The following is a 144,179-nucleotide window of genomic DNA, read 5'->3' on the forward strand; positions in this document are numbered from 1 at the left end:
CTACTCTTTTTCACTTTTTTGTGATAACTTTTCCTTATTTGTTATATTTAGCCTATTTAATCCCAGCAGCATAACATTACATTTTTGGCTGACGCAATTATCCTAGGTGATATACGACATTTATGATACAACTGGTTCCAGTTCTTTTATTTTACGATTGGAGCATAGGCAGGTCAAGTGACTTGTTTATGATCACACAGTGTTAGTAGCAGGATCTGAACCCACAATCTCGGTGTTTGAAGTCCAAATCCTTAACCACTATACCACACTTTATTAAATCCTGAAAACTGAAGGAATATTTTATCATTCTTTCCTACATACCTGAAATTTATGGTAACCCTTTTGGACACTTTTGTGGTATTTTTGAACTTTAAAAATCTGGCTCAATTTTGTGCCCATGCAGGCCAAAGCAGGGTCTGGCTGCATGGGATGAGACCTGATGTCAGTTTCCAGTTCAGGGGAGTATTGATCTTGTTTAGGGCATTTTAAGGCCTGGGGGGTATTTTCGGTACGTCGCTTAAATCATCTGAGATCAGATAACAATAACAACAACAACATTTATTTATATAGCACATTTTCATACAAAAAAAATGTAGCTCAAAGTGCTTTACAAAATGAAGAATAGAAAAATAGAAGACACAAAAACAAATAAAAATAAGTCAACATTAATTAACATAGAATAAGTAAGGTCCGATGGCCAGGGTGGACAGAAAAAACAAAAAAAAAACTCCAGAGGCTGGAGAAAAAAAATTAAATCTGTAGGGATTCCAGACCAAAAGACCGCCCAGTCCCCTCTGGGCATGAGATGCCTCATCTTGGATGAGTTAATGCCGGTGAAACTTATCCGGGATAAGTCGGCTTTTCAAACGCAGCTGTGGAGTAGATTAGTCTAGCTGGATCTAATCATCTGAGATGAATGTGCACGCCCACGCTGATTGAAAAGCCCATATAAACTGAGTCTAGAAAACGTGATCAGCAAGTCTTTGATAGGCTGCAACAAAATGACAAAAGAACAGGCGCATTTTTTCACACAAGCGGAGCAGGTTCTTTACTTGAAGGATATGAAGAATTTCAAGATGTAATATGCACAAGGGGTAACAATGCAAAAGCAGCCCCAACCAGAAAAGACAAATTTGAACGCTAAGTAGTGTGTATTGTACTTACTGAATGCAGCGTTTCATTTTCTATGTGTCAGATTAATTATTATTTAATATGTCATAATTCCAGATCAAACGTAAGCATAAGGAAACAGGTTAAAGTGAAGTACAAGAATATACTTCAAACTGGTAAATATTGGTATATAACTAGTGAAAGAATTGTTGATATAAAGAATCAAATATAATATAAAAAACATTGATTTTAAAGCTAATAAGAATGCAGGCAAGCAAAAAACAGGTGGAGGTCCACGCGGTCCAGACCTAAGCCCTGCAGAACAGTTGGCTCTCCAGCAAAATGCCCATCGCCCTGTTTCTGAGAGCATTCCAGGGGGAAGCCCCTACTCAGAACCAGTGCAATTACCTACCTGCAATGGCATGAAACGCCTCTTTTGTCTGCACACACAGGTGTCAAGGAAACACTATGAAAACCTGAAGGAAATATTTCAGAGCCAAACAGACTTTACGAATTGCCTAGCAAACTGCACTTTTAGATAGATTTTCCGCATCACCTACAGTATATAAAAAAAGTGCCGCTTGCAAAACACCTCAAAGCAATGCATACTGTCTGTGTAGTTGTGAGAGCCCAACTTCACCTAGTTTGACTTCGAATATAAGGTGCTAATAAATCTTTGAGGTACAATATTCCCCCTCGGGTAAAGCGGTATCTGTCGAAAAGAATTTCTTCCGGGAGCAATAAAGGATCTTGCCAATCGCGCAAAACCCTCTCTATATGAAATTCTCTTCTTATAATTTGCACACCGATATCAATTGGTTACTCATTCATGAACGGTGAAGCCATGACTGAATGAATTCCATGCACAGAAACTGATTCAGTGTGTGAGCTAATCCTTATATACATAAATCAAACCTGCTCCAAGCAGGTTTGAGGATTTGGATGTGCTGCTATGACAACACATCCAGCAAGAGTTTCGAAAAACCGACAGATCCAGGATCATGCTAAATCGTCAACTATTATATCCGGGTAAACGAGTAATCCATGTATGAAAAATAGCCCCCAGCTCTCTTTATGTTGTGTTTTGTGTGGCTGTTTCAAAATAGTAAACAAATACAAACTTGCCTTGCAAATGGACAGAAAGTAGAAACTCTTGACATAATGATTAAGCCTTTCTATTTGCAGTTACATGCAGTTATATCTAAGCTAAGCTTATTCTATATAGCACATAAAATCACCCATTACATCACACTATGAACTGCTTAAATTGAAACAGCAACACCTGAAATTTAGAATCAAAAGGATTTGAGGTGAAAACAAATAAACCGCAATAAACAGAAAGAACACACATATTACACACTGTAGTGTACTTCTGAAACATAAGACTCATGAGCTGTCAGGTAGCAACACTAAACATTGTATGAAGGCTAGCAAACAATTGAAAAAAAAAAATCTATGCATCTTTTCTTTTTGCACAATAGGACTGTGTACTTCTTTGAAACAATGACATCATAGTGTTGTTTCCTTAACCACAAAGTGGAAGGAGCACATGTAAAGACCCCTTGGTGGCTTTTTCAAATGTATTATCTTCATATGGTGTTCCTTAGCAGTAGGTGAAGATGTAGATGCTAATCAACAGTTTAATTATAAATTAAATTACTGAGGGAAGCGTATTACTTATTTTGCACAACATCTGGTAGGCCTCTGCCTCACTGGCCCTTAATTAAGAAACTCCACCAATGTATACATCTCAGAAATTAAAAATCTTTATGGGAATTAGTAAAGATCATTGGGGTCTTTTGTGGATCTAGGTGGCTATAGGGTTACAAAGCTATGATTCTCTCAAACAACACTTCTTGTCCATGATCTTTTGAGCACTAAGCACTGTTAATTTCCCCTTGGGATTAATAAAGTATCTATCTATCTATCTATCTATCTATCTATCTATCTATCTATCTATCTATCTATCTATCTATCTATCTATCTATCTATCTATCTGTATTTAATTTTCTAAAGCCTAGATCTTTCAAACACCCTTAGGATAACTTGTTTTTTCTCTTTGACAGTAAAGGTCTCATGACTAGTGTCTTACAGTGTAACATATCCTTCATTGGCAGCAGAAAGGTGCATTATTTTAAGGAGTACATATAGGAGGAGATGTAGTTTGAGGAGATGGTTAATTTTTGATAAGAGACAAATGGAGTAGGTGCTGGTAGGTGTTTTTTTTTTCATTCTGCCTTGTACCTTTCTCTCACTCATTAATGATATACAGGCCAGTTGAAAGAAGTTGGAAGATAGATCCAAATATGGTTAATTCTTCATTATTAAATTCAGTCCAAAATAGCAGATGTATTAATTTTGCCATTTTGCTAAGGTATGTAATGTTACACAGCATGCTAACAATCATTTAATTTAGTTTTCTTTACTCCCAAACTTAGGGGTGATGCAAACTCAATCAGTTTAAATTAACAGCCATGATTCCTTTCATACACAATATGTAGTAAGGCCTCCATTAAAATACACAAAGCAGGGCACTGTAAAGTAAACCAAAATGTGAATACTCAATGTCAAATGTAAATGAGCAGGCTATAAGACTACTTTAAAAAGCTAAAAACAAAAAGCTGTAATAACAGTTGAGCTCTTATAAATAAAGCCAAAAGTGAACATGTTCCTCAAATATCAGATAGCACAAGAGAAAAAGACTGTAATATAATTGCTTAGATATCTTATGCTAATTATATTACCATTGCCTTCTTTTCTGATATCGAATATCCAAGGAGCACATTTTGTTTTTACTGCTGTGGCTTGCAGTTTTGGTTTTCAACGTCAGTGTGATCTAGAGTCACAATAATGCTCCTTTTTAGATTTTTGGATCTGGTAGAAATTTGGCATTCATGTTGAATTATATCTTAACTCCACTTGGAGGTGACATAGTGTTAGTGGTACTGTCTCATAGCTTCAAGGTAGTTAGTTCAAATCATGACTAATTCACAGTCTGTGTGGGTTTTTCTCTAGGTGTGTCTACCAGTAGTGCTCGCTCCATGAAAAGACCAGATTCAATGATGGGAATCACTGTGGGAGGGTCATTCCATTTACAGTGCCGTCTTGTTTCCACAACAGTGGTAAAATAACTACTACAACAAAAAACAATTAAAACACAATAACAACATTATGAATTTATGAAAAAAATCTTTTTATATTTTTATTAATGAAACTTTCAATATAATCACAATCAGACTCAATTGGTAAACCCACAATAAAAGTCAACAAAGATGAATGCTGTAGTTAGCTGAGGTGAGTTTAGGGCTCCAGCCCTTATCTTCTCCAGCTGCTGTCAAAACATGCACAAGTTTAGAGTTGGGAAGATTACTGAATGCTAAAAAATGTAAAGTTCCAGGGTTGAACAGGTCAGTAGCTGTGGTAATCTTGTGTATATTAGGTCTCAAATGTCAAAAAGTGGTAACACTTTTTGTAACTTTAAGATAATATTGTTTTGGTATAATAAATTAATAAGTGTCTAAACAGGAGTATCACCAGTCAATCTGACTCTCCAGAAACACAATATTTTTTGTTGTTTCTCTGGGTTGCGACAAAGAATGTTTTCTCACAGACATATAGCATAACAATGAAAACAAAAAGCAATAATGGAATACCTAAAGCTCAATGTGTGAGCATGTGTGTTTGTGCTTTATATAACTCCACACCCTTGGCATAATTTCAACAGAATTTTAAACATATATCTCACTTTATCAGGAAGTGACAAAAGACTACTTTGGAGCGCAAAACTTTGATTCCAGAGGTATCTGGTGAGGATATTACTTTTATTACGATGAGTTTTCAAGCCAGTATCATTTGCAGGATTTTGAGCCTTGAAATAAGTTAAATTAATTTTAAAGTATACACTTTAAGAAACAGCATTTATAGAAGTTAGATAGCTCTGTCTTAATATTATAGTTTCAGCCAGGGTTCCTCCCCTGGCTGGGGTTCAAACATAAACTTGATGTCTATTTTGTTTATTGTTTATGTTAACATGGTTGATAATTTAAACTCTTTAAGTCTAAGCATATTTTGTATGTGCCACATGTTATGTAGGTAGTCCCTTAGGAGGCAGGGAAACCTGCTTGTCACTGTCAAAGGGACTGCCCTTGGCCCTTTAAAGGCAGAGGAAAACCCAAAGTCTTTTGCGGTTTATTACAAATGTGCTTGTGGTGCTGTTTTTTTGTGAATTACTGGATTTTTGATCACTTTACCCTGTTTTTGACCATTCTTGGATTTCATATTGAAACATGTTGCCCTTTGTGCTCCTCTATGCTTATTTTTGTTATCAGGGCTGATCCTGGAGGGCTGCTCTGGCTGCAGGTTTCATTCTAACCCTTTTCCTAATCAGTGACCAGTTTTCACTGCTAATTAACTTCTTTTCCCTTATTGTAATAGCCTTGTTTTTAAGGATTCAGTCCTCTGAATTGATTGTTTTCATCATTAAATGGCAGCAAAACAGAAATGAAAAGTGAAGCCAGCCAACAGATGACCAGCTAAATTGGGAATTCAAACTCCAACCAAACAGTTACTTAATTAGAAGCCGATTCTTGCTGTTAATTGAACCCGTTATTTAATTCCATGGCTTGTTGGTGCTCTTATTCTGCCACAGCAGACATTTCCAAAACTTTTCTGTTTTTTATTAGAGCACTATCAAAATGTTTTGATGACCTGAGAGATCAACCTTACCATGATCTTCAGCTTTCTTTATTTTCTGGTATAATATGATGGGCACAGGTGAGCTGGTCATGTGGCAGCTTGTTCTGTGTCTTATTATTGTTTGGCTGCTAATTTAAGGCAAAAGTAGCCAATTAGCAGCAAAAAGTGGTCGCTAATTAAAAAGATGGTTAGAATGAAAACCTGTAGCCACTGCAGCCCTCCAGGACTGGAGGTGGACACCTCTGTGTTAAGCAGAACATTTTGAAAATTACATCTTTTTATATATAAAGATTCAGCATTACCTTTTGAGTAACTATCTGGGTTTTGATGTTTTTACAGACTCTAGGGAGCATTTTGAGTATTATTTGGGACTTTTGTGCTAAGGACTCATAACATTTACAATTGCTTACTTTGGCAACACTGGGTACTGCTGCTACCATATAATAAAAAGAAAATCAAGGAATGTAATATAGTGATAATTAAAATAAATAGAAAGAAAAAATATATAGTATATAAAAGAATAATAATTTATAAGCAGACTACTTATGTGAGTTTAAAGCTTTTTAAATACACAGACCACAGTGACACACTGAATATCTGCTGATCATAACTGCTGCCAAAGACAAATGCTAGTGTTTTCCTCCCTAATCAAAAATAAGTCTGTGCTAGTTTATTAAGCAAACCCAAGCTAGCCTTGTGTAAGAATGTGGGTATAATTGAATGAGTTTGCCTTGTATTGGACTAGTATCTTGTCAAGGTTTGGTTATTGCTTTGTTCTTGTAAATTCTGAAACAGACTTTCTCCTCCCCAGCATCCTAAAAGTAGAATAAACCTATTCACAACAAATTTGAAAATGTACTTTACATTTTGTAGCTGGTTCAATGCATCAGTTATCACATAGAGAGCAGATTCCAATTCAAGTGATGTAAAAATTTCATGGGGTTATGGCCTATTGTAAGTTGTTGGTTGTGGAATGTCAAAAAGTAACTGTAATTCAAATTTCTTAAACATAACATTTTTGAAAGATGCACAAGAAAAGTTAAAATCTGTAAAATTGTCAGCTACTTTGTACTGTGATTAAGAGCAGACCTATACCTTTACCAAAGTATTGTAGTTTAAGGGAATTATAATGTGCCAATAATGCAGTGTGGTAAAGCGGGTCTGCAGCTCAGACAGACTGGCCATTCAAATTAATAATGAATGTGCTCGTGCTGGGGGTGCGAGCAGTCTGCTGAATATGCCCCATCTCCGGGTTGGTGCGAGGTGGTCAGCCATCCATGCGTTGCCTTGCAGACAGTCTGATTGCCTTATTATCAGCCTAGGACGGCAATCAGGCAATTGCACCTGCAACAGCTCCCTAGCCTGTAAAGTGGAGCATAAGAAGGAGAGAAAAGAAAAAAGAGTGTGGAGGTTAAAGGACAGAGAGAAAAGCAGGTGCAGCAGCAAGTTTGTGCTTAAAGTGGAAGCAGCTAGACGGGAATGGTGCCCCAGGATGTAGCGCGTGGCCAGCGCTCAGGAGGGGGCACGAAGATCACTCCTGCTGAGCAGCCAGGAGCAACAGTGATTGTTATGCTCAGGAGGATCCTCTTGCTGGGTGGAGCCTGTGACTAGAAGTGATGGGAGGACAGCACAATTTCATTGGGTGGAGCCTGGATTGGCAACGGTGGACACGGGAGCAGGGTCCAGTGTCTCTCTGTAGAACGCCGTGGTTTGGGCAGCAGGGACATGAACAAGTTTTGAAGGATGTCTGCGCCTGTTGGTAGACGTCACTCTGTGCTGCAGTGTCTGAGCAGGGTAACCCTGAGAGGCATCAGTTTTAAAAGGTAACCTTATTTTAATGGATTACTTATTTATTGGATTTTAACCTCCACTGTATGCTTACTTTATGGGTTATTTATTGAATTTTTTGAGTACTGCACTTTGGACACTATTTGAATTGTTTTTTATAATAAAAGTACTTACACTTTTTATCATCCCCTTGCTTGGTGTGTTTTGTTCACATCTGCCCCACTCATCTCAGTTATGGTACTGATGGTGGTTTTAGAGGCTCCCAAAAGCAAAGAGGGAGTAAGGAGCAGACCCGCACTGTCACATGCAGTCGTGAAGTTATTACTGTAACATACTTTAAATACTGAGTACATATTTCTTCACTCTGTGCTTACAGAGTGATGTTTACCTGAGAAGTGAGCTGGAATACAAGATAATTGTGCAGACTCTTGCATCTCCAGGCTTTGATTAATTTGTGTTTGCTGTCAGATGAGTAAAAGAGGAAATGATACAAATTACATGTTAAAGTGACACCTCTGAAGACAAATTTGAAACAGTTTACTAATTCATAACATACATCAAACAGAATGTTTCTTTTGTTTTAAGACAGATGAGTTAAAATATATGCTAATAATTTTCAATTGGAGATTTAGAAATTTCAAATCTTAATACAGCATGCTTTATTCAAGACATCTTAATAAAAACAGAAAATCTATAACATTTTATTTAAGAGTAAGTGTGCCAAATGTCAACAAAATTAATCCAGTGGAGGCCAAATTGTTTCATATGAATGTTCATTAAGACATGGTGATGAACAAACAGATAAGACATAAATGCAGTCATAGCAGGTGCTTTTTGCATTGTATGTGAACAATCCAAAAATGAGTCCTGCTAGGGTGAGTATCCTGGCAGTACTGTATTCAAGGAAGGAAGCAGTCCTGTCATGGCTAATCTGTCAGTTAACCTAATCTTCATGCCTTTGGGGATGTGAGTACTTAGTGGGAAACCCACACACACCAACTATGAATGAGATTTAAACCTAGAACACTGTATACATCAGGCAATAGCACTAAGCACTGGTCACTGTGTCATCACCCAGGCATAGTGGATTATTTTTATTTTTGTGCTAAATTACTGTAGTGAGCAGCTCTCTAATAGATCTTTTGCCTAGCAGGCTGATGTGGATTTGTGATGGATTTGTCAGAAGCTGCCCCTCAGGTGGGGTTCTGCTCCTTTCAAATAACTAAGAAGAATTATCCATCTTGTTTCTATGGACTCTTTTATATTCCCCTGGGATCCAAAGATTTCTTTACTGGAGGAGCAATCCTCTCAATTTTCTCTGACATTCTAAGCTTCTCTGCACATCCAACCTGCCTTCTGGGGTGTCTCAGGGGCATCTGCCTGGTAACGAACTTCCATTCCATGCCTAAAAAGAAATCCTCTGGGGCCCATTGAGTTCTTAAAATTTACTAATTCCCTTTTTGCCCCTTTCCCAGAATGCAAGAGTAGCTGGAGCAAACCGATACATCTGAAAATAAGAAAGGATGAGTGAGGAACTGTTTGAGGTGCTTGACTAGCACACTATAAATGGTAAAGCTGACTTTGATGAGCAACATCTAGTGTATGTAGTTTACTAACTTTTTCAGGTATCTTGCTAAATAACTGAGGGAAACTCTTGGACAGATATACAAAGAACAAATTTATATGCTAACTTTATTTTTATTTTATCTGAGTAAAAAAGTTTTTTTACTGTAAGAATGGATTTATTAATAATAAATGCATTGTTAGAATATTTTGAAGGAAATAGATGAAGGGAAATATGAAAATTATCATTTAAATTAATTTAATGATAATTATTGTAAATTGAAAAAGAGTGGTTGGTCAAACACATAATGTGAATTCTTTTGTGCGTCCATAAATTAAAGAAAGCAGTACATGGTTTGATGATGCAGAAATAAATATCTTCCCATATCATATCTAAATATGAGATATTCATATTCCATATGAAAATATGTAAAAATAATTAAATTCCCTCTTGTGAGTGTAAAATATGAATACCTTATTTTTTAGATGTACGCAGAGTTTTTCATATGTAGGTGGGTTTTATAAACTGTCCTTGTTTTCAAAATTACTTCATTTGTTTCTTTGGTTGAATGACTAATGGTTTAAATACACTGAAAGCTGGGTTTTTTTCACTCTCATGATGCCTCTTCCTGCTTATTCCCTATGGACAGCTGTGTTTACTTTAGGATGGCTTGTAAACAGGAAGCTAAGTAATTATCTGCGGAAATAATGTGGAACTTAAGGCAACTTACATAGTGCACACTGATATACCACAAAAAAACTGTCACATCATTCTTAAGTAAAATTTGCAACAATCCTTTAAGTAAACGGTGAATTTGTATAATACATTTCTTTGGTAGAGTATTGCTATTTACAATACCAGGTTACCTTAAATTAGACTTACAGTTAAACTAATTGATACTCTACAATTGACACTTCAAAGCACCAGGGGTTTTGGCACATTCTAAACACCACTGGCCCCCTAGTGTGTTCACTGAGTGCAAGATTTCTCAGTGTTTTTGGAAACAGCTAACTATTATTGTGAGATTCCAAATCCTTAAAGTTATAATAACATGTCAAGATACAGTATATTATACCAGGATTCTGAGCCTTTCTAAAAAACTTGCAACTAGCCCAAGATTTTAATCATGGGCTCCTGTTTTCCAATACGTCTTGACTTCCCAATAGCTACTCCTGTGGCCCTAATAATCTTCTTAATCCCACTCCCTATCTATCTATCTATCTTTGCATAATCCTGTAACTCAACTGACTGCTGCAACTTTAACTTGCTCTGTAATAGACTTTTGAATATTCACTGGTGAACTAGAATGTAGTGCTGATAGTAATTTATGTGAGTCTTGGCATTTAAACCTGTTAAGTGAGTGAATACTTTCTTTCTCTTTAATTTATGATTGAGACGTTTGGCATTCCATCTCATAAAGTTGACTGTTTGGTCATAAAGACATTGCTTTGAACTTGTGTTGACATTTTGCAGTCTTAAGTTAAGGCGTTACATTTTATATATAATAGCTTTAACCTAGATTTCATATTATTGCCAGGTATTATGGCCATGAGGCCTCTTGTTGTGTTGGCATTAACAGTTATTGGGGTAGAAGGGATAAATAGAAATAGCAAAGCTCTCTTTCTTCCCCTCAAATGTTCCCCCTCATTTTTCCTCCATTAGTGAGTTAGACCACATTGAATGAAGTCCCAGTCCTCTGACATGCCAAGAGAGACAGAGCATGTCCAGAACAAAATGACCCTCCTCCCCCCCCAAGGAGTGGTGTACTTTATGCAAGGAGGATTTGTCATTTCCAGGAGGATTATAGGATCTGAGAATGGCCCTTTCATCTCTGCTGTCAACTGCAGGGGCCCTCCCGGAGTCAGCCACATAAACCCCAACTGGACTCACAACTTTACTTATGGATCACAAAGAAGACCAAAATGCACCTTCCAAGCTGAAGGGAGCTGATTGGCATATTTGGGGGTGTGGATGGGGGGACAAAAATGATATAAAGATTGATATAAACAAGTAAATAAAAAAAGAAATAAAGGACCTAAACAAGAAGAGTGAGAGACAGCATCAGGATATAAAAGACCTGGAGAAATGTTTAAGTACTAAGTTTACTACAGCCTTTACAGAAATTAAAACTGATGACAAAATACAGGAAAATACAAGTAAGTTAGAGAGTAAATTTATAGTTCTTGCAGTTCAATTTGAAGAACATTCAACATCCACCACTGATGAAAAGGCAACAGCTGCAAAATCAGAATTCAAACTACTCGCTGACAAACTGGCTGTGCTCAGGGTAAATATAGAAGGAACAACATCAGAATCAAAGGTCTCCCTGAAAAATGTGAAAGCCCAAACCCAGTGAAATTCATAACTAAACTGTTCTCTAAAATAACTGGAGAGTACTTCAAATCGCACACCGAGATCTCAGCAGCCTGACGTATACGTGGAGTGAATGTCTCAAAACTGAGGAGCCTTATTGTCTGTTTCGACAAACTAGAGGCCAAACAAAACTTCAAGTTCCTTCTCAGAGAGATAGAGATTATATCTGAAAATAACCACATTCATATTTTCCCAGATTTCTTCTCTGCAACAGCTGCTAAACGCACCGTATACTATAGTTTTAAACAGTGTCTATGCAATGCTGATATCAGATTCAGCCCCCTGTACCTTGTCAAATTAAAAGTGAATATTGAAAGTCAGTTTTACATTTTTAACACTCTGAATGAAGCAGAAAAAGTATCCATTTTTTTGTGCACCAAAAAACAATGTTCTCCACCTGATTCATATACTCTGTCTCATCCCTTTATCCATACACCCTATAAATGCAGAATCATCTGAGAATTTCTGCAAGTGACATGATCTAATTATATATTTACAGTCTGAAGAGTGAAGAGAAGTCTGAAGTCTGAAAAGAAGACTGAAGTCTGAATAGTAAAGAGAAAAAGAGACAGGAATTTTCTTTGTGATGTTGCTCATAGCCGTATCAGAAAAACGATCCTTGAGCCTCTTAAACTGTGGTCTCCACAAAAGAAAGAATATTAGTACTATAATGTTTTTCATCTCAGGCTTTTAAAAGTTAATTCATAAATGGAAAAATAAAATGACATTGTGACACTTGTAATTTCATATCTATATTTTGTTAGCATTTTACGGAATATTATAATTCCATCAATTGCTAAGATCAACATTTACTTTGTATAAAGTTCTAATAGTACTCTATACAGAAAAAAAATTCTTTCACATGGTTATTTGTGAGTCCATTTTTTCCCATCCAGGGCCGTGTAGGACGGAAAGCATGAAATCACCTCAAGATGGTATGGTAAAACATTTTGTTTTTCACTGTATGGCTTAGTTCTCATCTATACTTACTGTCAATATTTTTTATGTTTTGTTTCTTAATAAAAGAACATATTTTAAGTTGTGCACAAAAATTCACTAAAGAGGGGCATTTTGTGAGAAAAGAAAGGTAGAGCTCTTTACTAAATGCTCTTCAGTGCACTGATTTGTGAATCTAACTACTTTTTTTAAAAACATCTTTGCTTCATTATCTAAAATAATTACCTTGCCTCAAAAATTCTGTCTTCCTTACCTGAAAAATCTCAGAACATTCTTACATGTATACATATGAAGCTTTCATTACAAAATAAATATGAAGAAGATTGTAGAAATTTTATTAAATTATGATGTTATCACTTTATTAGGCACAATAACATATTTCATACATAATTTGCTTCTCAATCATTGTGTAGACAATGCTAATAAAGCATGTATGTAAGTGTCAATGAATTCTTAATCTGTGTGATTCTGTTCAAGAAATATTTAGGTGGCTTTATATGCAGCATAGGATTGATGCCTTTTACAATCAAGAATATCATGGTTGTAACAACTTAAAAAAAAGCCAGTGGCAAGTTCCTTTGTTAAAATGATACAAAGGTCACTGCTGGTGGCTGACATGAGTTGTGTGGCAAAACCGGTAAATTAGCTTCAGCTGGTCAGCTAACTACTGACCTGATATATCAGTGGTGTGAAAACGGGCATTTCAGACTCCATTGTTTTGTACATTTTTAAAAATGTTTACCTGTTAGATTCCTTTTGCATTAACTAGCAGAGGCTTAGAAAATGTTACCCTGTGTCATCATATACTGCTCAAATGGGTAAAACTACCTTCAAGCAACAGTATTTGATAGTTAAATTATCATGGACAGGCCTAATCTTAAAATTTGTCATTGGTGCTTAGCCCAAAATTTTTAAGTGCTATTTTTATAAAGTGCTATACTACAGCTGTCCTAATAAATAAATAAAGCTGTTTGTTAACTGCAAGATTTACATTTGGGTTACTGGTTCCAATAAATATCTGAAGCTCTAACAGACGGAATGGACTAGTTTAAGAAGTGTGAAATACTGTACTGTGTGCAGCTTGCTTGGTCATTTTATAATGACTTGTTACATATACTGCAGATTGGGTGAAACAAAGTTATTTAAGTTTAATTAGCATTTTCTGGTAAACAAATGGTTTCATTTTTGAATTGAATCTTTTCAACCTTAGAGTTATTAAAAGGTTACTCTAGTGATGAAGTGTCAAAATTTCAAGAGATCAATTTAAAATCCTGGTGTACCTAATTTCCTTAGTGGAGTTTGTATGTTCTCTCTGTGATCAGTGGGTTTTTGTCTATGCACTTTGGGTTTCCATCCACATCCCAAAAAGTCTGGGGTACTCTAATTTAGCCCTGTATGAGTAAGCTTTGGTGGTCCATACAATGGATTAGCACCACAACCAGAATTCATTCCTACCTTGCTCTTAGTGCTGCTGATATAGGCTTCAGTCTTATTTAGATTGCTTCTGATTGCAACATTTCCCAAATGATTGTACTCTAAAAATATTAATCTTTTTGTTATTGACAATTTTTGTATTACTGCCAATATCATTAACTTCAAATCAGTGTGGCCAAGAATACAGCATAATGCCATAGAGAGTTGGTACTTTATATTTTGCAGTACTCATTCTTTCGTAATATTTTGGGTTTTGTCTAAACATTTACAGTTTGAACATTGAAGTTAACAATTTCCTAAAGTTTGGTTGGCACAAAAAGTGGTATGGCCGAAGCCATTTAGACTTGTCTGCACTAGCTGTTTAAAGCCCTTGCAGCAGAACAACACTAATTAATAAGAACACCTCTTAAACCTTAATGTCATGATCTGAACATTCAGTATTTAGTTCCCGATGTCTAAGCTAGTTGCAGGGAATGACAGAGTGTCACTTGACCCTCTCCATTGTCAGCTGGCCTTTCAGGCTGACATAGCTCAGCTACTCTGCAGTCAAAATCCATTCCCTTTGTAATCTACAATGATGCCTTTACCAGATTCTTTTACCAATCCTTATCCTCAATGAAAATCCCTCCTATTTTGAGTATTAGACATTACTTCACCCCAATATTCATTTGTACTGAGTGTCTTGCCTACTTCACTGCATCATGGCTTGAAAGATATTTGTCTTAATACTCTTGAGCTGGGCATAATCAAAGATCTATTATAAAAAAGAGGTGCAAAATAAACACAGAATCTAACTTTCAAAATAAACAGAGACTAATTATGTGCTAGATACAAAAAAATACACATACGTGAAAGGTGATTTATAAAAACAAAATCCAGTTGTTCTATGTCAGTTGCATTCTAAACAGGATCATTTCAAGAGCAAGCAACAACAACTTAATTTGGACTGTAGTCTGAATATAGGCCCATAATATTTGATAATGTATCGGCTCCTAAACATCATATTCTTAGAGCCTCTTGGTCCAATTCAGGATTTGGGGATCCAGGGCCTATTTCAGCAACATTCTTCCTGAATAGGTAAAGGCTTGCTACACCCTTGAACTGGATATAGAAAGTCAGAAAATGAATGAATGAACAGATGGTTGGAAAGTGTCCAGATTCCTTGTCAGCTCCACCTTCATTGACGTGAAATACAAAGTGGTAATGTTTTAATTACATCCACAGTAATGATAAAGGTATACATTTATGTAACAGCCATGCCATGTGCACGTCAGACCAGTTAATCCACCTGTAGCTAAGAATGCTTGGGCATAGCCAGTGCTTGGATGGGGGACCAACCAGGAAAGCCTTGGGTTGCTGTTGAAAGAGATGTTGGTGAGGTGAGCAGGGGGCACTTACCCTCTGGTCTGAAACTGGATCCCAATGCTGCAGTGAAGGGGACACTGTTTTGTAAAAGTGGTCCTTACACATTCTACATTATGCATGAAAATAACATTTTAGAGGGAAACCCTGATGAATGTAGTGTTTTCTTTTGAACAGCCAAAAAAATTTCCACAGATATGGGGAGATCATGCAAACTTTACACAGATAGTGACCAGAATAAGAATGACTTCAAGCCAGACCCCTGGACCTGTAAAACAAAAGTGACAAGTAATGTGCCACCATATCACTCTGTATTGGCAATGATTTTTTGGTAAATATTGTGAACAAATCTGAAAACAACATTTGCACTCTGGTGCTGCAAGGTATTGTTTAGCATTTCCAGTTATCTAATTTTTAGAATATTTCCATCCAAATTTTGGAAGTTGCTTCCTTACACTTCAGCACCCTGTGTTTGTCATTTTTGGAACATTATTTTTCATCAAAACCTGCTTTATATATTGATAATCATTTGTTTGTTTCTCAAACCTGTTTGGTCAAGGTTGTGGCAGTCTAGGCATATCCTGGCAACATCAAGCACAAGGCATGAACTGGCCTTGGACGGGACAACTATTTGTTCTAGGGCACACTAAAAATACTTATACAGAGCCATCTTATAGTCACCATACACCCTAGCCAGAAAGTCTTTTGGATGTGAGGAAAAATAGACTTTGGAGAAAATATAAGAGGAGAGCCACGTGGATAAACTGTGACCAAATTAGGAACTGAGTCCTGAAGTCTGGGCTTGTAAGGCTGCGCACTAACCACTGCAGCACTGTGCCTCCATTCATGTATTGTTCAGAATGGAGTACAGTATTACATAACTGTTTGAGGAAAAAATGTGGGCAAAATCAGTCATGGAAGGTGACAGTAGCTTAAGGTGGTGTAGTGATTAGAGCGGCAACTGTCCAGTTCACCTAAATACAGCTAAATAAGAAGGACAATTTTGTGTTTGTTTTATTTGCATTGAACATATTAGCCACTATAACCTTATTTTAAATAATAGAATTAATTTAAATGAGTAACATGTTGTCAGTGTATGATGTATATCTAAGGTTCCCAACGGGGGAGGTACTGCCCACTGGAGGGCGCTGAAGAAATCTAAGGGGGCATTTCTGGTCTAAGACATATTAAGGGGGCGTTAAGGACCAGCTGTCGCCTCCTTGGGCAATACTCACAAGAACGCACTGAAAAGTTTGATTAATACTAAAAATCATTGAACGCATGTTTCAACCAATTATTCTAAATGTCCATTAAGAAAGACCCATCTGTATTAAATAGTAGGTATTGGTACATTATATTTACAAGTTTGCACAAGTCATGCATTCTCAGATCATGCAAGTCCTTACAAGATTAACGTATGTGCAGAGGACCGAATCTATGCACGTTTTGACAGGTTCATTGAACATTACTATAAATACATGAAAAGTTTTTTTATCAATACCAGGTTGTCTCGGAATTAATTCAGAGCAAGTGTAAATCTAAGATTACAGTGCAGTACCTACAGATCACATTCAAAGGAAAACTTATGTGGACCTACTTATTAAAAACTAGGGGGCTTCACCCCATGCTCGCTTCACCCGCCAAGCCCCCAGCCTGTGTTACGCACCAGCCACTTCCTGTCTCTGCAGCTCATGTATGGGGATTTCACTTTCACCAAACAACAAAACGCACAGATACGCCTCTTCATTGGGAAGAAACACAACTTTTCCTTGATGGCAACACGAATTAGATGATCTACAGTACAAGTCTTCCATCATCATATTTAGCCGAAAGAGGATTTAGCATGGTCAACAATCTATTAACAAAGAAAAGAAACAAATTGTCAATAGTGGAATGCGGCAATTTAAGATTGCTGATGACAAAAATGGCACCAAACATCAAAAAATTGGTGTCATCACACCAAGTTTAGCCCTCTCACTAATAATATTATATTATTTTTTTTTAATAATATATTTTTTTAATCATACTTTGAGCAATATACCAATATTGTTAATATCCATCCATCCATCCATTATCCAACCCGCTATATCCTAGCTACAGGGTCATGGGGGTCGGCTGGAGGCAATCCCAGCCAAGGCAGGAAACAAACCATGGGCAGGGCGCACACACACACACACACACACCAAGCACACACTAGGGAGAATTTAGGATCACCAATGCACCTAACCTGCATGTCTTTGGACTGTGGGAGGAAAAGTGAGTACCCAGAGGAAACCCAGGCAGACACAGGGAGAACATGCAAACTCCACGCAGGGAAGACCCAGGAAGTGAACCTAGGTCTCCTAACTGCGAGGCAGCAGCACTACCCACTGCACCACCGTGTCGCCCATTGTTAATATCTTCTAATAAAATAATTTTAAAAATATGTCTTTGTTTTTTAATATATAGTATAGTATAGTTCACCCAAGGGGGGCGCTATCGAATCACTCTTTGAAAAAGTGGGCTCTATACCAAAAAAGGTTGGGAACCTATGATGTATATATATATACGTTTTATTAAATGGTTGTTTAGATTCAGAAAAAGAGTGGACAAAAGAATATGTGGTTCCTGAAAGATGTTATTTTTATGAAGAGTATCTACTTTTATTTAGCATAATTCTATACTAAATAGCATAAACAAAATATAAAAATGTAAAATCCAAAACATCTAACCACAAAAAAAGTAACACAAACAAAAAAGTAATCATATGTTTATAATGATTGCCAGTGTAGTCATTTGATGAGAAAGTATATGAAAGGAGCTACATCATCATTAACAGATACAAAAATAACTACAATTTGCTTCTTGTATGGCCCAAAATCACACAAGGAGTGCCACAATGGGCTTTAACAGGCACTGTTGTGTGACTGTCTCCCAGCTTTGACTCCCTAAGAAGACAAGAAATAACCATCCCTCCAAAAAAAAACTTGTAGGGAAAAAATGGAAGAAATCTTGGGAAAGGCATTTCATAGAGAAAGACCCCCATACCAGGTAAGTTGACCATGCAATGGGTGTTAAAAATGGGGTAAATACAATACAGAAAACACCACAGTAATCCTCTTCACACAGTTAGATGGCCAATCTGTCATTGCTGTCTCAGAAATAAAATACAACTGTACAAACTACTTTGTTTTTGCACAGCGCTCCTCAGCATGTGCAGGCGCAAAGCGCTGCAACAACTCTCAAAGCAAAAATGCAAGAACAGATTATACCACATGCTATATACAGAACTATAGCATATGAGGATACTGATTTGTTCAAATACATCAAAAATAAAGTAGAAACTACTGAATAAAAATACACGTGCGCATGGGAGGCAGCTAAAGGGCTTGAGTAAGGACAGTTCCGAGACATACCGGGATGTGGCAGAGTGCACTGACTCTTTTTCTCCCTTGCCTGCAGACCATTCACGGGAGATTCCACCTGGTCCTCTTGACGTCACTTCCGGGACCGAGCCAATGGAAGGAGACCTTGCCGGCTCCTGCCCCTGTGATGTCACGTCCGGGCTCGCACCAATGACAGATGACTTACATGAGCCCGACCCCTTTGACGTCACTTCCTGTCTTCCCCTTTAAAAGCCTCCACCTTTTCCCTATTCCCTCAGTTCTATATTGGTCTCGGTTTTATGCACAGCAGTGCTATCATTTAAAAGACGATTTGCAGCCAGGATACCAAATTATATGGGTGGCTGCCCCAAACCTTGCTATGTCTCATTGTGAGATTTGTGACAATAGATTGTAGAAAAGGAATCCGACCAGACACAGTCAGAGTCCTGGAGCCCACAGACAACTAAACTCCACCCCACTACTGGCCAGTGTAATGTTGAGTCAGTGCTGGGCCAGCCAATCTGATGAAAGGATGCTTCTACCCAAGCATTCCAGTGCTCCTTTATCTTGAATGACTTTTCAGTAGGTAGGCAAACAACTTGGCAGCAGAGCAGTGGCACCAAGTGCCACAGGAGGATACCAAAAGAAAAACAGAAACACCAATGTTGTATTTAAAACACATGCTTTATAATGCTGTTAGTATCAGTTTCACTTTTGTCTCAGATTAAGGTTGGAGTTCTGTCTCAAAGGGGTATTTTTGGCATGAGCAACATACCTACAATTGTTCAAGAAAAATGTATAAACCTGATATCTAAAGAAAGTAAAACTATGAGTTAACTGTACATTGATGGTTTTGTAAATGAATCCAGAACAAATTGCAAAAAATGAAAAAAACACCAATTTAGTACACATACATTATATCTGAGTGATTATAAAATGAAAATATAGTTAGCAATTTATTTTAATGTAAACAATAAGAAATCCAGAAATATAGCTAGACTATAGCCTACATGAAAACTAGAAATCTAATGAAATCACAGCAGGTTATGTGTTTATAGGTTCAACATACCTGCATTTGTGTCTTCAAAAAGGGCCTGAACACCAGTAGACATAAAGCAGTTAAGATAGACATTGAAGACGTTTTCCATACTTTCAGATCAAAAACATGTACTTGTAGAGAAACATGTACTTGGAGATGAAACAGTCAGTAAATATGTCAAAGTAAAACTTTTTGTAGACATTTATGGGAGACTGGAAGTTGAGTGTCTATCATTGTCCACTAAACAGAGATTTTTCATATCTAGATTTTGTTCTGTAAAAGTACAATCAGTACATATCTAGGCATGGACATGTAAAAACGTTTACGGTCAATTTATTTTGATCTTACGTTGTAACTTGCTTTATTTGCTAATAGGACTGTCATGAGAGGATTTGCACAGTGTTTGCATAATTTCTACCTTAAAAATATATATTAGCAATCCCATTCTGCATTAAGGAAGATGCTTAACAAATGTAGTTTGAATCCTCCAATGTATCTTTCCATTTTAAATTCAGGTACTTGACATTTCACTTTCCTACAACTAGTGGATTAACATAAAGACACTATGGCCTTTAGGGGTTGTCTCACGACCCTCAGACCATTCACACAAATTTACCAACACGGTTTCAGTGCAAACACAATCGTTTTATTTTCAAATACCTTTCATTGGTTTCTTCCATTTAACAGTTCACAACTAAAGCACACTTTTTTTTTCCTCCTCTTCTCCCAGGGGAGCCTTGCTTGACTCCTCTCCCAGCATCGATTCCCCTTGTAAGTGAAGATGGCCTCTTTTATGCCAGGCCCAGAAGTACTTCTGGTGTCAGGGCACCACAACCAGGAAGCACTCCTAGGTCAAGCAAAAGCTCTGAAATTTAGGAACAGCTTCTTCTTTCAGCTCCCCATGATGGCTCCTCAATGAACCCAGAAGGGCAGTATGGCAACTCCCAGTGTGCCCCATGGCAATATGAATAGACACACTGGCCCAGGAATGCTGTCATCCAGCCTGTTGGGGGAGCATGCACATTTGAGAAGTCTCCCCCATATCCATCCACTATCCCGGACTCCCTGTCAGGTAAGGGGATGGGGCTCATCCTGGTCAGCACGCCAGACTGTCCTAGCCATTCCTCACTACACATAACATAATTTTGTTGTATGATACAAAGTATATTAATTTTTCTTCTTTTTAAATTAATTATATTATTATCAGTTGACATTATACTTGGCATGTATTAATTGAGTTTGTAGGGTCATTACTGTCAAGTATACAGAGTACAGTGAACTATTTACTTGCATGTGCTAATCAACATGCAACATGTCAACAATCTCCACTGCCATACTTAGCTCAAATGCCATTTAACATTATGAGCACAAACACTTCAGCAGGACTGCTACCCATATTATATTATATGGCCAAAAGTATGTGGGCACTCCTCAAAATGATTAAGTTCTGGTGTTTCAGCTTACACATGTTTCAGGTGTTTCAATGTCCATTGACAAACACTGGCAGCAGAATGGGTCACGCTGAAGAACTCAATGACTTTAAGCATGGCACTGTCAAAGGTTGCCACCTTTGCCAGAAATCAGCATGTGAAATTTCTGCTCTGCTAGTTCAGCCCCAGTCAGCTGTTAAGTGCTGTTATTATAAAGTGGGGGCATATAGGGGCAACAACATATCAGTCACAAAGTGGAAGACAAGAAAAACACACACAGCATGCATAAAAGTCACTATCCTCTGTTGTTTATCTCACAACAGAGTTCCAAACTGCCTCTGAAAGCAGCATCAGACTCTTCATGAAATGGATTTCCATGGCCGAGCAGCTGCACAAAAGCCTTAAATCATTATGTGCAATGCCAAGAGTTGGCCTGAGTGGTGCAAAACATACCACCAAATTGAAATGTGTTCTCTGGAATGATGGCAGTGGAAGATAGATGAATCTGGGTTTGGCTGAAGCCAGGAGAATGCTATATTCTGAACTGCATACTGCCTACTGTAACATTTGGTAGCAGAGGTGGTTTGGGGCTGTTTTTCAGGGTTTGTGCTAAGCCCCTTCATTTCAGTGAAGGGTACTGTTAATGCTACAACATTCTGAGACATTTTAGACAACTGTGGACTTCCAACTTTGTGGCAACAGACTGTTCCCTAGTTCACAAATCCATGCCCATAAAGACATTTTTTGACAAGTTTAGTGTGGAGGAACTTGATAGGCTTGTGCAGAGCCCTGACCTCAATGCTACTGAGTACCTTCGGGATGAATTGAAATGCTGATTGGGATCAGTACCTGACCTCATAAATGCTCTTTTGGCTGAATGGTGACAAATTCTCACAAACACACTTCAAAATCTTGTGGAAAGCCTTCACAGAAGAGTGGAGGCTGTTATAGCCACAAAGGGGGATTAACTCCATATTATTGCCCATTGTTTTGAAAACAGATGTCTTATAAGGTCAAATAGGTGTTATGATCAGGTTTCTGCAAATGTTTGGATATATACATTTATGCTTGCATGTCTGGCATCAACTACTATCTTCAAGGATATTTAAATCTTTCTTCTTGTTCATTACCCTACTGAACTGTACACACATGACCTTTTGGGCACTGCCTAGCAGACTTAAATAACACTCCAAACTCCATAAACAGTGTTTAACAGTGCAGTGCTCAAAAATGCCCAATAAATAAATGGAGGTTAAAAACAAGTTCAATAAATAATTGCCTCAAAATGAGGTTAAAACATGGAAGGAATCTTCTCTTTAAAATCACAGTCCCTGGTGCACCCCTTTAAACCAGACGTCTCTTCAGCTTACCCCCAAATGGGACCTCGAAGCTGGAGATGCCTAATCGACAGTCCAGCCAGCCTTCTGCACCAAGTTCAGGTACCTGTAGCTCATGGCTGCCAGCAGGACTCCATGCTGAATCACCTTGTTCTTAGACTCAGGCCCCTGCATCTGTTTGTTGCTCCAGGAAGATACAATGCTGAGCCTCCGATTGCTGCTGCCCCGTGGTGCATGGCTGCCTTTCTCACAGCTTTATACAGCGAGTCACTCCATCAAGCACCACATTGCTCCACCTCCCTGACTACTCAGCTGGAGTGATCTACTTCAGCCTCTAAGCGCCGGCCGCACACTTCCCTTAGGGACTTCCTCCTGGCTGCCTGCCTTTTGCATCTCTCTCACACCGATTCCCTCCACATCCTACCTTTGTCTCTCCTTTCTTTATCCTCCACTCGTCTTTTTTCCTGTTCTTTCCTTTTTTTCTTACGAATACCCTTCTGCCATGCCAGCTCTCCATTGCATGTCTCTGTGGGTGCAGTACCTCAATCGCGAGCCGCAGAAACCCAATGGAGTAATTTAAGACAGACCACACTCTCACGTGCTACCTACCTCACCAACCTTCTGCAGCCACATGAGCACACACACCCTTGGAGATTGAGCCAGCTATTTATTTATTTAAAAATGGACCCCGTGCTGCTTAGCCGCAGACCCACTATTCCACACTTCCAACAGGAAAATCAACTAAAATACGAAGCAAAGACAACACAAGGGTGCCTTAGGGAAAACTCTGGGATTTTTCTTGAGTTGCTCAGCCAGAGGTTGGACTGTCCACTGAAGGTCGCTATCCAATCTGACAAAGTCCGAGAAAATCTGCAGAAAAGAATGGCAGAATATCCCAAAATTCAGGTGTGCAAAGCTTGTCGTATCAGACCAAAGAAGACTCTATGCCATAAAATCTGCCAAATGTCCTTCAACTAGGTACTGAATATAGGGTTTGAATACTTGTGTCATTTTTTTTTTTTTTTATAAATTTGCAAAAATTTCAAAAATCTTGTTTTTATTTTGTCATTCTGGAGTATTGAGTGCTGCTGGATGAGGGCAAGAATGAATTTAAATAATATTAGCATAAGGCTGCAACTTAGTAACATGTGTTAAAATTGAAGGGGTCTGAATTCTTTCTGAATCCACTGTATATATCACCCTTTATGCAAACTAGCAAAAGGTTCAAATTGGTTTCCAAAAAATAAAAATAATGAATTTTACTATAATGAGTACAATAAAATGACAAGCATAATGATATTGAAACAAACCAGGTAAAGTAAAATGTACAAAATAAAGTAAAATTATCATTATTTTGGCCTCTAATATTGATTTTATAGAAACAATAAACTGTTCTTGAAGGCCAGGATTTAAACAGTCATTTTAAGCTATAGCAAGTATTTTATTTGTATTTATTTGGGCAGTAATGCATTTTTAAATGATTGCATTGATTTAAAAGAATGAAAGAGGATGAATTGTAGGTCGCAGTGTAGGTCTAAATGGTCCTAGATATGGATCATGACGTTCCGAACACCAGTAACTTTATGAATTTGACGGAGTGTTGAAGGATTCCAAAAATACAAGGGAAACAGCTAGTCGGAGTAGTCAGGGAAGGGTCATCTAGAGATGTTTCCCGTTCTTCTGCTACATTTTGCTTTAGAAGATACATTTTTTATAACATTTATTAAAATATGTGTTTAATTCAACATATAAAATACCAAATTTTTAGATGGTGCACAAGGGATTACGATGCGCTGAAAACGTGCGGGCAGTCTGACATAACGCAGGACGAACCATCACGTTAAACAATGGATAAAAAAAATGACAAAATAATTCATCAAGACTTTCACCCTAGTCAATCGAAAACCCCTTTACATTACCCGTATATATACTTTACTTGCGTGGCTTTATAAACATTGCACTTATAATGTCCCACCACATAAGCTTGTGCTCCTCAGAATCTTATAATCGTCTGAGCATAAATAAATGAGAAAAGTCCTCTTTCACTTTACTTAAGTCCAGCGAGCGCTAGGTTAGACCAGAGCACGAGAAATACCCGACACTAGAGGTTAGGAGAATAATATGAAACCTTCGATTCAGACAGGGTTGAACTGCTGACGGCCAGAGAGGCTGGTGACCACGTGACCTGACAACTGACGCGGAGACCAACTCGCTCTTTTAAAAGCTCTATTAAACTAATAGCTCTTCTTTTGCGCACTCAGGCGACCTGCTGTACTGCGTGCGTGCGTGATGTGTGCGATGCTGTGATCATTATCTTAAGCAGAGCGAAACAAAAGAAAGTACAAGCGCATACACACATCTCCACATGGAAGAGAGGCACTGCCTCGTGGATGATAACGATTAAAGCATGTAACTTTGCTTCGTACCGATTACTTTAATGCCTTATTGAGATTCAAAGTGGACCACGACCTGCGCGAGGAACGGGATGCATTTTTTAGTCTTTCTGCGATCAAGGATCAAACTTCTACTTCGATCATTTTATCTTTGAGTGACGTGCACAGTTAGCAGGAAATCTTTTAATGATTACATTCTTTTCACTTTAAAATTTGAATGAAAATAGTGATCCGAGGGATGTGTTAATTCTTTGCAGCTGGCGGAGAACCTGAAAGTCTGGACTTCTGTTAACTTCTTTGAATGATGGTAAGTGCAACCTACTGAATATATGTGTGCCTTCATCAGTCCCTGAAATGGTATAGAACGGCTTTGAAAACTTGAGAACAGGTGAAGTTATATACTTTTTATGTGCTTATTTATCTTTTGTTTAATTCAATATTTTTATTGTATATAATGCATTTATGTTTGATTGTGTCACAAACACGAAGAAACACGCGGTTTGGGTTTTTCCGCACACCTTTAGTTTTCACGGCGAGGTTGGTCAGAATCATCGTTGCTGATATAAGATGCCTATGTTTGCCTAGTGTTAGACTACCGTCCCACCCAGTTTGGTTCCTGCCTTGTACCTTTTGCTGTATCCCGGCTCCTGAAGAGTCAAAAACCTGTCAAAACAGGTTCAGAAAACGAATCTTATGGTTCGCTGCTACTTATATTAAAATTCGGATTTATTTAAGCCACTTTCGTACAAAAGTCAGTTATTTTTGTGCACTGTTGTATACAAGGGAGTTTCTCTTCTGTAAATTTCGATGGCAAAAAAGAGATGCTATGATTTTTGGAACGTAATTTTGACTGTTGCTTAACTGTGATTTATAATGAATAGCACTATTTATGTTACTTTAAAAGTTTCCAAGTCTGGGAAAATTCTGTTTATCTTTCTTTAGCCACCGTGAAGTGAAAAAACATCCGACAGTGACTCAAGTCAGCAGAGAAGCCGGCAAGGCATGCATTGAATTTGCCTTTATGAGAACACCTTTTAAAACGCGCAGCAGAATAAACCGCAAATAACAAAACCGTTCGGAAAATCTTCTGCGAATGGAAAAGCAACAAAAGCGCCGTGACTACGCAGACACGGGGGTATCCATTGGCAGGGATTAATAAAAGTTGTTTGTGGATATTTTTAATAAAATAAAGGTAGCCTTTAAGCTTACTATTTGACGCAGAGAGCATAGATCCCAAAAGATGTGTAGGTGTAGTTTGGGTGTGTCGTTGTTTTGGTCCTGCAAAGCTGAATAGCACTACTAATCCTGGAAGAAGCGCTTTGGTTCCCTGCTGATCACAGAAGTGCCGAAACATCTGAAAAAGCAGACAGTTAATCTAGTAACAATAAACATTCAGAAGGCACGAACAACCGTGGGGTTTTTTTTGGAGATAGGTCAATGCAGTATATAGTGACGAAGTGATGCTTTAAAAAGGAAACAATAGGCTTTTACAAGAAGCTTCTAATTAAATGCGAGATGGACGGAGAACATCGGAGAATAAAACGGCGTGGTTCCAACAAGCTTTTATTGAACCGCTTTGGCTGTGAGAAAAATATGAGGAAGTGATGGCTCTTCTTTGTGAAGCGCTGTGAGCACAGCTGACAAAGCCCAGTATAATGAATTACTGTTATACTTGCAAAGGTCAAAGGGAATTCACCACCCCGATACATCTGCGAAAGTTTTCATCCTTCAGGAAAAGCAGAGCTTTTGTTGTTTTGTTTTGAAAGTTTTTTTTTTTTTGACTGGTCCAACAGTCCAAAATCAAAGTTACTACTTTTAAAAGTTGATAAAGGAGTGTCTTTCTTAATATGCTGCTACACATGGTGAACTTTAACTTGCGTTCAACATGTCATAATTTGAATTAATAGGTTTAGAATGGGTGGATGGATAGATATGTGTGCATGAGTCACCATTGGCAACTGTAAAAACCACAAAGGTTTTTAAACATCTGGCTCTGGGCTACAACAATTGCTACATCGATAGGGTGTGCAGAAAAAAATAATTAAAATAACACACCTTAAGAGGAGGGCAACAAGTTTAAACCTATTTTCAGTTATTTATCCTAAAAGGTGGTCGATTTAGAGTGGTCCTGCAGATTCTTGACTCTTTTGACCATTATGATTGGAAAAATATGGAATATACTACATATCCACTACATATCAGCTAAATGAGTAATGTGAAACATTTTGGCAGAAAATGGTGACCTCCTAATAAATGTATTACACTGATTTTCATAACAGTTTTTAAAGTGAAGTCTTGTCCAATTGTAGGAGTCTGAATATCTCTATACTACAAGGCATTTTATATCCTTCAGACATCAACATTTAAAGTTTGCTTCCAGGTGAACACGGTTTTCCAACAGTTACCAGCTCTTTTTTCCTACTGTCTAGATCATTTATTTGAATAAGCTGATGGTTTTACACATTGATTTAAAAACTAGAGAGTGGTAGTATAAAATGAAAGTTATACAGAACATACTGTGCCTTGTAGTATTGTTTTTTTATTCACAAAGTGTAAAATTGGCAATCAAGGCGACATGATAGCATAGTGGTTTGAGCTGCTACATTTTGCCTAAAGGAAACTGGTTGCGTCACTACCCTTTTAGAGTTTGCACATTTTCATTTTGGTCACTGTGGTTTTCGCTGCACAGCATAAAGTCATGTAGAGTTTTTAAAACTGATCTGAGTGTGAGCATGAATGTTTCATTTGATAGGCTGGCATCTTGCCCATGCAGGGTTGATTAAGATGTTGCACCCAAATTGGATTAATTAGATTTGACAGTGGATAAATCTCACAATCATGGGTCACTTAGCAGTAAGTGCTGTTCTTTTTTGACCTGGTCATTCCTATGTATTCTATTTTACAATCTAATGGTTTTCACTGGGTGTTTATCCTGCACCCCCAAGTCAAAATTTATATATGTATGTATGTATTTATTTATTAATTATACCCAATGTGATGGCATGTGTGGTTGTGTCTCATATTGGTTTGGTTCTTGCATTGTACTCATTGTTGCCTAAACAAATAGGTCATGCTCTAGAAAGGGGCAAAGCAGGTTACTAAGAACCTTGAGTGTTGTTTTTTTAATAATAAGGGTGCACTAAGTTTCATTGAGGCTTGCAGAACTCCTAGCTGCAACCCTGTCAGGACTGAAGTTATTGAAGTTTTGTTCATTAATAAACATTCATATAGTTGTCCACACAAACCATATGCATGAAAGTCGGATTTTTTTTAAAGGAGTTTAATACAATCCTCACATTGTGTAAAGCACACAGAAACATGAAACCTTTATAATCTTGGTTCCCTTTTTATTGTTCCCATGTTTAGACTGGCAGTGATACCCAAATAAGAAATATTTAAATTAGAGAAATAAATGAACCTATTCTAGGTCACTTTTTTTACAGTATCTTTGGGAAAATTTGGATTTAGCATTTTGTATTTAAGTTTGACCAAATTCGATTGAGATATACATTAGAGTTTTTTTAATGGTTTGTGAATTTCTTTTGTTTTCTATTTTAATGTAAAGTTAATCAGCTAGGCTGCTTTTGTAACTCATAATTCAAAGAAATCAGGATGTTTAGACAAGGCTGTATTTGTGGCATTCGTGCAAGTGCAGGAAGATGAAAGACTTCCTGCCTCACAGACACTTGTCTGACGTTAAGTGTTATGAGAGGTTATCCTCCACTGCTTGTGCTTTTTCAAGTTAGCTTTACTCTGCTTCTTTCTGTATTATTGATCCACTCGTGACATGGTCACTGTATCCACATTTAATTCTATTTTATCATTATAAAAGGATGGTAGTTCTACCGTTCTTTGATCTTAAATTTCAGCTTAGTCTTTCACAATTCTGTTGTTATTTAAAAGCCATGAATATCATAGTAAGACACATTCAGTATCTCAGAGTTTTTCTCAGGAAATAAGCAGCAAACATGATAATCTCATTTCTTTGATGAATATAATTACACACTCATAGTATATACAGGCCAGGCGTTTTGCAGTGATGACACCACATCTTAGCTATTGGCTGTTTATTACAGGATATTTAATACAACGTGAGTAGAAGCAAATTTTATGTGATTATTGGGAAATTAAACACTGAATTCATACTGTTTAACACCAATGACTTGCTGTTCAGGGCAGCATGGTGGTCCTGTCATTAGTGTTAAAGTCTAACAAGAGACTGCACCAAAATCCTGGCTTAATCACTTTCTGTGTGTAGTCTCCATATTATCTCAATGTCTGTGCCTATTTTTCTTTAGATACTCCAGTTTTAATCAATTATTCCACTGGTTTTGATGGGTTTGGTCACTGTAAGTTGGGGCATTGTGGGCTTATGCATAAATATGCCCCATGACTCACTGGTGCCCCATTCATTGGTAGTTCTCACTTTGTGTTGAAAGCTTCCAAGATAGCCTTCGGCCACCATAATATTAAATAGAATTAAGTGAGTGACAAACAGGATGGGTGCTTTATTGTAAGCATGGTTTCAGGTTTATTCTTAAACTTCTTTATTGCCAGGCAACAGAGTTGCTAGAAATTTCTCTTGGTGTTATAATGTAAATACAGTTAAACTACATATCATATAATAGACCCTGTGCTAGAAGTAATGATTTCTAAAAAATGAAAGTGGAGTTAAAATTTTAATGAAGTAGTGTGCCCGAAATTAATTCTACACAAATACAGTATAAATGTAAACTTCATAATAGGTAGAATTAATCATTATTGTGAGAAAACAAAAAAATTCTTTTTTGGAAAAATAATTGGGAGTGGGCGACATCAGAACCCTGCTTTTATAAAGAGACGACTTATAAGTAAATAAATCCTAACTGATTCCTACAAGCCCTTATGTGCGGTATTAGTAGTAGGTTTCATTTAAGACTGAGAAAGTACATTAGAACATTTTTTAAATTAATGTCAGAAAGTAACTGCTTGTTAAAAGTGACTTTTTTTTTATTATTAATTTTATTACAATCCATACAAAGCAATCAAGATTTTACAAAAAGAAAAATTGAGTTAAGAACAGATCGATCCCCACCCCTGAGAGAGAGAGCAAGCCAAATAACGTTAAATTTAAGGCTTGTAAACATACCTACTTTAAAAAAAAAATTCTCTGTGCTTTATGATCTTATTTTAAAATATTACTGATTAGATCCTGCCATGTTCTGAAAAAGGTCTGTACAGATCCTCTAACTGAGTATTTGATTTTTTCCAATTTCAAATAATATAACACATCGGTTTCCCACTGACTTAAAAAAGGAGAGTTTGGATTCTTCCAGTTTATCAGAATGAGTCTGCGTGCCAACAGTGTAGTGAATGCAATCACGATTTGTTTGTCCTTCTCCACTTTAAACCCCTCTGGAAGAACCCCAAACACAGCTGTTAATGGGTTAGGAGGGATTGTGAGTCCAAGGCTGTCTGACAGGTAATTAAAATTTTTGTCCAGAATAATGTTAATTTGGTGCAGGCCCAGAACATGTGACCTGTTGAGGCTGGGGCTTGGTTGCAGCGTTCGCAGGTTGGATCATGTCCTGGAAACATTTTGGAGAGTTTTAGTCGAGACAGATGTGCTCGATATATAATTTTGAGTTGTATAATTGTATGCTTTGCGCATATGGAGCTTGAGTGAATTCTCTGCATTGCTACTTTCCACTCCTTTTCTGATATATTAATTGAGAGATCTTTTCCCAGTGTCCTCTTGGATCTTTGAAAGGAAGGGATTGTAAAATGATTTTATATATTGTAGAGATGGAGTCTAACTCCTTGAAATTGAGCAATAATTTTTCCAGCATGGATGAGGGTGCAAGATGAGGAAAATCTGGAAGGTTCTGTTTAACAAAGTTCCTGATTTGAAGATAGTGAAAAAAAATGTGTAGCTGGAATGTTAAATTTGGAATGTAATTGTTCATAGGATGCAAAGACGTTGTCTATATAAAGATCTCTAAGCAAGTTAATTCCAAATTTTTCCAGATATTAAAACTGCATATGTTTGTGAAGGTTGAAAGAGGTGGTTCTCTTGCAGAGGTGCCACAGATAGAAGCTTCTCCGTCTTAAAATGCTTTCTACATTGGTTCCAGATTCTAAGTGAGTGGAGCACAATTGGGTTATTAGTGTATTGCCGATAGCGTGTGTTTATTGGAGCACAGAGCAAGGAATACAAAGAAGTACTGCAGGATTTTACTTCTATTGCGGTCCATGCCTGTGTATGTTCTTCTATTTGTGTCCAGGTTCTTATCGACTGTATATTTGCTGCCCAGTAATAAAACTGGAAGTTAGGTAGAGCCATGCCACCTTCTGCCTTTTGTCTTTGTAGGGTCGCTCTTTTGATGCGTGGATGTTTTGAATTCCAAATAAATGAGGTTATTGTTGAATCTAATTGCTTAAAGAATGATTTATTAATGTATATTGGGATGTTTTGAAATAAAAAAAGGAGCTTAGGAAGAATATTCATCTTAACAGTGTTAATTCTTCCAGCTAGTGTGAGATGAAGGGTTGACCATCTATGCAAGTCTTGTTTAATTTTTTCCATGCAGACTGCGAAATTTTGTTGATAAAGAGCTTTATGTTTACTTGTGATGTTTACCCCGAGGTATTTAAACTGTTCTGCAATGATAAAAGGTAGGGTGTCTAATCTAATATTATATGCTTGAAATTCACTGGAAAGAGTACACTTTTATTCAGATTAATTCTGAGACCAGAGATCTTTTGAAATTCTGTGAGTGCTGCTAAGACTGCAGGCACAGAATTTTCTGGGTCCGATATATACAGTACCATGTCATCTGCATATAATGAGATTTTCTGTTCCAGTCCTTCTCTGCTAATCCCCTTTATCTGATCAGTATTTCGACAATGTATTGCCAGTGGTTCAATGGCAATGCAAACAGCAGTGGTGACAAGGGCATCCTTGTCTAGTGCCACGTTCTAGTTTAAAGTAGTCTGAGCAAATGTTGTTGATGCAAACTGAAGCTTCTGGGTTAGTATACAGTAATTTAATCCATGCACAAATGTTGGGCCAAACCCAAACTTCTCCAATGTAGTAAAAGGTATTTCCATTCAATCATGTCGAATGCTTTTCTGCATCCAATGATAATAATATTTCTGGGGTGTTTGATTTAGTTGGTGAGTATATTACATTAAACAGGCGTCGAAGATTTGAAGATAAGTGTCGGCCCCTAATAAATCCAGTTTGGTCTTGTGATATTACAGAGGGAGCACTTTCTCCATCCTTCTGGCTATGATTTTAGAGAGTATTTTAACGTCATTATTCAGAAGTGAAATTGGTCTGTATGATGCACATTGTAATAAGTCCTTATTTTGTTTTGGAAAGACAGTGATTAGTGCTTGGCGAAAGGTTTGCGGGAGAGATTGGTTATCTCTGGCTTCTGTAAATGTTGCTAATAGGAGGGGAGCTAGCTGAGCGGAGAATTTCTTGTAAAACTCTGCAGGGTAGCCATCAGGGCCTGCTGCTTTTCCGCCTTGGAGTGACTTTATAGCATCTAGTAATTCTGATAACGCCAGAGGTTTATCAAGTTCCTCCACACTAATAGCGTCTATTTGTGGTATATGTAATGTATCCAGAAATGCATTAGATTATGTATTGTCTTCTTTAAACTCAGTAGTATATAGGGATTTATAGTAGTCTCTGAAAGTGTGCATTATATTTTTGTGTTCGATGATTTTATCTCCATTCCTGTTAGTAATTACCGAGATTGCATTGCGCACTTCTTGCTTGTGAATTTGTTGAGCTAACAGCTTATTAGCTTTCTCTCCATGTTCATAGTAATGATGTCTGGATTTGTAAATTTGTAAAAAGTGACTTATCCTTTAAAGACAAAAATTATACATGTTTAATTTATTAGACAAGAATTTACACAACAGAGATAAGGATACCATGTGAGTATTTAACTTGTCATTATAACTGGTTTGCTGCCCTCGGGCAGTGAGATTACATTTTGTCGGTTTCTAAATCTTGTAAATGTGGTATAGCTACTATCACCAGTGGGTTAATATTATGCAATTTAAATACTTTAGGGCAGGATTGTGTTGCATTGGGTCATGCTGTTGTCTAACAGCCCCAGGGGACCGGATTTAAAGGTCAACCTGTACACTGTGTGTAGTTTGCATGATCATCTTGCATTTGTGTGGGCTTTTCTTCAGATTTGCCATTTATAATGATAGGTGCAGTATGAGTAAATGTGGGTACATGCATGAGTGTAGCCAGTCCACGGTTGGTTCCTACCTTGCACCTAATGTTACCAGGACAATTGATATAATTCCATAAATAATTATCAGACTCTTCCTTTCCTTTCTATTGTAAGTAAATAAGGAAGGTGTAAAGGAGATACTCCTTCATTGCAGCTCACTGATTTAATGACTTGTGGTTGAATCAGCTAATCGGTATATTTTAGATATTAGCAATGGCAGGCTAATATATATGCTAGGATAATGTTCATTCATCATGGCAGGTTAGTGTGCTTAAGCATGGCTGGAGTCTTCTCTTGATACTGTGCTATTAAAGTACTAATTTAAATCGACCAATGTGTGTACCTTGGTCAAAGCAAAGGAAGCAAGAGTATTTGACTTCCTTCCTTCTGGATTTTTAGGTATCATGTAAAACTTTATGTCTGTTTCAGTTCTCTAATATCTTGGTAATTCTATCAGTTTACTTGCTAAGTAAAGGTTTATCTTGTGTGAACATCAACATAGAGGCATCATTTAAACTTTGGTGTCCCCTGTAGCAGCACATGCTTTCAGATTTTTTCTCAAGTCTAACCAAGACTTAACAACAGTATCTCTTTCTTTACTTCATTTTATGCTTCATCTTTCCAAATTCCAGCTCTAGTGAGGTGTGTTTTTGCTAAATACTTTGTGAAATCTGTGTCCTTATACAATTGGTCTTTTTACACAGAAAATGTTTTCTCTCTGGAATGAGCCCAGACTTTCTCCAGAGACTACTAGGTTTAATACTTGCCTGTTTTTTTCCCTGGTATGATAACAAACTTACCAGTTTAGCAGAAATGACAATTTTGAAATGTTGCAGTGTTACCCTCGACAAACTGCAAAATCAATTACTGTATAGCTCTCTGTGAAACCTTGGTTTCAGTTTAAGCTCTGTTTCACAGGATGCGGGTGTGCAAGAAAATTCAATATGTACTGTAAGTCTGTTAAAAAAATAGTTTGAAATATGGATAAATCCTCAAGGTTGATTCAAATCTAGAGGACAAGATGCCCAGCTGGTGCTAAATTCAGTTTTAAATTGCTGATGATTTGTTTATCATTCATGTTGCGTGAACTCATGAGATTCTTGTCCAAAATATTTTGCTTAGTCAGCAAAGATAAAAAAAGATGTGATAAACTGTAGGGAATGTAATGTTATGCTTGGAAAAGAAAATTGTTTTTGAAGAGAATTAATGTGGCACTTTTGTCTGTGGGAAAAGGAAGTGTGACGTTCAGTTTGGATCCCTTTGGGTATAAGTGAGTTTTGGAATGATTATTATCACACGTTTCCTCAATTTGTTTAAAACCATGCATCATAATAAAGTTTGAATATGTCAGTGCTTACATGGACGTTACTTTTGTAGGTGATTTCATTACTTTTTCCCCTAAATAGAGTCATTGCAAGAATGGTGAATTTTACTTATGTATATAATTTATGAATGTAAAACTTCCCTTTTAAAAGAGAGTTTGTAAGACTCTCCAGGCTCTGGAGTGAATGTTTACGTAGTGTCATGGGAACTAGTCTAGGGAGTGGAATGTAATTTATTAATCTTCAGATGGCCTAATTCAACTCCTGCATGTATGTGACCTTGGATTCTTGGTTCTGAAAAGAGCATACAATGACATAATCTTAATTGTTGCAATAAAAGCGGACAGTGTACAAAAACATATATATTGTAAGGATAAAGTTTCCTTTCATTAGCACTGCCATCTCACAAATTCAGCATACTGGGTTCCAAACCCTGCCTGGTCACTGTCTGTGTGGAGTGTGCATTTTCTTTTCTGTCCTAATGGATAATAATCTAGGTACCCTGGTTTTTCTTTCCACATTAGAAAGACATAAGCGTTAGGTTAAGCAGTTACTTTACATGCTCCATGTGACTGTGGCTGTGTGCATGAGCATCCTTTTGTGATGGATTGGTACTTCATCCATGGTTGGTTCCTGCCACCTGTAACCTTATAATTGTATTAAGTTTAGACAATGACTTTCCTTGGTCTCCTATTTTGATATGTAACATATTTCCAGTCTTCCCGATAATATGTTGTAAGTTGTAATTGCTGGAGTATTTTACAGATTACTGTGAATTATTTAATACTGCTTACAACCTCAATGTACATAGTACTTCCCTTACATTTTCACCCAAAAAGATAAGCATTCTTTTACTTTCAGTCCCGTTTATTCCAATAGATGGTCGTAGGGGCAGTCAGACCCAATACCAGCAGTATCAGGTGAAATCAGCTCCAGTTTCTCTGTTAGTCTAATTCATTACAAAGTCACTTGCACATCTATACCTATTTCATTAGGAAGCGGTTACAGTCTTCAATCAACCTAAACCAAAAATCTTTGTTGGATTTAAGGAAAAAAAAATGGAAAAAACCTATTTGGAAATCTATACACTGCCTAAGCCAGGCATGGGAACTCAACACTATAGAGCTGTGAAGCAACCAAAGATAACCACTGTGCTATTAATCATGTGCATCATTACTTAAAAGTTAATAATGAACTTACCCTAATGATTGTGTTTTTCTTTCTAGGGTAGTGTTTTAATGGAATTCTTGTAATTCTTCTCATGGAAGAATTGGCACCAGCACCTGATGCTTCACTTCTATGAGCATATTTCAAATTTTGGATTTGATAAAATATTTTAAAAGTAGCTGCTTTTAAAATTTCAAGATTTTTCATGGTAAGTGTCTAATTCGCTAAATAGAACAACTGAGTGTAAAGCATGGATATTATGGTATAGCCACCAAATTCCTAACACTGTGATGCTGTTAATAGCAATTTGAAAGAACACTTTTGCCACTTTTGTGTTTATGTATTGTGTTTGCATGTGTGTATATATGTGTGATACATATATACTTATATACAGTATTCACAGACTTAATTGATACACAGTTTGTGTATGTATCTATTTATATATAATGTATAAATATAGGTTTGGAGTGAGATAATAAGCAAGAAATTCCCATCCACTTTGAACTGCATGGTTAAAGCTTGACTGCTGTGATCGTCTCCTTATAATAACCAAGTAAATATAGATTAGCTTAACCAAGGCACATGACATATGGTCACAGACACTTTTCTAGATGTACTGTTCAAAAACTGTATGATGGTTTGTGCTACCCACAGCAGAGACCTTTCACATTTCATTCCCCTATTCTGCCATTTTTCCATTAGTGACAGCTGTTCTCATGTACAGAGTTAGGTATCTTATCACTACTATAATGTTTCTGTTTATAACAGAATCTGTTGCTGTCCATTTCTTTAATTTCCTGTCATATATAATTAATTAAAAAGCAGTTGTGTTCATTTTATATCTTAGTGCTTCTGATATGCATATGCATTTCATTTTTCTGGTCAAAATTATGTGAAACAGTTATTTGATTATCCATTTATTATTTATATTAATTATATAATAGCTAGGATACTATGTCTGGCCATACACTTGTGTTTTCCCACCATATTTTAATAGTGAAATTATTCTAATTATTAATTTAAGATTTTTAGTTACTAGGACTCATGTGGTTCTAGTTAATGAATTTTTACATTATGAACAGAATGACCTAGTTTGTGAACCTAATAAACGTAATGTTACTTCTCATGCTAGACAACTTAAATATTGTCATATACAGTACATGGTATGATAAGTCCATAGCAGGCATAGAGTTTATTTGTTTTTCACTCCACATTACAATTTCTACAGAGAACTGCATGCTCTGCTTTGTTGTGTGTGTTTTTAATAACTTTGTGTGCTTTCATGTGCATTCAGCAAGTAATCAGTTAATTAGCCTGTTGTTTAGGCTACTGGCAGGTCCTGTTTGTCCAGAGTGTTATAGTGTACAATATGCAGCACAGCTGCCTCAGGTCATGGTGGGGAATCTATAATGTTTTGTTCTCACCAACTTTGTCTGTTGACCTCATCTTTCTTTAGGCAGTGACACTACTACTTGTTACTCAAGTGGGACAAGTTTATACCGCTACACAATTCACTTCTTGATTCTGCTACGATCACCCCACTTTGCATCTCAGAAGAAGAACTTCCATTTATTAGATACTGAGCTGCTTCCTTTCTAAAATTAAATCTATATTCTCTGCATTTATTAGTGTTTGCATACAACAGAACAATTACTAACTTAGCGTGCCAAATTACTGTACAACCAACTGAAGTGATTATTATAAATTCTTAAATTTGAGGTATAGGACATGCCTGATTTGCGGGCATGAATATATGATTATAAAACTTTTACTAGGTTGTTTTCATTTTCTTAAATACTCAATCAATTAGAACATGGCGCAGTATGTGCATAAGTACATAAAGGCTAAGTCTTAAATGTTTAAAGAAGTACATACCCTTTGTCCTACAAATTGTCAAAAACTTAAAAAGATGCTACTTGCAGATATGTACTCTCATTAAACATTTTGAGAAGGAGGGCAAATGATTTTAATCATATTTCAAGATCAGTAATTGATCCTCTTTCATAGATTAATAATCGCTAAATGTTAAAAAGATACAGTGCTTATTAATAATGAAAATAATGTATTTCCCAGAAAATGTTTTATTTATGCATTATGCATATAAGAATTTGTTTTAACATTAAGTATTTATATATGGCCCATCTGTCATTTTGTAAAGGTTGTAGGTTTATATGATCATTATTGTGAAGTTTACAGAGTATTCACGGTTACATTAGTGAAAAGTGATTTTATGCTTTGTTTTTTTAAGAATACAGTACAATCCCTCTTAACCGGCCACCTCGGGACTGGACCCATGGCCAGCTGCCTTTTTGGCTGGGCAATCCAACGCATATGTATTTTCATGTAGAAAAATATTTCTAAGGTATGTACTGTAGATCTTCGACGTTCCTGAAGAAACCATATCCACAATGCTTCATTCACAATTTTGCACACATGTTTTTTTCTTGTACAACAACTGGGCAGTGTGGTGTAGCAGGTCCACAGCTCAAGTTAAAAAGGCCACTGTTTAAATAAATAATCGACACATTTGCAGCTTAGCGAGTATGTGTGGCCGATGTGTGGCAGTCCTAGCTTAAGTGCACAGCTGAGGAGTTGTCCGCATCCGTAATTGTTCCCGGGAACTGCTAATTGCCACATCTGATCCACATCCTCATGATAAATAGAAGCGCGAGGCAGCTAGGGAGAGAACAGGAAAGAGCGGGAGGTTAAAGGAGAAGGAAGCAGATAGAGGAAAGCCGTTGCAGGAGAGCGAGCGAAAGCAGATTCAATGGAGCAAAGGCAGGCAGCTGGGAGGTGAACCCCTGCAGATGAGTGTTTGACACTTGGTGGGGCTGAAGAAAGCAGTTGCTCCAGCTGAGCGATCACAGAGCTGGAGTGACCGGTATTGAAGACGACTGGCCGTTGAAAGGCAGCGGCAGTCGTGGAGGCTTTGGGCCGGTTTAGCCCCAGCATGAGCGCCCTGGCCGCTGGGGAAAGAATCCAAGTCTCAGTCCGGATGGAGCCCGACGGAGCCAGGGATCGGAGGGCTATCGGACCACCAGTTACAGTGGCGATAATATCTGATACAGTACTGCAAAAATAATTACAGTTTGTAATAGATCAGACCTTATTAGACCCATGGAAGTTTTTAAATCCTAACTTTAGAGTGTATTCCTTCTTCCCACATGTTCATCTGCATTACTCAAGAAGATATTTCTTCATAGAAAATAATTTTTTTGCCCACTATCAAATCTTTCAAGTATGACGCTATTGTAACCTCCCCAACCACACCCCTCTGATCATGGAGCTTAACTTACTATGTTCTACTCATTTATTTTGTTGTCGGCATCTTAAACTGCTGTCATTAGCTGAGGAGCACTGTACTGAATTCATATATAAGGAAATTGATTTTTTTCTGGAGGCAAATGCTTCCCCAGAGGTCCCTGCAGGAATACTCTGGGAAACTCTAAAAGCATTTTTAAGAAGACAGATTAATAATATCTTTCTCACAAAAATAAATTGGAAACCAAGAAGGCATCCGAGTTAATCAGCGAAATTACTAAAATAAATCTGGAATAAGCCAGGTCTCCAAATGAGGCACTTTATATTAAAAGACACATTTTGCACTCAGAAGTTATCCCTTTTAATACTAAAGAAACAGAACAGTTCATCTTTAAATCACATCATTATTATGAACATGCAGAGAAGGCCAATAAGATTTTAGCTCAAGAAATCGACAAAGTTCACAATGCAATCACAGCAGTTACCAACACAGACAGAGATAAAATCATAGACCATAAAAATATAACCCACACATTTAGAGAGTACTATAAGTCTTTGTATTCTACACAGTCTAAAGAAGATAAGAAATAATCTAATGAGTTCTTTGACACATTACAGATACAACAGCTAGATACTCTTAGTGCTGTGGAACTGGATAAACCCCTGACACTCTCAGAATTGCTTGATATTATAAAATCACTTCAAAGTGGGAAAGCAGCAGTTCCTGATGGCTACCCAGTGGAATTTTATAAACAATTTTCAAATAAGTTAGCTGTAATATTATTAGCAAAGTTTACAGAAGCTAAAGACAACAAAATTTTACCTTAAACTTTTTGCCCAGCATAAATTTCCAGCTTTCCTAAGAAAAATAAAGACTTACTACAATGTGCATCACACAGACTAATCTCACCCCTGATTAATGATGTTAAGATACTTTCTGAAGTTCTAGCTAAATGGAATGAGAAAGTGCTTCCTTCTGTTATATCACAAGACCAAACCAGATTTATTAAAGGCAGAATCTTAGTTTCTGATTGTTTTATCTTGGTAGAGTAATATATGTATTGCTCTACTTTCCCCTTTTGTATTATTAATATGTAGCCTTAGAATACCTAATCTCACAGACTTACCACTGTATATAACTATATCCCCACCTTCCCTTCTATATCTATAACCTCAGGCAATTAGATGTAGTAAAAGACAAGCAGGAGTTAAGTTACACATAAAATAATGTATTACTGATAATATTCATAAATAATAACAAAATGCAAAGTACATTTGAATATTGGCAACCATACAACCTGATAAAATGGTGATGTGTAATTCAGGTGGCACACAGACTTGCAGTTACTTAAAATGTCTCTAGTTAAAGCATCATTGGTGCTCAGCTTTCAGCCACATGTCTGTTCAATATGGCTGCTGAGCTGAGCTCTTCATTTTGTGTCTTCATCATCACAGGTTAGCAAGAGAGATGCTTCTTCATCATATGTTAGTAGAGAGAGATGCTTCTTCATCATATGTGGGTCAGAGAGAGAGATTGTGGTTGAGCAAGTACATTTATAGATGTTCTCTCCAATTCCTAGAACCAATAGGATATCATGGAACTTGAAGGCCTCTGAGACAAGCCAATTCCAAACAGCCATACCTCAGACCAGTGGGTGAAATAGAACATCTTATCTCCTAAAGACCATATATTACACTAACCTGACTTTGTGTGGGGGATGGGAGAAAAGACTTTAGCAAAGAAATGCTCATCAAACTGGTTTAAGACACATCCCCCAAATCCTGTCGTAAAATTACAAAAAGAAAGTCGTAAAAATGGGGGGATAAACAAGAATGCCTCTCACCAAGGTACCACTAAATTACATTGGTTTGCCTAAATTATAAATAAAGACATACAAAACATTTATCAAGTTATATGCAAAAATCACATCACAACACTCCACCCCGATGAATGTTTTGTACAATGTCTTTATAAACAATGTCTTTAAATTGTTTCAAGAGTCTGATGCATAACTTATGCATTGATTGGCAGTATTTGCTCTCCCAGTGTTAAAAGTTGTCCGTGACCATTTGTCCATTACATATCTTCTTTATTTCAAAGACAATCTGAAGAACTTGGAAGCGCTCCGATGACTTGTATCTGCTCCAGCTTGCTCAACTCTTTCTTTCTGCAGTCTTCATATGTCATCAGATCTGGTGGTTCAAAATGAGACAAGCCCACACCTTCCACTAAACTAGCCCACTACAATTTAGTCAATTGTGTGAATTTTTAATCTGTTTTGTGTCTAACTGCTAATTAGACCCCTGTCCCAAACTATCTGTTTAAGCATATGCAGCTGTACAATTAACATAAAAATTTGAAAGGTAACATGCCACAGGTGCCAGTACAACCACTTCTGCCCAAGTGACAGCCATGTGCCACTGCATAAACTGTTCACAAACCAACATTTGTGGCCCTCTGCACACATTTGGGGTTGACTTAGTTGCCTCTTGTGCTTTCCTACCCATGGTGCAACTCTTGACTGCCATCAGCCTTTACCAGTATAGGCTGGCATCACCACCATGAGACATCAAAGCTATGCAACTCTCATCATTCCCCCGTAGGCCACCCCTAGAGTTGTTTGCTCACCATATGCATACTCATTGTGCTAAACACCTCAGTTCAGAATTGGCCCACTGGTCCTGTGCCTGCACCATAGCCGACAATCTCAGCAGGGCCTTCCATATTTTCCCAATTAGACTATACCTAAACATCAGCCCATATGTCTTGCAAATGTATCAGCTGCACCTGCTTTCCTGAAAAGTTCACCAATTTTCTTAGTATACATTTTCCTTAATATTATTAATTATATTAATTATCCCACTTAATTAATTAATACCCAGAATGTATACTTTATGAGCACAAAAGTAATCCCCTTATTTTGGCATTCCTAACTGGTTTGTTCAGTTTCCACCCCTTGGAATATAAATTTGCTGCAGTAATGAACAAACCTTTCCTTTTAAACTATAGCTATTGTGACTAGTCCTATTATTGCATGACTTGTGGACTTGTTACTCACTTAAACCCCAGTAAGTGTCTTTTCTTGCTGTCTCTTCAGTTCTTCTTCATGTCTTTGTCTTTGTCTTTGCTTTGCTTTGTTGTTTCTCTTTCTTTTTTCATTCTGCTATGTAGGCAGGTCTGCAAAATGGAAGGTGACAAAGCAGTTTCTGTCCATCTCATTTTCTTGGCTGTCGACCTGGTGCCAAAACTCAAACTTTGCTTCCAGGCATTCATTGGAACAGCTTGGCACTAGTGCCACGCCACTCCAATGTGCCAATGGTAACCGATCTCCTGCATGGATTTAACTCTGCTAATTGCCTTCACTATTTATTACCTGCACCAAACCAAAGTCCATAAAAACCTTACAATAGAAGTAGCACTATTGCAAAAGGCCAGAAAATTGAAACAGAAATAACTATTTTCCCTTTCCTGTCTTCCTGCACTACCCTTCTATTTTTTTCATTGCCTGTGTGTCCTTTTTTTATTGTATGGTAACTGCTACCTGAAAGTGTGGGCTGAAACCTCTCCAAACCCAAGTTCTAAATCCAGCATCTTCTAAAACTGACCTGTGTTTTTACTAAAGACCAGCTCACTTTTCTCCATTTTATTGCATGGAGATTCATAGGCTGTCTTTTTAACAACTGGTCAGTCAGGTTTCAATTACTGAACCTAAGTGTGTGTGTTTTTAATTACTGCTGGCCCTAGCACAGCTGTTAGGACCTTCACACCCCTGTGCATTCCTGGCTTCCTGCCTGAGCTTGTAAAACTTCCTGCTGCACCATCCCCATCCTTTGTTCTTTGGCTTGTCCTGTTTCATTCAAACCAACTCCTAAACTGGTGCACTTTCTTTCCAACTCAGCCATTCTTGCACTAGCACATTCAGACCTTTCACACACAAGCACTTGAATTCCTTTCATTTCCATTGTTCTTTGTTTTAATTCCACACTTTCTTTACTCAGTATCCTTAAGCCAATATCCAGTTCATGCCCTCTAGTCAACAATTGCCATTCACACTCACCAGCTCCTCTGCCTTCTATCTGATCTCTTTGTCCTAAATCAAATTTCAATGCAGCACTGGTTACCTTTCCTAACAGTGGTGAAATATCTATCAGTGTAGCATGCTCTTTAAATACTGGACAGACCTCAGAATTACTTGGAGATTGTGGTGCAGTGGAGAATAAAGGAAGAAAACACCCTTGCTGTTTTCCCTTCCTTTCATCTCTCTCCTTTTCCTCACACTCACATTCCCACTCTTTATCTGAGCACACATCTGTCTCATGTAAGTCACCCACCCATGTTTTAGGGTTCCAGTCTGATCTGGTTACTATTGCCCTAACTTTCACCATGGGGGTTTACATTTCTTTTTCCACTTCTTTCACTGCTTTCTACTTTAGCAGCGAGTGTTCTACATGCTAAAACTTCACAATTATCACACCAACTGTTACATCTTTCAAAACTCTCACTCAACATTCCACAACTTTCACTTTCATTCACTTTGCTATTTTCTTCCTTATCATGATCTTCCTTATTACCAATAATACAAGCTAGTAAACCTCTTATAACAGCAGCTGTCTTCTTTAAACCTGATCTCTGTTTTCTTGCTTTTAATCCTTCCAGCCCCCTTCCATTTTGTGGCACACTCAGCTCAGCTTCTGCTTTCTCTACCTGAACTACAGGTTTCCTAGCTTTAGCCTGCATGCCTATGCCACTCCACTGGAAGATGGCTGACTTTAAAATGAACTTAGGCATTTCTAAGTCTACAATTTTCTCTAATACAATTTGCCAAATTCGTTATGGGTTGGCCTACTTTTGCCCCTGTAAGCAAACATACACATACATACACAAAGATTCTAAACGAATAAGTACCGTATGAATGACGAATGCATGTCCCATCACTCCCTAGCACTTTAACCACTTAAATGCCGTATGAATGACACATGCATCTTTCACCACTCCCTATTTACTTTAATTAGGGACTCACTCAACCAGCACTAACAAACATGCGGGTGTCCTTGTGACACACATGAGGTCTCTACACTTTGTTGGTTATATTCCATTCAGCAACCAAACAATGTTTTACTTCCACCGCATTTGTACACTGGGTGCCCTAAAATTCACATACATAAACAAACACATACATCAAAACAGTATTTGCAAACAGGGTGCAAAACTTGGTTACCCCAAAATCCTGCCGACTACGCCAATTGTTTTATCTTGGTAGAGTAATATATGTATTGCTCTACTTTCCCCTATTGTATTATTAATATGTAGCCTTAGAATACCTAATCTCACAGTCTTACCACTGTATATAAGGTATCTATACTAATAAAAGGCAAAGCCCTCACTCACTCACTCACTCACTCACTCACTCACTCACTGACTCACTCACTGACTCATCACTAATTCTCCAACTTCCCGTGTGGGTGGAAGGCTGAAATTTGGCAGGTTCATTCCTTACAGCTTCCTTACAAAAGTTGGGCAGGTTTTATATCGAAATTCTACGCGTAATGGTCATAACTGGAAGCAGTTTTTCTCCATTTACTGTAATGGAGATGAGCTTCAACGCCGTGGGGGCGGAGTTTCGTGTGACATCATCACGCCTCCCACGTAATCACGCAGTACATAGAAAACCAGGAAGACCTCAAAAAGCGCTGAAGAAAACATGCATTATATAATTGAGAAGGCAGCGAAACAATAAGAAGCGGCGAGTGACATATACAACCATATTCATGAGTTCTGCTACTGAAACAAAGCACGATGTAAACCTACACTTTAAATTAAGTTCATAGACAGGCTGCCGCTGGCGTTTGTAATTTAGTGCCTGCCCATATAAGGCCGTCCGTCAGCGGCAATCCAATAGCAAACTGCCACGGGTAAATATTCACGGGTGAAGGACTGTGCTTATGGAGAGGAAGATGAGATGGTCAGGGTGGTGTTTGACACAAACTCAGCGAAACTGCGAGAGAAAGTTTTAAGTGCCAGGACTAAGGTAACATTAAATACAGCCATGGACATAGCACGAGATGGCACCAGCACAGCTGGGAACCTTCGATGCATGTACACCGAAGCGGCTCACGTGAACTGACGAGAGCACAGATAAAAGCAACAGTTCCAAAGAGCTGAACAAAACCGAATTACACAATTGAAAAGGCAGCAAAAAATATGAAGCGTCTCATACATACAAGCATATTCATAAATCCAACTACTGCGGAAACAAAGCACACGTTGGAAAAAGTCAATGTCCAGCTAAAGGAAGACAGTGTAAAAAAACCCGTGCATGCAGTGTGTCAGGTCTCAGATAAAGAAGAAGACGAGCTGTTTATTGATGCAGTAAGAAACGAATCGATGAATGAAACCTGTCATCTTTACAACGATTGACAAACACGGAATGTAACTTGAACACAACACATCCTACAAATACGAACCTGATTGAAAGAAATAATGATAATCAAATCCTTGATGACAGCAACACTCAGTAACACTCACAAAACAAATACTGTATATTGACAGTCATGTTACGTTATTTTTAAATGTTCCCTTTTCTTTTCTAGCTTTTTAACACACTACTTCTCTGCTGCGATACGCGGGTATATATATATGTATATATATATAACCCGATCTACATACTCGAATAATGGATACTTTATTCGCCATCAGTGATTGTTTTGGTAAAGCCATACTCAGTGTATTCATTAGATGAACGGTAAAAAAGTAAGGGCAAGGGGAGGATGACTTATTGAGGCATGCAGGCTGTAGTGCGTCAACTCTATCTGAATTGCGCGATCACATTTGAAAAATATATCTTTTCAAGTTCTATTTAGTCCATATGTGTCAAACTCAAGGGCCGGGCCACATCCGCCCGGCGTGTAATTATATCCGCCCCGAGATCATTTTATATACTGTATTATTGTTATTAAAGCCGGGTATATGAAGCGCTGGTAACACAATAAACTACAGATCCCATAATGCAGCGCTTCAGCTGCCTTTTTGCGAACAGTTACCGCGTTAATCAAGTCTACCTTAAGATGCTGCAAGTTATTGCGAAGCTAGCTCACACGATGCTGAAGAGAAAAGTTGATTCTGAAAATAGAGCCTTTAAAACCGATGGGAGGCTGAGTATATGTTTACTGAACCCGTGTGTCTCATTTGTGGAGCTAATGTGGCTGTAATTACAGAATTTAATCTAAGACGGCACTATAAAACAAAACATCAGGGTAACCTGAAAGACCTGAATGCAATGCAGAAGATACAGAAAGCAGAAGAATTAAATAAGAATCTGACACTTCAGCGGACGTTTTACCGTGCACAATCACAAAGTGATTTCAATTGAGGCTGCTTTTATGGGAGACACAAACACTTGCCCCACTTTCCCTGTTGCCAAGTAATGTTAAACCAAGTCGTCACTACGGTGTTCCCAAATACGCACTTTGCTGATAAACTGAGCGCACTGAGTTTGCACGGCGCTTTGGTGACTTTGAAGAACAAAAAGTCCGTCTACATGCGGCTCGAACCTTGTGCATGTTTGGTAGCACATATCTGTGTGAGAAGCTCTTCTCAGTGATAAAGACTAACAAAACAGCACACAGGAGTCGCCTCACTGATGAGCACCTGCAATCCATCCTGAGAATCTCCACAACACAGAACCTCACACCAAACAGAAACGAACCTGTTGCCAAAAAGATGCCAGGCGTCCAGCTCTAAAATGACATATGAGCAAAGACAACTGAATGATTTGATTTGTTATTGCTGAAAGGAACACATTTTATTTATATTTCCAGGTTTTGTTATGCAGCATGTTCATATTTGAATTTGTATAATTTTGACAGGATATATTTTTATGGAGAGCAAAATCTTTTGGGATATTTAAAATCTAAGTTTATTTTTATAAAATAAAATTACATAAGAGTAAAGAAATTTGAATGTTTGTTCTTTTAATGTTTACTTTATTTCTAACTTGTATAATTTAGACAGGATATATTTTTATGGAGAGCAAAATATTATAAGTTGTTTAAGGTTTGAGTTGATTTATTCAGGAATAATATTCCTGTCTGTTTTTACCATTCCTACCAAAGATATTTCTGTTGACTAATTAAAATTCCTTCTATTTAAAATTTAAATAGAACTTGAACAAATACGATAGTTCATAATATCCACGCAGACTTGCACGTAAGAGGGTGTCATCCGTTTTAACAAACAGCGTATTGCACTGATACTGAAATAGCTGTGTGTGTATATATGTAGATATGTATGTATATGTATATATATGTTTATATATGTGTGTGTGTATGTATATATATATATGTATTTGTGTGTATATATGTGTGTGTATGTATGTGTGTATGTATATGTATGTGTATATGTATAGATATGTATATATATATGTTTGTGTGTGTGTAAATATATATATATTTATATATATATATGACAACAACACTCATCACTCACAACAGTGACAAAACAATAACATTGACAATCATGTTACGTTATTTTCAAAATGTTTCCTTTTCTTTTCATTGCTTCTTTAACACACTACTTCTCCGCTGCGAAGCGCGGGTATTTTGCTAGTTATTCTATATAACTTCTCCCCACCTTCCCTTCTATATCTATAACCTCAGGCAAATAGATGTAGTAAAAAGACAAGCAGGAGTTAAGTCACACATAAAATAATGTATTACCGATAATATTCATAAATAATAACAAAATGCAAAGTACATTTGAATATTGGCAACCATACAACCTGATAAAATGGTGATGTGTAATTCAGGTGGCACACAGACTTGCAGTTACTTAAAATGTCTCTAGTTAAGGCATCGTTGGTGCTCAGCTTTCAGCCACATGTCTGTTCAATATGGCTGCTAAGCTGAGCTCTTCATTGTGTGGTCTTCATCCTCACAGGTTAGCAAGAGAGATGCTTCTTCATCATATGTTAGTTAGAGAGAGAGATGCTTCTTCATCATATGTGGGTCAGAGAGAGAGAATGTGGTTGAGCAAGTACATTTATAGATGTTCTCTCCAATTCCTAGAACTAATAGGATATCATGGTACTTGAAGGCCTCTGAGACAAGCCAATTCCAAACAGCCATACCTCAGACCAATGGGTGAAATAGAACATCTTATCTCCTGATACCCAAAGACCATATATTACACTAACCTGGCTTTGTGTGGGGGATGGGGGAAAAGACTTTAGCAAAGAAATGCTCATCAAACTGGTTTAAGACACATCCCCCAAATCCTGTCGTAAAATTACAAAGAAAAGTCGAAACATGGGGGATAAACAAGAATGCCTCTCACCAAGGTACCACTAAATTACATTGGTTTGCCTAAATTATAAATAAAGACATACAAAACATTTATCAAGTTATATGTAAAATCTCACATCACAACACTGATCTTTGACAATTGTTTAATATAATATTAAACCTAATTAGGTTAATTGGCAGCATGATTGGGTATCAAAAGAGCATCTTAAAGAGGCATAGTCTCTCAGAAGTAAAGATAGTCAGAGGTTCATCCATCCACAAAAAAATTGCATCTACAATTTCAGAATAATTTCCCTCAATGTACAGTGGGACCTAGGTTCACGAACGTCTCGGTACACGTACAAATCGGTTTACGACCAAAAAGTTCACCAAACATTTGCCTCGTTTCACGACCACACACTCGGTATACGAACAAGCCAGTTTCCCTTTTGGATTGTACATGTTCAGTCTCTCCCTGTGCATTTCCTGTGCAGTGAGCGAGCAAGCAAGAGAGAGAGAGAGCACGACACACAGACACACAGGCGCGAGAGAGACACACACACACACACACACAGGCAGTGCTAGAGAGACACACAAACACAGGCGCGCACTAGACAGAGGCACACACACACAGGCGCACGCTAGACAGAGGCACACACACACAGGCGCTCAAGGCTGGCGAAAGAGAGAGCGAGCGAGAGAGAGGGAGGGCTGGAGGCATAAGGTAGAAAAGGCTTGTTTTTGTTTTCAGTTCTGTTTACAGCGATCGGTTCATAGTGTGCATTGTGGCAATGTTACTTTTCTTGGTGGTTTATTAAATTACAGATTTTTCAAATGTTCAGTTTTTTCCCTGTGCTTAAAACTCATTAAAAAAAAAGTGTTTTTAGCGAGCAGCTCCTAGCACTATAGCACGAACTATTGCAGTGTTAGTTTTTTCTGTTGTTCAAGGTTTTCTCAGTGTTATTCAATGTTTTACATTTAGTTTTCTATTACGCTGTGCAATCATTGGTGTAATTAACTATATTTGTGCTTAAAAATTTTAAAAATATATATTTACATAGAGTTCGTACAGTCTGGAACGGATTAATTGTATTTACATACAATCCTGTGGTGGAAATTGCTTCAGTTCACGACCAAATCGGTTTACGACCAGAGTTTTGGAACGAATGATGGTCGTGAACCGAGGTTCCACTGTATAATTGTGAATACTTTAAATATCTCATCATCTACAGTACATAATATCATCAAACAATTCGAGAATCCGGAGAAATCTCTTTACTCACAGGAAAAGACTAAACATTAATTTTGAATGCCTGTGATCTTCAGGGCCTCAGGCTGCACTGCATTAAAAACAGTTATGATTCTTTCCTGGAAATCACTGCATAGGCCCAGGAACACTCTCAGAAAAATCAGTGTCTTTTGAAAACAATTTACTGTGCCATCCACAAATGCAGGTCTAAGCTCTGTCATGCAAAGAAAAAGTCATATGTGAACATGATTTAGAAACACCACTGTCTTCTCTAGGCCAAAGCTCATTTAAAATGGACTGAGGCAAAGAGGAAAACTGTTCTGTGATCAGATGAATTGAAATTTGACATTCTTTTTGGAAAACATGGATGCTGCGTCCTCCAGAATAAAGAGGAGAGGGACCATTCGGCCTGTTATCAGTGCTCATTTCAAAAATCTGCATCTCTAATGGTATGGGGGCACATTAGTGTCTATGGAATCGGCAGCTTGCAAAAGCGCCATCAGTATTGAAAGGTAAATACAGATTTTAGAGCACTATATGCTCCCATCCAGACAATGTTTGTTTCAGGGAATGCCTTGCATATTTAAGTAAGTTAATGCTAAGCTGTATACTGCATCTATTAGAACAGCATGGCTTTGTAGTACAAGAGTCCAGGTGCTGAACTGGCCTGCCTGCAGTCTAGACCTTTCACCAATTGAAAATATAAAATGAAAAATGCGACAAAGAAGACCCAGGACTTATGAGCAGATATAATCCTATATCAGACAAGAATGGGACAACATTCCTTTCCCAAAAGTCCAGCAACTGGTCTTCTCAGTTCCCAGATGTTTACAGACTGTTGTTAAAAGAAGAGAGAATCCTAAATAGTGGTAAACATGCCTCTTTTCCAACTTTTTTGAAATGTGTTGCTGCCGTCAAATTCAAATGACTGTATTCTTTTCTTAAAATGGTACATTTTCACAGTTTAAGCAATTCTTATGTTTTATATGTTCTATTGTAAATAAAATTTCAGTTAATGAGATTTGCAAATCACTGCATTCTATTTTTGTTTACATTTTACATAGTGTCCCAACTTTTTTGGAATTGGGGTTGTATATTCACCCATTAAATATAGCACCCCAGAGATCTTATTGTCTTTGGATGAAGAAAAAGCATTTGATGTGGTTGAATGGGACTACCTATTCACCATGTTGCACAAATTTGGGTTCAGCCCAGACATATGCGCATGGATCAAATTACTCTATACTAGTCCAGAAGCCTCAGTTTGTATTAGCAACATTATTTTGGACTACTTCAAACTAAAACGCAGTACTAGAAAAGGATGCCCCTATCACCATTGCTCTTTGCATTTGCCATTGAGCCATTGGCGGTTTGCTTTCGAAATGCATCAGAGATAAAGCGAATTTTCAGAGAAGGACTTGAGCAGAAAATATCATTATATGTAGATGATACTTTGTTGTATATAAAATTCCATGTCAGCAGTCCTAAAAGCTCTAGCAGATTTTCAAAATATATATGGGCTCAAAATTAACTTGAATAAAAATGTGCTTTTTCCAGTGAACTCTCTAGCACACAATACTAGACTGGAAACCTTCCCATTTATCTTAGCAGATCAGTTTAAATATCATATGGGTAAATATCACAAATATAAAGCTTTTTTTCAACAAAATGTTGCTGTCTGCTTGGAAAAAAATTTAAACAAGATGTGAATTAATTCCATCTTCTATCTCACATTAACAGGTAGAATCAACACTGTTAAGATGAACGTCCTTTCCAAGCTTCTTTTTCTATTTCAAAGCATCCCAATAGATATTAATAAGTAATTTTATTATTAATAAGTAATTTCATAACCTCATTTGTTTGGAATTCTAAACATCCACATCTCCAAAGGGTGACTCTACAATAACCTAAAGCAGAAGGGGGCATGGCACTACCTAACTTTCAATTTTATTACTGGGTAGCAAATATACAGGCCATGTAAACCTGGACATTGACACACATTGATGAATATACACAACCCTGATCTGCAATAGAATTAAAGTCTTACAGTACTTCTTTATATTCTCTGCTCTGAGCCCCAGTAATTACAAATTATCGTCAGAACACTGTCCTTCATTCACTCAGAATATGAAACCAGTGAAGGAAGCACTTTAAGACAGAGAAGTTCCTATCTGTTGCACCTCTACATGATAACCACTTTTTTCTGTCCTCAAACTGCACAGTACTTAATGCTTGGAAAATATCTGGGATTAAAATATTTAGAGACTTGCACATGAATAATGTTTTTGCACCCTAAGAGCAATTAAGCTTCAAATTTAACTTCTCATCAACACAATTTCTCCACTACTTTTAAGCTACAACTTTGCTAAATTGAGCCTGCCCAATTTTCCTTACCTTCCACCTATTTCTTTTCCAGAAGAAATATTGATCATGAAGTCTTGTCTTGAAGACTCATATAGCATCTCCACAATTTATAAAAACATTTTAAAGTCCCTATCTTTCAAAGGTCCCAGGCTACAATGGGGAAAGTATCTTTCACTTAACATTTCAGAAAAGGAGTGGAAGGCAGCCAAACATAGAATATAGTCTTACCTCCATATGCGTAAAACACTCAATTATTCAACTTAAAATCTTCTCGATTAAAAGTGTCAAAATGTTTTCAGTGCAAGATTCTACCTGTAAACATTGCAATCTAGCTCCAGCCTCACTGGACCAATGTTTTGGGCATGCACCAAATTAACATCGATTTGGACAAGAATCTCTGAATGCCTATTAGATAGTCTTGGTGTCATAATCACTCCTAACTCATTAGCAGCTGTGTTTGATTTACTCCTAGATGGTCTTAAAGTGAAGGACAAACAAATCATATTTGCCTTTACCTCACTACCAGCACGTAGACTTATCTTGCTCAACTGGAAGAATCCCACCTGACCACTTTTAAGTCAGTGGGTAACTGATGTCCTATACCAGGGGTGTCCATCTTCAGTCCTGGAGGGCCGCAGTGGCTGCAGGTTTTCATTCTAACCATCTTCCTAATTAGTGACCACTTTCTACTGCCAATTAACTACTTTTACCTTAATTTTAATTGACTTTACTGAGACCCCTGATTTGATTCTTTTTTTCTTAATTAGCAGCCAAACAATAATGAGACCCAAAACACGATGCTAAACTGCATTCATCACTTAATATTTGTAAATAAAGAAAGGTGAATGTCTCAGTAAGGTTGACTTGCTTAGGTCACCAAAACATTTTGATGAGTTCTTAGAAAAAAACAGAAAATCAACAGCTTTGGAAGTACCTGCTGTGGCAGACTAAGAGCAACAAGCCATGGAATTAAATATAGGCAGTTCCTGGGTTCAGTACGAGAAAGGGACTGTAGGTTTGTACTTAAGTTGAATTTGTATGTAAGTCAGAACAAGTGCTCTGCCAATGATTGATGGAGTTTCACCTCTCTCTGACCTTTTTATTATTTCTGCTTTATTTTCAATGGTGATGGTTTTTCTCTTCTTTACTGTATCACCAGCACTTGCATCAGATTTGTGTTTCAGAGACATTCTTGAAGGGTGAAGACAAAAGATTAAGATGAGCTCTTCTGCACAGCACTGTACACGCTATCACAGCAGGAAGGCACCCCTTGTCAACACGTCTGATGTACTGAACGAGAGACAACTTCCTTCTATGTGCGTAACAGTACAAGCAGGCTTGCTATTGAGAATGAATGGAGGCAGTGAAGGGTGGTTCACCACCAGCCCACCTCACAGTCACCTCTACTACAGTATGCTGCCTGAAAGACGAACACGGTGCGGCGAAAGGCGTGTAGTGAATCGTCCACCACCGCCCCCATTCAACAGGCAGCCATCCAAGGCACACTACAATGCTACCCCCCACCGCCCCATTCAGCCTCAATGGCCTCTGTTCAGCCAGAACCGGGTCACCACTTATAGCATCACCAGCTACCCACCGAGATTGAAGGGGGCAGCCGTGTGTGGTGGGCGAGCAGTGAAATCTCTTGCTGCTGGGAGCTGCCCGAGGGACACTACACTGCACAAGCAGCGAAATCGCCCTCCTCCAGCTTCCATCCAGCCACTGCTTGCAGTGTCCCCAGGCCGAAGATGACAGAGCGGCAGTTACTGAGGTGCATGCGTCACAGCTGCAGCCCCGTTCATATGTTGTAGGTTAGATGTCCGAAACCTGGGGACTACCTGTAATGGGTTTAATTAACAGCAAGAATTGGCTTCTCATTAAGTCAATGTTTGGAGTGAAATAGTTTGGTCATCTAATGGCTCGCTTCACATCTCATTTCTGTTTTGTTGCTATTTAATGAGGAAAAGAATCAATTCAGAGGACTGAATCCTTAAAATTAGGGCTATGTAAATGAATGAAAAATATGCCAGTTAGCAATGAAAACTGGTCACTGATTAGGAAAAGGGTTAGAATGAACACCTGCAGTGACTGTGACCCTCCAGGCCTGGAGTTAGACACCCCTGTCCTATACTATTTGAAACTGGAAAAAAATCAAATTTTCATTCAGAAGACCTGTTCAAAACTTTTTAAAAATATGGCAAGGTATAGTCAATAACTTTTTGGAATAATCTTCTATATCAGGAAAAAGACTACTCTTCCTTCCTTCCTGCTTTAAAGATTTGCTTTGTTGGTGAGCTCTACCCTCTCTTTCATTTGGTTGGCGGATGAATTTAGATTTTTCTAAGTTTGATTTGATTGTATGGATTGTTATTTGCTACTAATTAAAATTAATAAAAAAAAGAATAGGAGCTTGTGGATTTGCCTTGGAGTCAGTTGCATGCACAGCCTATTAAATGTCATAGGACTGATGTTCCTGAAATGCTCGTGTAGCCTCTTGTAATATTTTAAAATACGCGTTAAATTCATCATTGACTGGGAGATACTATTCAAGCGACCACTTTACCTGTGAGTTCACGTGGCTAGCTGGACACCGCATCTTAGTAAGGCTGTCAGGTGTACAGTAGGTTTGGTTGGAATTTTTTACAACCTGATTTCATTTGTCAGTCTTTATCAATGTACTGTCATGTTATTGTGATTGTGCCTCTTGATCATTAACATAGTCCAAAGTGAGTTGTGAGTATGAGCTTGAGCGGCATTCGTATATTAAGGAGCAGCTGTGAAATGTAGACTTCCCACAGAGAAATTTCACATGAACTCTCTTCGCATTAGTAGCTCCTAGTAGGACAGTCAGAGGAAATGAATGTTACCCAAAATAGCTCAGTTGTTGCTTACTAAATAAATAAAAAAAATCCAGGTCAGCCAGAAATGGCATTTTTGGGGTTTTATTGTATTTGGACAAATAAAAAACACAATGTGTTTATTATTATTATTGCTATTATTAATAATGATAATAATAATAATTACCATCCATCCATCCATTTTCCAACCCGCTGAATCCTAACTACAGGGTCATGAGGGTCTGCTGGAGCCAATCCCAGCCAACACAGGGCACAAGGCAGGAACCAATCCTGGGCAGGGTGCCAACCCACCGCAGAATAATAATTATCATCATGAGTGGTAAAGGTGTCAAATTTGGATTTTACTTTATTGTTATATTAGTTTATTTAACTTTTTTATGGTGGCACAGATCCATTATCCTAAGTTTGAATGCCATGCCCAGTTGTTGTCACTCATAGTTTTCCTCTACATTTTGTTTTTTTTTATCCAAAATCTCTAAATGCTTGCACATTATAGAGAAGTTGTCAGTTCCAAACTTACCCCAAGTAACTGTAGGTAATTGCATGAGTGCGATACGTGATGTAGTCTGATAGGATTCAGTGTCCTGTACTACAATTCCAAAATGGATGAATGTTAGACATTCTAATTTGCCAGTGATAGAGAAGGCAAAAGGTACATAGGCATACATGGAGTGACTGAGTGAGGATAGTTTAGGGCACTATTAACTTCCTATTGAGTCACACTGTAAATGAATGTTATGTGTAACGACAATGTATTTAAGTAACAGAACAATTTTATATACCTCTTACTTAATGAAGTTTTGTTTTTTGTAATATTTGAAACTTGTCTCTTAACTATTTTAGATGATACTGAATAAGTATATTATCTATAGCTTATTATTTTCCAGATGAGCCTTATTACAACGCACCACACTAAGCAATTTAAATGAAGATAAGTACCAAGTAGCAGCACTTGTATGTTTGAAATGTAATAGAGCAAAGAGAGAGGTCTTACCACAGTGTGAGTATTTTGACAGATCTTATTTGATTTAAAGCTAATTATGTGTTTGCCAGAGTTATGTAGTGAAGCTTTGGCACATGTCCCTGATATGTCTAACAGGAGAGAAGTGTAGACAGGGTTCTGAGGCATTTTATGTAAGTTCCTTAGGTGAGCGTCCGAGCCTTGAAGTTTCTAAAACAGAAAAGCAGCCAGCATAGTCTCTCCAGCTAAGGGGCAATGTGTTTTTTTAACATCCTGTTCAAGTACCAACATTCTGAATATGCTCCCTGTTAAAACGTTGTGCTGAATCCAAGTAAGATATAATAAAAGCATGGTTTGTCTGGTAGTTAGAGATAGGCATTCATGTTTATGTTCTGCTTTTTATGAAAGTAAAAATGTTTAAAACAGGGCAATATGGTGGTGCAGTGGTTAGCACTGCTGATTCATGGGTTCAGTATCTTGGAATTAAATTCAGTGCATGGACATTGTTAGTGTGAAGTTTAACTATTCTGTCAGTGTCTCTGTGTGCTTTCTTTTGGGTACTCTGGTTTTCCTCCTACAGTATGTCATCAAAGATGTGCAGATTAAGTAAAGTGGCCTCTGTGTGCGTGTGTGTGTGTGTGTGTGTGTGTGTGAGAGAGAGAGAGAGAGTAAGTATGCCTGTGGTGGCCTGGCAACCATTTTCGCTGGTTTAGACTCCGGCCTCCATGATTCTAAACTGGATCTCATGGGTTTGACAATGTTATGTTTAAACTATATTTAACTATTTTAAAAATAGTAACTTTTTTTAAATCTGTTTGCACAATCAGTAACGCTGTCTCCACAGAACTTTCAAAGTTGGCACCTTCTGTTTGGGTTCTCTATGCTGGTGTTGGTGTGTGCTTCTTCTAGAATATCAGCTTTACTCTTACACTTGAGTTACCTGATAAAGTCTGGATAGCTAATGTCTCATTTATCCACACACAATACTATCATGTATATTCAACATGTTGCAACTAGTCAATTATTCTCATTTGAATGAACAGAAAACCTTGTCCGAGAGTTACAAGATGACCTGCATCCCAGTTATTTTTGTTTGGGAGGGAGCTGGAATACCACTGCAATGCATAGGTTGTCAAAGCTACGTGAGAATAATCTAGCACTCCATAACAGAGTGCAACAGTGAGAAAATCATAAGATGACAAATGAATCTGAACAGTTGGAGGAACTGGGAACAGAAAGAACAACATTCTTCTTTGATGACATTATGTAAAAGGTTTTTAAGAAACCAGTTGAACAGTACACTAATGATTCATTCTTCAGCAGATTTTGTGAAATATTCACACTCATGACAGTAGTGAAGGATGCAGGTATAAAAAGAGTAAGCTTCAACAAAAAAGTACAATGACTTACTAACAAAGAATGAGGTGGGGAAACCATTTATTCTTCAACTGGTTGGAAAAACACTGCAAGAATTCTCCTACTTCATCAAAGACAGTGCTAATGTGGTAAATATACAATTGTGGAACAATTGTCTTCTGTTCAGTTCGGAATATACAGCTGTAAATGCCTAATATAATAAAGCACCAGTCAGTCACCAGGTAGACACTCTCACTTGTACCAGGAACAATTTAACAAATTTCTGCAAATTAACTTAACACACTTGTTATTGGGTCATGAAAGAAATATATGAAGAAAAAAAGCCAAGAGAACACACAAACCCCTCACAAGCAGTGATGAGATTGGGATTCAAACCCACCCTCTTTAATCTGCAAGACAGTAATGCTAACCCCTGCGCTATCTTTAAAATTTACATATACAGTTGATAAATTGATGTTGTTGAATTTAATGGAGAAACTTAGCGATTCTGGACAACAAGCTACCCACACAGTGAGCATCACCATAGCGAATTACAAAGTGTCAAAATCTATTACTTAAAAAATTAAATTGAAAAAATAAATAAATAAAATGAGGGAGATAGTCAATGTCTGTGTGGACATTTTTTCTCCAGGTATTTCTGATTTTCCTCCAGCATCTCAAAGATGTGCCTACAGTAAGTTAACTGCTGATTCTAAATTGACACTGTTGGTGGTCATGTAGGACATCATCCCACTGCCCATTTTTCTGACCCTGCTACATTTGATTATCACTTAACCAACAGACCTGAGTTGTGACCTTTCCTTTCTCTTAAACCTAACTTCAATCCCCCACCTCATCCAATTTGAAACTCCTTTGTACACTTAAGGATGAGTGTTTTTTTTGTGGAACTGCTATGGTGGGTCTTTCTTCAGTAAGCAGAATCTGATACTGCCTTATCAGATAGAGAAATACAAGCTCAAATGAATGACGCTTTAGCAAACAAATCCCAGACTGTCAGGAGTCAGTGCCCAGTAAGGGAAGTGACCATAACTCCTCTTTGTCAGCCTTGATGGAATCTGCATGACAGTTATTAACTGACAAGATGGGATTATGTGCCCCAGGAATCCAATGGAAAAATATGAACTTCTTTGTGTCTGCACTATCTCCCTGTATCAAGGAAGAATGGGTTCAACTTCAGTGTAGCAATTTTTGGAGTGGACCAGGGGGTTGCCTGCAGAAAAGGTATTTAGGATCTCTTTCCTCCAAGTATCATCCTAATTTTGGACCTTAGCAGCAGAAGACAGCCTGTAAGAGAACTGGGAGAATACTGTTGTGAGTTCAACCTTGCTAAAGGGCAACAATCTCCACAACCAAGAGAGACCATAAGTTAAAGCAGCAAGGTAAATCTTTCTCAAGATTTTATGTAGTTTTATGTAACCCTTTGCTTATTTATGGACTTTTGTTCATCGATTGATTGAACCCCAACCCCCCATATTAGTTTGTCTAGAGGTAGACCAGCACCTCATGCAGGATTGGCCTTGTGCATTATACTACCACAAAAGGTACCACCCTCTTTGATCACAAACCTCAAAAATCTTTCTTATATAATGATGCTTTCCTACTCACCCGTAGAGGTTATATGTTTATGTCATTGCCCCTTTTTTGGTTAGGTTAACCAGGAAGCAGGTTGTGAGGTTAGTAGGAACTGTGAGGATTGTAGTGTTTCATTCATATTTGATTTGTTATGTTATGATAAAAGCTAGAGACTGCAACAGAAGTATTACATAGCAAACCAAGTCTACTGGCTCACTTGTAAGGAACCACTAGAGCAGTGTTTCTCAAACTTTTTAATGTCACTAACTTTGTTGTGTTTTAACATGCCAGTGTGTTTGTGATCCACCTTTTCCACTCCATACATTTAGTGCAATCCACCCTTACCCTCAGTGAATCAAGTATGATTGTCAAAGTGTGTCCCTTGTGATCACCAGAGCGTTGGAGTGTTAGATGAATCAAACTTGATGATTTTACTTATTGGTAAATCAAGCACAAACATCACAGAGGGGGTTGTGGACATCATCAAGTATTGGCTGCAATCCATCTACAATGCCGCCGCTGTGAAAAAAGTGCAGACATTCCTCTGGGGTTAGCCATGGCCCACTAGCAGTGCCGCCATGGTCAACAGATTAAGAAGTGCTGCATTAGAGCATCTTTTGTACAAATAAGGTCAGTCCTAAAACCAAGAGGCATTGCATCATTAAAGTACTATTTTTGTATATTGGTAACTCTCTGATTTTTAGTAGCAAGTTATTGAAAAAATAATAAATTACTTATGTGACTGGAAATTGTGCAGGGAAGAATGGTGGCTCTCACTGGCAATCGGAAGGTTGCCGGTTCGAATCCTGTAAATGCCTAAAGGGATTCTGCTCTGTTGGGCCCTTGAGTAAGGCCCTTAACCTGCAAATGCTGAGCGTTTTAAGTAGTAAGAAAAGCTCTATATAAATGCAAAGAATTATTATTATTTTCAAGAAGGAAGTGTAGGAAGAATTAAATTAGTTAAAACAGAGTCTGCTGCAGTAATCTCTAAGGGCAGTACATGTGTTTTTGTCTCAGCCAGGACTGGAATTTCTCCATCAATTTCCCAACTTCAGCTGATTTCCAGTACTGGCTGATGTCATTCAGAAACTAGATTGCATAGGAAGCTCTGTAAGACTCCAAACATCTTAACTGTTTTATAACATAATAGGAACACATATTAACAGCTATTCTCTTTTTCTGACAGAGAGGGCTTTCAGTATCTCAGGTACTATAATCAGATGGTTTCCTGCAGGAGCAAAATATCCTTGTTCATTCTATGTGCCCTATAGACCTTTTCTTTCTATTTTCAATATCCCAATAGAACAGTCAGTTTCCACAGACAGAAAATATTTATTTTGCAAAAGGAAGCAAGTCAATTAGTAGAAATCAATTCATCATATCAATAAACTGAAATGCACTGTAAATTCAAATTTATGGAAGTGAAATATAGTTAAACTTGCAAAGTGATTTCTTTTTTGAAACCTGCACCTTTTCAGAATATGCAGATGTACAGTATGTCAGATTTAGCATTTGTGTTCTGGAAAAAAACATTATGATTTTTTTTTCTTGTTGGTATAGTGCGAGTATAAATATAAAAAAACCATTAAAAAGTAACATTCAGGTAATGTCATTGTAACATGTGTGGCGAGTGGCTGGGGGTGGTACCCAGCCGGGACACCCAGGAGGACCACAGGAGGGCTTAAGCCTCCTCCAGACGATGAGGGGGCGGCCACCCTGGTGGCTTTGGGGACCACGGGAACAGAGCTCAAAAGCTCAACCCTATAGGGGCCCGTGGTCATTGCCAGGGGGCGCCCCAATGCCTGAGGAGCCCTGGCCCGGGTGTGGCGGAAGTGCTGAGGGGAAGAAGACCAGGGACACCCGAGGTGCTTCCGGGTGCACAGCCGGTACTTCTGCCACACTTGGGAGTGTCGCCAGAAGCTAATCGGGAGGCACCTGGAGCATGTCCGGGTGTGTATAAAAGGGTCCACCTCCCTCCATTCGATGGCTGGAGTCGGGAGTGTGGAAGACGAAGTCTTGGTGGAGAGGAGTGGGGGCGGATCTGAACAGGCAAATGCATTGTGAGGCCTGGACTTTGGGGGAGTTTTGTGGTTGTGTGTGCACTGTAAATAATAGGGATTGTAAATAAACGTGTGTTGGGTGATTCAAAATGATGTCTGTCTGTCTGTGTCTGAGCCAGTGTCCACAATAAGTATACATGCTAGCTGTGTGTGGCCTTCAGGACAAAAAACAACCTCAGGCCTCCCTAGCAGTTTTACTGTATGTGTGAACTTGGAGACGTGGATCCACCTGTGCTTGCTGCCCCAGTGGCTTTCATAAGAAGACAATGGTGATACCATATCCTAACCGTATTGCTGGCATATGAGTCCTATTAATCTTTATCTCTAGAAAATACCTCCAGATAGGCAATTTTTTCAGTGAAAACTTTAAGCCTTGCCCTTTGTTGCTGAGGTGTTTCATTTGCACACTGTTGAGACACGGCTTTTGCTTAGTTTCAACGTTGTGTCCCTTCATCTGTATTATTAGCACGATGGTGTTTGCTGAACACAGGTCTTTCGTAGTGAGACATGAGGTGCATGCAAGCTCCAAAAAAAAGTGCATGCATGCGCATGTGGTTAAGCATGAGCAGAGTGTTGCGCCATACACACAGGTCTTTTGTTTATATATGTCTAATATATATGTCAATGTGAATATATTTATAGAGCACATTCAAAACAATATCAGTAATGGTGTAGACAAAGTGCTTTACATTAAAACATACAATAACCATAAGTAAAATAAATAGAAATACAAGTACAATCAAAGCAAAAAAAAAACCAGCAGTGAGTTAAAGAAAAAGAAAGAAGATGACTAAAGGCAGGGAAGCCATCAGTATCAGTGACGTTGACTGAAAGCTAGAAAATAGAAATGAGTCTTTAGTCTCGTTTTGAACAGTTCAATTGAAAATGAAGAAATTCCACAGACAAGGTGCAGCAGCTGTCCTCCTTAGTTTTACACTTAGTGCGAGGGACCATAAGAGACAACTGACCAGTAGATCTAAGCTCTCTGGATGGCTGGTATAAAACACACAATTCAGATAAATAGGATAAATACACATATATACACTACTGGTCAAAAGTTTTAGAACACCTCAGTTTTTTTCAGTTTCAGTGTGTTAATGTTTCATGAAATCAAGGCATAAAACAAATAAACAAAGGCAAACAAAAATAAGTCAAGGAATCATTAAGTGTAGAAAATGTTATTTATATTTTTGATTAATCAAAGTAGCCACCTTTTGCTGATATAACAACCAAACTGTGGTAAAACTTTTGATTCAGAATGCCAGTCACGCTGTGCAAGTCACCAACTCTAACTTCCTCCTCCATGTTTGATAGTTGTGCGTCACAACCCTTTCATCAACTTGATGGCGTGTAAATACCCTGCATGATGAATCAAAGATTTCAAATTTTGATTCATCTATCCATAAGACTTTCTTCCAATCTGCAGTAGTCCATAGCTGGTATTTCAAGATCCTATTTTGCCCTTTGAGGAATGGCTTTTTTACTGCTACTCACCCTGTCAAACCAGTAGCGCAAAGTCTCCTTTTCAGAGTAAAAAATGAGACTTGCTTTTATTGACCACAGTTAAGCTGTGCTTGAAGTTGTTGTGCAATGAGGTGCCTATCATGCAAGCTGGTGAGCTTCAGAAAATTGTCTTCTGAGTGGGTTGTGACTTTGGGTCTGCCAGATCTCTTGCAATCAGAGTTACTTCCAGTTTCCAATTGCCTTTGGATTGTATAGGCCACCACATTCACTGAATTCACATTCACTTTAGTTTCTCTAAATGAAGGGCCTACACTTCAAATAGTTATAATGCTCTATCTCATTTCATTTGTTAATTGCTGTTTTCTTGCCATTATCACTAGAATTTCTAACTTTCTACAGTGGGATATTGTCTGAGTGGTATTTCAAGTAACATAGTCTGTTCCAACTCTGCTTTAAGACAGATATAAGGTTTATAAGTAATCAACAGATATTGGGGCACCTATGTAAATTGTTTGCTTTCACTTGCAGGGCTTAATTTGCTTTAATTGCTGCATAACATCTGTAGGTTGTAACCTCTACTTGTTGCCCTGAAGAAGGCCCATTTGTAATATTATGTAATTTTCTTTATTTTCAGGTTTTGCTAACCTAAACTTTAAATTTCAACCTCTAGCAGTTTATTTATCACCTTCTCACCATTTTATGTCATTCATTACCTTTCAACTGAGTAAATTTTATGAAAAACTGGAAAATCTAATGTGTTCTAAAACTTTTGACCAAATATATAGGGAATGAAGGGCTTAACAGAAATTACATTTGGGGATGCCAACATTGCTGTCTGCATTTACTTAAAGGGCAAAACAAAAACAAATGCTGAATGGTGTGACAACAAAACAGTTACCAACATAATAACGTGGCTTGACAAAATCTGGCATTTATTCATCTGTGTGATCGAGAAGCTCCTTTGCTCAGGTCTCCAGCCTGAGAAGTGACACCTCCTTCTGGGCGGTTGTGCTTTTATGGCTCAGGGTCTGGAAGGGGTAAAGTCAGTTGCTCTTACTGGGCAGATCTTCCAAACTATGCAGGAAAAGGAAGACAAGACAATTAGTGGCAGTGCCTCCTCTCAGTCCAAGGTGGGACCACATAAATGGGAGGAACTTGGCAGCTGGCCATGCATGACTATATATGTATATTTATGTACTGTACCTGAGGGGAAATGATTTGACTAATGGTGGATAATTATAACAGAGGTGTCAGTTCACACAGGAAGAAACCACATGGAATAGTATCAGTGGAAACACCTTTGATGTAAGTTTATTTAAATGGAGTAAGAGATTTGCAATCTAATAGAATAGACTGACACAAATGGGTTATCTGTGAACTAATTTACAGAATGGTTCTGTCTGTGAAGTCCTAAAATGTTGCTGTGATTTAAAGACCTGATAGGAAAAAGAAGAGATGCCAGAAAAATACTGTAGGCTAATTACAGAGGTGCTAAACTAACCCCCAAAACTGGTTTGTTTTAGGTACTTCTCACATATTACTAATATTTTTCAGTTTGTGGTAAAGTACTTTGCCTTACATTTGAATTGGACCAGATACTATAAGACTGTAATAATTACTTTATAAAGAGATATAATTTGTTTTTCCATATTCAGGTTACAGCAGCTTTTCAGAACCAGGTCTATAATCTGCTTTTCCTGATACTGCTTATCCTTATCCTGACTGTTTTTAAAACTGTTAAATAAACCAAAGGGTTTTCCTCAATATAAGGTGTCTAATGTGAATATTATTAAAACATCTTTTAAAAAATGCGTTTTTCAAAAATTCTACAACACTATGTCCAATAAAATCCTTTTCATTAATGTCAGTATTTTGTAGCCATGCCGCAACATTATGCCTACAGTAATGTTAATGCATGATAATGCAATGGACAATGTACAATGTACAATGTTTTGTTTTAACAATTCAACTAAATGTTAGTCTTAGATATACAATTGTTCATTTTTAAAATGAAGATTCTAAATTAAATTCTGCCCTTTGAAATTTGTGTATGTGGAGTTTCTTCAGGAATATGCCACCTGGAATTCTTATATCACAGCAAAAATCATTTTAAATCTAAAATGTTTAAGCAATTAGCTGCTTATTACTTATTTCTGAAAACATTAAGCCTAAAAACAAGACTATTTGAATAATTTAACTAGTTTATTTAATTCTAATTTCTTTCTATGTGCTTTCTAGGTGATTTTTAAGATATTTCCCAATGTTTTCTTTGAATTGTCTTACTGAGCTTTTTACAGACCATTTGATTGTGTCTGGTTTGCTTAATCTGTACTTGGCCCCATTGCTGTGCCATGAGAAGCTTTATGACCTCCATCCTAAAGTTGTGAGTTGTGAATGAGTTGAAGATTTAAAAACCTTTTAAGTCCTAATTCCAGTTGTTCTTCTCAAAACTGAAGGATCTGACTGTGTTTAATGTACCCACTCTCTTTACTTTCCTCCTCTCCTCCTGCCTCCGGACACATCTCCCCCCTCTTCTTCTCCTTCTTTGGCCAACAGTAGCCCAATTTCTGCCAGCACCCTGTTGGCTAACAGTACTGGTGGCGGTCGTTGTTAACCCAGGGCTCGACCGATCCAGTATGGAAATTTGTGTTGTTGATTTGGCAAAATTTTACACCGGATGCCCTTCCTGATGTAACCTCCCCATTTATCCAGGCTTGGGACCGGCACAAAGAAACACACTGGTTTGTGCATCCCCTGTGGCTGGGTTCAGTACTGAAACTAAATTAGTCAGACTGCTGGTAATTAATGTTAAGATTATGGATGTCTCACAGAGGTTTGGCAACTCCTTTTTGATGTGTGTTTTTCACAGAAAGAAGAAGAAAAAATGCACTGAACCTCACCCCCCCACCCCATTTTACAAAACAAACCCAAAAAAGGTAAAAAATAAGAAATATCAGCTTTCTCACTATCCCCCAGAGTCTCCTGTTACACAGAGATTGATGGTTCTTATTATTAATACCTTTTTCTGTGAATTAAGAAAAGTAAATATATCAACAGATACTGAAGACATTGCCTAACGGAGGCCAAGAAAAAACATTGGCAAACAAAAATAATGTCTTCTGAAAATGAAAAGAATCGCAAAGAGTCATCAGACAGGCAGCTGTGAAATCAAGAGAGTGGCTGCTGTCCACAGAAAGGATAAAAAAGTCAAGGGCCAGGAAACATGACACCAAGAAGAAACAGATTGAGTGTGTGTGAAGAATAGTACCAAAGGGGATTATGAAAGAAAACAACTGGGGGCTTATTTTGCATTGCTTCCAAGACATATTATATAACATGTAAAGTATCTACAGATTGGTGTGTTTATTTATTTAAAAGGACAAATGATAAGTGCAAAAATGATAGTATAAAATCACATATTCCGATGCCAAGTCTCACTAAGCATAACTTATCTGGAGATGATACACCATTGGTCCAGATTTTCATTTTAGAAAATACATTTACAATTTTTTAATAGAGGCACAAAAAAGTTGACACAAGAAATAATGCAGGACTGGTTAATCTGTGTCTGCTCCATCAAAAAAGGAAACCAGAAGAGTTTGTGAAATTAAAAGACATGGAGCCTTGTCAAGTTACATACACTGTGGTCTCCAGCAATAAACAATAAATGTAGAGTAATCACACGTTCTTTTTTTTCCCTGGGCAGTGCCCTACAGCTCCACTTTAAGTTTTCCAAACTTTTCCCGGAAATTTTTTTCCCTGTATTTCAGAAGTGACTAAGTTAATAATAATAATAATAATAATAATAATAATAATAATAATAATAATAATAATAATAATACATTTTATTTATATAGCGCCTTTCCCATGCTCAAGGGGCTTATATTAAGTTCTTATTCAAATAACTAATGCTGACACTGCTCTGTGGATATTGTTGCACACAGGTCCTTGCTAGCTGTACATCAGTACGCCCATGTAATCCTTAATTACAACAATTCTTTTCCAAATGGACACAAGATGTAGCCAGCTGGGTAACCTGTGATGGCAAAGCTCAAGCAAACATTAGAATGTGTAGCAGGATCATCAGACTGTGAAAGATCACTTCAAGTGACAAACACACTTGTCAGCCAAAGATTAACCATGCTTCAAATGCATAGTACAAATAACATCAGTTCTGCTTTTTAAATTTACAATGCAGCTGTCAGTGACATTTTAGTAAAACTGCTGACATTTTTCAGCTCGGGTTTATGAATAGTGGTTTGCACAATAGTTAATATATTATGCAATAATAATGTAGCCTTTATGGCCTAAGTGGTTGTGAAGGACTTCCTGCATTCTTCTTCTTTCTGCTTCTGTGGAGCTATGTTTGAACAGGGGCAAAGTGAATGAAAGAAATGGATGCGCATTGTAACACTGGTATTACAGGAATGGATTACAAAAATATGAAAAAAAAAATACATTTGTGAATAATTTTAAGCTAAAAGACCGATCACAGCTACCGTGAACCTCAAATCATCACCCAGATTTCAAAATAAAGGAAACATCATCTCTGATTTAGAGAGGGTAATGGTGGCAACATATTTTGCCTGGTATGAACTAAAAAGGTATACATTGATACTCTAGTCAAGAAACTCTGATTGAAAAAACACATTTTGTTAGGGAGAGCAGTATTCTCAAAGTGTTATTAGGCAGGTAGCTCTGCTTTTTCTCAAGCTTGTGGACTTTCTGACTAAGTGAGACAACTGATAGCAAGCAGGTGCAATTCTTTCAACCTATCATGATGTTTTACGAGGGCAAACAGCTCAGAAACTATTTATTTGTTATCTCTATGTAACCCTTATTTCTTAACCTATAAGTTACAGTGATCGCAAAAACCACCAGAGGTTTCGCAGAGTTCTGAGACTTTGAACCCCTCACTTGTGAGGTCGAGTGGACTTCTAAAGGCTACACCTTACTACTATATCAGACAGACTTGATTTGGAAGTTTAGTTGGGTCAAAAAGTAACTCGTGTGGACAAAGGGTAGCCAATGGTTTTGAGAGAGGAAAGTGGGAAGTACGATGAAGTATTTTTTGTAGTATTGATAAGTGGGGAATTGTGTAAGCCACCCTACTAGGTAAACCAGGTAACACTGTATAGAGAGTTTTTGTGTGTTCGTTATTGTGATACTTTGTGTTTTTCTTTATGTCATCTATCAATTTTTGGATATTATGTACAGTGCACTACTTTACTGTACTGTAATATATAATCACTACTGAAATTTCACCTTTTGTATACCTGAAAACTGAAATCAAGACAAATTATGTTAGGCATGTGAGGCCTAATTCACTACTTTAGGAAGATCATACAATCTTGCAATATTAACTGAAAACAAATGAGTCTGATATTGTTAAGTTACAAATAGAAAAAAATAGTAAAAATAAAAAATGAAGCAATACATAAATAAACAATTGCTGAAAGTTCAGTATTAATATAAAAAACACTGTACATTCTGACTTTACACAAATTACTTCAGAAGTAAAAGAAGGAAGATACTTTCTTTATTATGTACTAGCCGCCCCCCGCTGCTCCGCAGAAAACTTTAAAAATCAATTAAAAAATTAGGTATCATTAGCAAGCGGAGGTAAGGTACACTCCAAAACTCAGAGGCAGACCGACTCCCCACTCCTGATGTCACTCTTCCCCCTCCCCTCGGCCCGCAGCCTCTTTCTTGGATTAGCGATAATATATCGCTGTTGCAAGCGAACTGTGATTCCTAGAGCGATCAGACAAGTTGCAAAATCAACCAGAATGTTCGAGCAAATTCTAGAAAAAAACCCGATCTAAATCCATTAAGTAGTTCTCTCATTCACCAGCTAAGCGGAAGTAAGGTACACCACGAGGCTGGTGCATGAGTGAGTTTGCAGCATGGGTGGTATGCCATTCCTTTCAGTGTAATTCTTTAAAAATGTAGAAATACATATACAGGATATCCTTCACATCTCTCTTAAGCATATGTTATACACAATAAATATTTTTAGAAAAACTCTGGTTTCGTTTTACAGCCCAGAGCCAAGATCTTAGGTTAAGAGAAGGCCAAAAGCTGTTGTTGTTCATAGTGTGTGTACATGATGCTGGCCTTTTTCCTGTAGGTTTTGGTCTACTGTTGGCACCTGCCTTAGGACACATCTGCCCCATGTTGAAACTGTTCAGACATGTATGTCTCTAAAGACATTGAACTAAACAAGTAATGAAACTTTAAGGTAATATATTGGGAGGTTCAGTTGTTTGCTCAGTTATCTCAGTTCTGTCAGTGTCTGCTGAGCCAGCCAGCTGGGCATTCATGCATTTACAGTGTATTTTTAACATTTCTGATTGTCACAAGATATTTCATGTAAGTTGCTGATTGATATTCCATGTTCAAACTTTAAAGCTATTCTGCTTTGTAGAAGTGTTTCAATAAAAATCCAGAATTAAGAGAGAGTGAAATGTATTGTCAGATTTAGTTACTTTAAATTTGAAATTTTCAGTCTTGAATTAAATGAGAAGTCAAGTAAAATGACACCTGTTATTGGCTAACTGAACCGATTACAATATGCAAGCTTACAAGTTGTCTGATAAAGGGGTCTAAGCTGCCTCGAAAGTTTGCATATTAAAATCGGTTCAGTTAGGAAATGCCATACAATAAGAGTAAGTAAGTGTCATTTTGCTCGGCTTCTCATTGCATCTATTATGGCTAACACAGTGGAACATATAAGTATAAAACATGAGCTATAAACAGTATGGAATACTTAACATTCAGCTATTTTGTAGTTTTAAAATGCTAAGTAAATATTAAACATGTACCTTAACAATTACTGCTAAACATTTTTGGAACATAATTAAGTACATATAATAGTATAAAACATGATAAAAAAAAACATTTGTGGAAATGTCCTGAGAAGAGAACAGTGATAATTGTTTCTCTTGTTAAAACATTTATAGTTTAAGTGAAGATGAAATGCTAAGTCAACAAATGAAAATATTCGATTTTTATCACTTAACAATCTACCCCATCTTGTAAATGCAGGAAATGATGATCATGTAATTTTTTTATCTTATACATTTTTTTGAGTACTTAAAATATCTTGAAAGGCAAATGAACAGAGTGGAGCTATTATTAAGAGTGTCTCACATAGAGCCATTGCTCTCTTTCAAATGATAGCTCTGTCTGCAGCTGCTCTTAGTTCAATTGATGTATTCATTTTATTTCATTTTCTGAGACAATTGATATACTTCTGAGGGGATTTCTGTTTCAACAACTACTTTGAAGCATACTGGAGATTAACCGAGAATACAGTTACTTGTATTGTTTGCCAGAAATGTGTCCTAGGATTTGCCGCTTTTACATTGAAAATGGTTAGATTGTCTGTGATGATGTCAATGTAAGAGGAAGCATAAATGGTGTGGAGGACAGATGGAGACAATTAAAAGTTTGAGGTGATGGTGGGGCTGCACTATGGATCTGTGAGTACTTTGCTTTTCATGATAATGATGCAGGTGCTGATCAGGGAAATACCTGAGTGATTGCCATGAGAGCTCTTGTATGCTGGTGATCTCATAATGATGGGGGAAAAAGTGAAACAGAGCTGAAAGAGAAGACACTAAAATGGAAAGCTAGTTTGGAAATGAAAGGGCTCAAGGTAAAAGTGGGAAAGATGAAAGTGATGATTGGATGCAAGTGGGCAGGGGGTGTGGTAGAGGTTTCTGCATGGTCATGTGGCATGTGGTGCAAAGGTGATATGAGAAACTCAATCTAATGTGTTGTTTCTCAAAAATTGGTGCATAAAAGATGTGGTGCAGTGAAGGATAACCTGCAGGCGGCAAGTGTGTCTTTTGTTTGTAGAAGGATATGAGGTACAGAATGCTGTTGTAGTAAGTACATTTAGATATTGGCATTTGAGTTGTTTCAGTAAATGTAGAGAAGATCTCCTACTTGGGAAACATGTTGAGTGTAGATGGAGGTGCAGGAACAGCAGTGATAGGGTGAAAGGCACACAAAAGAAATTCAAGGAGCCATCTCAAATTCTGACTTTTAAAGGAGTCTTTCTGGCATTGAAGGGTAAAGTTTATAAAAGCTGTGTAAGGAGTAGAATTCTCTATGGGAGTGAGACATGGTAGGTGAAAAGAGCATGAAACAAAACTGGAAAGAACAGAGATAAGAATGATCATTTAGATGTGTGGAGTGGCATGGAGTGAGAAGAAGACACATTTCAGCTTAAGCGGAAGACCTGGTGTGGGAGACAATACATTTTGTGCTAAGGAGATAGAGACTAAAATTATTTGAGCATGCTGAGTGAAAGGCAGAGAATTCTTGTGTGAGGAGGTGCACCAAGATGGTGAGGATGAAGCTAAGAGGGAGCCCAAAGATGATGTGGTTCGAGGGATGTCAGATGATATGAAAAGAATGGGTCTCACCCCAAAGGATGAACTGGTTAACCTACTGTACGTAATAGTAGAGATCGTGATTTTTATCTATAGTTGCTAAGCTGTAGATGCTAATGTTTTTAATGGAGGTATTTTTGAAGTAAACTAAAAAAAAACTCCTTTTATTACCCAAATATTAGCAAAATGAATAGCATTAAGACTTTGTATTGTGATTTTTAAACCATTAATTTATATACACTTTAATGTTTTTCATGGTAAAAGTTGACAGTTTGAAGTGTGGAGGTTTTATGCACCCTGTTCCTAGGTTAAGTGTGTTTTGTTTTTCATCCCTGCAAGTACATTGATTGGAGGTTATTATTCTAATGTAATATAATGTGACATTGTGACCCATGTGTATTTATAATAAGGTGAATATTTCTCCATGGGTCAGAAAATTTATCTGGGTGTTCGATACTCATGGCTCCAGTGAGGATGACGTGTTGCATATTTATGGGCACATGCAAGATAGAATTTCACTGTACTCTGCATATGTGACAATAATGACTGTATAAACCTTTAAAAGAGAATGGTGTTGTATACTGCGTTCAGACTTACGACCCTTGATCTACCATTCCCAATCTAAGAGACTAAGAGAGGAGAAATACATTTTAGGGGATGAAGTAAGTTAGAAAATAGCTTGGTTAAAAGCAATAAATCACAAACGTACAGTTCAAAAGTTAATTAGTATAATGTATTTTTCTAATGGAATTGGTTAAAGTTCATGCTTATAAATCAGGAAGTGTTTTTATGTCTGGGTTCTTTGAAATATTTATAAAAAATGTATATTCCATACAAAATAAGCAGTCTATAATCTGTTTCGTAAGGGTAGGGGAGCCACACCTTTTGATACAATGCAAAATATAGCAGAGCACTGTGTTAATCATGTTTTTTTTCTTTGTAATTTATAGTTTAAAATTTTTTGGTGTTTTGATGTAGGAGAAAAGGGTTGAGTGTTTTTCAATCTCATTTTTTATGACATTTACATTTCTTTATTACGTACTTCAGCCAACTGCTTTAAAAATTAAAGTAATAAGAAATATGCAGTTCTCCAAAAGTTTAAAATATTTGTTTTGGTGGTCATGACACATGAAAAGTGCATGAGAGGTATTGGCAAAAACATTACTAGAAAAAAATATAGTTTGCATTTGGTATTCTTAAATTTAAATTTCTTAAATAAATTCAGATTGCCCACACAGAATCAAAGAATTTACCTTTGAAATTTATCAATTTATAGTCCACCAAAAATATATAAATGAATGTCAATTTAAATTAAAAAAAGTGACATTTTGTCAAATTCTGCTTCAAGGTTTTTTTTTACAGTTCAGTTTTTATTTACTAATAAACACTATTATATAATGGTTGTATAGCTATTTATACTGATTATTGTGCAGGCAGGCACCATATTTTAGGTAAAGACAATCATCCTTTCAACAAATCATATACTGAACCAGCTCAATCCAGTTTTAGGGTTGCAGATGCTGGAGCCTGTCTAAACAGCATGGGGAACAAAGCAGTGACCATCTCCTAACAGGACAGACTGACTCACAGTTTAAAGAATATACGTCTAGACATTTCACTCTTTCCTTTTCATAAAGGTGTTAGGACTGACTAAAGTTGTTTAACCTGAAGATCTTCATTTGAAACATGGTTTAAAGGTTGACTAAGATCTTTTTTAAAGTTTTAATCTTTTTACCCTAAACATTCTTTCTTATAGCACATGTATAGGCTTTTGTTTGAGCTATTGCTGCTGTTATTCTTTGCACAATTATTAATTCTTGAGATAGTCACTGGGGTGAGTTTTTTTCTGTATATGCCTCTTTGGGATTTTCATGACTGCATGTGAATGAAATGTGGTTTGTTAGCCTGTAACAGGATGGCCTTTTGACTCAGCAGACAGTCCCCAATAATGCTTTCATCATTCAAATTTCTTGCTCTTTTCAAAGCCTGCATTCATCTGAGGCTAATAGCTCCCATCACATGAGAAGAAAGGCTGAAGTGGGAGTGAAAAACACTTACCATAAACCTGACTTTCTTTTGTTAAGTTTTTGCACTTGTATACGGTGATGTTCTTTGTATTGTAACACCTCTTACCCTTGCGTTTGCACTAGGATTTACTTTTTTAGCATTCAAGACAGTGTTAGCAAAGCAAACACATCTGCTTGTCGTGTCTTTGCCATTAAACAGAGCTTTGAACCATACATCTGAATAAACAAGAAGCTGCTGTTTCTGATGAAAAGCTTGCATCTGTTGGCATGTTTTCTTTGAAGCAGACTAATTTAAGATGTCACAATGATGCAAGAAATTTGCATTTCATTATCTTAGACTAACGTGAGAATGTTTGATACATGGTAAAAGTTAAACAGAATAACCACGTTAAATAGCATTTTTCCTGTTTTTAGTAGCATTTTTAGTCTTTCGATGCCACTTAAAAATTTAGGATTTTTATCCATTAGCAAAATATAAAAATGTAGAGTAGGACGATAGATTAAGGAACTGTAATAAATAACAGAACATCAAACTCCAATTCTGGGTGGTGAGGACCATTATTATAAAGCAGGAATAAACCATGGACAGGTATGCCAGACCATTTAAGGATTCACCTCTGCATACAACCACATTAATTTCTCACACTCAGCCTGTTGGGAACCCCCAGTTAACCAAACACAAACTTCTTTGTGATCTAGGAGAAAAAACAGATAATGTATAAACTCCACACAGACTGGGACTAAGAGGATATGTAGCCAAAGATGCTGGGTAAGGTATCAGTGCTAAGCACTCTGTCACCAGTTATGAATCTTTCTTACTCAATTATCAGAGAAAAATGCTGATTACTTTGCAGCAAAAGAAATAATCAAGTATTTGATGGATACATATTTACACAACAGTCATAAAAAGTGCATTATTGATCCTCTAACGATATCACTAAAGCAGATGTCACGTTACGTGACTTCTAGTCATGGGATATATCAGATTTGCCCATACCAGTTCCTGATCTCATTGCCACACCATGTCAGTTTAAATGACTAAAAATCACTGCCCATGTTATATAATTATATACATCTGCAGGCCATATTCAGGAAAGCTAGACACCTTGTCTTTGTATTGATAAATCTAGCACTGTATATTTAAACGTACTTTAGAATTTGTTTTCTACCTTTCTGTCTGACAGATTTCCAAGTAGCATCATTCCCATCCCAAATGAGCAGAATCATTTAAAATCAAACTAAGTGAAAGAAAGAAGATTCTAATACAGTCGAGATCTCTATGTCAGTGTAGAGTGCTTATATTTAGTGTTCTAAATCCATGGTGTATCACTCATACTCTGTGTATGGGGTCACACATCTAAGGTAAAGCACCCTGTTTTATTATGATTATCAATCATATTGACCTGAGGATGTTTTATTTTTAGTGATTTTATAAAGAAAATATACATATGTAATCATAACTCACTAATTAGTTTAAATTTACATTTCTGGATCAATAAAGATCTGTCTGATTATTGAAATTCAGAGTCACAATGAGTAACATAACGTGTAATTAAAAATGTTAGTGTGGGAACACTGCCTATTTGCATGCATTTGCCTCTTTCACTCTCCTTTCTAATAATTTCCAGTCTCCAAATGACCCTATCCCAAAACTGTGGGCTATTTACAATGGGAGAAGGTGTTGTCAGGATGAAAGCCTTAGAAAATTCTTCCCATATTAGGTCAGTTTTTAGCAGACTTGAAAATAGCTGCCTATTCAGACATGATTTGCTCTGTGATGTGCACACCAGTCAGTCTGAGAACCCTTGTTTTGGCAATATGAGTCTTACCAGTATGCTATAATTTACAATGTTTACACTTACTATGTGTGTAAGATGAATGATACAGCAGAACAGTCTGGTATATTATTAACCATGCACGTTCAGTTTAAAAAAAGGAAAAGAGCAGTACTTCACAGTTTTACAAAAAAAAACAAAGTCTGCACTACATTCTGCTGTGGTGTTCAGACCACAAAAGCCTTATAACTGTCAAAAGCCTTATACTACTAGTCTTCTTCTTCTTCTTTCAGCTGCTCCCGTTAGGGGCTGCCACAGCAGATCATCTTCTTTCACTGCAGCTATTAGGGGAAAAAGGATAATTGCTGCCTTGAAATTGTAATAGTAGTTTTTGTCATTTTATTTTTGTAATATTGAAAGTTGAATGAAATTTTGTTTGGTGAATTGAATACAATTATGCAATTTCAAGGCAGCAATTATCCTTTTCCCCCTATAGCTGCAGTACAGGTCCTGCTCTGCACTAGTTTGTAACTAAGATTATTCAACAAACACATCTATTGGATTAATAGCTAGTATTTGATATTGGAAAAAAAATAATAACTTGTATATGACTAGTTTTGTTTTATTTAGAAAGATCTGATGCCTACTTTCCACTTGAGAGGATGCACAAAAGTATGCAATTTATGTTAAGTTGTGGAAATACTTGGGAGGATTGTTCTTTTTTTAACAAATGAGAAAATTCTGTTCCTTTTCTTCAAAAGTTGTCACTTTTGTTGGGCCTGAACTCTTACTATTAGAGGTTATCACTATTAATAATGAGGGTTTTAATGCAACAATAATTTATTGGGGTAAGAAGTTTGGCTTGTTGTTCTGAATTCCAGAAATAAACAGACTTACCCTTCTTTTTTTATTTATTTGTGTTTTTGAAACCTCAAAATAATAAATGTAGCACTTATGCCATCTTTACGGTACGATAGGCATTTGGTTAAAATTAATTTGGAAATGCTTCTGTGCCTCATTGTTGATATCTGATATCTATTTCGAATTTATAATTATACTTAATACACTTGTACTGAAAAAAAAGTTGCATTTCCTTTATAGACCTATTTTTACTTGTTGAAGGAAATGACTAAGAAAAGCATTTAAAATGTTTTAATTAACAGTGTTATTAAATTATAGGCTTTCAGTTTTTTCAGTCCAGCTTTATTGCAAGCATTGCTCATCCATAACAATGTAGTAAATAAAGTACACCAAACAATATCTTAAGTCAAAATTGCACTGCAGCTCCTGGCTTAAATTCAAGATTAGTTAGTCGCTGTGCAACACTGTACCCCACAAGGTTGGTTGGCCTCCATCTATTTATTTTTAAAACAACAAGTCATGAGTTCCAAAGTCCAACGTGGCAGTATTAGGCACACTCCCCCATGCTGGAGCAGTTCAGACTTGGCAATTAGTGCATCATGAATGCCTTTTAGATGTGCAAGCAAAGCCCACATAGACACTGACACATCACAAGCAGACTACACTGATAGTGACTGGGCTGGAATTGAAAACCAGGACTCTGGATCTGTGAAGCAGCAATGACAATCATTGCCCCATTCTAGAATTAAATTTGCTAATATAAAATGTAATTGGAACATTTGTTAATCTTGAAGTCACTTTGACAAATCTGTTTATCTATGTTGTTGGCCTATTCCTGAAAAGAAATCACAGTAAAAAAAGGAAACAGCCAGATAGATTATATACCTTTCTTTGAGATAAGGCAGGTTAGTTGGTTGGTTGGTTACTTCCAAATTCCTTTGCTTCAATGCTGATCTTTTGACCAATAAACTTATCGTATTTACTTATGGAAAATTTCTCCCGCAGATCAGTCAGGACTTGATTTTACCGCATAATTTCTGGTATTTTATAATGTCGGATATATAATCAAATTTGGAAAACTCACCCTATTGGTCCAAGAGATTATGATATGCTAACACCCAACTGCGAGAGTAACTGCCTTTTTTCTCTATGTATTGTGCCTACGTGACCACAAAGTAATATCCAAATTATTCCGAAGCGACGTTTGCACTGATTTGTGTTTTTTGTATCTCACACCTTCATACAAATGTAAGAGCATCCCTTATCTACAATGGAACGTTCGATCACAAGAAAATATGAAAGTGGTTTTAAATTAAATGTCGTTGAAGTAGCGAAAGAAATTGGTAACTGCGCTGCTTCAACAAAATGCGATGCATCTGAGAAACTGGTGCGAGATTGGTGGAGACAAGATGAGAAACTGGTGCGAGATTGGTGGAGACAAGAAGATGTAAAAAAAATGTGTCGCATTTTTGAACTGGTGTTTAAGTCAGGGTCTGGTTTTATGATCGATTATATGTGAATATATACAGTAGTTTTTTTTTCCAGCCATCTAACACTATTACTTGTTCCGTCTTCTTTGAATGGCAATATCTTCCCATTTCCTTCTTTTCTAGCACTTTATTTAAATTCCTTGTAGTTCACCATGTTAATTTCTGCTTATATATAATTTCTATCACTCCATATAATAGCTCATCATCTTTCCAGCTCCTGGGTGTTGGGTTGCCAGCCCCCTTCCAAATATTTTTAAAAACTCAATATAAATGAATTAGGTAATGCAAAATAATCATGAAATAAATTTGTTTATTTCTACAATGTGCCTGGAGTCAGCACATGTCAACATCTATCAAAAATTGGTTTCCGACTTGTATTTATTTAATTCCTGCGTGAAACCCTATATTTCCTGAGTGAAGGGCATGAGCCAGATGAGAGTGTATGTAACTCATTGATCTTGTCGAAATTTAATTGTTAATTGGTTGCTTCAGATTTTTCCAGGGATGCAGCTTTCTGCTCCCTGGACACTCCCACATGTATTGGCTGCGAAATTAGTATTGTTTTAGGTTTTTTTAATCTAATGTGATTGGACAATCGTTGACACACTATTTCATGTTCACGTCAATGGTTCACAGTTCACACTCTCCATTAACGTAACTATAGATGAGCGCGTGTGACTTCACGTAGATGCCAACTTCAAGTGGAGCTCCAGAAATCAAGGAAAATTTGGTTATGTCTTTAATGAAATGCCCCTTTATAAATTGTTCATAGAAGATAAAGGATTGTTCAATAGAAGATAAAGGAGCTTGGACTGATCCTGACTGACTTTTTCCTGCTCTTGCTATGACAAATGCATTTGGCTAACTGGATGTGTTGTAAGTAATGTCTTTTTTGCTTTCCCTGTTTGCTGTTTCAAAGTGTTGGTACTGAAGCGTTGTGTACAGTGATGGGGGTACAAGACCTAAAGCATCTTTCCAAAAAATGCACTGATTTTATAATCAGTGTACCGTGGAAATATTAGTTCAGCGCACTAGGATCTAAACCCAACAGGGATAAGCTCCACAGGTGGTGGAGACCTGTCCGAGAAGGATAGGTCTACCTGAGGAAGCTGCCATAAAAGCATCTCCTCGATCACCATGTTAGAACGCTTCTGATGTGTCTCCTGGCTGCTAGAGCCCATCTGCCCTGGGTGTGTGGTTGCCAGCGAGTCTCACAGGGCTAGTGGATAGTGGACATAAAAGTTGCCTCTGAGGCAGAGAGGGACAGGCAAAGGGGTGAAGCAGCTTGGAGATACCATAAAGATGTTCAATAAGTGCCCTGTCTACAAACGCTGATCTTGTAGCTCCTTTTTTACTATCTTCTTCGGTCGTCCCAGCCCTTCAGGCACTTGAGCTATATATACTGTATGAGATATGTGTTTGTGGTTATTACGATATTAGTGAACCTTGGGATAAATTTGGTTGCAAAAAAGGTGTCATTACAGAAAAAAAGGTTGGGAAACACTAATCTAGACAACAGTATAAGGGAAATTTTTTGGCAAGCTTAGTGAAATTACTTGATTTAATCAGAATGTAACTGAGACATTTTCAGGCCTGAAGGAAAGGTAGGGCAAAATTATGTTCAAGGAGATATAGTTAACCTGATCACAAATGCAGAATAAGATTTCTGTTGAACTTGTCCAGTGGGTCTAGTACAAGACGAGTTGTGGGTATGAGTTATGTTTTAAGATGGGGGTGAGTCTGTGGAGGTCTGTGGATCTTACAGTGTGAATCTATGCCCAGGTGAGGTAAGCCTGGCAAACCTGCATAGGACTGGACAGACCGGCAGCAAGTGCAGGATCAAATTTGGGGGGGGTGACTCTGTGGGTGTGGTATGATAAACTGAGATGCAAGACTTCAGAAAAATCAGAGGACTAGTGATTGTATGTGAATATATGGAATGCAGTGGAAATGGCCAAGGACTGGGCACTCTATTAGCAGAGGCAGAATAAGATTTGGATTGGACTTATGCTATGGATGTTTTATAGGCTGCGATGGGCGGGCACCCTGCCTGGGGTTAGTTTCCTGCCTTGCGCTCTGTGTTGGCTGGGATTGGCTCCAGCAGACCCGTGTGATCCTGTAGTTAGGATATAGCAGGTTGGATAATGGATAGATGGATGGATGTTTTATAGGATAGGCAGAAGACCATGTTATTGGAAGATTACGGAGGTGGGGGTGTGGACATTATGTTGTGGGTTTTGGCATAATGGGGACCTGGGCAAGTTAGCAGAGGAATGAGCAGTAGTATAGAGGCAGGTGTAGTGTAAAATTTGAGAGGCAGCTGATCCTGCTCCTTTCCAATCTATAGGGCAAGTTATGGGAAGAATCAGGGAACTGTGGATGTCAGATTGAGCAGCATGGTGGTAAGGGTGTAATACAGTTTAGCCTAGATTTGTCCTATGGGTCTTGTTGTGGACAGGCCAAGATGTGCACTGACACTATGATAAGGACCACAAGAGCATGTGGAATGACCACATAGATAGATATGAAAGTCACTATATATATATATATATATATATATAAAAAGATGTGAAAGTCAGTATATAATAGATGGGTACTACTTCTAGTTCGTCCCCTCAAAAACTGCACCCCCCTCTCAAATTTTTTTCTTCAGCTGCCACTGTAACAAATATTCAGCCATCAGCAGTGTCCATTTAGTTCACCACACATTAAAGAATTTTATTCCTTTTAATAGCTCTGTCAAATACTGCTCATTAAACCTAAATTAAGTGCTAAATTAATCACATTTTAACACTTAATGATGTTCAGAAAGATGTAGTTAATTGTGGTAATGTCCTAAATTTGAACTTAGCAGTTGCGAGCTGTTATTAGTTCTACCTTCACATTTAGAAATAAGCTGTATCCATTAGGCAGCTTGTGTTTCATTAACTCTGTATGCCCAGGAGTTAGAAAGTAATTTTAATTGAGAGTGAGTTGTGATAGGACTACAGCCACAGATATAGTGGAAATTTCCCATGAGAGATTGATAAAGGTGGGCGTAAATTTTTGTACTTCATGAATCATTCTGGAATGTTATGATGAAGCAACAGAAGGATACCATTGGAATGATGCATATAATAATATTTACAGTATCTTTCTAAAAGTATTTGATAAGGTACCACATAAGAGGTTGTACATTAAACTAAAAAATGTGGGAATTCAGGATGTAGTGTGTCGGTGGGTGAGGAATTGACTAAAACAAAGGAAGCAGAGGGTTATGGTGTAAGGAACCTTATCAGAATTGGGTGAAGTTAAGAATGGTGTCCCTCAGCAGTCAGTGCTAGGGCTACTGCTATTTTTAATATATATAAATGATTTGGCAAGGAATAAAAGTGACAAGCTGGTTAAGTTTGCAGATAATATTGAGCTAGGTGGATTGGCAGATTATTTACAATCATTTGAATCATTATAGAGGGATCTGGACAGCATGCAGGTTTGGGCAGATTTGTGGCAGATGAAGTTTAATGTAAGTAAATGTAATGTATTACACATAGGAAGTAAAAATGTTATATTTGAATACACAAAGGGAGGTCTGGAAAATGAAAGTACACCTTATTATGAGGATTTAGGAGTCATAGTGGACTTGTCACTATCAACGTCATGACAAGTTCAGAAGTCATTAAGAAAGCTAATAGAATGTTAGATTATATAACAGGATGTGTAGAGTCCAAGGAGGTTATGCTTAAGGAGGTTATGTATAACACACTGAAAAGGTTTAATCTGAAGTACTGTGTGTACAGTTTTGGTCTCCAGGCTACAAAAAGACATAGAGGTGCTAGAAAAAGTCCGGAGTAAAGCGGCAACTTTTATTATTCTGTTTGGGATAATTGTTAGCAGAATATGAATGTTTTGTACCCCACTACTTTGTGCTTTGTAACAATTGTGTTTATAATGTGGAAATGGCATTATGAGTAATAATATTTGTGTGTGGGATTTAGTGTTCATCTTACCTGGCAGCATTGTATTCAGGATCAATTAACTGAACAGCTCAAATATGAACTATATAGATAACCTAGGAGTGGTGGGAAGTTCTGAGGAAGAGCTTCAAAGAGTGACAAATACAGAGACCAGCTTCACAAGTATTTGATAAAAAGGTAATAATCATCACTCATAGATGAATTTAAGAAGATAAGGTTTTGCATGTGTCAGACCAGACAGCTTAAGTGAATTTCCAGTAAATCAGAGTAGACAGATCATGTCATTCAGAGAGATGACTTTTGAGGCTAAAAGGGAAAAGGACAAACAAAGCTATTGAAATGAAGATCATATGGCAAACTTATTGCCTGACACATAGTAGGAAAGAAAGAATAAACAAGCAAAAAATAGATGAAAAATAACTATTATCCATCCATCCATTCTCTTCCGCTTATCCGAGGTCGGGTCGCGGGGGTAGCAGCTTAAGCAGAGAGGCCCAGACTTCCCTCTCCCCGGCCACTTCTTCCAGCTCTTCGGGAGAATCCCAAAGGCGTCCCCAGGCCAGCCGGGAGACATAGTCCCTCCAGCGTGTCCTGGGTCTTCCCCAGGGCCTCCTCCCGGTTGGACGTGCCCGGAACACCTCACCAGGGAGCGCCCAGGAGGCATCCTGATCAGATGCCCGAGCCACCTCATCTGACTCCTCTCGATGCGGAGGAGCAGCGGCTCTACTCTGAGCCCCTCCCGGATGACTGAGCTTCTCACCCTATCTTTAAGGAAGAGCCCAGACACCCTGCGGAGGAAACTCATTTCAGCCGCTTGTATTCGATCTGTTCTTTCGGTCACTACCCATAGCTCATGACCATAGGTGAGGGTAGGAGGTAGATCAACTGGTAAATTGAGAGCTTTGCCTTACGGCTCAGCTCCTTTTTCACCACGACAGGCCGATGCAGAGCCCGCATCACTGCGGATGCCGCACCGATCCGCCTGTCGATCTCACGCTCCATTCTTCCCTCACTCGTGAACAAGACCCCGAGATACTTGAACTCCTCCACTTGGGGCAGGATCTCTCCCCAACCCTGAGAGGGCACTCCACCCTTTTCCGGCTGAGGACCATGCTCGGATTTGGAGGTGCTGATTCTCATCCCAGCCGCTTCACACTCAGCTGCGAACCGATCCAGAGAGCTGAAGATCACGGCCTGATGAAGCAAACAGGACAACATCATCTGCAAAAGCAGTGACCCAATCCTGAGTCCACCAAACCGACCCCTTCAACACCCTGGCTGCGCCGAGAAATTCTGTCCAAAAAGTTATGAACAGAATCGGTGACAAAGGGCAGCCCTGGCGGAGTCCAACTCTCACTGGAAACGGGCTCGACTTACTGCCGGCAATGCGGACCAAGCTCTGACACGGTTGTACAGAGACCGAACAGCTCTTATCAGGGGTCCGGTACCCCATACTCCCGAGCACCCCACAGGATTCCCGAGGGACACGGTCGAATGCCTTTTCCAAGTCCACAAAACACATGTAGACCGGTCGGGCAAACTCCCATGCACCCTCCAGGACTCTGCTAAGGGTGAAGAGCTGGTCCACTGTTCCGCGACCAGGACTAAAACCACACTGTTCCTCCTGAATCCGAGGTTCACTATCCGACGGACCCTCCTCTCCAGAACCCCGAATAGACTTTTCCAGGGAGGCTGAGGAGTGTGATCCCTCTATAGTTGGAACACACCCTCCGGTCCCCCTTTTTAAAGAGGGGACCACCACCCGGTCTGCCAATCCAGAGGCACTGTCCCGATGTCCATGCGATGTTGCAGAGGCGTGTCAACCAAGACAGTCCTACAACATCCAGAGCCTTAAGGAACTCGGCGATCTCATCCACCCGGGGCCCTGCCACCAAGGAGTTTTTTGACCACCTCGGTGACTTCAGTCCCAGAGATGGGAGAGCCCACCTCAGAGTCCCCAGGCTCTGCTTCCTCGTGGAAGGCATGTTAGTGGGATTGAGGAGGTCTTGAAGTACTCCTCCCACCGACCCACAAGCGTCAGTGAGGTCAGCAGCACCATCCCCACCATATACGGTGTTGACACTGCACTGCTTCCCCTCCTGAGACGCGGACGGTGGACCAGAATCTCCTCGAAGCCGTCCAAAGTGCTCTCCATGGCCTCTCAAACTCCTCCCATGCCCGAAGTTTTGCCTCAGCAACAACCGAAGCTGCGTTCGCTTGGCCTGCGGTACCTATCAGCTGCCTCCAGAGACCCACAGGACAAAAAGTCCTATAGGACTCCTTCTTCAGCTTGACGGCATCCCTCACGCGGTGTCCACCAACGGGTTCGGGATTGCCGCCACGACAGGCACCGACCACCTTGCGCCACAGCTCCGTCAGCCGCCTCAACAATAGAGGCACGGAACATGGCCCATTCGACTCAATGTCCCCACCTCCCTCGGGGCGTGGTTGAAGTTCTGCCGGAGGTGGGAGTTGAAGCTACTTCTGACAGGGGACTCTGCCAGCCGCTCCCAGCAGACCCTCACAACACGCTTGGGCCTACCAGGTCTGACCGGCATCTTCCCCACCATCGGAAGCCAACTCACCACCAGGTGGTGATCAGTTGACAGCTCCGCCCCTCTCTTCACCCGAGTGTCCAAGACATATGGCGCAAGTCCGGCGACACCACCACAAAGTCGATCATCGACCTGAGGCCTAGGGTGTCCTGGTGCCAAGTGCACATATGAACACCCTTATGCTTGAACATGGTGTTCGTTATGGACAATCCATGACGAGCACAGAAGTCCAATAACAAAACACCGCCGGGTTCAGATCGGGGCCATTCCTCCCAATCACGCCCTTCCAGGTCTCACTGTCATTGCCCACGTGAGCATTGAAGTCTCCCAGCAAAACGAGGGAATCCCCAGAAGGTATGCCCTCTAGCAACCCTCCAGAGACTCCAAAAGGGTGGATACTCCAAACTGCTGTTGCGCATACGCACAAACAACAGTCAGGACCCTTCCCCACCCGGCGGAGGGAGGCCACCCTCTCGTCCACCGGGGTAAACCCCAATGCACAGGCTCAGAGTCGGGGGGCAATAAGTATGCCCACACCTGCTCGGCGCCTCTCACCGGGGGCAACTCCAGAGTGGTAGAGAGTCCAGCCCCTCTCAAGGAGATTGGTTCCAGAGTCCAAGCTGTGGCCGAGGTGAGTCCGACTATATCTAGCCGAACCTCTCGACCTCGCACACTAGCTCAGGCTCCTTCCCTTCAGAGAGGTGACATTCCACGCCCCAAGAGCCAGTTTCTGTAGCCGAGGATCAGACCGCCAAGGTCCCCGCCTTCGGCCACCACCCAACTCACACTGCACCCAACCTCCTTGGCCCCTCCCATAGGTGGTGAGCCCATGGGGAGGAGGACCCACGTTACCTCTTCGGGCTGTGCCCGCCAGCCCCATGGGTGCAGGCCCGCCACCAGGCGCCGCCATCGAGCCCCACCTCCAGGCCTGGCTCCAGAGGGGCCCGGTGACCAGCGCCCGGCAAGGGAAAACGTCGTCCAAAGGTTTCACTCATCATTGGAGGTTTGTTGAACCGCTCTTTGTCTCATCCCTCACCTAGGACCAGTTTGCCTTGGGTGGCCCTACCAGGGGCATAAAGCCCCGGACAACATAGCTCCTAGGATCATTGGGACACGCAAACCCCTCCACCACGATAAGGTGACGGTTCCAGGAGGAGAATAACTATTATGACTATTTCTATATACTAGGCTGGATCATTTCTCATAAGCTATATTGCCTGCTATAGAGACCATCTGCTGTGATGGTGCTGGGCTGGTGGGAACAAATAAGTTGGACTTTAATTTCCTGGACACAGTGGGGTATTTGACTTGATATCTTCCCACAATGTAAAGGATTTACTTCCCTGACAAGCGAGATCTATGTAAAGACTTTCCAAGCTTGTTCATAGATTGCCTAATCTAACCCCTTGCAGCAGTAGCTGTAGCTCTGGTTTGGTATTTTTATTTTATAACTCTTAATGAAATATTAATGGCTGTTATGAAACTTGGTCATGCATATGTGTTCCCTAATAAGCTGAATTAATAATACAGTATAATGAATGTATGTGGACAGGGGTTGTTTTGGGTTGTGCAGTAAACAAATATTTGTTTGTCATAGTTTAGGTACAGATTTTTGATGTATGATTGGGTGTATAGAACAAAAAAGGGACATGTGGATGATTCCACTGTTCTATATCCTGTAGGAATTTTGGCAGTGGCAACTTGTGATATCTCACCATCCAACCATGACTTGTTTACAAGAAGTTTCAAACAGCATTTAGGAGTAATGAATGCAGCTGGTAATTTGGTGATTCCACACAAAAACACCATTAACTCTTTCAGGGCTGATGTCAACTTCTGTCAAAAGGAGGAGTTGACGATGGTAATCAACTGTAAACTGTGACTAAACCAACCGTTATCTTTAGTTGGACTCTCGTTGCTAGAAGGAAAGTTAGCTTCATTGGTTTGACCAAGATTTCCTGCACTCGTGTGAGTAGCACGGCGCAAACAATGGCAAAAATGGCACTGACATAATGGAGAGAGATCAAAGCGAATGCGTAAAGCAAAATACTGCATGGATGAAGTTTTGCCTATTATCTCTGAACTGGACGATGATTTGCCAGACTCCAATTTTGATACAAGTGATCGAAAATGAATGTGAGGTTCCAGCTTCAACTGACTGGTCCCAAGCTAATCGTGGTGCTGAACAGGTTCATGTTGTTGACAAACATGCTTGGAAAACACAGAGTGAGTTAAAAAAAGAAACTTTAAGAGAAGTACAGTATTTAATTTTTAAAGCAGCAGCAGTAGTCAAATATTCAATTTCATTATCTGAGAATGACCGTTCCCACTACCTCTGTTATGAAAAATTCAAGTTCAGAAAATGGGTGGATGGATTTTCTGTAAATTTAAAAAATAAACTAAGAAAGAAGTGATTTCTCTAGTTAAGCATATAACTTAGACAGTCCCATTAAATTGAGGTACCCCTGTGGGTTGGGATGCACATTCTGTCCAACCCATTTCTAACCCAAACATCTTACCTATCTTTAGTCACCTCTAAATGAAACTATTAAATGAGCTGTGTAGGTAGTCAAGTTGTTGTTACGTCAAAGTTACTATAGTCAAGCTTTTATGTTTTTCTATGACAATTTATTTCTAGTTTTACTGTGAAAAAGTAGCCTGCAGGAGGCACATGCTGTCAGGACCCCATCTGTTGTGATAATTTCTGCAGTGACTTGTGATGAATTTCTTTCCATATGGTCCTCAATGAAAGACAACAACCTCTGGTGTACAGATGGGAGGTTTCCATGGTCTCAGTGCATTACACACAGAACCAATAGTCACTCACTTTTTACCAATTAATGAATTGTACATTTCGCTGAAACACTTCCATGTCCTTTACTTGTCAAATTAATAGTCTTTATGAATTTCAGGAAACCTGTTCTAATGAATAAAAGTAAACAAAATGTGCATCAGCTCTTCCAGCTAGCTTGGTCTGACTTTATTTGCTGCAGCTAAACCTCAAGCCTGGAGCTACTTTTCCACATGCCGCCTTATATTTTATATGGTGCAGTTGCTTTTTAGTTTAACTTTGTATTTAACTAGCTCTTACAATGCAGTAATGTTACGGTCAAGTAATATTTTGTTAAACATCTTGATAAATTACTTGTCTGTACATCATCTTATATATAAACGTCTACGCATGGAACTGTGTATGTCTGTTCAGCCCGGAAGTGAGAGGTGGAGTCGGGGTAAGGGCTCCACCTCCGAGGATACACAAGCGAGGCCAGCACATCAGCAAAGCAAAACCTCTGAAGAAAGAGTCACTCGCTTAGCATCTACTATAGAAGCGAGGCAAGCACATCGGCAAAACAATACCCCTTTTACTTTTCCTCCCTCCACTAATACAGAAGCAAGGTGAGCACGCTGGCAAAAGGAAACCTCCGAAGAAAGACAAAGTCGCTAATGCATAAATGATGCGAGAATGTTGGCAAAACGAAGCCTCCTAGGAGAGAAATGCCTCAAGTCGTTCCTTTCAATTACCTGACATCTCTACATTTCAATGTTTTTCTGACGATTTCAATAGTTTCTAGGACAACATGCTTTTTACAGCACGGGCTTACACAGATATCCATCCATCCATTATCCAACCCGCTATATCCTAACTAAAGGGTCACGTTGGTCTTCTGGAGCCAATCCCAGCCAACACAGGGCCCAAGGCAGGAAACAAATCCCGGGCAGGGTGCTAGCCCACCGCAGGCTTACACAGCTAGTATATTATAAATGTTTGTACAGTTATGTAATGCCCAACAAAATATGCATTTGAACATAGTCAAATAAACTAGAAATAAGGACGCCAAAAACTCCATGGTAAACACCAGACTTCCAGACTTGTTATGTGCTAATTGTCACCTGGGATTCCATTTTTTTTAGTTTTATGGGATGAGTGTTAGATGATTATTTGATATGTTATGTTTTGATCTGTAAGAGAGTGTAGTGCTATTTCACATCAATGTATAAACCTTTTTAGACCACTAAATCCCCCCACACATTTATCCCCAACATGAATGAAATCCTGGATGATATTTCTCATGTTCTCACTCTCTCTTTCTTTTTCTCCTCTCTGTAGGATGCTGCTTCAGTTTTGAAAGAAACCAGGCACAGAACAACACGCACAATTTTTAAATCCTGAATCTCCATCTAATTAACAGGAGGCAGTTTGGTGGGACCCTAAATGACTAAAACATTAATAGCAACAAACTGTACCAGAAAACCAGCCAAGGATGAGGAACAAATACACATTTTTTATAGCATTTGTTGTGGTCTTGGTCATTATTGAAAAGGAAAATAATATAATTTCAAGGTAAGATGTGTTACCGTGAATTTCCATAATGGGGGTAAATGGATATAAATTTAACATATACTGTATAATTTTACTTTATCAAATTTGGGCATTTTGATTTGCTGATATATGTTTATACCTGTCAAAATAACAAAATGCTCAATTTCAAGTCATAAAAGTTACTTTTTTTTTAGTTTGTAATAATTGTATACTTGTAATATATTGGTGTTAGTCCTATAAATGTTTGCACATTTTTCTTTATAAATGCTTGGTATTGTTGTCTTGTTATTTTTACCTTCAATGAAATTCCTGTGACAGGTGCAACTACCAGAGAGCTCTGTTAACAACTATGTAAAAGTTCTTTAAAAGAGACACCTCATCGCATAATCAGAACTAATACATTGGCAAAATTAGTCAAAATCATTTTTTATAGTGAATATGCTCTGTTCACCGTGACCACTGAACGCCATCATGACCCAATCAGTACTCCAGCCATACGTCCTTGCCGTATGTGTTATGTATTTAAAAAAAAAAAACAATATTTTAATTTGAGAGGAATTTTTAACTTAGTGCTTCTTGAGCACTGGGTTTAATGAGTGGGTCGCAGTTAGTCACCTAAGCGATTGACAGCGCTGTGGAATATGTTTTCCCATTTCTATGTGAGTTTGTTTCACAAAGGAAGGGGGATCCATCCTTCCCTTTTCTGATCACACTTGTTTTTACTAAGGGGGCTGTTTGCATTGGCTGCTAGTTGGTTCTCAATTAATTTAAAATGGCAAAACTGGGTTGCAGAACCATAAAGATTGAGAACTGTCACCAGATATATAACACTGATGCTGGCAACCCAGCATCGCATGGCTAATCTGCATGCAAAATTAGCCATGTGCCCAGCTAAAATTTCAATTTCTTGAACTCTCATGCCAGAATGATCTCAAATTAATTATTAATTATGCAAGATTTATTACTATTTACATGGTGTTTCATCTTGATGGGAGAAAAAATTGTGAAGCATCTGTACAGAAACATGGGTAACGGTGCGTGGAGCCGCAATGGGTCAAGCCAGTTCTAGGCTGCTGGTTAATGGCACAGCCATTGTGTGCTCCAAGATTGTAAAGGAGTTCAATGATTTATTTTTTTTTACTTATTAATTTATAGTTTTGTCAATTTATTCCATTTTGTTTGTAGGATTAATTTCATCTGTGCCTTTTAATGTTGTCAGGCACAATGGTACTATGGTTACCTCATAGCACAGATCACATTTTTGGCCACAATGATTGGTCCAGCATAGTTGGCAGACATTTCCCTAACCCTCAGGGACACTTAAAAGAACATCTAACAATAATAATCCACTCAGTCCCTCCTTCCCTATTGACATCAATGCTTTTCATGGAGTTTAAAGAAATTCCCGAACATTTCTGTGATTTCACCGAACTCATGGAGAAGCATACTCCACAGTAGAAACTCTGACTTGCTTTTTTTCAATCACTGTTAAGGTGTGCTTGAAGCTGTTCTGCTGTGAGGTGCCTATCACACAAGCTGGTGACCCCTCAGAAACTTGTCTTCTGATTGTGTTGTGATTTTGGGTCTACCAGAATAGAACAGAATGCCTAGGCAATATAAAGAATGCTGAAAACTGGACGTCAAAGTATGAAACGATTAATATTTCACACATTTCCTAGGCACTCTATGCAATGCCAAAAGACAAACCAGCAAAGTATAAATTACTTTTTTCCTTCCTTGTTGCAACAAGTAGGTTCATATTTTATTTTCTCTTGCTTTCCTCAATAAGAAAGTCTTATACTTTATTTTGTATTTCTTTTTTTTTTTTCATATACGTCTTTTCAATAAAAGCCTTGTCATGACTCTCCTTTAATACTTTGCCTAAATAGCATTTGTCATTCTATATAATGCCTAGGTATTACTTACAATGCCTAGGGAAAGTATATATAATATTAAAATCGGATATTTGATACTTTGCCCAAAATACTAGGAATTCTATATATTGCCTAGGCATTCTATACAATGCCTGCTTTCCATACATTGCCGGTAACATATATATTCTGACAGAGTAAGATCTGCCCTTCAAAATAATACAAGGACCTTTTTTGAGGGGAAGAACATGACTGTTTAGTGAAACATGATGAACTTATAGCCAGTTAAATCAAAGTATCAGAAAATGTATATAAATGAGGCTGAGTTTAAAGTGTTAAGTGCTCCCATAGATTGTGAATCACTATTGATGAGTAATATATAAAAATTGAATCTCATTGGTTTAATTTTAGTGCTGCTGTAAATACTTCAAAACAAAATGGTGTGTCCACATTTAAGTCACATATTTAGGTGTTAACAATGGGAGGAGAAAGCTTATTATGCAACATGTAATTTACAAACATTGCCAGAAATTGTAAAGTACACCAGCACTATTTTTCTCCACCATTTGGCAGGAGTGCTTGAGTGTTAAGTTCTCCACTTTGTTCTATATATCTCTCTTCTTCTGACAGTTCACACATAATTATAAAAATTTTGTGTAAAGGAAACTTTAGCTGAAATTACTACTTACTTTTGGTTGAAAAATTTCTATATACATAGACATCATCACCCCATGGTTCATTACCATGGATCTTTTATCAGTATTTGAGAACTGAGTGGTTTTTCGACATTTCTATTAGAGCTTAGTACATAATTCATTGTCAAAAATAATACTTATGCATTCTAAGTACACATCCAAATATAATCAAACAATATCTATTAAATGTGAAACCTTTGAATCTCAGTTACTATTGACAGCCTTTTTACAGTTATAACAATTTCATAATGATTTACTGATCTGTAATCTCAGGTGATGTCTGTATGTAAATTGTGTATTAAACTGTGAAGACTACTAAGATACTTGAAATCCATTTCTGCAAATTTAAATATTTAGGTGGGTTGGACTTATTTTCCCGATTATAGGCAAAAATTTGTTAAGCTGCAATAACTAATGATATAATATCAACTTTAAATTGTATTACTTTCCTATTATGATAATAGAGGGGTGGTTCCGTGGTAATTCCTACACATACTTAATAGCGTTCAATTTCTAAATTGGACAGAACCACACATTAGTAGTATTTAATTTTACATTTGCTGTATTCATAATCATCTACTCTAACACAAACTCTTAACAAAGAAAGTATGTTCTCAACACCTTTAGCACAACCTTTACCGCGATCGTCCTGTTTCTGAACCTACTCTTTCAGTTTAACTTCACTCTTTGCCATAACTACACAGGGTACTGGAATTCAAGAGCTTCCCTGGCAGCATATTATATATAACTTTCCTGTCACTTCCTCAATGATTTGTATAAAGAGAAATACATTGCAAGCAGATACCTGGTGACAAACACACACACTTTTTCAGGCAGGCTCTGTGGTGTAGTGGCTGCAGCACACTGAATTCTCATATCATCTGTGAACGCTGGCCTCGGCACAGACAGACGGACGACATATTTTGCACCACACACTGTTTATTTTACACTATATTTACAAGTTATAAGTTCGTGCACTCACACAACCCCAGTGCCTTCAGCACCGAATCCCCCAAAAGTCCAGGGCCCACAGTCACTGTGCCTTTCCTCTGGCCGCCTCCTGTCCTTTCTCCTGCTCCGTCTTCTGCCTCCCGACTTCCACCAAATGACTGGAGGGAGGCGGCCCCTTAAATAATGCCCCGGATGAGCCCCAGGTGTTTCCGGCCTCTTCTCCTTAGCCACGCCCCAGCGTGGCGGAAGTGTCGGCTGCTTTCCTGGCGGCTCTCCGGGCGCCACACAAAGCCTTCCCCCCGGCACTTCCTGGTGTGGTGGAAGTGCCGGGCTCCCGGGATAATTAGGCACCGGGCGCCGCCTGGCGGTGGCCACGGGTCCCTACAGGGCTGGGCTTCCAAGCCCTGTACCCGAGGCCCCTGCCTAACCAGGACGGACGCCCCCACTCAGTCTGGAGGAGGTACACGCCCTCCTCCGGTCTTCAGCGCCCCGCCGGGCTCCATCCCCGGCCAAAGACCACACAGGGTAAACCGGCATCGGGGCGCCGCCTGGCGGTGTCCACGGGTCCCTACAGGGCTGGGCTTCCAAGCCCTGTACCCGTGGTCCCCTATATAACCAGGACGGACGCCCCCTCGCGGTCTGGAGGAGGCACAATCCCTCCTCTCCTCCTCCTGGGCGTCCCGGTCGGGCTCCAGCCCGCTAGCGAGGACACGTGGGTCCGAACGGCACAACCCGAAAGGGCAGCACGTCCCCAGCGAGGGTCCTACTGTGTCCCCAGGGTCCAACACGGCACCCTGGGACATCTGTCTTCGGCACCCCCGCCGGCGCAAACGCGCCCCAGTGGTCTGCACCGCTCTCGCCCCCGCTGTCCCCCCCAGCTGGGTCATCATAGGATTCCCGGCGTGGAGCTCTCCCGCAGAGCGGCCCGTTCCAGGAGGGCAGGTCCCTGTCGACGTCGGCCTCAGCGCTCGTCGGGCTTCGAGCTGTTTTTGCAATCGTGCAAATGTAAATGTAAAAAAACAGGTTTCAGAGAAATTACTAATATCTGTCAAAAGTTAATTGTTTGCTCTGATTATCGTGACCAGTGTTATATTTAGAAAATTATACGATATAATTTATAAAACTTTCTTCTCTGTTTTTTTTTTTATTTTAAACAGAGTATCAGATAAGCTTACACTGAGGCAAAACCCACAGTCTCCCATTGAGTACAATGAATCCATTAACATTATGTACAAAGAGAATTCTTCCTACTTGTCCCTCAGTGAATTGGACTCTGCATTCCAACGATTCAAAGACCGCCTGGATAACTACACTCTTCGTTTCCAGGGTCAACAAGGAAATTATATACCCATCCCAAAAAAGCATATTCTTCTTCTGGCTACAACAAGAACTGGATCTTCTTTTGTTGGCGAGTTTTTCAATCAACAGACCAATACATTTTATCTTTTTGAGCCTTTGTGGCATGTGGAGAACACAATAGCATTTGATTCAGTGTTTTCAAATCTATTTGCTACATCAGTTGTCTACCAGGAAGTTTTGCAACAGCTTTTTCTATGTGATTTCCGCATTTTGGAAAACTTTATGGTTCCAGTGCCAGAAGAGCATATCACAACTTCTTTGTTTCGACGATGGTCCAGCAAGTCACTTTGTGAAGATCCAGTGTGCACTCCTATAGTGAAGAGAGTCTTTGAGAGGTACCATTGCAAGAACAGACGCTGTGCTCCTCTAAACTTGACATTAGCTGCAGAGACTTGCCTTACTAAGGCTCATGTGGCCATCAAAACAGTACGGCTTCGCCTATTAGAATCTATGCGTACTTTGATTGAAGATCCTCGAATGGATATCAAAATAATCCAACTCGTACGTGACCCAAGAGCTGTCTTAGCATCCAGAATGGTTGCTTTTTCAAATAAGTATGCCAGCTTTAAGAAGTGGGCAGAAAATGAAAAAGAAGCTATAGAAGATGAGGAGATAATAAAAATAAAAAACAACTGTGATAATATCAGACTTTCAGCAATGCTTGGCTTGAGTCAACCATCCTGGTTAAAGAATCGATATATGCTGGCCCGTTATGAGGATATAGCCCAATTCCCCATTCAGAAAGCAGAAGAAATGTACAGATTTGTTGGAATTCCATTTACATCAGAGGTGAAAGACTGGATTACTAGAAACACAGATGTGGATAAGGGCAGCAGCGGTGTGTATTCGACTCATAAAAAATCTTCAGAACAGTTTGACAAATGGAGGTTCAGTGTACCTTTCAAAGTGGTTCAGGTTGTTCAGAATGTCTGTGGTTCTACAATGGATTTATTTGGTTATAAACATGTCAATGATAGTCAGGCTCTTACTAACAAATCTGTCAGTTTATTGGAAGAGAAGAGCTTTCATTTTACATTCTAATAAGACTTTGGAATGATAATATGAAAACATAATTTCCAACAATGATGATACAGAGAGAAAAAGAAAAAAAACATTAGTTACCAAACCAAATAAATATAAGCAAATACAAAAATCCTAGTGTTTTGCATAGATCTGAAGTAGGTCATAGAGTGATTTTAAAGTTTATTACTATCATGAATAACAAAAAATAAAATTGTGAGAAGTCCCAGACAAACTTATATGGTGAAAAACTGAACTGAACCCTGAACTAAACTGATCTCCTTTGTGTGTTGATTGTATCGATTATCTTGTCATCTCACCCTTCTAACATGTTTATCTAATTCTTGTTTAATATTCTTGGGAAAGAGTTTATTTTGAAATATTTATTTATGAGGAAAATAAGAGGGGATTAAATGTATTAAAATAGAAATGCTTTTAATTGTTATTTTTCTTGATTTTTTTTTCATGAAGGGGAAATATTTTATTTGCACAAATTGAGATCTTGTTTTTTATGAGGGACATAAGAGGGGATTAAATGTATCAAATCAGAAATGCTTTTTAATTGTTATTTTTCTTGATTTTTTCATGAAGGGGAAATGATCTATTTGCACAAATTGCTGAGAGCCCTGTTTTCTAGAAAGAGAATTTTATTGTATATGTAATTTTCCAAAACCTAAGCTTAGACTCAGGAGCCACCTCAGATTCGGTAGATATAGAAATATAAATATATAGTCTATATTTACCCTGTGATGAGTTCAGGTTAATTTATGAATTTGTATAATCCTACATCAAAACAGCCCAGATTAGGTTGAGTGCACTTTTCACATAATGTGCGTTATTTTAATATCTTTTAACTTAATGGAAGAATTTTTGGAATGAGAGTAACACTGTGATTTCTATTGCATCTATATTTAAAGCAATAAATGTTATGAATTAATTAAAAAGGGTTATGTGTAAATGGAAGCAAAGTAAATTCTCTGAATACTCTTAAGATTTAAAAAATTAAAATGGCAAACCTCAGTGGCTAATGTATATTTTCTCTTCTGCTTGTGTAGGTTTCGGATTTTTTTAGTTTTTTATTTTTAGTAGGCATTGCGTTCTTACAGACATCCTCAAAACTTCAACTAATGAAAAAATGTAAAAAGAAAAGAAAACAAGTAAAGTTTTTCTAGGTTTTTGTTTAGAACTCACATTTACAAGTATACATACGGTATCTTTTTTTCTTTCTAATAATGAATCTTCCATTTTTGTAGCCACCAAACACATTTAAATAGATGGCTATTTGAGGAAAATGGTTTATTATAATTGCATTTGTGTCCAGATGTAAAGTGAACAACTCAAAATACAAGTAGTGCATGTACTTGTGAAGAGTAATCTGTGCCTTTTTACACATTAAAATAAATTTATATTCAAATTTTTGTACAAAGATTATATGGTGCCTTTTTTAACATTCAGGAGATATTGTACTTTTTTACCGTTCAGCCATGTTTACATGATACTGCCTAGACGTACCTTAAACTGTTCCAAGGCATTTACTGCTTTAATAAGCATCATGTTTCAATAAGCTGCACCATATTATGAAAAACCTGAGGCCAGTGGCTTGAATCTAAAAATGTTAAGTTGGTTTTAGTGAATTTAGGAGGGCTTCATAATCCTTCAGAACTTTGTAAAAATGTGAATCAAAATTCTGGTATGGTACAATGATAAATTTACAGTAGAAAGTTCATATGATGCCCTTCTCAAATTGCTCATCCAGAACCTTTCCCTTCATACAAAGTAGAAAACCAAGTACCCCACATTCTTGTAGACTGAGCAAATCGCTAGTGCTCGATATTCAGAAAGGAGAAGTAAAGTCACTGTGTCTGGTTTGTAAGCAAGGTCACTCAGCATTATTTACATTATTTTCGCTTTGCTTGTCACAGTTTACAGTGAAGGGCATCCCACTACTAACACCATATTAACTGAACTGTGCCACACTACAATAGAGCAGGTTGTTTTCTTCATGAATCTATTATCTCACACTTCCCAGCCCACTCATGGGCAGGAAAAAATGAGTGAATTGGCCTTTAAAACTAAAAGAATGTCCCTGAAGACCTAGAAAGTACTATTACTCTTCTTGTTTGGGGATGGTCATATTAGTACACCACTTCTGCAACTGTTTAAATTGCACATCATGTTATGTACAGGACCCTTAACTCGTCATCAGGGTCTCCAATTAAGATTAGTTCAGCTTAAAGCATGTTAAGTTAGTGGCATTGCATTGTATAGTTTCAGGTCAGACTTTCATTTTTGGTCATAATTATTATAGCTTCTATCTGATTTTATACTGTTTCTATGAAAATTAATTCACTGTAAACTTATATAGTTGTGCTCATTGTCAATTCCCATTAGTAACAAAAGGCTGATGGGTTTTTATGTTGCAAAAAGGCCCTTAGAAAACTTGAAATGTTTTTGTGAGTAGATAATATATAAATCTGATGTTAGTTTTGAGTTTAACTATTCACAGTAAAGTAAGATTGCCCAGGAAAAGGAGCAAGTAGCTGGCTAACCAGCTAGCAGTTAACTTTAGTTAGGAAATAATGAGAGTTTTGGATGTCTTGTTTGTAAGAGAAGTGTTTTGTTTTTTTCTTTAAATTATTGAAAATGTGTGCTTTTTTATTTTTCTGGTCAATAATGTTTTTCAAGCAAGACATTAAAGAGAAATGCAATGTATGCTAATTTATCAGAAAAGAGAGAGTTAATAAGCTCATATAACAAATGAATAGTCATAACTGAAAAATTCTGCAGCTGGTTTGCAGACTTTAACAGTGTTAGTTTATTCTGCAGTGTGATGCCAAAATCAATAAAAGTGAAAAAACTGCAATAAACAAACCTTGTGCCACAAACATTTTTAATAAAGAGTAGTGCTTATTTACAATTATCTCTGTCTTCTTTTTAATGGTGTTGTTCTTCTTCTTTTTTTTGTTTGCTGAAATATAAGAGCTGGTAATAATAATGTTAATTTTTAAAAGAGTCATAATTTTAAAATTTGAACATATATTGAAAATATAGCATTCCATGCATTTTGTCACATGGTTTTACATCATAATTATGATCAACAGCCATTGGTGAATGTAAATGGCTAGTAGTGGGACCTCAGTATTGAATCTGAAATATTATCTATTTACAGTTACATTTGAGTGGAAACTAATTACAGGGGCAGTGTTTGTAGACCATTCTGCTGCCTATGATACAGTGAACCACAGAGCACTTCTTCTGAAATGTGCTAGAACCATACGAAACATTCCATTGGTTCATATAATCGAGTTACTACTTGTCAACAGAAGGTTCTACATAGAAGTGGATGGTAAAAAGAGTCATTGGAGGAATCAGAAAAACTGACTTCCTCCAGGTTCAGTGCTGGCTCCCAATCTGTTAAATATCTATACCAACAACCAGCCTGTGTTCACCAACATTAGAAGGTTAATTTACGCATGATCTTTGCTTAGCTTTCCAGTCTGTTTCCTTCCAAAATATCCAAAAGAGACTTACCAATGCCCTCAGCATCCTCTCAGAGTATTACATTAAATGGTTCCTTAATGCCAACGCAGGTCTGTACCTCCCATCTTGACAAGAGACAAGCAAACACAACTATAGACATCAGATGGAACCAAACATCCTGTTTACTTAGGAATCACCCTGGACAGGACACTCTCTTTTAAAGAACATATTCTTTAACTCAAAAAGAAGATATCAAGCAGGAATACTCTCCTTAGCAAACTAGCAAACACATCCTGGGGAGCAGACTCTTAAGTCCCTGCGATCAATGACCATGAATCGGAATCTTGGATAAAAATTTCATTAAAATTTTTTGCCTTGTCCAGTAAAAGGTTGTGAATAAATTAGTTATTTCCTGACAGTATAAGGCGCAAAGGTAATAATCAATCCTGGATGGGGTACCAGTCCATGGTACTGCTCACTTGCACATCAGCAATCATTCTCCTGTTCAATCGAGAATCACCTGTTAACCTAACCGATGTGTCTTAGGGAGGAGATGGAGGAAAAGCAAATGTAGGCACTGAAGAAAGTGAAAGCCTCCTCAAGCTGTGTAGCCTACTGTGCCACTTTGTTGTTTTTATGACACAATCACATCCAGCTTCTGTACCTGTTAAATATAATGCATAAACACATCTGCAGACATTTACATACCATTTATTAAAGAAGGCATCCAATTCAGATCATTTAAAAATATCAAGTAAAAACTGTTTAAAAATTGTTCAAGTGCAGATGGGATGGCATGAATTCAAGAATAATAAAATATTACAGTACATTGTCAAGTGAACTGGCACCACACAGCTGGCTAACCAAGGAGTCTGATAAGATTTATATGTTTTTTAATCATCACTGTTATTATTACTGAAATGTTACAGTTTCTTTATAAAACAGTTGCATAATAGACAAATAATTTTAACTCTTAAACAAAACACTGCTTAAAAAGAGCTAAGCAAAAGCATATATAGAAGTTGTCAATACTTTAAATGAAAATATATATTAACAAAAGCAGCAAAAGGGGTCAAATGGACAGAAATACAGCTAAATACATACATTTGTCAATTATAATATTCTGTTATTATATTCTGTTAGTAAATAGTGGTTTTGCCACCGAGTGGTTTATGAGGACCGAGTCCAAAAGGGGACTGGAAGGGATAGACAAGTGGTTGGTTTTATAAGTGGTGGGAAGGGAGAGGAGGCTCTAGCAGGGCAGTGAGGTCAACTGGAGGGAATGGTCTGAAGGCGGAAGTGGAATTTGGTTGGGCATATATATATAGTATACTAGGCTGACCCACCTTTTAAGGTGACCGACTTTTAAGTTGACCACTTCTTAAGGCAATTCAATATGTAGATCAATTTGATATTTTATACAAACTCATTAATTTGGTTATATTGCATTTGAGCAGTATTACTTTAATACTCGTAGTTTCTGTTATTTTTGTGATGAAATTTAAACTTTTTTTCTATATTGAGGTTGCCCTTTTGAACCCCCCTGATATTTACTATGCGGTGAGGCATTTGTACTCCATTAACATTAATTATTTCCAGAGACATAATTTTGTCTATTTTTCCAGCGCATCGCGCACAAAAGTAAGGGAACGATGGGAGCACCAGAACTCTGCTTACATCATGTCGCTTCGTACTGCAAGCTGTAAGTAGTAAGTCTGTGATAAGCCGAATACTGCTACGCTTTCCACTAACGGGATGGAAGGACAATCCTGACCGCTTTTATATAGTAAGAAAGAAGAAGAAGATATCGCACAGTCTAGAGTAGAAAATCATCTTTTACCTGGAAAAACGAAACTACAAATCCCATCGTGCATTGCAAAATAGACGGGGCGTGTGTGTAACTCCGCACCTGCGTAGCACTCACGGGACGGAAGGACAATCCCGACCGCTTTCATATAGAAGGATATATAGTCAAGCTTGGGTCGCAAAGTTGCACAGGAGAGCAGAGAAGGTTTTCTGAGGAGTAAAAACTTTATTGCTGCACTGGCAAATACAAGACCCTTTCAGAGGCAGTCTACACTCACAGGAAACAGCTGTCAAACATGATTTCTCGGCCCCTGACTCCAGGTCAAAGGAACACCAAGTCTTCCTCTTCAAGCAGGTACAGCAGCTTGGGAGCAGCGACCAGAACAGAGAGGGTCTGGGGAGAGAGGACAGTAGAATGAGACATAAGGATCGGTGCGGCTCGATCTTTTAAATGTTCAAAGCCACCTGCAAGCCTGCAGCTGATCCCACACAGAGGAGGGTGAAGAGTGTGCAAGAGTGTAATTATTTCCTATTAAAACACTGTTTAAGAGGAAGTTTCTGAATTACCACCTCGTTCCTGAGCGGCGCCGGTCACAATATATATATTGTAAATGCCACATGAGCTGGACAGGCATCCTGGCTGGGGAGGAGAAGGGGACCCAGAAAAGAGGGCCAGAAAGGATGGATGGATAGCCCACCAGACGTGGAAGATGTCGCTGGGGACTTTTCACTCCCCCAGCACGCTAGATGACAGCTGACCCGGATATGGTTGCCCAGTAGAGAGCCAGCAGAGCATGCTGGGTGATGTAGTCTGGCAGAGCAACCCCAATAGGGTCAGTAGTTGCTGCAAGAGGTTGCTGCAGGGAGACATGCTCCCTGCTGTATGGAACTTCAGCATAAACCAGAAGTACTTCCAACAAGCAGCAGTCCTGGCACCAGAAGTACTCCCGGGTCCTTAATAAAAGGGACCACACTCCCTTATCCAGGTAAGTTGGAGCTGAGAGGACGGGGAGCAACACTCAACTGGAGGAGCATAGTTCAGTGGTGAGAGAAATATCTGTGCCTGTATTACATTGGAGGTATTGTGGTGTATAAAAACCATCCTTTATTTGAACCCAGGACTCTTTGTGTTTTTGTATTGGGTTTGGGGCTCGCTGACACCTGGTTTCTATTATAATATATAATATATATTTTTAGATATATTTAATGCATGTTGTCATACACGTGCGCATGGGAGGCAGCTAAAGGGCTCGAGTGAAGGCAGTTCTGAGGCCTGCCAGGATGTGGCAGAGTGCACTAACTCTCTTTCTCACTTCCCTGTAGACCAAACCCGGGAGGCTCCACCTGGCTCTCTTGACATCACTTCTGGGACCGAACCAATGGAAACAGACCTTACCAGCTCCGGCCCCCCTGATGTCACATCCGGGCCTGATCCAATGAATAATGAACACGTGCCCGATCCTTATGACCTCACTTCCTGTCTTCCTCTTTAAAAGCCTACCCTTTTCCCTTCTCCCGCAGTCTGGTTTTGGACTCCATTGTATGCACTTTAGTGCTAGTTGCTTTGAAAACAACTTTTGCAGGCAGGATACCAAATTATATGGGTGGCTGCCCCAAACCTTTATCTGTCTTTGTCTCGTTTTGTGACAATGTATATATATATATATTAATGCAAACAAGCAAAACCATCCATACAGGTTTAGGAATGAGATATGGTGTACAAGGTATAACGGGCTGGGCCAGCAATGCACAAGAGTAGAGCATCAGAGCCAGCCACCTATATAGTTCTGGGTCAGCTTTCTTTGTCGGGGTGAAAACTGACAAATGAAAGAAAAATGAACATAAACAGTAAACTAACACTGACACATAATGTTAAATGAGGTCAGAAAACAGTTATAGTATTACCTTTCATCTTGAGTCAAATATAAACCACTACAAGTAATATAAAAGTGCCAGTCTGTTCTAAAATGTCCAAAGAAACTGGTAACTACCAGGAGCAAATGACGAAAGCATCCAAACATAATTGATATGGGCCTATTAATAGAAAATGACTGAATTTATTTAACTATCTAGAATCAGAAATGGTATTTCACTTTAAAATACAAATAAATTACCACTTTTATTTCTGGTTTGCTTTGAATGTGGGGCAAAAAAGGAAATTAATTTATTTTTTATTCTGTATCCTCACTATTATGTGTGAAGATTATTGCATTCGGCGAGATTTACACATTTTGATTTCAAAATTAAGTTCAAGCTCATAAAAAAATTAGATATCACATCATTCTGTTGAAAAATCGTATAAAGGTTTAGACGTTTGAAATTGTGCTCAAGGGGATGAGATTTCAGGAATCAGCTGCTACACTGGAAGCGCTTTGGATTTTTATGTTTAACACCCACTCTGACTCTGGAATGAATGAGTTCAATGATTTCAGTTGTTTTCGTATCTTTTGTGAATGTGCATGCTATCATCATTTCCTCCTGGTGGTTACCCGTTTGTTTGACTTTGTGGAAATGGGTTCACCAACAAAAGCGCGATAGACATATGCGCCCCGACAAAACCGCAACGGACAAAAGAGCACCGACAAACCCGCTAACTGGTTTTCGACAAATGCGCGACGAATATCGCCACGACAAAATCGCGAGAGAGGCTAAGAGAGTAGGACGCCCTTGCTGCAATTCTTCCTACATATGCAGGGCGTGATCTTAAGGACTATCTGCGTGCCGTGCTGATGGCATGCCGCGTCTCATAATATTGACTTCTAAAGTAAACATTATTATATATGCTTTAAATTAGTAATTCATACTTAATGAAACTTTCGCGATTTTGTCGGTGCGATTTTGACGGCGCATTTTAATCGGCGCTATTTTGTTGGCGCGCATATGTCTATCGCAAAAATGTCGGGTCACAGTGGAAATGATAGGCCTTCTGGTATTATTTGATACGGTGTATGTTACACTGAGGTAACTCAGTTATGTAATTTTATATTTCATGTTACTATTGGTTTATTGCCTTTCTTATAGAGTTTTCACCCTAATGAAAATTATTAAGTGGCTGGATCTTATGCTGTACAACTGTGTTTGCTGGGCCATCTTACTTTGTGAGACACAGATTTACTGTTTTCTTGAAGGTCGTTGTTTTGTTAAGTAATTCATCACGTTGACATTTCCATCGGTCTAGTCTTTTATACAAGTACACTTTATCTCCTTCTTTAATCAAGGATCAGCAATTACTTTAGATAGACTTGTTTATGGATGCTGTGGACAATTTATTGTCAATTGAATTGGTACCAGACAACTAGTTAACCTATTGAGTCTGCAATCCAACTTTTTAATTCACATGGTTTCATAAAATACAAATAATATTTTAATCATCATTATCATTATTGAAATGTTAGAATGTATATATATCACACTATCACACAATATGTCTAATGGAAAGATTAATTATCAATCCCATATTACACTGTTCAAAAACAGCAGAACAAAAACGTAAACAGAAGTTGAAAATACGGAAAATGAACATATGTATTAATAAGAACAGCTTGAAGAATCTCATGAACAAAAAATACATTAATATAAAAATAAAATAAGCAATAACTTAAATATTACAAAACAAGAAAATTGTCCATTTAAAAAGCCCATCAGTTTAGGAATGTGACATGGTGTACCAGGTACAGAAGGCTAGGCCAGCAACGTGCAGTTGTAGAATGTCAAAGCCTATGAATTTCAGGGTCAAGCTTCTTCCTCAGGGTTTGTTATGTACTCCATATGTTTAATGTTGTGTTGTTTAATGTTTTTGTATTTATTTGCTCTGCGGATTAGATTCCTTTTGCTGTTATTTTTAATACAAATTTTCATTAGTCAATAGGTAAGTAAACTGTGGGTGGGTGGAAGAAACACTGAGTAACTTTAACCAGCCAGGTTGCCCGTTTCAATTGTAGTGCCAAACAAAAAACAAATAGGCAGATGAGGATGCAAAATCTAACATAAACATACTTCTTGGCTTTTCTAGAAGGGTTGGTTTATAAAAGCAGGTCACAATGGCAGAGCTCTATCCTCAAGTAAGTCAGAGTCCAAGTGAGACGCCGTCATTCAGAGTCGTTGGATTCTTGCAGCCCTCTGGCAGTAAGGGGTAGGGTTACTTACCCTCAAGGGGATGTCTTCTCACTGCTGCAGAAGAGAAAAGTGATGATATTGTTAGTGGCAGCACCCCCTCTTGCCTCAGAAGGTGTAGTGCATACCTTGGATGAGCCTGGAAAGTGTTTCTCTAAAATGCATGCGTGGCAAAACATAATATGATGTGTCACACATGTGCACATGGGCCAGCTAAAGGGCTTGAGTAAGGGCAATTCTGAATCAGACCGAGATGTGGCAGAGTGCAGTGATTCTTTTTCTCGCTTTCCTGCAGACCATTCACAGGAGATTCCACCAGGCCTTGTTGACGTCACTTCCAGGTCCGAGCCTATGGAGAAAGACCTTTCCAGCTCTGGACACTTTGATGTCACGTTCGGGCTCAAGCCTATGGCTGAAGACCTTTATGATCCCAGTCCCATTCACGTCACTTCCTGTCCTGACCTTTAAAAGCCTCCACCTTTCCCCTATTCCCTCAGTTCTGTTTTGGACTCCATTTTTTGCACATCAGTGCTGTCATTTATTTGCAACTTTGCAGCCAGGAAACCAAATATACAGGTGGCTGCCCCAAACCTTGCTATGGCTCTTTGTGGAGTTTGTGACAGATGGTAACAAACTAAACAAAAATTATATTTAGGGAAAAAGTCTGGAACCTGTTCTCTTCCTTTAAAGTGAGGTAACATCCAGGATTCAATGCTATGGCAAATGGCTATTAGTCATATAAAACTGTACTGTTGTTAGGCAGTATTGCTATTCTAATCAACCAACATAATGAAGTAGTGGAACTAATGTTGAAGTTGGTGAATGGAGAAACAGTCTTTTAAGTGTATGGTTCATATGAAACAATTTCATTTTTGCATATTCCTATAAACTAAATAAAGGCTCAGAGTGCTTTAGTTGCACATGCAGTATGTTTGTATTCACAAAAAATTACTTAACTATTTAACAATTACATAAAGAGCATCAGTACACAAATTACATTAAATAGTCAAATTGAAGTAATCTCTGTGTTGGACAAAAAAGTCATGAAAATCTAAAATCAACTTTAAAATTGAGATGTAGAATTGAAAATGGAGTAGAGGAAAACAAAAACTTATTTTAATTTTATTTCCAAGGAAAATCAACCTCTGTGGAGGTGTGTGATGACATGCTGTCTCAGACATTCAACATTAACAAAAATATATGTTGGAGTAGCTAATGAGAAGGAGTAGTAACTATTTATGTGCATGAGTAGTAATTTGGAGGCATTATTGGAAATGAATGCTTAATCTAGCTATTTCAATAAACCCACAAAGTCTTGCATAGTGCATGTATGGAACTCCCTATAATGCATGCAATATAAAAAAAGTACTGATCAACTCTCATGCTTATGTTTTCTTTAAAGCTGCCTGGAATGACAACTTAAAACTTTCAGCAGCCTATGAACGAAATTTCAAAGTGTGTGTTATTTGGATTTGTTTATGAAATAATGAATTTGAAGATGAATTTGTTACCTAAGTGTGGATCTGTGGGTAGTTCAGGGTATTGCGGATCTTTTTTTTAGCTGCTAGCCTTTTGTATTATTTAAATCAAACATTAAAAATGAAAAAAAAATGGTTAAAGAAAAATAAATATTCTTCATGTTGATTTCTCTTTTTGATCATAGAGAGTAAAAAATAAATCAATATTAAACACCTATTGAACAAAATTAAAATTAGAATTTCTCAACACTTTAAAATTAATAGAGGGAGTGGAAATGGAAGTTTATTATGTTGTGGGTGTAAAAGAAGGACATACTGCAGCTACAGACTCCCTGGTTTGAAGCTTGGCCACGGCATTGCCTGTGCGGCATTTGCACATTCTTCCCATGTTTCAGTTGGTTTTCCACTCAGTTTTTTAATCTTTCTTCCATATTACAGGTTAAACTGGGTATGCCCTGTAAAGGAAAAGAGATCTGTCCAGGTCCAGCCAATGTCTTGTACTAAATTCTTGATGTGTCCTACCACAACCAAAAGAATGAAATAATGTATTTCAGTAAATGGAAGAATGAAAGAGTTTATGTAAAAAAAAAAGAAAAAATATTTTGTCTAAGTTTTAGCTTATAATTATACCATTAGTAAATTAAAAAGTGGAAACAACCGCATTCAAAAATAAAACCTTTATTTACGCATGGCAGAACAAAATACAAACGTAAACATCAGAACAATCAAATCTCAGAGGATGGAAGGATTCATTATGTTTTTTGAAACATAATCCACTAAAACAGGCAAGAACACAAAGCTTAAAGCAGCTCTTCGCTTATAATTAACAATATTTCTGTTTAGTATAAAATAAAAAAAAAAAAGCAATTGAGGATATTCTGCAAAGGTATGGAGATAAGAAACTGGGCCTTCATTTTTTGATTACAAATCTGATCAAAGCCTGAATCAATTTATTCGCATTACATCTATAACATTAAATAAGATAGCCGTTTTACTTCATTTTTAAAAGGAAAAAGTATACAGTCTATCAACTAGGGATGCACTCTCAGAAAGGCCATCCATCCATCTATTCAATTTCAAACCTGACAGATTCAATTACTGTAATTATCACATCCCAGTAAATAGAGGGTTTTTTTTTCAAAGTTTTCATTACTTTCATAGAAGGTAGGAGAAATTTCAAGAAACATTTATTTTCTTGGCACTAATTATTCCTATACAGGTTTGCATGAAGCCTCTCCAGACAGCATTATGTGCAAAGCAGTAATCAACATTTAATACAAAATTAGTTCTTTATAGGACATACTCATGTACACCACAACATACACAGACAGAATTTACAGCATGCATTTTTGTGTAGTGTATGGCAATAAAGTTAACGACTAGACCACCACAATCCAAGCTTCAAGACGATTTAAACAATTATTATACCTTAATAAATATATGGCAAATGCTAAATATTGTTGTCTCAAAGTATATCTCAGAATATGTATTCTGCTTTATATATGCAACACTTTACATTTATTTATAATCAATTTCATCTGCCACAAATCTAGTCAAGTCCTTCTCTAACAATTCAACTGATTCTAGATTATTTGCCATTAAGCCTAGAGATGGGATCAACTGCAAACTTAACCAGTTTGTTATTTATATTCCCATCGAGATCATCAACTGTATATGTATTATAAAAATTAGTAGCCCCAGCATTGACCCCTGAAGGACACCACTTTTAGCATACACACATAACACATCTAATTCTAATAAGGTTCCTCACTAAGATTCTTCACACCATAACTTTTTGCTTCTTATGTTTTAGCCAATATTTGGCCTTGAATTCCCACTTATTGTAATTGTGTGCCTTGCCTCTCATGTGGGACCTTATAAAATACCTTCTGAACATCAAGCTAAATAATAAAGAAAACAGTATATACTTCACATAAGAAGAAATTAAAACATAATAATAAACCTGAAACATTTTTTCAGTAACTGCCAAATAACTTATTTAATGTACTGTATATTTAATGTACTGTATATGTTAAAGTTATATACAGTACATCTAACAACCTGGTTTTCTTAACGTAGTCTCAACTATACATTTCTTCCCTGTTCTTTATACCAAGCAGGTAACTAAAGATTGAATGTTAGTAGAAAATTCACAGACATTGTTGTACAAACAAGGCATTTCTTGAAACTTGCGTTGTATTGTACACATACAGTATGTGATGTGAATGCTAGAAGGGGTGCCACTGAGACCCAAACCCCAAACATGAACATACAAAGCGAGTCCCAGCTTTAAATAAAAGAGGGATTTATTTACAAATACCTTTTATAACAATTACACAGGTTGTCTCTTCTACTCTCTCTCCGCACGGCTACTCCTCTAAGGTGAGTGTTGGCTGCTCTCAGCTCCGATTTACCTGGACTATACAGTCTGGTTTTATGGAGGACCCAGGAGTACTTCCAGTGCCAGAAATTTGCCAATTGGAAGTACTTACAGACCATACAGAAGTCCCAAATAGTTGGGTGTGTAACTCCCTGCAGTACCACTCTAGTGGTACCCATGGACCCCAGCAGTGCTGTACTGCCGGAGTACTCTTCCCAGCATTCCCTGCAAGTGTCCAAGTGGGTACTGATATCCAGGGCTGCTGCCATGTAGCGCATGACGGAAAACAATAAACATGTACTATTGCTTTCTACTGTCCTCCCGTTTTATGGGTGTCCCATCCAGGTAAAGACCCCAAACCAATTGCAGCTGGGATGCTGGTCCTAGCATGTTGTCACTCACAATGGATAACAAATCATGCTATTGAGCATCACACACCATGGACACCAGAGCAACTGAAGTGAGAATGGACTATTTTCTGAAATGTTGCTGTGTGGAGAACACAAACTGTAACTAAACATAGCAGTCTTAGAAGCTTAAAAGTAGAATTTTTTGTATTCAGCTCTTTATACTTTTTTACCTTTTTTTTTACTTTGATATACCTTTTAAGTACATTAAGCCCTCCAAAACAATGCAATGGGACACAGCCCAAAAATCGTGTGTGATTAAGGCGACATTTTTAACATGATGCTGTAAACAGGAAGTCATATTTATGTCCAGAATTCTAAACAATAAACTTTTAGTACCCTTTCGAGTTTCCTGTCAGTGTCTGTTTGTCTGCTATGAGTATTATTTATGAGGAAGAGCTAAGACTGAAACATGTTATATACCCAGTGTGCTTCTCCAATGTACAGCTTAATGTGCTGTGCTGAAGAGTAAACAGTATGGAATTCATTTCAGCGTGTTGTTGTACTTTGCACTAAGTAAAGACTCACAGTGTTGTAAGTATGGATCTGACGTTATTAAAAAGTACAGGGCTATTCAAAATGCTCTTTCCAGCCCCTGCTTGATTGCCTTATTGACATAAGGAGTTGGATGGCATTAAATTTTCTAAATTTTAATGAGAACAAGACAGAAGTCATGCTATTTAGACCCAATGGCACCAACGGGACCCCCTGCATTGACCTTTCCACTGTGGCTCAGTATGAGAAATCCATGATCAGAAATTTAGGTGTGAAAATTGATTCTACTTTAAAACTTGATAGCCATATGAATGCAGTGGTAAAATCATGCTTTTTCTAGTTAAAGCAGCTGTCAAAAATCAAGCCTGTTTTGTCTAACCACAATGATGAAACAGTAATACATGCTTTTATAACCGCTCATCTAGATTACTGCAATGCACTTCTTTTTGAAATTAACCAGGTCTCCATTGCTTGTCTACAGCTGTTTTAAAATGCCGCTGCTCGATTTTTAACTGGCACAAGTAAGCATGAGCAGGTTACCCCAATTTTGGCTTCCCTTCACTGGCTTCCTGTTCATTTTTGAATCCATTTTAAGATCCTTGTATTTATTTTTAAATCCTTTAATGGTTTTGCCCCATTTTTTTTTGTCAGAACTGTTGCACCCTTATGTACCATCTTGTTCTCTCAGATTCTTTTACGTGTTCCTAAGACATGACGCAAACTCAGAGGTGATCAGGCTTTTTCAGCTGCAGCTCCAAAACTCTGGAATGATTTGCCGTTGCACGATAGGGAGGCTCCTTCACTTGCTGTCTTTAAATTTTATTTAAAAACACACTTTTACTCCCTGACCTTTAACCCAGTATGATATGTTTACTATCTGTGTACTTTTTATTATGAATTTGTCCAGCTCTTATGTGTTTATGTGTTTCTGTTTCTTTTACCCTTTGGTTATTGTGTGTCTGATATGTTCGGTTTTATTGTACAGCACTTTGGTCAGCCTTGATGTTGTTTTTAAAGTTCTTTATAAATAAATAAATAAATAAAATTAAAGAGCAGATTTCAAACAAACTATATAAGACAGAAATGCAGTCCAGACATCACTGGATAGAGGAAAGTTCAAAGTTTAAAAGCCTGCCTAAAAGTACCAGTGAATGCCACTGAAAGCTGTTTCTCGTTTATTGTATAGTTGCATTTCCACTCGGTGGTCCGGTATTACCTGAACTACACAATTCCATGACGACGAATTGGAAGAGGTGGACAACATGATCATGCTCATCGTCTATGTCCTCCAAGGTCTCTATACCTTACCCCGTGTGATTTTAATCTATGGGGGTATATTAAAAAAGAGTGTTTGTTCCACCTATGCCTGCTAATCTTCAAGATTTGTGAAATTGAATTGAGGAAGCTGTGAATTCAGTAACTAGGGACCAGTTGACTCATGTGTGTCAAGAAATGGTCTACTGTTTTGATGTTTGTCATACTACACATGGTGCTCATGTTGAGTGCATGCACTCAAGGACCATAGGACCAAACTTCTAACTTTCTTCTATCCAGTGATGTCCAGAAAGTGTTTCTGTCTTATACAGTTTGTTTGAAATACATTTTTGAAATCTGTTATTTCATCTTGAATAAACCGGTATTTTAAAATAAACCGCTGCAAAACAACACTCCTCAATATGCTCCACAATTAAACTATGTTTGGTTTTGATTGGAATATTTAAATTGCATATTGGCGCAGGAGGGTGAAGTTAAGATATTGATCTTGCATACATCAGACCTTTACAGATTGACTATATTTTTATAGTCCCATGCTAAAGTGTCAAAATGGCTGGGGCTGTAATATTTCTTTAGAACATAATTGCAGTACAACAAACTGTACAGTGTTAAATAAAGGCACATGCTTCATTTACTTTTTAAAGATCAAAGAAGACAATCTATCAGAGAGTAAATTCAAACTGACCAAATTCAGAAATTAAAATAAATAATGAGATTACTTATGTAATGGAAGAAAATATTATATAAACATACATAAATGTGAAAAAAAAAGAATGGAATTTTAAAAAGGCTAAATTAAATCAATTTAAAAGAATCTATACTAATAAAAGGCAAAGCCCTCACTGACTCACTGACTGACTGACTGACTCACTGACTCACTCATCACTAATTCTTCAACTTCCCATGTAGGTAGAAGGCTGAAATTTGGCAGGCTCACTCCTTACAGGTTACTTACAAAAGTTAAGCAGGTTTCATTTCGAAATTCTATGCGTAACAGTCATAACTGAATCCTACTTACGTACATATATACATCCATAGCCTACAGCTTGGTCGCCGTGTGAAGTGCCGTTTCATCACCCATCACCACGCCTCCCACGTAGTTGGTTGCCTGCCTATATTGCGTCCCCCATCCCCATGCCTCACACTTAATTGACTGCCTGCCCATATAAGGCCGCCCTTTGCTCCGGTCTCTTCATTCCCTTCCTTGGGTCGCCACGGTATTCATATCTCCCTGCTGATAACTGCAGCCTTTATATTTAATCCACGGCTTCTCCGCTGTTTTATTTTTCATTTATTATGATTATAGTTATTGTGTAGGTATTTTAGACTTAGTTTACTGTTCAGGTACCCATTTCCTTTATCGTTCCAACCGTACCCCCATTAACATGTCTATCGAGGTAATCACCATCGATCAAAGAACTATCACTTACCAAGTGGTTTCCATGCCCGGAGATGACGCCTGCCTTTTCCATTCTCTGTGTTATATATTGCACGCCATATCAGGCTCACTCTTGATATCCGGAGGAACATTGTGTCTTATGTATTGATTGACTGGGACAGGTTCAAGGTGTGGACTGATGATGGTACAGGAGATAATTATACTACACAGGAGCACTATAAGAGTGAAATGCTTAAGCCCTTCACCTATGGTTCTGCAGTTGAGTTGATGGCTGCCGCTGAATTGTTCGGTTGTCGCTTTCAAGTATACCGAAATGGCCAAATATTTTACACCTTTCGACAACCGCCAATGCCTCTTAAACATCTTAGATTCACAGGTGACGATTTCAGTAGTGGACACTTTGATGTTTATGAATGTTTCAACTCTCAAAAGCTGGATGCGAAGTTATTGATGAAACCGGGTAATTGCTTACATCGCTTGACAGATGCCAAATGTCATTTCAACACAAGTCCTGCAAATACTAATGTAATTGAAACAAACCATGAAACTCAAACCGATTATGACAGCAGCAATCGAAGCTGTGAGAAAACAGTAAAAAGGAGGCGTGTCAGACGTTGTGGTACATTTTCTGATGCAGCTAGACAGAAACAACTTTGTGCCGCTGCTGCCAAATACTCGCAGGCAAATCCACAAGTTCATAGAGACGCTGCTGCTAAATACTCGCAGGCAAATCCACAAGTTAATAGAGACGCTGCTGCTAAATACTCGCAGGCAAATCCACAAGTTTAAATATTCGCAAGCAAATCCACAAGTTAATAGAGCTTCTGTTTCTAAGTACGATCCCAATAATGAAAAGCTGCTCATACGAAAACAACAGGTTTGGCTCAAAAAAGAAGATTGTGGATTTGTGTACGACCCATACATTATGAATCTACGAAATTTCCACATTTTACTTCAAGAACTACCTTCACAACCGAAAACATATCAGTCTGTGGATTCAGTTGTAGAAGTGGAAGACACGGTGCGCTATCCGGTAGAGTTTCTCCACACTCGGAATCCTACAGGCACTCCTGAGCATAATCTAATTTTGAAGGTTGGAGCACCAATAATGTTACTGAGAAACTTACAGCCACCTAAACTTTGTAACAGCACGAGACTTCAGGTCACGTGTCTGCAAAAAGAACCTAATTGAAACAACTATTTTTATTGGAAGTAGCTCGGGTGAGAGAGTTTTTATTCCTCGCATCCCCATTATACCCCCTCCCATTTCAATTCAAACGCCTTCAATTTCCAGTAAGGCTCTGCTTCGCAATGACAATTAATAAGTCTAAGGCAAAACCCTAGAAAAGGTTGGCATTGATTTGAAACAAGATTACTGTTCACATGGCCAACTGTATGTTGCATGCTCAAGAGTAAGCTCAGTGCACAGCTTGGTCATATTATAACCGGGGGGCCGAACTGACAACGTGGTATATAAAAAGATCCTTAACAAATTATTATTGGTATATTTTGCCACAGTTTAAAAATGTTTACTTTTTTTTCTTAATAAAACTTTTAAGACAGTACTTCGCCGTTGCGAAGCGCGGGTATTTTACTAGTGTTTAATATTCTAGGAGGTAAATCAAAAATAATAGAATATTCAAAAAATGAAATAATACAAATAATACATAATTTTATGATAGAAGTTGAGATGATTCAATTAAATCACTCAAATTTAATTCCATATCTACAGTATGTCTGGAAACAACATATTTGAACCTATGGAGACATTATCACACAAAAGTACAAAACCAGAAGCAACTTTGTTGAAGGTAACATTTTATAGTGTACAAAATCCGAATCTGGAATCATACACAGAACAAAGAGTAACATATTTCAAAGAGAAACCTCTTTATTAGGCAAAACAAAAACACTAAGACTGAGAAATAAAAATGATCAATACAGTAAAAAAGAAAATAATTTAACATTTATTAATATAGAAGACATACATTGTTTTTGAAATATGTGTCAAAGCTGTACATTCTGGATGCAGTGCTGCATGTGAAAGGAGCCAGAATCTGGCGTCAGTTCTTCTTGGCCCTCTAGTGACCTTAGTAGTGTAGCAGAGGAGTCCTCGATGTGTAGGAAGGTACACAGAGATGGTCACCCCAGTTTGTGGTATACTTGCCAATTTTATTTTTTCAAAACATAATGATGAATATACAACACTGAGATACCCAAGAACACTTCTCTTCCCTTCTACATCTCTCCTCAATAATTGCTCCTCTATCCTCATTTAAATAAATCAATAAACTTTATTAAAATTCCATAACATGAACTACTGCTTTCATATTTATAAATCTAGCATTCTGAATAATTGGCTATAGACAGAGCCCTCCTTCAAACATTAAGTGGGTATTTCTAAAATGTTATCATACAGAATGTAAGCATGACTTGACCTCACTTGTGCAAACGTTTTGCTTCACTATGTATTTCCTGCCAGCATCTCTACCATCTTTGATGGAGCTCCAGCATATTCCTTCTAAATTGCTTTCAACAAGTATTTAAGTACTGCATTTTTCTTAACTATGTCTTGTAGTCATGTCTGTCATTAATTTTTTGATCCCTTCTTTTGATTATATTTTTTGCAAACTACCCTTTACTCTTATTTTTTCTGAGATGTGCTCTCAATGTCATCTAACCTGGCTTCCCTTTTCTTGTCTTGTTCATGGCTTCTAGCCCCAGATTCACCTTTAACTAGTGGCCACTGTCAGCTTTTGTTGTTCCTGCTAAGAAAAGTAATTATTGTCCATACACTACCCAAAGAACAGTTTAAGCATGAGTAAAACAAAAGTACATAAAAAAGAAGGGTCTGATTTGTCCCTTGGTAGACATTACATGATTTATCCATACTTAATGGGCATCGAGGAAGCCAGATAGCTTTAAGTCATGGCTCACCTCTCTGTGAAGTCAAATAAATAAAGTAGTTGTGTGTGTTCAAAATTTTTTAGAAGATTCACACATCATTTTTAGAATAATCTGGAGCAGTTTCTTTTGTTTTCATGTAACATTCAATCTAACTGTGGATCCTGTTGAAGTAAAAGCAGGAGGCGAGCAGGACTGTCCGTATCCTTCCTGTTGAGAGACATACAGATCAAATCTCTGGGTGTGGCAATTTTCATTTCCCTCTATTAGTAAATGAGTTGCTTATTTAATTTCGTTTTGTTTTTTTTGGGCTGCTATCATTTGGACAGTTTTGTCTCAGTTTAGATTTTCATAAGCTAGAAAGAATAAAACTGGCAACATCTTGGACTATTATGTTATTTTCAAAATATTAGTCACATTGAAGGGAATGTGGAAGTTTTAATATTCTTTTATAATATATTTCACTGCAGAAAATTGCAAAAAATTGTACTCATGTACTTTGGTAAATGCATGAACTGTTTACAGTACACACTAGTTGAAAGGTGCAAGGAAAAGAACATACAAAAGTACTTTTTTATATTGCTGTCTAATCTAAGTTGCTCTAAGGGACATCTGTTCATCAAGTCTTTTATAGTCTCTCATATTTGGTATTTCTTATGTTTAGGATTCTTTTATCAATTTCGTGTCCATTTTCCTCTGCAAGTGTTTCTCCCTGATGGTACTCTGAACTTTGTCTGACCTGCCCTTGTCTTTGCTTGTTCCTACACTGCAAAAAATTCATACACAAAAACTAGACATTTAAATGGGAGTTGTTTTGCTTTTATTTAGCAAAATATCTGCCAATGGGGTAAGCAAAACGTACTTGACAAGATTTCCTAAAGTAGGCTAACAAATCATAAATGCATATTTTTTAATAAATCAATAATTTCTACAATAGGGAAAGCAAGATTTAATGTCATGATATAAATACCTTTCACTTGCTTAGATTACATTTTTTGCAGAGTATTAGCCAGCATCAGACTTTCAACCCACCTCTAAATTCTTCTACATATTATATTTCTAACTCTACATGTCTGCAACCTTTCTTTGTTCTCATGCATGACACAAGGCTCAAAAGATTGCTTAGTATGAGAGTATGAGAACTGAAGATGAAAATCTGACTGGGCTTCATTAACTAGCTTGACATAATCTGCTCATATTTTAACAAAATTCTTCACCAAAAATGTAAAATTTCATTTTGTCTTTTAAGACAGTACCTTCACTGAGAAATGAAAACAGAGCAGAAGAGTGATGAGTTGATGTGAATTTCTCAAGTATAAACTTTTGTCATAAAGAATTTCTAATAACAATATTTCAAACACCATTAAGATTGTTCCCTTTTATTGTCATCTTTATAGCCTTCCTAGATTCTAAACATAACTGGCTTGGTATTAATATTTCTTGTGTTTGTTAATTTTATTTTTTTAACAGGTTAGCACTTTCTTCAGGCCTACTTGCCATCTGGTTTTACTTAAGCCAGGCTAAAGTGCATTGCGGCTGCACAGCAGATTGTGTGGTGGCAGAAAAACATTACCAATTTTCAGAATTATAGGTTTCAATACATAAGTCAGCTTGCACCTTTCTAATTTTGGAGCAACCCCATTAAACAAGTTATATGGGGATGTGGTTACTGGTGGGAGGGAGGATAAATAACAAGTTCAGCAGATTATAAGACAGTTTTAAAGCTATTATTGTTCAAAGGATCCTCACAAGTAGCAACTCTTGCTAAACATGTCGAGAAAATGTCAGCACTGGTTGAGGGCAGGCACATATCCAGAATTTGCTATGGTTGTGCTGGTCAGAGTACAGGCAATGGAGAAGTCTAATAGCGAAATAAGATGTCCTTGATATATGCAGTAGGAGACTGAAAGGTGTACTCAATGTTTGTACAGAAGTACTTCTATCTACAGAACAGTGGGTTGCAAAAGCGAAGAAGCTAAATAAGGAAAATGGTTAGAGTCATTGAAATAAAATCAACAAAACAGGGCAACTCATGTTTCACATCCTCAAATCAGGTCTTTTTAAAACACAAAGAAAGTTACCAATCTTTCTCCTGAACTCCTGAAAAATTCTAAAAAGTCTTTCCCCTCAGGGTAGAATTACTGCAGCAACCTGTAGCAGTCACAAAAATCTGATATTGCTCTTCTTTCAGCTCTGTAGCATCACTATAAGTCAACATTGTAGGGAATATTTGCCTAGTTAAGACATTTCCAAGGGTCAGAATATACCACCCTTAGTGCTTCTTGGCTACCCTACTGAAACCCTTATTTTTCAAATGACAGAGGTCAGTTATGGAGAGAATCATTTTAAATTAATATGAACAAGGAAATGTTTACAAATGTAATTTCAGGGATGAACCTAAGTCAAGTTCAATTTAAGCATGAGTCATATAGGGTACATTTTCAAGGCCCAGTTGAGACCTTGCTGTCATAGGAGGCCATTCTGCCTACTACGCCACTGTAAATAAATTCAGCCTTGGACATACAAAAAGGTTTGGGGCAGCCACCCATATGTTATACCTGGCCGCAAAGGTTTAAATTAGCACTGAAGTACACAGGCCAAGTTCTGAAGTTGAACTGATTTTTAAGACAAAATGGAGACTTTATAGACCAAGTCCCAGAAGTGATGTCATCTTAGATTCCGGGACTGGAAGTGATGTTTCAAGATGGCGCTGGAACCGGAGGTAACGTCTTTCAGGGTAGTGCAACCAGAACTGACGTCTTTCGGGAAGCAAGAACCAGAAGTGACATCTTTGAAGAAAAATCAGGCAGGTTTTCCCGTATTTGGTTTGCAAAGAGAACAGAGGAAGGTTTAGTGCACCCTGCCACCCCTTGGCCTAGCGTGGGATTACCTTCTTTCAGTCCATTTAGCTTCCTGCTATTCGCGCATGTGTGACACTATCTAGACCAAACTCTAAATCTTAGGACTTGCTGTTGTCAAAATGAGTAACTCTCTCAAAGGTAACACAGTTGTCAAAAAAAAATGAGCAGACTATGCACTGATAATTGCCCATTTAAGTAAAGACACCCTGCTATACAGGATGGTCATTGATTAGTTATGCAAACAGTCCCAGAGAGGTTCGACAGGCATTGATCAATGATACAGTACCCCAAAGGACAACCCAGGTGCTACTGTACTCAAGCATTAGGCCAGATGCCCAACATCAACTGCCATTTAGTATTGTAGTCTCTTGAGGAAAACTTAAGAATCGTCTTTGCTGCAACATTGCCTTCAGCTCCTCGATACTTAGAGTAGAGTTGCTCCTTAGGCATTTTTTGAATGCCATTATTTAATTTGCGCTTTCGAGTATTTGACTTTGGTATGATTAATGATTAAGTTTACTGCTGCTCCTTTGACTCTCCACACCTGCTTTTGAGAGAACAGTATATAGTTTTAGAGTATTCTCTGTATTTTAAACCTTTTCCCTGCCATAAGGATTATACTTTAGAATGATATTTTGGCTGCGGTGGGCTGGCGCCCTGCCCGGGGTTTGTTTCCTGCCTTGTGCCCTGTGTTGGCTGGGATTGGCTCCAGCAGACCCCCGTGACCCTGTAGTTAGGATATAGCGGGTTGGATGATGGATGATATTTTGGCTTTGTTATTTAGGAGTGTTCTATTAGTTTACTAGTTTTTCTTGTTTGTTATGTTTTTTATTTATTGTGTCATCCAAACAGGTTTAGGATCAGAAATGTCATATTCTAATCAATTATCTGGAAAGAAGGATACAGAGAACATACCCAGTAGGGGATGCTAATTTGGAAACTATTAAAGGTATGACTTGAAGCAACTTTTCTATGGATAAAAGAATTAATATTAGACCAGGGAAAAGTTAATAGGAATCAAGTTGCCATTCAGAACAAAATAGGGCAACAGGGTGTCACATGCTTTTTTACTTTGAGACATGCTATTATGTAGTTATCCAAGCCACAATAAGGCAACAATTAATTGATTGGTAGGCTGGTAGAAGAGCAGGGACACCAAGCAGGTCATTACAAGCAACACCCTAAAAGTTTTAGAGGGTGGAGCTTAGCTTGGAAGGCTTCATGGTTAGAATTTAGAGGGGTCTTCCTCTCCAAAGAAACTGGATTGTATATAGGAGTACTGGTGCTTGTAAGAAAAAAGGCCAGTGTGACTTTAGGCATGGGAGGCAAGAAGGAGTACCTACATTGTGTGGGCTTAATAGTGAGTAAAATGTCCAGCCACTCCACCAATAGTTAGGACTTAGTTTTACATTAGATAGGTGTAAATAGGCATAGGTTTTCTTTGTTAATTGAACACTAATACCTCAGTTAGCAACTCCTCTGAAAGCAAAGGTCCTTTATAACAAAATCGGCATAAAAAGCACTAAAGCTGTGTGGTTGGTAGTCATTGTGTATCTTCCCTGCATATTGTACAACACTGTTATTATATGTGAGTGCTTAGGTATTTCATGTATACTGCAGTTATTTTAATATTTTTTATTAAGAAATAAATACTACTTGGAGCTGCGTTAGCATGTATCTACAAAGGAAAAAAGGTTAACAGTTAATTCCACATTGAAAAATAGAGGTTAAAGACACACTGTTTCGACTGTATAGCCATCATCAGGTGTACAAATGAACAGGAAAGAACAGGTAATGTATATAGGAGGGGAAGGTAGGAACAAGGACATGGCAGATGAAAGGAGAAGAGGTGAGAGTAGGTGAGAAAAAACTGCCAATAGAGAAGACAAAGGGAGAGATTAAAAAGTTAATCTATCATTAAGACTTGGAGATATACTGTATGTAATCCCAGGCTAAGAATGAGTTTGGCTTCTTTTATTGTTTTTGAAAAGTGTCTTTGAAGCCATGTTAAAGAACACAGACAGAAAGATCAGTGTGGCTTTGTTCATTGGGTTGTGAGGTATTCTTCAATAGGCTGTGTGAGGCCTGACTGCCATCTCCCGTTTCACCTATGTAAATGGCTGCACACTTCATACAAGAAATACAGTAAATACGTTTTTCATTTACCCGTCTACGTTCCAAATTTAAGATAGCATGGTATTGATTGATGTCATATTTGCAAGATGCACAGCGGCTCCTGTTACAGCTCAAAGTTCTCTTTTATGAAGTGAAGCTGTGGACAAGAAGTTTATGTAGGTTAGGTGGTTGACCGAAGGAGACGTGTGAGAAAGACAGAGTGTTAGGGTAGAATAGGAGGACCACAAGGATGTAGATTTCATTATTGGGTTTTTTCTTAGAGTGGATGTTAAAAGGTCTAACTCTGACTTGATTGAGGGCCACAATATCAGAAGTAAATCCTCTGTCAATGAAAAAACTCTTCATTCTGAATGCTTCGTTACAAAAGCCACCTTCATCACAGCAGAGGCAGCAGAGTCCAAAAAACTGTAAAAGTGGTAGTGTGTTTTTAGTATGCCAAGGAGAGAATTGACTGTAATGAAGGTATCTGTGTGAGTCAGTTGGCTTGTAGTAATATACAGAATTTTTATATCCTTGAATGCTGATATCTAAATGGTGGAGTTATTGTGGAAACACCAACTATAAACCTAAGTTGTGGTCAGGTGTAATGCCTAGCTAAGAAAAAAAATAGAACAAGAAGATGTTGGCATAGCTAGGTCCCATTCTAGTACCATTTGCAAGTCCACTGACCTTGTGAAAAAATTTATTATCAAAGCAAAAAAAACATTGAGGGTAAATACCACTCCTGCCAGTCTGATTAAGTCATTGAGGAGAGAACAATGCTGTGGAGCAATGCAATGCAGATGGTTCTTGGCTTCCTTAAAAGTATCATATAGGAGCGTAAGTTGCTCTTTAAGGGAATGTATGGGGAACAGCATGAGTTTATAATAAAACTGGAGAAGAAGACATTTCACATTTTTCTGGCATATGGCATACCTAACAGATGTTAGTTTGAATCCTTTGGGTAGAACGCTGTAACAGTGTCTCCCATATGGAAGAACAACATAGTAAGAGTCACGTTTTAGACCAAATGTCAGTGAAACAGCAAATGTACATTTGAAAAGAAATGAAGGCAGAGGTGTAAGAAAGGAAGAAAAAGATTGCTGTGTAGAAACTATGATATATATTTTGCCCACTGTTTCACAAAAAATGTAAAAACAATGTTTTAAATCGACTCATGGAGGTGGGGAAAGTAAGGCAAATGTTGTTGCTTCTAACCCCAAGTGAGGTGTGAGGTGCAGCTGGTGGCATGACTGTGCATGTAGAGGATGAGGTACATGACAGTGCATGGAGTAGTATGGAAGAAGCCTTGGCGGTGTGGGCAGGTGTTAGAGGGCAGCAGTTTAGGCCTTTAGAATAAACAGTGCCCCTTCCCTTCATTGCAATATACTGTATCTATATTCCTAGTATGGTGCATCTACAGTACCTCTGGTAAAGAAGGTTATTATTGTGAATCGAAGTCCAGAAACACATCAATTTCATTAACTTGAGATATTACAATATTATCATTTGTTGGAAAGTCTTTCACCTTACTTGGCTCCCAGTGTATTTTTCTTTGTTAATAAAACATCAATTTTCTCATTATTTTAGCTTCTGAACTTTCTTTCTGAGTCTGAGTGTCTGCTTGAAAAATGCCCACCACTGGCCAAATTCTTGTTTTTCTGTTCTTCAAGTTTATTGTTCTTTTCTTAACTTTCCTTATCAATTTATATTAATTAATTTACTAATTGCCCCTTTTCCTTGTTAATGTACTTAATAACTCTAATAGCCATTTTTTATTTATTGCTGAACAAATATACATTTTGAATATTTATTACAAGTTTGATTTTGTTAGGGTTTTTTTTAATGTTTTTCACATTCCCATTAGAGTAAGTCATAACATTTGCTAAGAAGTGGTTGGAAATAATAAAATGTGTAGAACAGATGGGAAGTTATGGCAATAAATACTTGGACTGAAATGTCATCGGGTGATACTGCCAGCTGAACGACTGCTGTTATTTGACTGAAAAATCAGCAGTTGAAAAATGTTTGCTTAATGTAAGCTTAAAAGGAATATGAAAAAGATTCAAGGTAGACTCATATTTTGGATCTAAGCAGAAGTTGTTACCAAGCCAAGTGGTGTGTCAAAACATTCACTACTAGAGTATGGTCTACCAAACATAATGAATTTGGTGCCCAATGCCTAGAAAAAGAAAGCAAACTCAGTGGAGGAAAGGACAGAAACTGGAGGCCAAAAGCCATGGTTAGGAGAAAGATGGTTATTTTTATTTGCATGAACAGTTGTGACTCTGGTTAGATCAGATCAAAGAAAGCTTACATCTGGAACAAGCAAATGAGAACATATTTTTAGGCAGAGGAGAAGGATCTTATAACTATAGTCTAAATCCTCGATGAAAACCAGAAGTCTCATTGTAACAGAGTTGGTTGACAGTGGTAGTGTCAGTGCAGTAGCAAATATCCAGGAGGAAGAACAGAAGGAGTGAAAGCCAAAGCAGTACTAAAATTATCAGTAAACTGGAGGAAGTTTGGATGGTTATGAAAAGCATATTCCACAAACATGGGAGAAAAAGTGAGAAATACCCTCCATTTTTTGGACAATTAGAGGGAGGAAAGACAGTCAGAAATTAAGCTAAACCAGAATTAATACATGTTGGTAGGATGGATATAAAGAGCCTGGAGAAAATGTGGAGCAGAGCTATGTAGGTACCTTAACGTTACAGCAAGATGATAAGTAAAATTATATTGCTTTCTTATTTGGCCTAGCAAGCATGTTAAAGAGATGCTCTATTGACTTCTTTTGTATCCTCATTTCTTGTGTTTTCACACTGTGAACCTGAAACAATCTTAACTCTTACCACAATGTCACTAATGCTAGGAGCAATCTCAAAGGAGGATGCTAAGCGAACAGCATACGGGGTGCCACTCCCCAATCCATAATTCCTCTTCACACACACATAAAAATATAAACTTAAATATTTTCAAGCAGTGACAATAAAACTCTTATTTTTAATCAAGATGAAATTTGAAATTAGCTAGACAGCAGGTGCATCATTAAGAACTGAATGCTTGTCTGTCATGCTCTAACCAATTCATAGTAAGTGGTTAGTGGTAAGTTAAGAGCTGGTGTGCAATGCAGTAAAATTAAAGTAACTTGGAACTAAAAGTTTTACTGGTGGAAAAATGATGAGCAAAAGCAGACATACAGTATAGACATATTACTTAGTGGGTGTATGGAAAGAGAAATAGTCTTTAGAAAGGATTGTTGTAAAAACCAGGCATGAAGAAGAAAAGTACATAGGAGGTGATCTTGATGACAAGGATGCTGGTGAGTACCATTATCAACAACAGTCCAGGCCAGTTAGGTAGCTATTTCAGCTTTTTCCCCTCATCACTGCTTGCTACTCCCTGACACAGCCACTCCAAACAACACACCTCTCCCACATCATCACAACAGCCAGACCAAGCAAACTGTGACTTCCTTGAACCCGGGACACCAATTATGGACTTGGCGATGAGGACACATAACACAGCAAAGGTTGGTGTAAACATTATCAGTGCTTTTATTCTCAGAAAGTGTTCAAACAAAGTGCAGTACAGGTTCAGTTAATAAAAAAAAAATTATAACCTAAGGGATAAAATTGGTATTGTTCTCTCTTATGAGCCTTGGTGCCTCTCTTCCCTTCAGCCCCACTCACCCGTCAGGTATGCTCAGTAGGGAGCAGAGACACCAGTGCAACCTTTAAAAATCTGGCTTCAGCCACAGCCACTCCCTGCTGTTATGTCAAAGCCAAGCTCCATCCTCCCACTGCTGCCACATGCAGGCATCCACAGAATGATCATCTGAGGGTACAGTCACTCCTGTTGAGTACTCAGGAACGCAGTGAGTCCTCTACAGTCCTCTAAACTGCTCAGTTGATTCTCTGCTCTTTCATGCTCTCTTCCTCTTGCTGGTAAACTCTGCTCTTTGGTTTTTAGATTTTCTTTTCTCATCCTTTCTGAACCTCCCCTTCATCCTTGTGTGGTGCAACACCCTAATTATTACCCACAGAGAACTGACTGCACTGATTATTAAGAAAGTACCTCCACACAGATCTCCCTGCGGTCATTCAACTCTGTGGTTGCTCGCACCCATCTACAACACACTGGAACAAAACCCCTACTTAATTTGTCACAGGGACTCTAAAAAAGTCCTGGGTCCCAATCACCCCAAGAGATGGCATTATGAAGCCAATTTGTAGTTGCCTTGATCTTGTGTGATCAGGAGTCACACATCCTCATTCTTGTCTGCATGTCTCGATCTATAACTTTACTGGCAAAACAGAAAGACTATACATATAGAGCTGGATGATGTCATATACAGAAGTGGTGCATTAATGCCATATATGCAAGAAAAATATAAGTACATATGCATAGTATGCAATTATTAATGACAACATATATTCTTACAGCCTCTTTTGATATGTAACAGTATATGGATACGAAACATGAATAAATGGATGGACGGAGTTAATATTGGGTTATTTTTTTATTGCTGACAGTTGATGCTGGCAGGCTTAGTTCTGTCTCCCCATGATCCAAAAATTGGATTAGGTGGCATTGGAGAATATATGATATAAATACAAAGACCAATACAGCTTGTTAGTGACTTAAAGTAGCATCTTTTACATGTTAACTATTAGGAATTAATAAAAAAAAACAGCAAAGTTACACTTCAGTTGTTTTATGGGAATGGAATTAAAATAATTTGACAAAAGAAAGTTGAATTGTATTGAGATGGTATCACATTAGCTTTGGCCAGATGTTTGCATCAGATGTTCACTTCATAAGCAATTTTGAGGTTTTAGTTATAAACACTCATTCTACTAAATTGATCTGCATAGAAATTATTTACACCACTTGTTTAAACTGCAATAGTGTTAGTTAATATTTTTATCTTAATGGTGCATAAAAAATGCATGATATCACAGACAGCGCCAACATGTATTGCTCTTAACTACAAGACATCTCTGAGTATAACATACGATTTTATGCACCAGAAAACATAGATTCTGCAGTATTATAAGTTGGTTTTGTGAAAATGAGGATCATCATGCTAAATTAGAAGGCGGAAGATCAAATAAAAATAAATATTCTCAATTTATTTCATTTTATTCTCATAGAGCATTTTTCTCTGTACACAGACTAAGAACTTATAGTATGTAGAGTAACAAACAAGTATAAAATGAAGAAACATTTGCATGCAGGATCGTCTATGCTGTAGGTTAATTAATCAAGTGAAATACAGGTAGATCTTTGAGGCAGTTGTAAACCATATACAGTGGAACCTCGGTTTGCGAGTAACTTGGTTTACAGGTGTTTTGCAAGACGAGTAGTCTCTGCCGAGCCTCACGTGATCACAACTTCTCTCTCTCTCACTCACTCACTGCGGGATTGTGGCTCACTCGTATAAGTCAACATCTGTGCTAGTATATAGCATTATTGTGTGTGTGAAAATGCCCCCCATGAAGAAAAAAGTTGAAAAGGAAGGTGGTAAGAAGAAGGAGATGATTACAGTGGAAATTAAGAAGGAAATCATAGAGAAGCATGAACGAGGTGTGCGAGTGGCCGACATTGCAAGATTTTATAAAAAGCCTACTTCTACGATTTGCACGATATTAAAGAAGAGAGAAGAAATAAAGGGGCTAGATGCAGCAAAAGGAGTCACGAGAGTATCAAAGCAATGGCCACATGTTCTGGAAGATGTAGAAAAGCTGCTTCTCATGTGGATAAATGAGAAGCAACTAGCAGGTGATACCGTGACCGAGAACTTGATCTGCGAGAAGGCAAAGGACTTGTACGCCGACCTCGTAAGTAAACTGCCAGGTATGTCAACAGAAAATTAAGAAGGCTTCAAGGCCAGCAGGGGATGGTTTAATAACTTTAAAAGGAGAAGTGGCATCCATAGTATTGTGAGGCATGGGGAGGCTGCAAGTTCGGATGCTAAGGCAGCTGAGGCATTCGCTGCAGAGTTCCAGAGGCTCATGGTTTCCGAGCGTTACCTGCCACAGCAAGTTTTTAACTGCGATGAGACAGGGCTTTTTTGGAAAAAGCTGCCAAAGAGGACTAACATTACAGCAGAGGAGAATGCAATGCCCGGTCACAAGCCCATGAAAGACCGTCTCACCCTCTTGTTGTGTGCTAATTCAAGCGGGGATTTCACAGTCAAGCCCTTGCTCGTGTATCATTCTGAGAATCCATGAGCCTTCAAGAAATGCAAGGTGCAAAAGAGCCAGTTAAATGTTATGTGGAGGTTCAACAGCAAGGCTTGGGTCACTCGTAACTTGTTCGTTGAGTGGATCAACGAGGTCTTCGGTCCTGCAGTGAAGAGATACCTTTTAGAAAATAATCTGCCACTCAAAGTCATGCTGCTTATGGATAATGCTCCAGCTTATCCTCCAGGTCTTGAAGATGACCTACTGGAGGAATTCAACTTCATTAAGGTCAAGTTCCTTCCTCCCAACACCACTCCCCTACTCCAGCCCATGGATCAGCAGGTCATTTCGAACTTTAAAAAGCTTTACACCACAGCACTATTTCAGCGATGCTTCGAGGTGACTGAAGGAACAAACCTTACACTCCGGGAGTTTTGGAAAAATCATTTCCACATCGTGAGCTGCCTCAAGATCATTGATAAAGCCTGGGATGGAATCACCAAGAGAACACTCAATTCTGCTTGGAGAAAACTGTGGCCCGATTGCATTTTTCGACATGACTCTGAGGGGTTTGCTCATGAACAGGAGACGCCAGTTATTGATGAAATTGTGTCCTTAGGGAAGACCATGGGACTGGAGGTAAATGAGGACGACATTCAAGAGCTGGTGGAGGAACATGGCCAGGAGCTGACCATTGGCGAACTGATGGATATGCATCGCGAGTAACAGCAATAGGTTATGGAGGATATCTCATCTGAGGAGGAGGAGAAAAAGATGGAGGAATCCCTCACTTCAAATGAGATCAGGGAGATATGTAAAATGTGGGAAAAAGTGCAAAAGTTTGTAGAAAATCACCACCCAAATAAGGCGGCAGCAGTGCGAGCGATGAATCTGTTTAATGACAATGCAATGTCGCATTTCCGCGAAATCCTCAAAAGGAGGCAAAAGCAGCTATCATTGGACGGTTTCCTTGTTAAAGTTGCACAAAAAGAAAAAAATTCCAGTGAGCAAACAGAGTGCAGTGATTCTGTGAGTAGTGAAAGTCATCCTACACAATAACCCTCCTCCTGCTCCTTTTTTTGAAACGTAAAGTGCATGTTATTTTGTTGTATGTTTTTTTACTTTATACAAGTACTGTATTTTGTATTAATCATTATTATATAAATATTTGTGGGTTGTGAAACAAATCATCTTTGTTTCCATTATTTCAAATGGGGAAATTCGCTTTGATATACGAGTGCTTTGGACTACGAGCACGTTTCTGGAACGAAATTATGCTCGCAAACCGAGGTTCCACTGTATTTTAAAATGCCTATAGTGGAGGTGTTCTGGGCTCAGTACAATGGGAAAAAACTCAGGGGCTGATTCAGAACACAGGGGAAGGTATTAACCACAAAGACCTGGGGCCTCATGCATAATGGCGTGTGTAGAATTTACACTAAAACACGGCATATGGACAAAAGCGAAAATGTGCGTACGCACAAAAAAATGCAAATGAATAAATCTGTGCATACGCCAACTTCCATGTTCTTCTGCTCCATAAATCCCGGTCAGCGTGAAAAGTTGCGCACGTGCACGTGCCTGCCGCCACTCCCCAACTCCTCCCAGAATTATGCCTCTTTGAATATGCAAATCAATATAAATAGCCCTTAAGCTCAGCATTCTGTGAAAAGACAATGGCAAAAGCCCGGGGGGAAATAGAAGAATTTCAGCAAATACCAATTGGAGGCAAGGAAAAATGTACTATATATTGGTTTAAACCAGCCCTATTCAATAGGCGGCCCACGGGCCAGAACCGGCCCATCAGTCATTTTGGACCGGCCCACTGACTACATGCCTCTTAATAAATTATTTATTAAATAGTTGCTACTTAACTGTGCGCGACAGTTTATAACATTTTGCAACTTTTTACGGGACGTCGCGCAGCTGTTTACGCTCTTGATGGAAAGTTTATGACAGTTTAAAACAGAGCGAACATGTCACATTCAAAAGAGAAGAGACTTAAGGTTGACAGCGAAAATAGAAAATTTAACAACGAGTGGACTGATAAGTATGCACACATACAAAATGCTGAGGGAAAACCCATGTGCCTTGTCTGTCTTGTCATTTGCTCGGTAAATAAAGAATACAATGTGCGGAGGCACTTCCAGACGACTCACACTAACTTTGATAATGAATATCCCCGGGCTCAGAGGCTCGACAGACAAAAATAAAGACACTGACTCAAAACTACCAGCGAAGTTGTGTGGTTTTCACCCGAACCTGCACTTTGCAACAGAAAGCTACAATAGCATCTCTCCGAATTGCATGGATACTGACTAAAAATAAAAGACCATTTACAGATTCTGAAACAGTAAAAGAATGCATACAAGCTGCTGTCGAGGAGGTAGTAATGGATAAAAAAGTGAAAGAGCAAGTTATATCTTCGATTAAATCAATCCCACTGTCCGATACAACAGCTGCGAGAAGGGTGGACGTTTTAACTACGGATGTTTTTGACACTCTTCTTAATCAACTGAGGAAGGCTGATTTCATATCTCTGGCTGTGGATGAATCAACAGACAACTCGGATGTAGCTCAACTTTGTATGTTTGTGCGATTTTTCGATGGTCACTGTTTCAAAGAGGACATATTGGGATTAATACCACTGGAAGGGAATACAACAGGAGAAATTCTCTTCCAGAAGATTTTTGATTTTTTTCAAGAGAATGGACTGGACTTGGAGCGTATCAACCTGCTTGTTACAGATGGTGCGCCCTCGATGGCAGGGAAGATCAAAGGACTGTCTGCACGGCTGTCTGCACTTGCGCCAAAAATGAAGTCGCTGTACTGCCTTATCCATCAGAATGTCCTTTGCCCACAATTAAGTGGTGAGTTGAAAAACACAATGGATTCTGTTATGGCTACAATTAACTTTATCAGATCAACATCTAGTCTCCAACACAGACTGTTTCACAAACTTCTTGCTGATATGTCAGCTGAGCATGTTGACCTACTTTTGCATAATAATGTGAGGTGGTTAAGCCAGGGAAACTCACTCATGAGAGTCTGTGAACTGAGGAAAGAAATCATCACTTTCCTTCGTGAATGCAAGCACAGAAAGGCTGAAACATTTCTGACCAACATGTTGGATGATAAATTTGTGTCTGAGATGTGTTTTTTATGTGATATCCTTCATCATTTGAATGTACTTAACCTGGGACTTCAGGGGAGAGATAAAACAGTTGCTGATGTGGTTGAAATGCTAACTGCTTTTCAAAATAAACTGGATATTTTTTCATCTGATCTCAGTAGCAGACTGCTGCACTTTCCAACCCTCAGTGGCTTCATCAAGTCATCACAAAGTGGTAAAGTCACAAAGGTCATGTCAGACTTTCTGGACCATTTGAAACACAACTTTGCACAGAGATTCAATGACTTTGACATTCCCAAAGAGTTGCTGCATGTTGTGAGGAACCCTTTCACCAGCACACCCAATACTTCCCCCAAAGCAGCAGAGTTCCTAAAGTTGCATGGCATTGATGAAGGTCCCCTGCAACTTGAAATGATTGAAATGCAAGCATCATGTGAATTAAAGGATGTCCTTCAGGAAAAAGGCTGCACAGAGCTTTGGACAAAGCACATTGTCCCAGAGATGTTCCCAAACATGAAAAAATTGGCCATGTGTGTGTTAACAATGTTTGGATCAACATATACATGTGAATCATCCTTCTCTCACATGAATGCCATAAAAACAGACAATCGGATCTCCTTGACAAATGAGCATCTGCATCATTGTTTGCGGATTGCTGTCACCCCATATGAACCTAACTTTTCTCGTCTTGCCCAGTCAATGAAGTGTCACTTTTCTCATTAGAGATAGATCAAAATGTCCTGTAGTATGAAGACTAGACACACTTTTGTTTCCTTTTATATGCTTTAAAAGCCAGCAGTTTAAGTTTGTGATTTCATTCAAAGTTATGTTTGTTCTTATTTGCACAATATGATATTGCTATTACTGTTTCTGTGAGTTTGTGACTGTGATATTTGCTCTTATTTGCACAAAAAGAAATTGTAATTATTGTTTTCTAGGCTTTATTTTATTTAAGCAAAAAGCAAATACTGTCACTGTGAGTTTGTGACCCAGATTTCTGTTAAAACTAAAGCTGGCTATGTTTTTCAGTTTTTATTATTTGCACTAGAAGCCAGCAGTTAATTCTAATGCCATTTGACTCATTTAAATAAAAATGTTGAAAATGCAGTGGTGCTTTGTATTAATGGTACAATACAAGAAATACAGGGAAATGTGCGGCCCACTGGCAAAAGCCGTATGACAATTTGGCACAATGAAAAATCTAATTGAATACCCCTGGTTTAAACAGTGATATAAACAATAAAAAGAAGTTGATTGAGTGATGCTTTGTTTTGTATGTGTTCTTCTATGTGCTCTATGTGTGTGAATCACTACGTGCTTATTAAATGGGCTTTCTCTTCTGCTGACAGGACACAGAATCCATTACATTTGTGATATTACAGCTCTCTGAATAATTTAAATACTGAGATGTATACTTGATATAATTTTCATGATGATAGGAATTAAAGCATGTTATTAAACATGGGAACACGGTGGTGCAGTGATAGTGACAAGCTGGTGCCTCATCCAGAAATTGTTCCTTCCTCCCACAAGATGCTTGCTGCACCGTGCACGACCTTCGATGAAATAATTTATTGCAGCAGTACTGTCTCCAGTTCCTGTCCTTCCTTTTCTTTCTCCAAGTACCCAATTGCCACACAATCAGCTCTGTAATAGATGTCAATCCATCTGTAAGCTCAGAACACTGATTCTTCAAAACATTTAAGGAACATTGAAAAATCTTCGTAGTACATGTTTAATTGTTCTATTCATCTATCCATCCAGTTTTGCACCAGCCCCAGCAAGAATACAGAGCGAGGCAGGAACAATCCCTGAACGGGGCGTCAACTCGTTGCTAGTGCTGTGACACCGTGTCCTCACATGTTTCATTATTAACAATATAGGTTATTTAAATAATGTTAACATTTTATCTGTATAATGTAATTAACATATTTTGCTGCATTTTATCTTAAAAATTATATCATCATCATATGTAAATATGCGCTTTATAAAGTGGCTTAGGTTGTGCAATATTATAACTGTATCGCAAGTTTACAGTGAGGTGATTGTACTTATAAGTACAAACAGTTCTACAAGGAGCACTTGATGGACTGATTGAGTGCGTTTATAGTTCTTCGGATGACACTGTTTTTGAACTGCACTGTCCCTACAGGAAAGGCTCTGAAGCGTTTGTCATATGAGAGCAGTTCAATAGACTGTGCATGGCTGTGGCAGTGTGTGCTTGATGCTGTATAGCGATAATTCTGTTTCTGATCCGCTGCTGTATTTCCACACTCAGATACAGTGGGATAAATACTTGAGTGTAACAACGCTAAAGCAGCTAAGGTATTTGGAATAGTTTGACCATTCCGATGACCATTATATTGTTACAGGTTAATTACAATCAGATGCCTTAAACTAATAAACAATATGCGGTTAATTTCAGTGTATTTGATAAAGCCGTGTCAGGGATGTGGATCTAAAAAACAAAGGGAAACCACACCGGAACAAAAGCACTGCTCTGACACTGGGTGCCAGCAGTTTGCAAAATCAAGCAGAGAACTTGCGTATGCCAAGGATTGAGCTAGTGTGAAAATGTGCATGACTTTACACCAAGTTTAGTTTTTACACATCGCGATGTGAGCGTGGAAACAGGCATACGCAACATTTTGTGCGTATGCACCGTTTATACATGAGGCCCCTGGAGACCACTGAGAAGCACAGGATGGCTTGATTGGTTATAATGAGCAAGTTGTCACAGAGAGTACACTGGAATTATTGCAAGAAGAGAGTGACTGAGCAAGGACCTAAAAAATGAATAAAAAAGAATTTAGTTGATAGAGTCAACATCAGAAATATTTTCTTGTTGTTCCTATCTGAAGATATGGCAACGGACAAGAGGAAAATAAAAAAATAATTAAATATTAGTAAAATATACCTCTACTGATTCACCTAGGTTCCTTTAGAACAGGGGTAGGCAAAGTTGATCTTGGAGGGCTGTAGTGGATGTAGGTTTTTGTTCCAACCCAATTGCTTAATAAGAAGAATTTATTGCTCAAGTAACAAGTCTGCATCATTTTAGTTGTCTTGTTTGTAAGATTTGGAACCACTATTGCTTATTTCAGTCTTAAACAGCTGTATTCTCAGGTTTTTAATTGCTCCTTATCTATACTAATAAAAGGCAAAGCCATCACTGACTGAATCACTCCCTCACTCACTGACTCATCACTAATTCTTCAACTTCCTGTTTAGGTAGAAGGCTGAAATTTGGCAGGCTCATTCCTTACAGTTTAGTTACAAAAGTTAGACAGGTTTCATTTCGAAATTCTACACGTAACGGTCATAACTGGAACCTACTTATGTACATATATACCGGCCATAGCCTGCAGCACGGTCACCGTGTGAGGCGGAGTTGCGTCCCTCATCGTCACGCCTCCCACATAATTGAGTGCCTGCCCATATAAGGCCGTACATCAGCAGCAATCCTATAGAAACACTCTGCCGCTAAATGCGGGTGAAGGACTGTGCTTATGCAGACAAAGATGAGATGGTGAGGGTGCTGTTTGGCACAAACTCAGCGAAACTGTGAGAGAAACTTTTAAGTGCCGGGTCATAGCTAACATTAAATAAAGTGTGGACATCACACAAGGTAGCAGAAGCACAGCTGAGAACCTAAGTGCAGCTACTGCAGAAACAAAGCACGGTGTAAACCTTAAGTTTAAATTAAGTTCATAGAAAGGCTGCCACTGGCGATTGTCATGCCTACGACGAATACGATATTCGCGAGATACAAGTTTAATGAGAAGACGCATTACCGGGTCTGAGCTAACATCGCAACATCGCACGAGATAGCACAAGCACAGCTGAGAACCTTCGATGCATGTACTCTGAGGGGCTCACGTGAACTGACTGTAAACGCAGTACACAGACAAAAAGCAACAGCTCCAAAGAGTGCTGAACAAAAAATGCATTACACAATTAAGAAGGCAGCAAAAGAATATGAAGCGAGTGATGCATACAAGCATATTCATAAGCGCAGCTACTGCGGAAAAAGTCAATGTCCAGCTAAAGGAAGAAAAAACCTGTGCATGCAGTGTGTGATGTCTCAAATAAAGAGGAAGACGAGCTGTTTATTGATGCAGTAAGAAAGGAATCGATGAATGAAACCTGTTATCTTTACAACGATTGACAAACACGGAATGTAACTTGAACACAACACATCCTCCAAATACGAACCTGATTGAAAGAAATAATGATAATCAAGTCCTTGATGACAGCAACACTCATAACAGTTACAAAACAATTACATTGACAATCATGTTACGTTATTTTTAAAATGTTCCCTTTTCTTTTTCATAACTTCTTTAACACACTGCTTCTCCGCTGCAAAGCGCAACGTGGCGCAACGCAAGAGGCTTCTCCTCTAGTGCTAACGTCCGAGGTTCGATTCCCGAGAGGGGGTGCAGTGAGTGTGTACTCCTGATGAGCCTAAAATTAGGGCAAAACACGTGTCGCATACTCTTTGCATTATTTGACAGTAAAACTATTTCAACCATTCTATGACTGCTTCTCGCAACTGAAAGAGGGCACCATGGCGGATGTTAGCCGACTTACTGACCAACCACAAGCGTTACCTGGTAGGTAACCACCTTTTCAGTCAGATTGTGATTCAGACTACGAATGCCTTGAATGTAATTACCGCAATCCACATACTGTCAAATAAAGGAACCACACGCTGTGGCGCAACGTAAGAGGCTTCGCCTCTAGCGCTGATGTCCGAGGTTTGATTCCCGAGAGGGGGTGCAGTGAGTGTGTACGCCTGATGAGCCCAGAATTAGGGTGAAGCACGTGTCGCGTACCCTTTGCATTATTTCCCAGTAAAACTATTTCTATATATATATATATATATTGTAAAAGACTCAACAAGAGACAACATAAAGGTTTGGGGTTTCCGGCCCCATATATTGCAGACAAATCCACACTGCAAGTCAGGTCAAAAGATATAAACATAACAGTTTATATGTGCGACACCATACAAGGTGTCGGCGGCCATTTTATAAGGGAGGAGCCAGAAGTGTAGGAATGCTGGGAAGGAACCGTGAGGGAGGACGGGACTGATGACGTCAAGAAAGATGGCGGAGGAAGGGCGGAAGTAACGTACTGCGGGAATGAGGCTTATGGTGGCGGAGAGTCTTTTTTCCTGGAAGAAAGCAAAGGAGAAACTCCACTCCCTGTCGGCAAATGTCTTCCAAAGCGTGTTAAGGTCCGTCCGCGGTCTCCTATTCGCGCGTGCGTGACACTATACTGTATGTGTGTGTGTAGGTATGTATGTGTGTATATATATATATATATACAGTGAACCCTCGTTTATCACGGTTAATCCGTTCCAGACTCTACCGTGATAAATGAATTTTCGCGAAGTAGGATTCTTTATTAATAAATCGAATATTTTCGCAGTTAGAGTATAGAAAACCTGTTTACGACCTTCTAAATACGTTTTTTTATCATTATTAGAGCCCTCTAGACATGAAATAACGCCCTTTAGTTACCATTACACTCGTATTATCCAATATATTAGAGAAAATAAGAGAAAATAAGACATATTAGACGTTACAAATATTATATTACTAGGTGCACTCGCCTTTTAAGGCGACCGACTTTTATCCTCAATTTTTGTGCGCTCCATGTGTACATCAGGCATGTAAGTGTAGAGAATGAGAACATCAAAGTGCCCATTCATAACATCTCCCGAAAACCTAAGTTTTTTATCCCCTCAAGTGCCTGTCCAAAGTCGTACAATGTCAGCCGAATCTGTACCGCTAAAGACGGAGTTTCATGCACTAAATAAGCTATAGATGAGAATAAGCAAGCACCATCTCCCCTGATATTTCTTACGCGGTGAGGCATTTGTACTCCATCAACATTAATTATTTCCAGAGACATAATTTTGTCTATTTTTCCAGCGCATCGCGCACAAAAGCAAGGGAACAATGAGAGCACTAGAACTCTGCTCACACCGCGTCGCTTCGTACCTCAAGCCGCAAGTAGTAAGTCTGTAATAAGCGGAATACCACTACACTTTGCACTCACGGGACGGAAGGACAATCCCGAACACTTTTTTATAGTAGATTATTGTACTGTACATTTAATTGCACACAACCACTTAACTATGAAGGCACGACCTCAGTAGGAGAGTCTTCAGAGGTAGTGCAGTATCTTCAGCAGGTGCGTTGTTGTCTTCAGTGAAGAAGTACTAGGCAGTGGGTGTCTGTGTGAGCGGCTGAAGAACATCTTGATAGGCAGTTGCTGGTGCTGTCTTTTCATATGCTTGAGGAGGCTTTTGTAGGGTATTGCCATCTTTAATCATATCCAAGAGTTTCACCTTCTCCTGGATAGTAAGCTTAGAAAAAGCAGCACGTTTAGGAGCCATCGTAGGGCTTAGATAAAAGTTCTCAGAAAGCGCATGCGTAGTGATGTAAGCGTGTATGAGAAAAAATCGCGATAGAGTGAAGCCGCGAAAGTCGAAGCATGATATAGCGAGGGATCACTGTATATGTATGTGTATGTGTATATATGTAGATATGAATATATATGTATATATGTGGATGTATGTGTATATATATATGTATATATGCAGATATGTATGTATATGTATATACAGTATGTATATGTATATGTGTATATGTATATACACTCACCTAAAGGATTATTAGGAACACCATACGAATACGGTGTTTGACCCCCTTTCACCTTCAGAACTGCCTTAATTCTATGTGGCATTGATTCAACAAGGTGCTGAAAGCATTCTTTAGAAATGTTGGCCCATATTGATAGGATAGCATCTTGCAGTTGATGGAGATTTGTGGGATGCATATCCAGGGCACGAAGCTCCCGTTCCACCACATCCCAAAGATGCTCTATTGGGTTGACTGAGGGGGCCATTTTAGTACAGTGAACTCATTGTCATATTCAAGAAACCAATTTGAAATGATTCGAGCTTTGTGACATGGTGCATTATCCTGCTGGAAGTAGCCATCAGAGGATGGGTACATGGTGGTCATGAAGGGATGGACATGGTCAGAAACAATGCTCAGGTAGCCCGTGGCATTTAAACGATACCCCATTGGCACTAAGGGGCCTAAAGTGTGCCAAGAAAACATCCCCCACACCATTACACCACCACCACCAGCCTGCACAGTGGTAACAAGGCATGATGGATCCATGTTCTCATTCTGTTTACGCGAAATTCTGACTCTACCATTTGAACGTCTCAACAGAAATCGAGACTCATCAGACCAGGCAACATTTTTCCAGTCTTCAACTGTCCAATTTTGGTGAGCTCGTGCAAATTGTAGCCTCTTTTTCCTATTTGTAGTGGAGATGAGTGCTACCTGGTGGGGTCTTCTGCTTTTGTAGCCCATCCGCCTCAAGGTTGTGCGTGTTGTGGCTTCACAAATGCTTTGCTGCATATCTCGGTTGTAACGAGTGGTTATTTCAGTCAAAGTTGCTCTTCTATCAGCTTGAATCAGTCGGCCCATTCTCCTCTGACCTCTAGCATCAACAAGGCATTTTCGCCCACAGGACTGCCGCATACTGGATGTTTTTCCCTTTTCACACCATTCTTTGTAAACCCTAGAAATGGTTGTGCGTGAAAATCCCAGTAACTGAGCAGATTGTGAAATACTCAGACCGGCCCGTCTGGCACCAACAACCATGCCATGCTCAAAATTGCTTAAATCACCTTTCTTTCCCATTCTGACTTTCAGTTTGGAGTTCAGGAGATTGTCTTGACCAGGACCACACCCCTAAATGCATTGAAGCAACTGCCATGTGATTGGTTGATTAGATCATTGCATTAATGAGAAATTGAACAGGTGTTCCTAATAATCCTTTAGGTGAGTGTATATGTTTATATGTGTGTGTGTGTGTATATATATATATATATATATATATGACAGCAACACTCATAACAGTGACAAAACAATTACATTGACAATCATGTTACGTTATTTTTAAAATGTTTCCTTTTCTTTTTCATTACTTCTTTAACACACTACTTTTCCGCTGTGAAGTGCGGGTATTTTGCTAGTTAGCAATAAGTTGTAATCAGCAGTTCCTCATTTAGCTTGTTTCCATTTACACCTTTGTGTATTTATCATGCACTAATTGGTTTAGTTAAATATTTGGAAGGACAGTGAAGAGAAGAAAGTGAAAGACTGAGAATTACACACCTATTTAAGGCCACAAATGATTTAATTAAGGATATGAGAATGACATGACATTGCAGAGTTAAAACACTAACTAAGCAATTAAATTAAATTATTGGCAAGGATCATTTTCTAATTAAGCAACTGGGTTGGAACAAAACCCTGCAGCCACTCCAGGAGTGACTTTGCCCACCCCGGCTTTAGATTTAACAAAGACTTGCTAAAGGCTATTCCTCCGGCAATTGTTTCATTCATCCTTCAAACTGTATAATGTCATATTGTCTAAAACTGGATTAAGTCACTTAAGTCATGTTTTTTCTGGTCGGCTTAAATACATTTATTCATATTTTAAATGATATATGTGAACGTTTTTTGCTTTGAGAAATCATTTCTGTAGTAATAAGTATAAGCTGACATAATCTTTCAGCCAGACAGACTTCCATTATTGAAGTAATAATGATTTCAGTCATTAAGTGCCAGTTCTAACTCCTATCAGTAGTGTGCTCCATTGAGGCTAATCAATGTTAACCCTAAATAATTCCAAATAATATGTTAATAATAAAATGATCTGAAAGAAATTTTTAGATTTTTTTTTTTTCAAACTGGATAGGTAACTTATGCTATTTTTAAACAGCAAAGTTGGGAGAATGGACTGTGGTCATTGTATTACAGCATGGTTGTCATATGGGGTTCATATTGTATTCTAGTAAAAATTAATGAGAACATGCTTAAGTGGATTTAAAAAGTGCAGTGTCTGCAACAGCCTAAGGTTTAATGTCCCTACTTTCCGGAAGAGGCTTTAAGCAGGTTTCTGTTGTTTATTGCTTGCACATATTTTTGTGATTCCAAAGCACTTTTTTTCATATTTTAATTGTATATTTAAACAGAGGTACAGTGAGGTTAAAAAATATTTTGAGTAAGATATTGAGTTTGTTTTTTTTTTTACTATGTATAGGCCAGGAAATTTCAAATGACCTCTCTCTGAATATGTTAAAGTGGGTAATGTAGTGCCTATACATACTTACATACATACCCAGATTTGTATCATTTCATTTAATTGTCTAATGTTATATCTATAGGCGAGTCACCAAACTTATAGGCCAATATGGAAGAGACACCGGAAAAGGATTTTGAGGTAATACTAGACTCTTACTGTTTGTTATCTTCCTCTACAAAAGAGAGTACTTCAGTACTTCATTTCTGTTCACCCTGATTCTGCCCAACCAAAAGCAACACCTCTTACAGCCTCCAGAATACAAAAGCTCCAGCCTCAAAAGCTTGCATATTGCAATCTTTCTAGTTAGCCAATAAAAGGTGTCATTTTGCTTAACTTCTCACCACTTCCCACTGAGATAAATGTCATAAGTAATTTACTGCTGTGATTTAAATGAAAGGTGAATATTTTTTAAATACCTAGTAACATCTTATGAGATGACTAGAACAACAGACGTTGCTACCAAACTGCACCCTTTTCATTCCAAGTATTTGTTAAATTCCACCAGCATCACACCCAAATCCAGTTACAGGGTAGTGAGTGATTAGTCAACCCAAAGGTGTTACTGGTGCAGTTTACAAAATAAATGGATGTACCAGTCAGTAAACAAAAATGCTGTGGTGTTGCAGGAGATGTTTGGAAATAAAAAATAATTAAAAAAAAAAAAAAAAAAGGAAATGGCTGAGCTTACACACTTTGACAGACATAAAATATATGTTTTGTATTAACAAGGCCATAGTCAATGAGCACTGACACACCAAAGTGGATTTTCAAAATGTATTAATCAAGGTGTCATTGACAAATATGTAGAAACCGGGCAAGTCGAAGACAGGAAATGCAGTTAAACACTCAAAAGGATGTACTTAAAGGTCGCTTCCTTAAGGAACAGAATGAAATCCAGTGAGATGCTTGCTCAGCATCTGGTAGAGTCATCTAGCATGTTTGCTTCAACCTAGGCTGGCACCCATACATGCTTCAACCAAACAAAGAACTCTTTAAACAAATGGTGTTACATGGCATGTTAGCTGTCACAGTTATTTCATTTTTCACAATTCTGAAGGTGTTATAGAGCTGAAATAAATGTACCATGCAATCTTGTTAGTTTTTCCCTCTCCCTTTATTTTCCTCTTCCTTTCCTGTCACCTCCTTCCTTCACCTCTCCTCACAGTGACCTCTACTTCTTCACCGATTACATCAATATCCCACATATAGCGCTCTTTTGCAGGAAAAGGTTAACAATCATCAATAATATTAGAACAATACAATAAATGAAAATACATAGACATGTAGCAACTTTTTTTTCTTTTTAACATAGGAATAACTGTAATCTGTAATTTTCAACATTAATATAACCAAAACAATTTAACTATTCCCCCTATAACTTGTTCAGTTTACATATGTAGCTTCCAAATGTTGTAAACCTTTTCCTAACATAGTCCTTTGCCCACTCTGGAGCCTTCTTCTCCATGCATTTGAAGAAGCTTGAATAGGTGAAGCAGAAGAAATAGAACTTGACTGTAAGGGGTGGGTTGGGACATAAGATTCCTTTGGTTGTGTGGCTGCTCAGACTGGAATGGGCGAACTGCATTCCAGATTTTGTCATTTGACAAAATGAATGTGGCATAGACATTCTGAACAATTACCTGTTAAGGCTGACTGAACTTGGAGCGATGCTTTTGAATCCTGCCTGGCTTTCTAATATGTATAAAACTACCACATGAAAATGTAGGTGATTTTGCTCTAAGACGGATATCTGTGTGCTTTATTATTTTTTTCTTGTTTTGTTGTACATGCTGAGCCACACTAGTATGCTACTTCAAAGACACAGTTGGAAATAGGTCTCTAACATTTAATTTAGTAATCATCGAGCGACCATGTAAGAATTCAGCTGGTGTCTTTTGTGTTATTGTATGTGGAGTAGCATGATATGTCTTTAAAAAATCCGTCACAAAAGACTTTCCTTCAATATTTACACTTTGCAAATAGACTTTTAATACCATATTAAAACGCTCTATTTCACCATTTGCTTGTGGATAGTAAACAGAACTGCAAGACTGTTTGATGTTCCTATCCCAAAGAAATGCTTCAATTTCAGAAGAAACAAACTGAGATCCATTGTCAGTAACAATTTACAATGGATTTCTTTCACTACTGAAAACTTTGCACAAAAAAATTATAATGGTTTCAGAAGTTATAGCAGATGCAAAAGCAATATGGTACAGTTTGAAATGGCCTCAAAATATCAATGGCAAGTTTGTCCCAAGCTTTATTTGGGATGGGCACTGGTCGTAATGGAACCATCTTAGACTGTAAATCTGATGACCCGATCAGTGCCATGAATAATAAGTCCATTTTGTACAGCCAACTCTGTCTGAATTCCAAAATATGGAATTAACAGCATGTTCAAGTCCTTTTGAAGTACAAGTCCATCCTTTGCTAATATAAGTCTTGACCTTTTGTAAAATAGGGCATGCAGCACAAGCACTTTGAAACTGATCTGCAGTCACGGCAGCAAAGTCAGTAGACACTAGCGCAACAACAACAACAACAACATTTATTTATATAGCACATTTTCATACAAACAGTAGCTCAAAGTGCTTTACATAATAAAGAATAGAAAAATAAAAGACACAATAAGAAAACAAAATAAGTCAACTTTAATTAACATAGAATAAGAGTAAGGTCCAATGGCCGGGGGGACAGAAAAAACAAAAAAAAACTCCAGACGGCTGGAGAAAAAATAAAATCTGTAGGGATTCCAGACCATTAGACTGCCCAGTCCCCTCTGGGCATTCTACCTAACATAAGTGAAACAGTCCTCTTTGGATTTAGGGTTCTAATGGAAGGACTTGATGATGATGGTCACGTAGACTTTTGCCTTTTAATCCATCCATCATTGTTGGAGCATCATGAAGCTTTGAGTAGGTGGAGGTGGCGCAGGCCACCACCACAAAGAAACCGGAAAAAGAAAAAGAAGAGAGAGTAGGGGTCAGTACGGATTTTAAAGCCACCATGAATAGTTATTATGAAGAATTGAACATACAGAGTATCAGGATTAAGTTAAATTAAGTTAAATTGAAGTTATAAAAAGGCCATGTTAAAGTAATATGTTTTCAGCAGTGTTTTAAAGTGCTCTACTGTATTAGCCTGGCGAATTCCTATTGGCAGGCTATTCCACATTTTAGGTGCATAGCAGCAGAAGGCCATCTCACCACTTCTTTTAAGTTTTGTTCTTAGAATTCTAAGGAGACACTCATTTGAGGATCTACGGTTACGATTTGAAATATAAGGTGTCAGACATCCCGATATATAAGATGGGGCGAGATTATTTAAGGCTTTATAAACCATAAGCAGAATTTTAAAGTCAATCCTGAATGACACAGGTAACCAGTGTAGTGACATCAAAACTGGAGAAATGCGTTCGGATTTTCTTTTCCTAGTTAGGATTCTAGCAGCTGCATTCTGCACTCGTTGCAAATGATTTATGTCTTTTTTGGGTAGTCCTGAGAGGAGTGCGTTACAGAAATCTAGTCGACTGAAAACAAATGCGTGAACTAATTTCTCAGCATCTTTCAAAGATATAAGAGGTCTAACTTTTGCTATATTTCTTAGGTGAAAAAATGCTGTCCTAGTGATCTGATTAATATGCGATTTAAAATTCAGATTACAGTCAACAATTACCCCTAAGCTTTTTATCTCCGTCTTGACTTTTAATCCTAATGTATCCAGTTTATTTCTAATGGCCTCATTGTATCCATTATTGCCAATCACTAAGATTTCCGATTTCTCTTTATTTAACTTGAGAAAGTTACTATTCATCCATTCTGAGATACAAGTCAGACTTTGTGTTAGTGAATCAAGAGTATCGGGGTCATCAGGTGCTATTGATAAGTACAGCTGTGTGTCACCAGCATAGCTGGGGTAGCTCACGTTGTGCCCTGAGATCTGACCTAATGGAAGCATGTAGATTGAGAATAAATAAAGCGCAACAAATTCCATGTCAGGATCTTGTTCAGATACTGTCTCAGACAGTGGCAAGCATGATAAGCAGCCAGCAGTGATAATTTCATGTCCAGTTTTATACTCTGTGCTATAGCTAAATGACACAAATCATGCTGACCACCTTCTAATTCCCAGAACCACTTGCCTAAGCCCCTTGCTATTGAGTAGTGTTTTTAATGAACAGTGATCAGTGCGTAAGGCAAAATGACGTCCCCACAAGTAGGTACATCATTTTTATGTGGCCCACACGCAAGCAGGAGCCTCTTTTGCATAGTAGAGTACTGTCCTTCACAGTCTGACAATGTATGGGATGCAAAGGCAACACTTTTCTCAACTCCACTATTATCTGGTGTAAGAACAACACCAATAACATAATCTGAAGCATCTGTAGTTACAACTGTAAGCAATGATGGGTCAAAAACTGCAGACACTCAACTGGTAACAATAAAGTTCTTAATGTGATTATAGTTTTCTGTTGCAGCATTTGTTTACAAAAATTCTCCAGAATTTCTAAGTAAATTGCAATGAATCTAGAGTATCAAGCAATCAGTCGAAGAAATGAGCATAAAGAGTATACGTCCTGAGGCGGTGGAGCTTCATTTACTGCACTTATGTTTTCTACATTGGGCTGAAGGCCAGCAAAAGAAATGATATGGCGTAAAAATGTTCAGTTTTTCTGAATTGACATATTTCCATATTAAGCTTCAGTCCACTGTCATGAAGACAATAGAGTACTGTTTGTAACCAGTGTTCATGGACAGATTGTGAAACTCCATCAACTTTAATGTCATCTAAGTAACACTGCACCCCATCCTGCCCTGCTAGTATCAGGGACATCATTCGCTGAAAAACACTAGGAGCCAACGCCAAACAAAAAGGGTACTCTTTTAAAATGAAAAAGTCCATCATCTGTCATAAATGCAGTACTATTTGCTAACCTAATGTAAAGGTACTTGATGGTAAGCATTTTGAAGATCATTTTAGCTCCTCTAAGCTGTGTAAACACTTCTTCAATTTGTGGCAAAGATGGCTATCTATCACCACAGCTTTGTTTGGCTCACGTAGGTCTACACATAGCCTAGTCTTATTTCACCTGACTTTTTCTGGATTACTACTAAAAGGTCCACGCCTAGCAGAGCTCCTCCCAATGGCACAATGTACAATGTGGGCTGTGTACGGTTTGTATCCCTTGTAATAAATAGAGTAATACATCCCAGTACGGGAATCGGTTTCTGTATATAAGTGTTTAGTTGCACTTTTGACTAGGAAAGTGGTACATTACTAAAATGCTGTAGGTAGAAATCTGGCAGAATTGAAACTGCTGAGCCTGTTTCCACAAGTAAGTCTGCTTGAACTGGTGGCACCTTGCAAGACCACTGTGAACCAGAGACCCTTTCTCTTTTTTTTTTCTCTCTTTTATTATTGGATGGATGGATGGATGGATCTTTTATTATTATATTTTTATTACTTTTATTGCAAACCATACAAATCAATTACGTTTTTACAAAAAGAAAAATTGAGATAAGGACAAATCGATCCCCACCCCTGAGAAAGAGAGCAAGACAAATGGTGTGAAATTTAAGGCTTGTAAACATACCTGAATTAATAAATTCTCTGTGCTTTATGAGCTTATTTTAAAATATTAGTGATTAGATTCTGCCATGTTTTGAAAAAAGTCTGTACGGATCCTCTGAGTATTTGATTTTTTCCAATTTCAAATAGTATAAAACATCGGTATCCCACTGACTTAAAAGAGGGGAGTTTGGGTTCTTCCAGTTTATCAGAATAAGTCTGCGTGCCAAAAGTGTAGTGAATGCAATCACAATTTGTTTGTCTTTTTCCACTTTAAACCCATCTGGAAGAACCCCAAACACAGCTGTTAATGGGTTAGGAGGGATTGTGAGACCAAGGCTGTCTGAAGGTAATTAAAAATTTTGGTCCAGAATAATGTTAATTTGGTGCAGGCTCAGAACATGTGACCCAGTGAGGCTGGGACTTGGTTGCAGCGTTCGCAGGTTGGATCATGCCCTGAAAACATTTTGGAGAGTGCTTGATATATAATTTTGAGTTGTATAATTGTATGCTTTGCGCATATGGAGCTCGAGTGAATTCTCTGCATTGCTACTTTCCACTCCTTTTCTGATATATTAATTGAGAGATCTTTTTCCCAGTGTCCTCTTGGATCTTTGAAAGGGAGGGATTGTAAAATGATTTTATATATTGTAGAGATGGAGTCTAAGTCCTTGAGATTGAGCAATATTTTTCCAGCATGGATGAGGGTGCAAGATGAGGAAAATCTGGAAGGTTCTGTTTAACAAAGTTCCTGATTTGAAGATAGTGAAAGAAATGTGTAGCTGGAATGTTAAATTTGGAATGTAATTGTTCATAGGATGCAAAGACGTTGTCTATATAAAGATCTCTAAGCAAGTTAATTCCAAATTTTTTCCAGATATTAAAAACTGCATATGTTTGTGAAGGTTGAAAGAGGTGGTTCTCTTGCAGAGGTGCCACAGATAAAAGCTTCTCCGTCTTAAAATGCTTTCTACATTGGTTCCAGATTCTAAGTGAGTGGAGCACAATTGGGTTATTAGTATATTGCCGATAGCGTGTGTTTATTGGAGCACAGAGCAAGGAATACAAAGAAGTACTGCAGGATTTTACTTCTATTGCGGTCCAAGCCTGTGTATGTTCTTCTATTTGTGTCCAGGTTCTTATCGCCTGTATATTTGCTGCCCAGTAATAAAACTGGAAGTTAGGTAGAGCCATGCCGCCTTCTGCCTTTTGTCTTTGTAGGGTCGCTCTTTTGATGCGTGGATGTTTTGAATTCCAAATAAATGAGGTTATTGTTGAATCTAATTGCTTAAAGAATGATTTATTAATGTATATTGGAATGTTTTGAAATAAAAAGGAGCTTAGGAAGAATATTCATCTTAACAGTGTTAATTCTTCCAGCTAGTGTGAGATGAAGGGTTGACCATCTATGCAAGTCTTGTTTAATTTTTTCCATGCAGACGGCGAAATTTTGTTGATAAAGAGCTTTATGTTTACTTGTGATGTTTACCCTAGGTATTTAAACTGTTCTGCAATGATAAAAGGTAGGGTATCTAATCTAATATTATATGCTTGAGAATTCACTGGAAAGAGTACACTTTTATTCAGATTAATTCTGAGACCAGAGATCTTTTGAAATTCTGTGAGTGCTGTTAAGACTGCAGGCACAGAATTTTCTGAGTCTGATATATACAGTACCATATCATCTGCATATAATTAAATTTTCTGTTCCAGTCTTTCTCTAAAAATCCCCTTTATCTGATCAGTATTTCGACAATGTATTGCCAGTGGTTCAATGGCAATTGCAAACAGTAGCAGTGACAAGGGCATCCTTGTCTAGTACCACGTTCTAGTTTAAAGTAGTCTGAGCAAATGTTGTTGATGCAAACTGAAGCTTCTGGGTTAGTATACAGTAATTTAATCCATGCACAAATGTTCAGGCCAAACCCAAACTTCTCCAATGTAGTAAAAAGGTATTTCCATTCAATCATGTCAAATGCTTTTTCTGCATCCAATGATAATATTTCTGGGGTGTTTGATTTAGTTGGTGAGTATATTACATTAAACAGGCGTTGAAGATTTAATGATAAGTGTCGGCCCCTAAT

The 144,179-nt window shown here is 38.2% G+C and overlaps 2 protein-coding genes across 5 annotated transcripts; both read left to right on the forward strand.

Moving 5' to 3' along the window:
• The first annotated feature begins 24,681 nt into the window (after positions 1–24,681).
• Positions 24,682–96,221, forward strand: chst3a (carbohydrate (chondroitin 6) sulfotransferase 3a). 4 transcript variants are annotated; one of them, XM_039772427.1, is made up of 4 exons: positions 24,682–25,154; positions 35,636–35,784; positions 87,196–87,429; positions 92,083–96,221. In XM_039772427.1, exons 3-4 carry the CDS (start codon positions 87,350–87,352, stop codon positions 93,323–93,325), a joined length of 1,323 nt encoding a protein of 440 aa, XP_039628361.1. In that variant the 5' UTR covers positions 24,682–25,154; positions 35,636–35,784; positions 87,196–87,349; the 3' UTR covers positions 93,326–96,221. The 4 variants fall into 4 exon arrangements, with proteins under 4 accessions (XP_039628361.1, XP_039628352.1, XP_039628371.1 ...); XM_039772418.1 differs by lacking the exon at positions 35,636–35,784; XM_039772437.1 differs by lacking the exons at positions 24,682–25,154; positions 35,636–35,784 and adding an exon at positions 37,850–37,938.
• Positions 96,222–126,600: 30,379 nt separating this feature from the next.
• LOC120514187 (zinc finger BED domain-containing protein 5-like) lies at positions 126,601–128,064 on the forward strand. The gene has a single exon (XM_039734441.1). It carries the CDS (start codon positions 126,601–126,603, stop codon positions 128,062–128,064), a length of 1,464 nt encoding a protein of 487 aa, XP_039590375.1.
• Positions 128,065–144,179: the final 16,115 nt, after the last annotated feature.

Source organism: Polypterus senegalus, chromosome 1 (assembly GCF_016835505.1).
Source record: "Polypterus senegalus isolate Bchr_013 chromosome 1, ASM1683550v1, whole genome shotgun sequence".
Lineage (NCBI taxonomy): Eukaryota > Metazoa > Chordata > Cladistia > Polypteriformes > Polypteridae > Polypterus > Polypterus senegalus.

Bases quoted from the DNA above. Each gene is read 5' to 3' on its own strand.
- chst3a (XM_039772427.1), top strand. From the start codon at position 87,350: ATGAGGAACAAATACACATTTTTTATAGCATTTGTTGTGGTCTTGGTC. The intron at 87,430-92,082 runs GTAAGATGTGTT...TATTTTAAACAG, and splicing joins GAAAATAATATAATTTCAAG to AGTATCAGATAAGCTTACAC.
- LOC120514187 (XM_039734441.1), top strand. From the start codon at position 126,601: ATGGATAAAAAAGTGAAAGAGCAAGTTATATCTTCGATTAAATCAATC.